At 38.3% G+C, this 142,192-nt stretch overlaps 6 protein-coding genes across 8 annotated transcripts; 2 read left to right on the forward strand and 4 right to left on the reverse strand.

Moving 5' to 3' along the window:
- Positions 1-5,034: 5,034 nt before the first annotated feature.
- Positions 5,035-6,877, reverse strand: cdk5r2a (cyclin-dependent kinase 5, regulatory subunit 2a (p39)). The gene has a single exon (XM_027133390.2). The coding sequence runs from the start codon at positions 6,553-6,555 to the stop codon at positions 5,623-5,625; it is 933 nt and encodes a 310-aa protein (XP_026989191.1). The 5' UTR covers positions 6,556-6,877; the 3' UTR covers positions 5,035-5,622.
- Positions 6,878-9,262: 2,385 nt separating this feature from the next.
- On the reverse strand, positions 9,263-15,139 carry wnt6a (wingless-type MMTV integration site family, member 6a). Of its 2 annotated transcripts, XM_027133388.2 has the most exons (5): positions 15,030-15,139; positions 14,703-14,886; positions 13,905-14,125; positions 11,421-11,737; positions 9,263-10,054 (listed from the first exon to the last, which is right to left on the reverse strand). In XM_027133388.2, the coding sequence occupies exons 2-5, from the start codon at positions 14,762-14,764 to the stop codon at positions 9,593-9,595; spliced, it is 1,062 nt and encodes a 353-aa protein (XP_026989189.2). In that variant the 5' UTR covers positions 14,765-14,886; positions 15,030-15,139; the 3' UTR covers positions 9,263-9,592. The 2 variants fall into 2 exon arrangements, with proteins under 2 accessions (XP_026989189.2, XP_026989188.2); XM_027133387.2 differs by having other exon boundaries at positions 14,703-15,127.
- Positions 15,140-23,416: 8,277 nt separating this feature from the next.
- chpfb (chondroitin polymerizing factor b) lies at positions 23,417-36,058 on the forward strand. Its single transcript, XM_027133639.2, has 4 exons — positions 23,417-24,065; positions 24,993-25,560; positions 29,789-29,971; positions 32,590-36,058. The coding sequence occupies exons 1-4, from the start codon at positions 23,776-23,778 to the stop codon at positions 33,850-33,852; spliced, it is 2,304 nt and encodes a 767-aa protein (XP_026989440.2). The 5' UTR covers positions 23,417-23,775; the 3' UTR covers positions 33,853-36,058.
- Positions 36,059-36,703: 645 nt separating this feature from the next.
- Positions 36,704-72,723, reverse strand: asic4b (acid-sensing (proton-gated) ion channel family member 4b). The gene is made up of 10 exons (XM_027133395.2): positions 71,683-72,723; positions 46,294-46,438; positions 44,824-44,951; positions 43,729-43,882; positions 43,118-43,171; positions 42,733-42,886; positions 41,639-41,730; positions 41,290-41,369; positions 39,797-39,964; positions 36,704-38,362 (listed from the first exon to the last, which is right to left on the reverse strand). The coding sequence occupies exons 1-10, from the start codon at positions 72,259-72,261 to the stop codon at positions 38,258-38,260; spliced, it is 1,659 nt and encodes a 552-aa protein (XP_026989196.2). The 5' UTR covers positions 72,262-72,723; the 3' UTR covers positions 36,704-38,257.
- Positions 72,724-111,728: 39,005 nt separating this feature from the next.
- gmppab (GDP-mannose pyrophosphorylase Ab) lies at positions 111,729-118,361 on the reverse strand. 2 transcript variants are annotated; one of them, XM_027133334.2, is made up of 12 exons: positions 118,055-118,361; positions 117,181-117,278; positions 116,826-116,929; positions 116,370-116,562; positions 116,212-116,271; positions 115,384-115,508; positions 114,698-114,832; positions 114,520-114,617; positions 114,346-114,392; positions 114,161-114,253; positions 113,769-113,937; positions 111,729-112,549 (listed from the first exon to the last, which is right to left on the reverse strand). In XM_027133334.2, the coding sequence occupies exons 1-12, from the start codon at positions 118,095-118,097 to the stop codon at positions 112,449-112,451; spliced, it is 1,266 nt and encodes a 421-aa protein (XP_026989135.1). In that variant the 5' UTR covers positions 118,098-118,361; the 3' UTR covers positions 111,729-112,448. The 2 variants fall into 2 exon arrangements, with proteins under 2 accessions (XP_026989135.1, XP_026989134.1); XM_027133333.2 differs by having other exon boundaries at positions 115,378-115,508.
- Positions 118,362-124,488: 6,127 nt separating this feature from the next.
- Positions 124,489-136,208, forward strand: mylkb (myosin light chain kinase b). The gene is made up of 17 exons (XM_027133588.2): positions 124,489-125,439; positions 126,204-126,320; positions 126,497-126,562; positions 127,876-127,926; positions 128,099-128,226; positions 128,810-128,966; positions 129,907-130,212; positions 130,330-130,374; positions 130,738-130,828; positions 130,923-131,126; positions 132,061-132,278; positions 132,480-132,603; positions 132,844-132,996; positions 133,205-133,328; positions 133,436-133,526; positions 133,636-133,770; positions 134,777-136,208. Exons 1-17 carry the CDS (start codon positions 124,740-124,742, stop codon positions 135,043-135,045), a joined length of 2,979 nt encoding a protein of 992 aa, XP_026989389.1. The 5' UTR covers positions 124,489-124,739; the 3' UTR covers positions 135,046-136,208.
- Positions 136,209-142,192: the final 5,984 nt, after the last annotated feature.

A 142,192-nucleotide genomic window follows, 5' to 3' on the forward strand; every position in this document is an offset into this window, starting at 1 on the left:
GTAATGACTTACAGCATAGACACTATGTTCACTAGCACATTAGACACTGTTGCCCCCATCTGATTAAAGAAAGTTAGAGACAAAACACATGCACTGTGGTATAATAGTTATACTCACACCCTCAAGAGAGAAACCCGTAACCTTGAGGGAAAGTGGAGAAAAACTAAATTAGAGGTTTTTAGAATTGTGTATAAGGACATTATGTCCAGCTATAGACAGGCTCTAAAAACTGCTAGGGCTGAGCACTTGAGCAAACTCGTAGAAAATACTGTAACCAGAACAATCCCAGGATTTTATTTTGTACAGTGGCTAGATAAACAAAAAACATCAGAATAGAACACACTATTCCATCACAGTTCAGTAGTGAACCAGCAGTTCACTGGTAAAATTGAAAGCATCAGGAACAAAATATTTGATGTTCAACATATGTGAGCACCTTGTGACCCAGTCTCACCTAAAGCTCTACACTCACATCTACAGTGCTTTACAAGTATAGGACCAGAAGAGTTATATAAGCTTATTACTACAGCTAAATCAACAACTTGTTCACTATATCCCATTCCAACTAAATTACTGAAAGAAGTGTTACATAAAGCTGGTGAGCCTCTTCTTCATATTATTAACTCCTCGCTATCTTTAGGTTACATCCCTAAATCCTTCAAGTTGGCAGTTATTAGGCCACTCATTAAGAAATGGAATTTAGATCGTAATAAACTATCAAATTACAGACCTATTTCACATCTTCTGTTCATGTCTAAAATACTACAAAAGGTTGTGTCTGTTCAACTGAGCTCCTTACAGGAAAACAATATCTTTGAAGAGTTTCAGTCAGGTTTCAGGCCTCATCATAGCACAGAAACTGCACTTGTGAAAGTTACAAACGACTTGTTCCTAGCTCCGGACCAAGACTGTATGTCCCAATTAGTTCTACTTGAACTTAGTGCTGCATTCGACACTATAGACCACAGATCCTACCTGTCTGATCTTTACCATTTTGTAGAATTAAATGGTGAATCCTCCAGTTTATTGCCAGTTAATTATGGGGTCCCTCAAGGATCAGTCCTAGGACCTCTGCTTTTCTTGATATACATGCTTCCATTAGGGAACATCATTAGAAGATATGAGAACTTTCCACTGTTATTCTGATGATACACAGTTATACTGTATCTCATCAAAACCAGATGAAATAGCTAAATTGTCCAAATTAACTCAGTATGTTAGAGAGATAAAAGATTGGATGAGCTGTAATTTTCTGTTAAACTCCGATAAGACAGAAATACTAGTCCGAAAACCAGTACACTGAAACTCTCACAATTCAACTTCCATTTAGAGGTATGTACTGCTACTAGTAGCTCGACAGTGAAAGACCTGGGTGTTATATTAGACTGCAACTTGTCTTTTGAAAATCATATCTCCCATACTACAAAAACAGCCTTCTTCCACCTTAGAAATATTGCCGAACTGAAAAACATCCTATCTGTCTCTGATGCTGAGAAGCTAGTACATGTATTCATGACCTCTAGACTAAAATGATAGACTAAATAGACTAAAACTAGTCCAAAATGCAGCTGCCAGAGTTCTCACTAGGACAAGAAATTATGACCATATAAGCCCAATTTTATTATCTCTACACTGGCTACCTGTTAAGTTTAGAATTGATTACAAACTGCGACAAACTTACGTACAAGGCTCTTAATGTTTTACTGTATCCCCCATGTATCTAACTAGTCTTCTAACACATTACAATCCTTCGAGCTCTATGAGATCAAAAACTCAGGACTCCCAGTAGTTCCCAGAATATCTACTAAAGGTGGTACAGTGTTTTCTTATTTAGCTCCCAACCTTTGGAATAGTCTTCCTGATAGTGTTTGGGGCTTAATAACACTTTCCCAGTTTAAATGTAGATTAAAAACTCATCTCTTTAATCAGGCATACACTTAATACAGCCCATAATATTGTGCACTATTACATCAGACTGGCAGATATTATGTACAGCAAATATGTTAATCCCTCTCCACTGCTTCTCTCTTTCTACCCATCCTGAGGCATCCAGAAATTGTACCAGCTCCAATCGTTTTCCGTGCAATGAAGATTTTGGACCTCCTCTGAGATGAGGCTGAGTCTGAAAATCCTGAGGCATCTAGAGATATGCAGCTCCAGTTGGACTCTGTGATACTATAGAGATGTGAACTCCATGTGATCTTTTGCATCCATACAACATTTGTCAAACTGTATATTTTTAATCAAACCCTCCACTGTCACCCATATGAGTATGGGTTCCCTTTTGAGTCTGGTTCCTCTCAAGGTTTCTTCCTTTTTCCTTGCCACTGCATCCTGAGTCACCTAAGACTTGCTCATTGGGGATAAATACATAAACATTGTGAACTAAATATATCTAATATTAATCTTGAATTTTGTATTCTATTAATATTTATATTATTCTTTATGTTAACCTTTTGTTCTATGTTTATTGTCTGTAAAGCCGCATTGAGATAATGTCAATTGTAAAAAGCAATATACAAATAAACTTGAATTGAATTTCAATTTCTGAGTAATCTGTCACAGCTGTGTGTTTTTTAATATTAATAATATCAAAGAAGCAAAGTTAGAGACGCTAATGATATACAGTAATTTCTAATTAGGCAATAGTTGCTATAATATCAGGGTTAACAGAAACCCAATGTGGATGTTCCACAACATTATGTAAACAAAAAATGCCATTTATTATTATACTACTTAATAATAATAGTTTTTATAATAATGCTATAATAATACATTTAATAATAATACTTAATTCTTCTTATTAAGATTTGATAATGTTATAACTTATATTAATTATTATTTGTTTTTGTTGTTATTATTACTAACAATAATAATATCAACTAATAATAATAATAATAATAATAATAATAATGATAATCATAATGATAATAACAATAATAATTATTATTGTTATTATCATTATTATTATCATTATTATTATTATTATTATTATTATTATTATTATTATTATTATTATTATTATTATTATTATTATTATATAAACAGAGGTCAATAAAATCCTTCACAATCCTAAGATATGAATTGATACCGTACGTATTTCTGTTTCGGGACATAAAGATTCGTTTCAGAAAATCCTCACTGCGTAGTTTTTTAAAAAGATGCCCTGTGATAATAACAATGATTACGCGCTGAGTAATATAATCGCACTGACATCAATACATTGTTTAGAGATTAATTGCTTCTAAACGATTCTGAGAGGGGTTTCAAGTACTTCTTAAGTTGATATTATTATTTAGTTGCTTATATATGTTCTATGTTTTCTGTTCTATGACATGATTCGTGCTGATATATATATATATATATATATATATATATATATATATATATATATATATATATATATATATATATATATATATATCAAAGGAAACCGCGTTTCTTCGGCTGTATCTCTCAGGATGACTCGAACTTACACTAAACTTATATAACTGACACACTTAATAAGAAAGTAGAACACTGCACGGGCAAATCCACCCAGGCACCGTGCTATACTGAGGCACGTCTCTGGATTATGAGCCAGACATGAATGCACGCAACCTTTTTATAGTTTTGTGGAGCGTTTTAGGGGAACGTGCCTACAGATGAAACGGCACGAAGGTTGTTGTGTTGTTTCTTGTCATGCATGGGGTACAATGTTTGCAGAACTCACTAGGTTTATCCTTTAAATCGTGGCTAGCTTTCTGCTGCGCATAACCCCCAAAAGGTTCGCCCGGTTTCCGCGCGCGTTGCCATGGTGACGCGCGGGAATGCAGAATTCCTGTAGCCGGTTCCGCAGCTCCTTCGTCACAGTGACACCTCTGTCAGACTGCACCAAATTCTAACCAATCAGTAGGATGAGCTCCCGACCCACGTGCTCTATTCACAAATTCTGGGGGATTCAGAACCTTACTGCTTTATCTTACTCTCGCAATGAGTCACGCGAACCCCCACCATCAGTCTTACACTGCCTAGGTACATCTGTTGCAAAAGACCTGTGCTGATGGAGCAAAGAGGCCGCAATATGTCTTTCAGAGATTTCAGTAACGATACATTTTACTTCTAGGATGCATGCAAACATTGATCTTACTTTTAAAAAGCCCTGCCATTCAGGATGATTTAGAAATTCAACCTGCTCTTCATCCTGTTGTTAACAATGCAGGTTATTGATTTTCTAACTACCCACAATATGACAGACCACATTGTGTCGTGTCTGGGAAAGGTGACCTCTCAAGTGCAAAACCAACCCTTCTGTTTTTAGTTGAATAGACCATATAGCTAGTATTAGCTGTTATGGGACCAGATTAGCTTCAAATAATCATTTATTTAGCACGGAAAATGTGTCAAGGGTAATTTAAAATGGAGTGAAGGTTCACTATTTCAGCACCACGGTCAGCGGCCAAGACAACCGTTCAAAAACTTGGGCCTGCTCTGGTTTATAAACAAACAAACAAACAAACAAGCAAATAAATAAATAGTTCAGAAAATAGTACCATCCCTGTTGATTAGATGTAGCTAGTGCAACATGTGCAAAAATAAGCTATCCACCAAAATACTGTTATATCATCAAAGGATTATATATAAGATTAGTGTCAGGGTGCTTTAATAGTCTTTATCCGTATGATTATCTCTCGATCATGACAAGGCCGTCCTGTGCATGCCAAGGAATGACAGGCATATGTAACTAAACTGTAACTTGTTTATGCGTGGTGTCAAGAAAACCGTACTCCATCAGTCAAATTTCTCTTCCCTTTTTTCGAGTTTTTTGAAGTCTGGTTAAACACGTCAATTCATGTTTTAAGAAAAGGTAAATTACCATTTTAAATATTAAAGAAATAAAAAGGACCCCGATCATATTTGTTATTCATATATTTTCCAAATATACAATATAAAACATACGTTTTATACTATAACAATTGGCACATTGGACGGTAGAGAATTGTTTTGTTGCAAAATAGGTACATTCAACGTTTAAATAGATAGCATCAGGGAACACGTGAGCAGTGTGTATGTGTGTGTGTGTGTGTGTGTGTGTGTGTGTGTGTGTGTGTGTGTGTGTGTGTGTGTGTGTGTGTGTGTGTGTGTGTGTGTCGAAGGCCAGCACCACGGACCACTCGGAATCGGTGATAACATCGCGTCTAGCCTCTAGCGCCAAAAATAGTTTCAAATTGATAGAGAAATAAAAGATCTGAACACTGACGCACAAGCTAACATTTTATACACCTCTTACTGTCGCCCGGCACCAGGTAGCATCCCCCCCAACCCCTCTGTTTTCTTTTTCTTTAAAAGCCACAACGACAATACACTTAGAATACTTTAAGCATGCATTATAAGTAAACTAGAAGTAGACCCCCAGAAACCCCCGGATGACATTCACGGGGTCAGTGTGGTGGTTATTATACACATATAATAACATGAAACCCCTGTCTTGGAGGCGCAGCCTTTTTTTAATTCACCGGCAGTACATAGCGTGAAACAGACTTCACGCATTTTCCCGTTCAGGGCCTTACATTCAATTCACCCTTTATGGACGGGGTGTATGGGGAGCTTAACAGAGAGCTTCTCTCGCGCGTTAAAATAAAGCTAGCGATCCAAGGTGTTTGTCCATTTGGCATTAGTGTCCTTCGAGCCTCCTTCGTTCTTTAGGTCCTGGAAAACCTCAGTGAAGAAATGCGGATCGGCGTTGATCTGCAGCATTTTGGCACTCATTTTGTCAATTATGCGCAGCGAGCGCTCCCAGAACACCTCCTTGTTGGTCTCGACCAGAAAAGGCTTGAGAGGATACGATATCTCGTTGCCCATGTAGGAGTAGGCCAGGTACAAGCAGGTGAGGAACGTGGCCTGCAGCTCGTACTCGCTGCTGATGTCCTCGGTCACGGCTTCCCGACACAGCAGGTAGACGAACACAAGGTTGGCAGGTGTGATGAAACCTTGGTCCTGCCAGCCTTGAATAAGCAGCGAACGGTCTACATTTCGGAACCACAGGATGATCTCGTTAGGGCTCAGCTCTTTCAGCTTGTAGCACCTGCGGCACATGAACTCGCTCAAGCATCGCAGTAGTTCGCCAGTGGACGCTTGGACAATCACGCGTCGTGGGGAGATTATCGAGCGTGTGCTGGCTTGCCTCTGGACCGGGAGAAGCTGTTTTCCGTTCTGTGAGCCATTCTGGGTTTGATTGTTGCGAAGGCTTTTATCTGGAACAGTCGGAACCGGCACTGCTAGGGGTCCAGGCTTTTTGCGCTCGGAGCCTGATTGTGATTTCTTGAGATTTTCAGTGTTCAGCTGGTCCACAGGATTACTGTTTTGAGAAACTGGAGGATTGGGGTTCACTTTTTTGGCACTCTTCTTCTTGGCCGACGCGGCCACTAACCTCTTCCACGTCAGTGCTGATATGAGAACGGAATGACGCTTTAGGCTTTTCTCCGTCTTGCCACTGGCACCGTGTCCAGCCTCCGTTTTTTCGTCTAGAATCCCTCCTTTTCTGGAGGTGGGGGAAATGGAGAGCACCGTGCCCATCGTTGCGGTTAACGACCAACACCCACCGGCCTGTTGGAATGCTATGTCTCTCGCCTTATATCCCGTAGACTGCGCCGGTGAGGTGACACTTCAGAATCAGAGATTCTCTTCCATTTACGACTCACCGGACCATTGCACAGTTGGTGAGAAGTAAAATAACGGCAGCTGTTATTGAATCGGAGAGATTACGGTGTCTATATAATATGTGAGTCTGCAACATCCGTGCGCGCGCTCCGCCACTCCTTCTGCATCCCGCTGCGCGCGCAGCCTTTACCGAGCGCGAGGAATGGGCAGGACCTGAGATGTGTAGCCGGGCAAAAACACACACGGCAAAGACCCGTAAGCCGGGATAAGCCTTCCCACTCGTCCAATCCCTGGTCAATGCACAGTGATTGATCAATTATTCCACCAATCCGGGAGGGGCGATCTAAAAGCAGCGTCTACCTATTTCGCAGCGCATCATATAGGTTAGACCTTCTGTATCAGTTTTCTATTTTTTGCTTCAGGTTATATTTTTTATTTATTTATTTATTTTATCCAACACCAGCAAAAATAGTACAATACAGGCCAAATGCAGGATGATGTCATACATTTAGGCCTTACCCAAGTACATTGATTTACATTGATGTACTTTAATTTATGAGCCCGAATTGACACAGGCACTGTGGAAGGGAAAGGAAGCAAAAAGAAAGAAAAAGCCTACTTATAGTAATTGAAAGACAAAGATCTGGTTAAAAAAATCAATGTTAGAATCTGCATGTAAAACAATTATGGTAGATTATACTAGAAGAAAAGAAGAAGAGCTATAAAAGAAGAAAATTATAGTCATGTTGTAGAGTCAAAAAAATACTGTGATATATCACGAAGATATATCACCTTATATAATATAAATTCACCTGCTAGTCCATTGCCAGGTGTGAGGCAATGTAACTGTTCTCAAAGCAGGAGCAGGGCCAAAATTCACACAGCTAATTCCTCCCTCTAGTGGTCATTAAGAATCTGTGAGAGAAGGGTTTCACAACTGGACAGCTAGTCTCTGTTAACCCACTAAGTAGGACTACATAAAACAATAGAAATTAGAGCAGGATTAAAGAAAAGTATTCTAAACGGGAAAAGAAATTGACATTAATTGTATTACACAATTATAATAGCATGGCATACTGTATATAATCTCAGCTTACCATAAATTTGAAAAATCGTTTTCTTGATAATGCATTTCTGTTTGTTGTAGTTATAGATACCTTTATTTCAGAATTGTAGTATTTTCGTTTGTAATTATATATATATAAATGACATGCATCGAGGTGAGAGGAAGGAAACAGACTGGTTACTCTTTATTTAACAACAGCCATGCCGGCCACAACCTTCATCAGTCAAACACACAGAACAAGAACACCACCCCCAGAAAATCCCTCCGCCTCTAAGCGGGCACTATTTAACATTAGTATAGGTTTGCTGTACAATATACTACAAGAATGTTCACTTTTCACATCGATGGCAAAAAATAAACACATTTAGAAGGTGATGAATTATTCGTTTTTCTAAAACTTTTTTTTTTTTTTTTTTTACATTGACTCCTGACATTGGACTAAGTCTAATGTGGACAGTTCCGTAAGATATGTTTGAGACCACTGGCCTAAGGAGTGGAGTCTCTTGTGAAGTCAAAGTCAGTGACTCACGCAATGGCACAAAGTATAAAATTGACAGCAGCAAATTTGTCTTTCAGCTCTATAAAAAAAGCATTGAATTTTATGAATTATGATTATAAACCTCATCATAAACGTTACAAAATAAAGTCTATGTCTCCTCGATCTACATCAATATCTTATAGTTTTTTTTTCAATACCAATAAAGCACAGTTTAATGCAAATATCGTAAAAAAAAACATTTTACATCATCTAATTTACTTAGCAAACATTTTCATTAGCAATGAAATATTTTCAATTTCTTACACTCCCTGAACACTCCTTGAAAAATTTAGTCCTCATATAATAACAGTATTAATCCAGAAGATGGCAGTATTGCATAGTCTAAATCATCAACCGGGTTAACGTGAGGCTCTTTAGCAGTGACGAGATGTGATAAAAGAATGTAATCAACAGCACTTCTAATATCAATGTTATTTCAATGAGTAGTTATCAGAGCAAGAACGACTCTCCAGAAGAATAAGTTAATGTAATGTAATGACTATGAATAATGTTTTGGTGAAGTTTTTCACAATAATTTTGACGACAATTAACACCTATTGCATTGGGGGTTTGATTCCTGCCTCTGCACTGTGTTTGAATGCTCTCTCCCTTCATTGGGAGTTCCTCTAGATACTCTGCTTTCCTCCCCAGTCCAAAGATCTATTGTAGGCTGATTGGTGTAGATTCAAAGGCACCTGTGACCTTGTTTAGGCTACACAGTACAAAAAAATGGATAGATGGCATACAATCTGTTTAAACACTAAACACATTCGACACTGCCTGTCATTTAATCTGAAAACGTGTCAAATTTAACGATATTCATTCATTACCATTTAATTAACATTCATAAAAATGTTTTTTGCCAAAAGGAAAAAACAAAATATAATTGTACTATTTTACTGCAGTTATAATAATTCTTTACATAATAACATCTTTACATAAGGAATAACAACTGAATCTTATTTGAAGAAAATACAATCAGGAAGTATAGAAAATTCAAATACAGATTAAATGGCAGAGATTAAATAAAATGCATACAACAGGTTTTTAGAAAGATTTTTTTTGGCCTGCATAAATTAGGCAGATCTAGGATTTCCTTAGGAAACCTAATACACACATGTCCCAAATGACCACATGTGAGCAGGAAAAAAAATGTTTGAGCTTGAAGAATGGTCAGTGGATGGCTATGTCTCTTGAGAGTTTATTTATGAATCTTCTTCTGATACGATTTGTCAGCATTTGGCAAATTTTAGAAATATTGTTTTGATGAGATCACATTGAAGAACCCATAATTCCAAATGATGACCCTAGTGTATTTTATGGGACAGAGAAACTACAGCTCTTAGAGTCTAAAGGCAGATGTTGACTTCTTTTCTCACAGCACATCTCTCACATTGTACCTCACAACACCACTGAAACTGGCATTGGCAGTTCTCCTCATACTCAAGAGTGTGTGCTTCATGTCCTTTGCTGCAGCACAGCCAATCACAGGCTCCAGGCCCTGTCTCTGTACCGTTACACACCCGACCACGTGTCCCCTCGGATCCTGTCCTGCGATTGGCCATGCAGAAATCTGGGGATTCATCTGAATAGATAAGACTGTGGGCACCCAGGGGCAGGGCATCCCAGTTGAGGGGAACGAGGGATTTGCCATCGTTGCCACCCATCACACGAACTGCCATTCGGAAGCTCTGCATGAGTTGATTTCCAACCTGACGGAACAGCGGCAACTTCCTCCAGCAGCTGCGGAGCGTGCAGGAGCCAGAGAGGCCGTGACATTTACATTCAGATCGCATATTGGTCTTTACAGTCTGCCACACACACACACACACACACACACACACACACACACACACACACACACACACACAAATAGAGTTTACAAAAAACAAGACTGACCAGCTAAATGGGGATCAGTGAAATGTCCCCACAAGATAAAAACTGTGAGACTTTCCTATCCTTATGGGGAAATTTGGTCCAAGATTGAAGTGACTGCACCCCAGCCCTGAACCCCCTCCAACACACACATGCTAAACAGTAGCACAAATTCAAATCTGTCAACTAAATACTACTCTATTTATTTAGACTTGTTTGTAGTGGAGCAGTTACAGAACATATTTTTTCAGTAGAAAATATGCTATGTTTCTAAACTTGACTTAACTCAGGCTAAAAAGGAGCTGACTGTGAACATTTTGATCCATGTTTTATTTTTATTATGGATATTCTTTTTTTTTACATTAGATAAACTAACTCCATTCCTATATTAACCTCTTTTAAATTGTTAGCAGGAATTTTGCAAAACATACTATGTATCATTGCTATATGATATTTATGCAATATTTGCCACTCCTTAAAACTTTAACCCGCTTAATTTTGCTCTGTATCGCTCAAATGGAAGTGTACAGGAATAAAACTGTTTAAATGGTACACGTATTAAAACGTATCATAACACCAGTTTGTTAACAAAAACAGAGATCCCATTAAAGCAAAAACACAGAGCTCACTAAAGCCCGGACAGAGACACACACTGAACACTGTTGTTGGTTCAACAATGCTTCAGTTTCCTGTAGAGGGATGCCGAGCTCTGGGAACTTGTACTAGACCCAAAACACAAGAGTTATCCTGAAAACAGTGGCTTTGCACGCTGGTGTTGTCTAAGTAAACATACCTGCAAAGTTCCATCACAACACCATTAAAGGATTTTTTAACAGTATGCTATGGTGTAGTATTTTATACCACTGTAAGTCATGACTGACAAAATATTTGATCTAAATTAGCACAATATACTGCAAGTATTTGACCAAGAAAAAAGATTTTTATGATTTGTCAAGCATGGTTACAACTCCACTGTCACTGGGTCAATCCTAAACTGGGCTTACTGTCTGTGAGGACTTTTGTTTTCCACATGGGTTTCCCTTGAATTTACTTGTTTCCTCCAATCTTTTCACAAAATGCATGCCACTGTGTGGTTTGGTTAACACTATGGTATGGATATGTGCATAGTGCACTAACATGGACTGTGCACACTTGCAGTGTGTATTTCTGCCTAATTCCTGGGAAATGCTCCAGATCCTCCATGATAAAGAGGCTATGATTTATATTAGTCAATCAAGTTTATCTTTTACTAATGCTCCTAAAGCATGACCTTTACCAGTAAAACATGTTGTTTTTCCGTACCAGTCTGCCTGCCTCGTTGTTGTGCAGATCAATCAGACTCCTGATATCACTCCTGCCCTTCCGCGTCCTGGTGTCCATGAACTGCCGGGAAATCTTGTAGCCAAAGTCCACATCATCCCCACAACCCCCCCAATCCCAGCGTTGATCCTGGTGAGCAGGAACTGAACTCTCCATAGCATGATCATTGGGGCTACCAGAAGAGCTTTTAATTGCCACACAGCCACATTGTAGCAGCTCCCCCTGGCTGCAGGCCCATGTTACTGCATGCAGCACTCCTGCAGCCATGATGCCATTTATAAAAGCTGTCTCCCGAATATCTGAGAAGAAACAAAGCACCAAACATAATATACACAAAGCCACTTGTAATACTTATACACATAATCTATGTATTAACACAGGGTTTGAATGCTTATGCAAATAATACATCTCTCTCTCTCTCTCTCTCTCTCTCTCTCTCTATCTATATATATATATATATATCTATTTATATATATATATATATATTTATATATATATATATCTATGTATTTATATATATATATATATATATATTTCTGTGCATCCACAGAAATAAGGTTTGTTGTCTTGTGTGTTCTGAGATGCTTTTCTGCTTGCCATGGTTGTAAAGAGTGCTTATTTGAGTTACTGTTGACTGTTAAGTGAGGATCAATTCAGTTCCTCCTTGTCAACCTCACCAAACCACAAACTAAGTCTTCACGGACCTCAATTTGTGCACAGTGGCACTGTAATGAACTGTAATTGTGTATGTATTCCTTGCACATCTCTCTTGTCTAGACTTGTCTGGATGCACCTTCATTTGCCAAAAGGGTGTGGTTACTTCTTACAAAATCAAAGGGTACTTCACGAAGTGCTAATTATTGGTGTCAAATTCACGTGGGACACATTCCATCTATCTAAATTGAGCAAATTGCTGACCTTTTGCCTGTCACATTCCTGAAAGCCCTGCTCATACAGGTGTGTAATGACGAGAGAATGCATCTCAGTTCTTAATAAGAAAGCTTGGCTCGAGTTGCAGTTACTACCAGGAACTCACATCAAGACAGTATTATACTTCGTTTCAAATGGAAAGGGTGGGGAAAAGATCATAATTTGTTAAAGAACTCCTGCCCTCTCATGGCCTACATAAGAACTGTATGATGCACAGGAAATCTCAAATAGAATCCTGGGAACCTAGAGCCCAAGGACTTATCATTTCCTGCTCCCAATACACCTGATTCAGCTCAGGAAGCACTGGGCTGTGAATCGAGTTTTGAAGTTGAGAACCTCTCTTCTGTTAAGCTACCACAGGATTAGCATTCATGTCTTGCATTTCAACAATGCTTTAACATGCTCTTGTTGATTCATGTCTGAGAAATCTGCAGCACACAAGTAGCCTCTTGCAGCATGAGCATAGGAGTGTATACTGTAGGAAGGAAGTAGAGGGAATGTTTACATTTCCAATTAATTTATTTAATATAAGAAATGGATTTTATATTATATCTGCCTATTATTAGGAGACCATCAGTCATGGCCATCTGTACACAGATGCCAAGGGAGTAACTGTGGGCATTTTATTCTCCATCTCCAGACAATCACAGAGATGCTAGCCAATCATGGACATCCGTGAGCTGGTGTATTTGAAAGGAGCCAAATATCATTTTCCTCCCAGTATTTTATGCAGTTTGAAAAGACAAGGATGTTGGCACACAATGTTTTAGAAGAAGCACAACACCCTCCTGAAGGATGGCTTATGATAATGGGTAAAATGTATGGCTAATTTTACATATTTTAAGTATTTTATTCCTCTTCTTTATGAATGGCTTTATGTATACATCACAAAAGCATCTGGGGATGTTTACTAACTTAAATATACTGCCATGTTGACTCAGTATCTCAGCTATTACAGGCCATATTATGGTAATGGGATTTCTTCATAAGCACATGGTTAGGGGAGGTTGATGAGAGTGTGAGTAAAAAACGATATTGGAACATATGTTTGAAACACTACAGGCCTCACTAAGCTGTGACTAATCTTTGACTAAGGAGTGAGTTGGCCTCCTGTAGCTAAGCATCACTCTACATATTAGACATTCCCTGGGAAAATGCTTACACCATGATCTCTTTCTGGGAATTAAAGCAGGTTACATTTCCAGGAGAATTTCTTCATAACAGACAGATATTTTTTTTTAAATCTCAGGGTGTTTTTTGAAATAACTAAAAAGCAGCACTACACAATAAAGTACATTTTTACAGAATCTAAGACATGTGACTATGTAATTGAGACTGTAATCAAAGTTATTAAATATCCCAAAGGAGTTCAATCAAAAGAGGACACCCAGAAATATACCCTCTGATTGCAGGTATGCCTTTAATGTTTACCCTTGTATAAATAAAAGCATTGTTTTTGAAAACCATAATTTCCTGGAACACTCTGTCACACATGTCTGGCTGTAGACATGATCACATAGAGAAAGTGAGATTCACCTTGTTGCAGGATCTTGCCTAGACTCTTGCCATGACCTGTACAGTTCCAGCGCTGAGAGCGGAACTGGTGTTGACATTCGCGTATAGCCAACCGAGCTCCTTTGGCAACTTTTTGGATTATTTCTGGCTGGGTTTGGCACAGTTCAGTATATGCACCTCCTGCAGGCTTACTCCTCCTGCAAATGCTGTTTGGGTCCATCAAAAGAGGACTGCCCATCACACTGCAGTTAGTAAAGTGGAGAATAGTATTAAGAATTTTTCTCAGATCATTCACACTGATCAATTTTCTGAACATAATGTGCGGTCCAAACATGCTTGCTGAGAAAGGCTGAAGAAAGGATGATTTTTTTTTTCTTCACTTCTTTCATTTGATGTTTCGTGTGCTGCTATAAAATTGCATGAACCTTTTTGTTTGTTTGTTTTTGCAAACACTGACCTCTATTACCAAGTAGTCCAAGAAGTGCATCTTATAAATGTTATTGCTTGAAGAAATTTGAAACCATGGGGTCTCCTTGCTCTTCTCTGTTTAATGATTTCTTTGCTTTAACTTTATTGCTTTATTGAGTAGCTCCTCTTAATACCTTACTGTCATACTTTGAGCTCAGTAATGACATGAAAACCTGCATTAGTTCTTTCAATCTGTGTAGTAGCCAGTGTGTCCATGCTTTCTGTTAAGCATGCAGTAAGTGACAAAGTGCGTATTTTGGACTAGATTTAGTTTACAATGAATGTATCTAAAGAAATACTGTGCATGTATAGGGCTATGGTTATTCAAATATATGTGAAATTGGAACTTACCACCACAGGCGATCGGTTAGAGTGAAGACAAGAAAAAGGTGCGCTTGTGTTGGGAGCATCATCCAGGAGAGAATAGTTCAAAATAAGTGAAATCCACCTGCAGTTGTTCTACACAGGTGATCGTGAATAGCAGAGAACCTTAAAGCTCGCATCGTTTCAGGATCCACCGCGCAGGCTCTGCTAGCTGGGAAAGAGGATTTGTAGAAGAAAAAAGATGCAGGAGTTGATGTCCCGGTGAGTGCATATAGTGGGGCAGAAGTGCACATGGATAGCACCCTACGCCTTAAAGTAAAACAACAACCACAAAAAAGCTCGAGCGCAGTTTACCCGTTGAGCACGGTGCGCACGCGAGAGGAGCATGCGTGAGTTCCGCCTTCGTACCGGTTCCTTTGGAGGCGTTTTGCACAAAGTGATCCTCAAACTAAGTTTGGCGTTCGTTTAATGACGTGGAAAAGAAAAACAGCCGTGCAATTGTGCCACTCAAAAAAAAAAAAAAAAAAAAAAAGTTAGAGTACAGAACAGCTCTGTCTGTTTTCTTTTACATTTTATTGAGGTCTCGTGTTTGGTTTTGCGTTATGATGTCAGTTCTGGTATGTTTTTCATAAAAAAAATTCCCTTTGCTGTTTGTTGACCTTGGCAGGTCCTTCTAGGCCTCCAGCTATGTCAATGTCTTGTGCTATCAAGTGGAGTTAAAATGTGAGAACTCTGTACATACTCTGCACACCTAAGAGAATGAATGTCAAATCCTGATGCCAAATCTCCAATCCCCTCCTGAAATATGAGGGCAAAGGAGGGACTGGATCCTCCCTGATTTATCTTTGCTGATCTCCCACTCAGAGGATTGAGTGTCAGTGAAAGAGCACAATTTATCTGTCAGGGGCAAAAGAAATAGACAGTGATGAGTATAAAATGTCTCTGAAATGATTTTGACTTCCCTACAGCTTGTGTTTTGATTAAAGTTTCACTCTTAGAAATAAAGGGTTCTTAGTTTACCAAAGTAGCACATTCTGCAAGTGAAACCATCTCTTGTAGGTTTTATTAAAAAAAAAAGAAAAAAAAGAGGTTCTTATATATCGCTGTTTTCTTATATAGGTTTAGCCCTCCAAGAAGATGTACTGTATTTACAGTGCAGTAACTCTGTTGAAAAAGTATTCTCATGGGATTTATGAAATTACTGCAAATCACTTACATAACTGAATTGCATCATGGACAAAATTATGGGGGGGGGGGGGGCTTGGGGAGAGACGCAATGCAGATATACAGTACGGGCCTTGCTCCGATAATCAGGTGCTTGCCATAAAGCATGAGGCACCCATCATTTCCATATAGTAATCTACAAGAATGGAAATGCTAAATAATGAGAAATACTGTATATTCGTGTGCCAGCTGCCGTAAGGTATGTGCATTTATGTCTACTGATTTCTATTTCCAGGAATGCCACAGGCAATGCTTTGACTACACTTTAACAGCAAATAAAAATAAGAATTTTATTACATATCAGTGAGTCTCATAAGCTTTATTAGATTATATCTGCAAACATAATTGGAAGATAATAGGTTTTGTATCCTTACAGTCTGCATTCTGCCAAGTCAAAAAAAATCTGACTGAATTGAATTAGTAAAATAACATTTTACAGACGGGGGACATTTTGAGGTCAGCTGTGAAAGTTAAAGGAATTAAATAGTAATATTGATATGCTGTGTATAGAATGTATAGCTAAAAGTTTGTGGACTTTTGTTTGTCTCTTTTTGCTGTTATAATAATCTTCCTCTAGATTTGGGGTGTGACTGTGGGGATTAGTGTTCATATAGGAGTATAAGCAAAGTAGGGCACTGATGAGAAGGATGAGAAGGACTGGGGCATGTTAGTGTTCCAGTTGATCCCAAAAGGGTTCAGTAAGGTTTAGGTCACATTTCTGTGTAGTACACTTTGTGAACAGGGGCATTGTCCTGCTAGAACATGTTTGGGTTCCAGTTTGGGGAAGACCCACTAACGGGTACAATGGTCAGGTGCCCACAAATATCTAATAAATATGTATAATATTTTTTGATCCTTAGTGGACACACTGGAAAACCCCAAGTGGTAGAAATGCCAGCACTGTCACCATTTTCGGTGAATTCTGGCCCTAACGGTTCCTCAGCTCAAGTTCATAATTGGTCTCAACTTCAAATGTACACAGGACTGTTTTTTAATCATGCTTTGTAGTTCTTATTATTGTAGGCCTTGTTTTCCCAAAATATAAACAAACTTGTAGCTTAATTTAAAGCACAACAACAATGACCAGGCTGTTACTAAGGATTCTGTTAATGAGTCTCGGCACTGACATGTGACCATAGATTTAAGACCCAGCTTCAAATACATTGAATGTTATTGAATGTTAAGTGTAAACTAGATATACTGTAGGAAGTGGGGAGTCAGCAACATTTTCAACTTTTTTCATTGTCACTGTATGTGAGGTTCACACAGAAGGGCTATCATAAGCCAGGACTGTTAGGGTCCATTAAACACACACAAACACACACACACACACACACACACACACACACACACACACACACACACACACACACACACACACACACACACACACACACACAAAAGATCTGATTGTACCTCATAAAGTCCTAGGCATTGGAAAAGGAAGAAACATTTTCTTCTTTTTTCCTCAGCCTTTGTGGGAAACAAGGTCATAGTGGCATACATGCATTTCTGTACAGACAGTATCCACTCCATAATTCTCGTTTTCCTTCTTTCAATCTTTGCAATTTGTGGCATTTTACAACAAAAATAGTTCTGAACATCATAGACATGTGTGAATGTTCTCATTGCCTTTGTTTGTTGAAATGCATTAGATTTAATTAACGGTGGCTTCTGAGTATTTTTAAAGTAGCCTGATTTGGTCTAACAACCACATCCCTGGCAACCATGTCATTATCTGTCCTGCCAGCTGCATATCCTCCATTGACATTGCTAAAAAAAGGCACTTCACAAAACATCACACTAGCATAATTGCTCAATCTAAACACATACCGTATCTTATTACATGAAAATATGAAGGCAGATCTTTTTTCAGCCCTTGATAAAGTCTTCCCTGTTTGAGCCTCAGAACTGAATCCCAAAATAAAAGCTCCTGGCAGTAACAGCAAGGGGGTTGAGGAGAAAGAAGGTGTCATGGGGCATGTGATCGCACCCACCGATGGAAGGTGGGACCATACTGAAATTATTTGGTAAACAATAAAATTCCCTGCATTTATTTCAGAGACTGTAAACAACTCTCATATTCAGATGCTTGTTATGAATGGACAATATCTGGCTGTGTGCCCACTAATCTATGATGCCTTTCTCTGAATGCTCAATGTCTGGACAATAATGTCCGTCCAGGCTTGCAAAGCCCCTTCCCTGCTCCTTTGACCCTATAAGTGGGCTGGTTTCTAGGCAATTGAGTTAAACTTATATCAGCCGAATAGTCACATAGCAACAGTGAAGAGGCTGAGGGAATTAGTATTTAGTGGTAATATGTTGGTTGGTCAGAATTTTTATTTCATTTCCATCCTCCAACATTGACTTAAAGAGTAGATATGCAAAGCTAGATAATGCAGTGCATCTATACAAAACAGTTGAGCTGAGTTACACCAGACAATCGTCTCGATACGTCGGCTTGTGATGTCTTGTGATTGATGGAGATATTTGAATAAAGCATTACAACCTGAGCTGTTTAGGTAGAGTGTAGGAGAGCTGGACAGATAAATAAATAATATGTGCTCCTCGATGGATTTCTTGAACAAACGGTTAAATCCAAAATTTCAAAAATAATTCATCACAGAATTTCACTTCACAAGAATTGTGAAATTGGTTACCATTGAAGATCATATGAAAGCATTTCAAGTCATTTTTACATGTCTTGTAATAATAATTAGTTTTAATTATTTTATGGTTTTATGATGTCCATACACGTCCTCATATTCAATAAATATTTCAACTACATCTATGTCAAGAACTGCTGTTCCTGCTTCTCTTGAGTTTGTGAAGTCACTGCCATCTGGTGTCACAAGACAATAACTACATCCTCCAAAACAAACAGCTTAGAGTGTTTTTGTGGACTTTAAGTGAAGCCTATTGACCATTAACCTACAGTGGCTTAGAGTGGATAATCTCCATTGATGTAGCAAGCTATCGAGAGAATAAAGCTCTGGAAGAAAAAATAGGTGAAGTCTGAACCACACAAAGCCATTAAACATTAAATAAATTATATATACTGTAAATGTTGTTTTTTCTTGTTCTTAATTCCTTTTTTTTTGTTTGTTTAAACATAAGAATAAGACATTATCTAGGACAGTGAAGACAGGCGTCTGACAAAAATTTGTGATGAACAAGCTAACCTGACTGAATGGTGGCAACGGTTAACTTCTGTTTCTAAACTCTTACTGGATTGTAGCATTTTGACTATCACAGAGTGATCAGACCTGATCTGTATCTATTTTATAAAATCTTAACAAATCTGTGGGTATTTGGGTTTATTTTGTACAAGTATTTTGGGTTTAATTCCAGCATCTACGCTGTGTGTGGATGTTCTCCCTGTGCTTCGGGGAAGTACTCCAGTTTCCCAAGTCCAAAGACATTGGCATCTCTAAATTGTCTTATATATATATAAGACATGTGTGTGTGTGTGTGTGTGTGTGTGTGTGTGTGTGTATATGTGTGTGTGTGTGTGCGTGCGCACAACTGTGGTAATCAGTACAGAAACAAATTGGTCATTTAAACCACTGTGACTCTCACTAAAATAAAAAGGTGAATGAATGCAATAAATTCATGTCCATCAAATCCTGCAAAAGCAACCTAGGAATTCCCGAGTTAATGAACATGGCCTTGCTTTGTCATATCTATCGTCCTGTATTAAAGTAAAAAAAAAAGACGACTTGCTCTTAGGCCTCTTGTTGTTCTAAAGCACCCCTCTATTCTGAGATACATCTGTTTTAAATTTGAGACAAAAGGTATAAACATATCCATTCGTCATTCCTCTCTGACCCCTCTAGCTCTCTCTGGTCAGAGGAGCTGCCTTCAGCTGAATATGTCACATTAATGCATCTGATTGGACAAGATGGAATAGTTATAAGAATACAATCATCACCTGGAACACTGAAACTCTTATTTATTTATTTTCTTACATATCTCCCAATAGAACCCTTTTTACTGGTGTTCAATTCCACCAGAAGAATTTAAATTATTCAATCAGCACATACTGTAAGATCATTTCAATCAGTAATAACAAATGAATTTATTTTATAGTCACTACTCTGAAATAAATTGAATCAAAACACTGTTAGCTTTCATTCTGAGATGTTTTTACCTCCTTTAGTGGTTAAAGATAACGCCTTCAAATTTTAGGAATAATGTTATTCTCTATGAATATAACACCATATTATGGCTACATAAAACAGAAATTCTTATGAAAAACTACAAATTCACTCTAAAGGTCCTAAGTGTCTACTTTCATATGAGCCATTATGCTCCACCATGGTGACTATGTGACACAACAAAGCAGGTGCAAATTATATTTTATTGCCGCTGGTAAAAAGAGTTAACCACAGCCGATTTCACTTATTATTTAGTTAACAACCATTGTATGCATCCTGTTAAGCCTTTTAAGAAAGGAAAAATTTTAAACGCCACTGCACAGAGTATGAGTAGCACAGCCCCGAGACACTACAGAAGACCTCACACTGTCATGTGTGAAACAAATACCCTTTATAAATCTTGTAAATAATGCTTATAACAAGAACACAGAAGAAGGGTTCACTCTGGCAGTGGGATCACCGCTCTGAAATGGGCTTGCAGTTCCTAAAATATAGCCACTACCAAGGGGAGGAAACAGGGACCAGATGTGACACACACTGAAAATTTCTGAAAGAAAATGTGCAGGAAGGTTGCATGTGCATTTGAAAACTGTGATATGTAAAGACAAGGTTTTAGTGGAAATGTCAGAGCTGCAAAATGCAGGTTTTATTTGAAAAACTGAATAAATATTTGATTACTGAGAATAAGATGAGAGTCTTCTGTATATAGAGAGGGAATATTAAAGGTAGACACAGTGTGTGTGTGTGTGTGTGTGTGTGTGTGTGTGTGTGTGTGTGTGTGTGTGTGTGTGTGTGTGTGTGTGTGTGTGTGTGTTGTGTGTGTGCGTGTGTGTGTGAGTGTATGTGTTTGTGTATATGTGTGTGTGTTATATTGGAAATAATACATAGCAGTATCTCTTCTACCAGCAAGCTATCTTTAATATACTTCCTAATTACTACAGGACAGGGTCAAAGCCTTCCCACCGACTAAGGTAAAACCTCTTTTAATGACCAGTGCCTATAAACTTTCATTGCATGCTCCAGGGGTATCCATGTCCTGCATGTTTAAGTGCTTCCCCTGTTCTAACACACACTCAAGAAGTGCCTGCTAACTAGCTGATTAGTTGACCGGGTGTTTTAGAGCAGAGAAAACAAGTAAATTACAGGGAAGATGAACTTAAGGAGATGGAAAGCACATGGCCTGAGGTTTCTTAAAGTTTCTTGCAGAAATATTACTAAGTTGTTCCAACCCACCTATGACAATACGGTAACATTTGTTGTACATAATACAAATCACTGATTAATACAGGTAACTAGTAATTAATATACTGTTGCTTGTTTTTCCGAAAGTGTTCATTATTTAACATGTCTTTATCTTCTGAATAGTATAATTTATCATTATTTTGGATAACAGGACATTAACCTGACTACATAAAACTAGTCTTTCATTTCATTTCAACACAAGAGAAAGCAAAATACAATACATTGTACAGTACACTACATTGCCAAAAAGTACCTGGACACCTGATCATGACACTCATACATGCATGTTAAAGGTCTTATTCCAAAGACAGGAATATAGAATTGGTCCCTACTGTTCTGTAAAGATAGCCTCAAGTCTTTAGGGAAAGCTTTCCACTGGATTGTGGAAAGTGACTCTGGGGATTTGCACCCATTCAGCCACAAGAGCATTAGTGAGGTCAAGCAAGAAGGCTTTTGTACAAAGCCGTGCTTCAATTCATCCTAATGGTGTTCAGTAAGGTTGAAGTCAGGCCTTCTGTGCAGGCTACGTGAGTGTTTACAGACCAACCTTGGCAAACCATGTCTTCTTGAAGCTTGCATCATGCTCAGGGGCATTGTCATGCTGGAACAAGTTTGAGCTATGTCCCGTAATTCCAATGAAGATAAAGTCATAATGTAACAGTGGAGAAAAGCCTTACTGACAATCATGTGGTTCCAAATTTGTGACCCCAACTCTGTGGGCAAATTTTTATTGTCAGGTGACCACAGACATTTGGACACATGTGTATTTAGATATTTAGACATTTACACTTTCTTCCCAGTGTATATTGTCTAATTTCATTTGAAATATCCAGTGAGCACTTCTGCTAGAGCACTATAGTAAAAATAAAACTTGCATGTTATGAAGAAGGACCAGCTTAAATAAACTCCTACAGGGCAAAATGCCAATCCTTTTACACTGTTCATTTGGGGCCAGCTGGACTTATATAAACACACAGAGTGTCAATTCAGCCAAAGGGATTTTGCTGAGAATAGAAATGTTTAACTCAGCCCTACCTTACACGCCTTCAACACTGGCGGAGCCCACTGGGCTGCTGTAAAACTGCTGATTTTAGTTGTCCTTTTTTATACAAATCCTCTGAATCACTTCTAACACAGAACTCTGCCACAGCTCCAGCAGACAAAGAGGAAAGTGCCGAAGAGGAAAGTTTCATTTCTCATAAAAATGTGACATTTTTTCTATATTTATAGCATACTCAAATATTTTTTGTATTGTTCTTAAATATAAGCTCATCATCCACAGTACAACAACAATTTTCACTGAAACATCACGTTTAAATGAAATATCTGCATACAAATTCTGATATATTGGCTTTTGAATTTCCACATCGTCTAACCTTTATTGGCAACAATAAAACAAAATTCCTGTATGATACATTTCCAAAACACTTCAGGTGTGTGACCATTTTACAGATTTTTCTATATAGAATATTTAATTTGTTTCATTATATATATTTTCTCTTGTTATTTGCAGCAATTTGGCTAAATAATTTCCTTCCGGATTAATAAAGTTCTATCTAATCTCATCTCATCTCATCTTATATTTTCTTATCTTATCTCATCTTATCTCATATTTTCTTATCTCATCTCATCTTATCTCATATTTTCTTATCTCACCTCATCTCATCTTCTTAGCTCATATTTTCTGATCTTATCTCATCTCATCTCATTTTATCTTATCTTAAGTCATTAAAAAAATGCCAGGTGGACGGTCTAAAGGTCCATGACATGACTGTGGATGGTGCTACTTAGAAACTATAAAGATGACTTAAAACTGCAATTACTACGAACAGTTTTGCACTCCAGTTTCCACTGAAAATTAAACGACTCTGATACTCATATTCACACAAATTACACAATTGGACTGTAGAAGGGAATCATTTATAATCTCACTATTCTTTGTCACTCAGATAAGGATGAGGAACCAGACTCGTTTCCTTTTGAGTCTGGTTCCTCTCTGGGTTGCTTTTTGATATAGTCTAATTTATATATTTCTGTAAATGTCCTTTGTTAAAAGGACTATACATATAAACTGAACTGAATTTAAAATACAGACAATCAAACTAAAAAAAAAAGAAAGTCCGGTTTAGACCACGTCCACGTTTCCAGGTGCTTTCCAGGCATTTTTCTTTCCGACAAATTGCTTCTCTAAAATCACTAATCGTGTTAAACACAGGTTAACATCAGCCTGGTGCAGATGGTGCTGCTCCAAAACAGTCCGCGCCTCCGGCAGCCGGCAGCGTGTGTCGGATGACGTCAGCTAGAAGGCGGAGCTCCGGTCGGTGACACGTCACTAAACAAGCGGAGACGTCGTCTTGTCCTCGAAGCGTTCAGAAAAGAGGCTTTGTATCGAGCCGCTTTCTCTCCTCCGAGAGCAGTTCGCTGTCCGTGTCAGTATCGGACGATAGAAAGACAGGCCAGGCTGCGGTTCATCAGCAATGCGGATTGCGACGCTTATCTCTCTGGCGAGGCCGATCGGCCCGGTGGTGGTAGGCATCTCTCTGGGCTTCACTCTCAGTCTGCTCAGCGTCACATGGGTGGATGAGAGCTGCGGTTACGGAGCCGTCGGTGTGACTGAGGAGGCACCGGTGGCTCCGCCAGGAGGGGCGAAGGGCGCGCGCAAGCCGAGCTCGATAGCAACGGGCAACGCCGAGGAGGATGACTTTCAGCCAAAGATTGTGCCATACAACAAGCCCAACCAACAAGGTCCACCGAAGAAAGTTTTCAGGTAAGCTTAAGCCTTGTTTCTGGAGTTGTGTCATGGAGGATTCGCGAGTCAATCGATTCTTCACGAACGACTCTTTAAACACCACCCAGGCGAATCGACTCTCCTCGACGCTGTTATTCACTGCGCTGTTTAATACAATTACACTGTGATTGCACTGGAGTATTAGTTATAGATAGAAATATAAATATCTTTATGAATAAGCAATAGCCTTGTTTTTCATTTTTATTTTTTGGTTTTGTTTGTTTTTTGTTTTAGCTCTTTGCTAAAGGACTCAACACTTTTTTTTTTATATACGTAATATTTTTGGATTAAAAACTAATGGAAATTTCAGTAGTTCAGAAGAATCACTAAGCTGAGTCTAAATGCAAATGACTCTTTTGGAGCGTCCACGCCCGTGTGCCACAGTCTAAAGGCCACATCTGTGCTTCTCTTATTCCACACAGTTCATGAAGTCTTTAGAGGCGCTTGACATGGCATATTGTTTTGTATAAGCATCAACAATCCCTAGGGTTTCCACACTGCTGTGATTAAAGACATTTGATCTAACGCTTTTGATGTCTGCCCCAGCTCCTGTTATTAAAAGGAGCTCAGCATCCTGTTGTAAACTAAGTTTTTGGTCCACTTCCTGCTGGTCACATTTCAGACAGAGGATATGCTTGATTAGTTCTCCTTTTAGTCCAGACATCCTATGGTGCTATGATTAGGGTGCTAATATTTATCATTTTAATTAATTGTGAATAAAGAGCTCTAAATGCACCCCAGAGAAGATCTGGGGAAGAAACGTAATCCAACTGAGAAACCGTTTAAGATCAAATTGTCCTAAATTTTTAAACCTTTTTTTTTTTGGCTTAGTGTGAGGAAACGATTTAGATAATAAGTAGAAACAAGATGTACATTTTATTGTACTCTCTTTCTTTTCCCCTTTAGAGCTAAATATGTCAGCACGGAGCTGGGCATTCATGAGCGTCTCTTCGTAGCAGTCATGACCTCCAAAACCAACTTGAACACATTAGCTGTGGCAGTGAACAGGACCCTTAATCACCATCTGGATGGCCGCCTTATCTTTTTCACCAGCTCTCACAATCGCAAAGTCCCTCATGGGATGTTTGTGGTGGCCCACGGTCATGAGCATCCTGTGCCCAACATGGTACAAACAGTGCAGTATCTCCTGGAGCACCATGTAGCAGATTATGACTGGTTCTACATACTTCAAGATGACACTTACATCCAGCCGGACAGACTAAAGATGCTGGTGGGCCACTTGAGCATGGACCTCCAGTTGTACATGGGCCACCCAGGGGAGTTCATTGGAGGTGAAGCCCAGGGAAGGTACTGTCATGGAGGCTCAGGTTTCCTCCTGTCCAGGGCCTTATTGCTGAAGCTTAAGCCCTTCTTAGAGCATTGCCGGACTGACATCGTTAGTGTCCGGCCTGACGAGTGGCTGGGGCGCTGCATTGTTGATTATGCTGGCGTTAGTTGTGTGAAGGAGCATGAGGTAAGACAGATCTATTGTAAAAAAAAAAGATAATTGATTGGTGGTCTGCGAAAACCATGAAAATGACAGAAATGTAGTTTTTATTTGAGACTCCTACTTTAAGGATACATAAATATATGCATTGTCCAAAATGAAATGCAAATGATTTTATTTAGATTACTGAATTTCAATCCTTGCCCTGGCTCTCTGCCTGCTCACATCCTTTTTGGTAAGGATCCGGAAACTGTAAATGCACTCAGTCTGTATAACTATGTCTACGATCTTGGTAGTTAATATTGTAAAACTTCTCCCAATTTGTTCAAGCTCTTGGGATAGGTAGCCTATGCACTGTAGAGAAATAGACATAAGACTATTCGGTTCAGTTCAGAAACAATGTTCATGTGTTATCAGATTATTAATCATGCACAGAAAAGAATACTCCGTGAAAAACGGTGTAAAAATGTCTAACTGATCTGATAAAAGACATTTTGGCTACAGAACAGAACTAAATTACTCAGCGCTTATTTCTATACTGATGTTAGCAGGAGCATAAATCAGTCTCAGATTTTTACCTCAGATGATGAGACATGTACAGTAGATGATGCTGATAATGAAAGGGAACTTATTTCCCATTTTAAACTTTGACTTTTTTTCCAGTTTGACAGTATCGGTGTCTTCATAACTGGATTAGGTTATAAATGTAGAAGTAGTAGTGTGATCATTTTTGTGTATTTCTGTGTGTTTGGACTGTGTTGTTTGAAATATGTGCATTAGATTATTATTTCAGTTAAGAATAACTTTATAAAGTTACTTATTTCAGTTGAGGAATAAGAAATGATTTTTATTAGAAAATGTCACATTTTGACCATGTGAAGGTTTTTTTATTTCTGCAGACCAACATACAATTATGACTCATAATTTTAATGGCTCCCTTTTTTCTACCCTTTCATGCAGCTACAGTATATTCTCGTCCTCACATATTTTCTAATTTTGTGGCTTTCCAAGTTGTTCCTTCATGACTTTTCAAACAAGAGAGTATACTTTATATACCGCCTCTTCAATAGAAGCTGGACTTGCTACTGATGATTCTCCTCGTGAGGCGCAGTTAAGTTGTGTATAAAATAGCATCTGCATTAGCGTAGAGATTTATATGCAGGAGAGTTTGACAGATTCTAACCTGGCATGGATCATCCTGGCCAGCTCCAAATGCAGACCAGTGTAGATAAAGCAAACTGTTCATGTTGCCTAATTCCCCTGAGAGGTCCAGGTTTATGCTGGCCACAAGTGCCCTCATTTTTCAACCTCGGCTCTCGTGTGTCAGCAGGAAACCACAATTCCCAGGAGTGTTTGACTCCGATGAGAAGGTGGCTTGTTTAGGATTGAGATGCAGTACAGCGAAGTGCAATGTTGGATTAGAATTTTGAACGCTAATCGTATTTCAGGGCCAAAGTCCCTATTTCTGATGCAGATGCACTTGCAAGGAAGCAGTCATAGTCAAATTTGTAAAACTCAGCACAGTCTCGCAGAAGATGCGTTGAGAAATGTATGCTGCATGCTGTTTTATCTGATTTTCCAATTGCCAAATAGCGTAAACTGCACCATATTGGGTTTATGAGTGTTTCCACTGATGGGGGGCATTTAGCCCATTATTCCATGTCAGGCAACAACATATTTTTACAGGTTTCTTACTTCCCATGACCATTCAAATGATTAATTTGTCTTGATTTTGTGATTTATATGTAGTTCACAGGCTTAATACGTGTGTGATATATAACCATTTTCATGTTTCTGCGATTTTGCACTGCCGTGTGCTTCATTGTGACTCTCGGCATATTATGTTACAAGTCCTGAAAACGTTTAGTGCTGCAATTTAAAATGGGTGCATGCTAATATGAGTTGTAACAAAATAACACACAAGTGGACTATTTTTCTCCGTAATAAAATAAGACAATCTCCAAATTAATTTTGGACATGTTTTGAACATTTACAGTAACTGAGACTCCCAGGAAGGTATCAGGATTCTCCCCATGTCACATACATTAGTCTGGCCTCCTAGGGTGTACTTACTTTCTGTCAATGTAAATGGAGGTGATATGATATGTTTGATTGAAATTTAGACTCCAGTTAAAATGATTATACTGAAAATGATTTCTTGGTTTACTGGAGAACAGCAAAATCTGCCATTTAGGTTTCATAAGTTTTACTGCCTACAAGCAGTACCTGGTGCTGGAAGTATTACTCCACCCACCCCTCCACCCCACTCTACTATGACCTTTTTGACCACTTACATTTTTCTGGAGGATTTAATTGTCTACCTTGATTTTGTTGGTTATGATGAATCAGGAACAGGGAACATTATATATTGCACAAACCTAATGCATGGCGAATGTGGACAACCTGTGACCCATGAGATCACTGTGTAGCCTATCACACGACTTGGAGACTATGAACTGCCATTGCATTGTCCAGCTTTGTGTTTTGGTCAGTTGTTAAAAGTGCTATACTAATAAATTGAATTGAATGTCTTTAGTGGACTTTTAGCTTTTACTTTTTTATTACGTTTACAAATATAAATGTATAGATGTAAGGAGACACACATGGCACCTTTTTTTATGTCTGATGAAATTCAGGTGAAAAAACAAATAAGTATCCTGTTTGGACAAGAGTGCACATGCCATAACTAACACTATATTAAAGCACCTGTTGCTCGTAATACAACACTGTCTTTTGATTTTACGAGCCTTCAAATTTCTCGATTTATTTCCTTCTTCCTTGCCAAAATGCTCCAGATCCATCAGATAGAGAAGGGATCTCTTTTGCACAAAAAACATCATTTGTTTTTGTTTTAAAGAGCCTGGGGCAGCCATAGCAAGTTTCATCTGATCAGATATTTTGAAATACCTTGTTTTTTTTAAAAATGAAAATAATGATTGTATTACGTCTTAAAATTCATCTACAACACATTTTTAAACAACAGGACAGTGAGACAATTACTGATCAGAGAGGTTTATATACTGTACATAGTCGGGTCTGTAAAAAATTGGACATTGACAAGGTTCTTGTTGCTGACTATCGCAACAGTGCTGTTTGAAAGTAAATAAACACTGCAGACTTTCTGTTTTAATGTGAAGGTATTTACAGGAAAAGCTATATCAGAAATGAAATTTGCATTATTAATACTTGTTTGAATCCTTTGCAATTAATGACTGAGCCGGCTTTCACACTGGCAGTTTAGTCTGAGCACAGTTGCATGAAAAATTAGTAATGTGAAAGCGGTCATGTGGACAAGGAAGTGCCCCGTGGTACCAGACGCAAAAATACATATAGGAGATGGTATGAAAGTAAATAAACACTGCAGATGATTCTTTTTTCTCTGCTTATAGTTTTACCTTTAGCAAGTGATGCATGTTCAGTTGGATTCAGATCAGATCATTAGCTATCCATTGCAGAATATTTGACATGTTTCCCTTATAGTCTTGTGATAGTTTCCAATTATTCTTTGCGTCCATTGAGTTTTGAAGCATGAAACTGAATGTGAGTACAAATTCGAGCCATATCTACTTCAGAAACTTTACTTTTGCTTGTTCCTGCACAGCACAGACACACATTGAGTTAAATTCTGTGGAAGTGATACTCTCATACATCCCATAGCCATATATGTATTTTTAAAAGCAAGTGTCATTCAGGCTTTGCAATAGGTTTGAATTATCCATGGTGGTTTAACATTGTAACTCAGTCTGACTTGTCAGGGAGATGACTGACAATGCAGCAAAACTCGAGCCAATACAAAATCACCACTTCTCAGCAAGCAAAACTACTTGAGGCTCCAAACACTCCAACTTCATTTATCCCTAGACAGACATATAACACAAGCATAGTCCGCTATTATAGTTTTTGTGTTCCGTTGCACATAAAGTTTGGATCCTGGCACTTCTTCGCTCAGTGGCAGTAGGATTAGCAAAAACGAATGCTTAGTCTTTGACGCGAGCAAGCCAGAAGTGAAAGGACTTCCTTTCCGAGACCCTTGCTGAGAGTCGTTAAGTTAATTAGTGTAATTAGGTTGAGCTCTTTAAAACGGCATTACTACTGTCAGCAAGGGTTGTGCGGACGCTTGGCAGGGTCTTGTTCTTTTTAGTTATGATGAACTGTAATTTGGAGTATATGAAAGATGCAGCTTAATGCGTAAGAGCTACTTGTTATTGGACTGCATGCCATATCTGGACATTGTTTTTGTTTTTCTGTCTCACAGGGTCTTCATTATAATTATTTTGAGATGAAAAACAACATGGACCTGAGTGGAGATGAAAGCCCAGAATTCCAGGAGGCGCTCTCGGTTCACCCAGTGAGCAGCCCAGAGCAGATGTATCACCTACACAGATACTTCACAGAGAGAGAGCTACAGAAAACCTATGAAGAGATCAAGAAACTTCAGGTGAAAGTCTCCAATTTCTCTCAGTAATAACTGGATCCTTTACCAGATCATTTGTTTTCTTCTTGTTCCATTTGGATTATAGTTGCTATGTGATTGAACTGCTATCAATAGTTTATTTGGTCCTATATTTGAGATTCAGACCTTATATAGCTCTGGATCATATTTTTTCATGTTATTATGAACCATATTTAAACACCAGAGACCTGTCTATGGGAGAAAAACAAACCATATCAAAGCTTAGAAAAGAGTGGAGAATGTATAAGAGCCATTGTACAAACAATGTGCAATGCCAGTATAGCAATTTGGAATGTCCTGAAAAAGAAAGAAACCACTGGTGTACTAACAACCAGGCCTCAAACAGGTTGGCCAAGGAAAACAGCAGTTAATGATAAACACTGTGAGAACCGTGAAGGAAAATCCCAAAAACAACTGTTAGTGACATCATCACGAACCTTCACAGGGCAGGGGTGAAGGTATCACAATCTAAACGTTGACAACAGAAATATAGAGGCCATACAACAAGATGCAATTCCCTCATAAGCAGTAAGAGTCAGAAGGCCAGATGAGAATTTGCAAAGAAATACAAAGCATGGAGGAAGAAAAGGTCTGTTTATGATCCAAAAAGCTAATTGTTCATGCGTGGATGCTTTCTGGAGCAGGATCACTAATGATAGGAAGAGCAGAATGAATTCAATATTCTCCAGAAGCATTTTCTGTCAATTTACAGAGAGATGCATCCAATCATATATACATTTACAGCATTTGGCAGACGCCCTTATCCAGAGCGACTTACATTTTATACAGCTGAGCAATTGTGGGTTAAGGGCCTTGCTCAGGGGCCCAGCAGTGGCAGATTGGTGGACGTAGGAATCGAACTCACAACCTTCCGATTGGTAGCCCAACACCTTAACCACTAGGCTACCACATCCCATTTCTTAAGATTTACATCAGTGACCAAAAACACCCTTCCAATACAACACAGCACTTCATTTGGGGGAAAAAGTGAAACGTTTTAGACTGGCCAAATCAATCACCAGATCTTAACCCAAATGACAGCATTTTACCTTTTATTTATTTATTTATTTATTTATTTATTTATTTTAGAGGAGACAGAAAGGAGAAGGAATATGCAAGTTCATTTTTTGTTTAATTTCTGTTTTGTTAGTATTTTTTTTACATCCAAAGATGGAGGCCACCAAATGTGCCATTGTGTTTAACATGTATAGATGTAAACCTTAAGAAATGAAAGCTAATATTATTTCCTAATAGATCCTGGTGGGATTTCTACACTTCTCAAAAAAATAAGGAAACAGTTAATCATCACAATATTATGCCATGTGAATTAAACTGAAGGGAATTCTGTCTGTCCAGTTATTGGTGCAAATGAAAGTGAAAACCGCTGCATTGGAATAGCAACAGCAAGACAACCCCCAAAAAGGGAATTGTTTTGCAGTTGATGGCCACAGACAATAGCTCTCTTTATCATTCCTTACTGAGTGATTTGTCTCAGGTTTTGTTAGGGTCCTTATCACTACTTGTAACATGAGGCAGTACCTGCCACCCAATCAGGTTGCACAGGTAGACCAGCTCCTCAAAGTTGGTACAACCATATGTTCCATTGCAAGGTGGTTTGGTGTGTTTCCCAGCCCAGTTTAAAGAGCATGGAAGAGATACCAGGAGATGGGCCATTAAACAGGGAGAGCTGGACAGAGCCGTAAAAGGGCAACAACCCAGCAGCAGGACCAGTATGTCCTTCTCTGTGCAAGGAAGAACAGTTGGAGCACTGCCAGAGCCCTACAAATTGACCTCCAGCAGGCTTCTGGGATTTTTTTTTTGAGGGGGGCATGAGAACCTGACCTCCTCTTGCGGGACCTGTGCTCACAGCCCAACACTGTGCAAACTGATTGGCATTTGCCAGTTGAACACCAGAAATGCCAGGTCCACCCTTGGCTCTCTGTTTTCTTCACGGATGACAGAAGGTTCACACTGAGTACATGTAGAAGTAAAATGTGTGAATATGTCATGGGGGACATTATGCTGCATGCAACATCATCCACCATGAACTGTTTGGTAGTACAAATCAGTACCCTTCCTGCTGTTAGGTACCAGGATGAAATCCTCAGAGCCTCTGATGCAGTGGGTCCTGGGTTCCTCGATGACAAGGCAAAGATGCTGTTGACTGGCCTTCATGTTTCCCAGTCCTGTTATAATGTGATAGTGTTCCATTCATTTTTGTTTAATTTTTAACTTTAGGAAAGCAGAAATATTTTTCACCAAATGGACTTGTAAATGTTTTTATTTACTTTTCATTCTTATAAGGGATTCTGCAGGAATCTACTATATTAGATGTTCTATTGGGTTTTCCCAGGAAGCTACATGTACTGGTACAGGGTGCTGCAGTTTCAATGGACAGAAAAGACAAAGAAAACACTATGCAGCTGTTGAAACACGATATTTTTACTGGCAGTCCTACATTTCTCAGTAACCTTGTTTCAACATCACGATTATGTGACGCACTCCAAAAGAAATATACATGACTGACTGACTCTAAACAAACATCAGTAATGTTATTGTTACTCTCATGTTGATCGTAGTGCTTTATTTTGTATTTGCTGCAGGCAGAGATAAAGAACATCAGCCACTTGGCTGTGGATGGCAACCGGAGCACAGCATGGCCTGTAGGGGTCCCGCCTCCCTTCGAGCCCAAAAGTCGGTTTGAGGTGCTGCGCTGGGATTATTTCACTGAAGAGCAGCTGTTCTCCTGTGCTGATGGCTCGCCCAAGTGCCAGCTAACCGGTGCTGATCGCACAGACGTGGATGACGTGATTAAGGTTGCTGTGGCTGAGCTGAATAAGAAATACTCACCTGTGCTGCAACTGAGCGCCCCACAGTTAGTTAATGGATACCGTCGCTTTGATCCAACCCGCGGCATGGAATACACACTTGACCTTCAGCTCTGGGCTGAGACCGAATCAGGCTCGGGGCAACTGGTGTCACGACGCGTCCATTTGCTCCGCCCGCTAAGCCGGGTTGAGATTATTCCTATGCCGTATGTGACCGAGGCCACACGAGTTCATATTTTACTTCCACTAACTAGTGCAGACCGCAGTACAGCAGTCCAGTTTCTGGATCACTGTGCTTCAAGTTTGTTTGAGCCAGCTGAGAATGCAATACTCAGCTTCCTCTTCCTCTACGAGCCTGCAGAGGCACAGAAAGTGGGCACTGATGATGTTTTTGCAGAGGTCAAGGCTAAAGTGGCTGCAATGGAACGGCGCTTTCCTAATGTCAAAGTGCCATGGATCAGTGTAAAGACTGAGAACCCGGGTCTTCTGCGTGTACTGGATGTGGTATCGAGAAAGCATCCGGCAGACACTTTGCTTTTGCTAGCTACTGCTGATACGGCCCTGAACTCTGAATTCTTGAATCGTTGCCGCATGAACGCTATAAGCGGCTGGCAAGTTTTCTTCCCCATCCATTTTCAAGCCTTCAACCCAACAGTGGCGTATCCTGATCAGGCCCTGCCCACGGCTTCAGATTTAGTACGTGAAGCAGGCCACTTTGATCGCTTTTCTTTTGAAGAGGCATGCTTTTACAACGGTGACTACATGTCTGCTCGGGCACACATGGAAGCAGACACACATGAGGATGAGGAGCTGCTGGAGAGCCTGGATACCTATGACGTGTTTGTGCGCTATTCAGGCCTGCATGTGTTCCGTGCCGTTGAGCCTGCGCTTCGTCAGGAGTACCGAAATCACACATGCGATGCGCGGTTGAGCGAGGACACCTTCCACCGTTGCCTCCAGAGCAAACGTGAAAGCATCGGCTCCCGATCCCAGCTCGCCATGCTCATGTTTGAACAAGAACAAGGCAACAGCACCTGAGCTCTTTTATGAGTCTCGTTGCAGGAATCAGAGACTGGCGACCGGCTAGCATGTTCTGTCCTGCGAGGTTTCGACACATCATTCAAAAGAACATGCAAACAACGAGGTGCTACAGTAAGCATCCTCTAAATAAGCCACCACTCCAAAACCCAGCAATGGGCAGAATAAAATGCTGCATTTCAAGGAACCTTTTTCAGAGTATGTGAAAATCTTCTGGAGGTTCTGAACTGAAGAACGTCTCTGTGGTGGCCCTGATAGAAGCAATAAGTGTTGCGGAGGAAACTGTTACGGCTATTTTTGTTTACAACGAAACTAGAGACCTCAGAATGGGTGGAAACCATCCAGTTCCAAGCATCTCCAAAAATGCCTGTGTGTGTTTGAAATGTATTTTTGTCTCTCATTCATTTTCATGCTTGCTATGTTTGTCGGGGCCAAGGGCCAGCTCTGCCTTTCATTATAGTACAGTGTATTTCATGACTTGTAAAGAATCTGGAAAAAGTGTGAGTGCTGTACTGTGGTGTTGCATTTGCCCAAGTTCTAACACTTGAGGATATAAGCAACACAAATGCAGTGTGTGCGTGTTTTTGTGCGCGCCTGTGTGTGCGTGCCTCTGTGGCTGTTTGTGTGAGAGCGTGTGTGTGTGTGTGTGTGTGTGTGTGTGTGTGCGTGCCTGACATTGCCCTCTGTGGTACCAATAACTTGTTGAATGAGATTACCATAATTATTATTTATAATATGCAGTGTAGTATATATTTGAATACCTTTATATTAATATATATAGCATGTAGCTGCTCTAGCTGTTAAGGAAGGGTGGACCTGCTGATGCACACTGAACGTTCTGGGGTTGCCGACTGACTTGAATAATGACAAATAATTTCAAAATATGAGACCAAATGTTTGTACAATACAGATTTACAAACATTAAAAATGCTGCAATGGCAGAATAAAGCTAAATCTCATGTAAATAATATGGCACATTCCTGTCAGGAGGTTATAGGCTGTTGATGCAGATGGCAATTTTCCAAATCCAAACCTTTTACGTCTCTCATTAGACCATGTTTATCAGTGAACACACTGTAAGCTGTCTACAGAAACTGGAATTAAAGAGCTGTTTAGTTGGTACTTCATTTATTTTTAAACTGTTTGTGAAAAGTGTGTAATGGTGTCCGTAATGGAATGAAAGAAAAATCTAAGTTTTAATCCAGTATATAATGATTTCAAATGTAAACAAAAAACCAAAAGGCTGCTTAAAAATCCTTAAATTACACACTTTTTTTTTTCTCTTACTCTTCACTGTGAGCACCGGCATGTTGAAATGGCATCACAGGATCACAACTCGGAAAGAACATAGAGTAGGGATTATTAATCAGAGTACTGTACTGGGGAAACCTTTCCTACTGGGAACTTCCAAGTTCCCTTTTGGTCATGAACGCATTTTCACCCTCTAACTCGGAGAAACCAATGAAGATGCCCAACAACTTCGAGTAATTTGGGAAGGTGTCCTGAGTTTATATTCTTGCTCACATTTGCTGGTCATCTACTTACTAAATGATTTTATAGAAGGATGTACTTTAGGTCACTGTACAAGAACACGAGTGGATTTACTGTTTATCATAACAATAAACTGTACGCCCAACATTTAAGTTCATACACCATGGTTAAGTCTTGGTTACTATTTTTAGCTGTCTTTTTCCACCGAGCTCAAAATTTGCAAGTTAAAACTTCCCACTACCCACTTTGTACTTCCTATCATGCAGAATTTGTTCACATAATCATTGTTTTTGTTTCTGTAATGTAACAAAGAACAGATTTTTTTTTTAGGAGAGACTTAAAATTTTACATCAAATAACTTTACTCATCTTCAGTCACTGTACTCTGTAGAAAAATGGGGACACTGGCATTTATTGATATTTGAGGACTCGGTACAAGCAAACCTAGAAGGTATGTATTGTAACTGAGCAGTGTTCCCAACAATATGTGATGAAGTGTGTGAACGAAGACGATAATGTGAACAAAGAAGAACAAACCTATCTAGTGGTTAAGGCATTGTGAAGCTGCACCAGCTGGGCTTTTGAGCAAGGCCCTTAAAGCCTTCTGTGTTGAATCATAGCTTCTCCTGCACCTCCAAAGCTGGAAGATGTGAAGAAAAGTCTGTCACTGTGCTGTAATGTATGTATGGCAATAATAAAGGCTTCTTCTTCTTTTATTTATAAGGTCCAGTTGTGTACCTCAGCGACGTTTCTTTACAAATATGTCTATCCAGTTAAGGGTACAGTGGCTCAGCAGTTAAGACTTTAAGCTACAGGAGGTTTGGAGTTCAAATCCCAGCACCACCAAGCTGCCATTGTTGTGTCCTTGAGCAAGAGTTTTAACCCTCAGCTGTCCACTTGTGTCCTGACTTAGTTGTATTGTACTTTTAATAAGCTTAAGCTTCAGCTTAATGAGCAACTTCCAAAATACTCCAGTTTAGTTCAATGCTTTAAAAGAGTGTACTTTTTCAGATGACCCCCTATCAACCCCCTGCCCAGTGCATCAGCCCCTCCTTTACCTTTAGCTTCAGTAGCAGCTACATGATGTTTTATTGCACACAATCAAAGGTTTGACAATGGAAAAAGACACAGGGGTCGTTTTGTACGCAGATAACAGTTTTCCCATGTTTGAGTCCGAAGAGAAGTTCATTTTATTTTATTTGTGATAAAAATATAAATACTACATATCATGTAACTGTGTCCTTTTTTTGTAGTTTTAATAATAGTCACTAGATGGCATGAAAGTCAAATACATCACTTCACTAGAACAACTCTTCTTCCATGCAGCCAGTGTCTCAGTGAATGTCTCACTCTGTAATCAGGTATCCTTATGATTTTTTTTTTACTTTTAAATTAGAAATGATATCATTATAAGTAAGGATGAAACGTCTGATAAGTCCCATTCACTCTGCTGACATTCTGAAATGAAACCATTTCTTGACTGGCAGTGTGTTCTTATTAAACGTATGTGAAATGAATTTCTAAAACCATCCAATTAGTCAGCCTTCGTTTCTGTTCTTCAAACAAAAATTAGTTTATTGATTTAATGTTTTATGTGCTTTTTAAAAAATGAACAAAAAGAGAGGCTAGTATCTTTGTTACGCACAAAAAAAAATCATGCTGATCCATATCCCATATCCACAGGCAATATTTGAGCAAATATTGATTTTCCTTTGAATCTAGGATGAGCTGTTATTAGTATCTGGCTCCCAGAGGCACTATAGGCTATTGTTTTATTCTAAGAAACATGACACATGGAAAAGTAACAAAATTATTTAACTGAACACTTCAGCCAACTCACTTTAGCCCTGTTGGCAAAGCTGGCATTTTCAGTATGACTCTTTTCATAAGAACTGCGGTTGGCATTTCCCAGCAAAGGTCTATAACATGACTGCGTGTATTTATAAGCTCTGTAAGAAGATGAATGAATGAATCAGTCAAGACAAGAAAATGTGAGCGATGCTCCAACAGGTGTGTTAAAAATTCTCATCTAGTGCACTAAGAAATGATAAATTTCATTCTACAGCAGTTCAGTCCTTTCTGGTCGTCCTATCAGCAAAATAAAATAAGAAAATAAAATTGTGTTGTATCCTTGAGGTGAATGCGATCTGAGGTTGTTGTTTTTTTTTTTTTTTTGTGTGGCATGAGGGATTACTGGTCTAATTTTCTGGAAAATGCAAAACCTCTCTAAAAATACTTAAGGACTGTAAATGTAGCGTAAAGATGCTTTACTGGGTATGCAAAATAATACAAAAATATTAAAAAAGTCAAATAAAATTCAATGGAAAAAGTAAAAGATAAAAAGCAATTTTCATATTGCAGGTATTAAATATTATTTATTCATATATTTAATTAATAGATGATTGTTATTATTACTATTATTATTATATTTTTATATTAAATGCAAACCTAAAAAATGAAGGACACAAGTTTTTGGGAATTTCACCCTTCTGATTAAAAAAGTGTTGTGCTTGTTTTTCTCGAGTAAGAGAATTAAATCCGATAAATAAATAAAATATAACCTCCTTAAAAATGCTATGCATCTACTGAAGAACATATCTTACATGCAGTATAAGAGCATGTGTGAATCAAATTGGCCTTGTTCCACCGGTGCTACTGCAGGACGATGCCAATGCAACCACGTGCTGATGTAACGGAGGCGGTTTAAGCCAGTTTGACCCCCCACCTAGCCACATACCTTTACACTGGCTGAAAAGGGGCATTCACTGTGAGCTCCCCGTGGGTTTGACTTTGGCTGCAGCTTTTACAGGTGATAAACAGAAACATCTAATTCCAGTGTGTGGTTCCAACCAAGGGCCAAAAGTCTAATGAGAAATTATTGTAAACAGTAATGAAAACTATAGAGAAATCATCTCTTAGCAAGCAAAGTCCTGCTGTCCAGTGGCTTGTGTGTGATGGTTTGGTAACACTGAAGCTGGAAATACACTATGGGGTTGACCTCTCGTCCCATCATTAGCCTCCTGTTGATACAAAATAGATGTCAATTGTTAGAACCTACTGCATATACTGTGCTATTAATATGTGTATAACGATCAGCCATAACATTAAAACCATCTGCCTAATATTGTGTTATACTAGTTCTACTTTTTGTAGTTGTAGGTGCCTTCAGTGATGTACAGGGGTCAGCATGGGAACTCTGACTGTCTACAGTTACGCAGCCCAATACACAACAAGCTGTGATGCACTGTGTGTTTTGACACCTTTCTAACATAGCCAGCATGAACTTTTTCAGTTTTTTTCAATATGTGCTGCACTAGCTCTTCTGTAGGATCAGACCAGATGGCCTAGTCTTCACTCCCCACATGCATCAATGACCATCACCCCATCTTTGGTTCACCGGTTGACCTTTCTTGGCCCACTTTTGGAGGTATGAGCCACTGTATACCAGGAAAACCTCGTAAGACCTGCATTTATGGAGATGCTAAAAAAAACTTTTTACTACATATACAGTACTTTCACAAGCCACATTTTTAGGAATACCAGACTTATTCCTTTTTATAGGGATTATTCCTATCTCAAATTCTACCACATTCTTATAGTTGGATACAGATAGTATTATAGAGATGGTGACAACATTATCATGCTGACTTTGATCAAGTAGCCATAAAGGGATGCACATTCAGCAACAATACTTGATTGAGCTTAACATGCTAAATATGTACACCAACACCACTAGCCTGAACTGTTAACACAAGGCAGATTGGATTCTTGGACTCACATGCTTGCTTAGTGCCAAATCCGTATCCTACCATTTGCATGTTGTAGCAAAAGAAAACATTAACTAGGCCAGCTGTTTTGGTATGATCTTTAACATCCGACTTTAGTTTGTGTTTTAAAGAACAGGAGCCCTGTGTGATCTTCTGCTGTTGAAGTTTTTCCGCCTCAAGGCTTGATGCGTTGTGTTATGTGATGCCTTTCTGCTTATTTAAAGTGTTCTAGTTCAGCCTGGCCATTCTCATCTGTTTCCTTTCATCAACAAGCTCTTTCCCTCTACATAACTGCCACTTAATAGTTTTTTAAACACCATTTTATGGATTCTCTATAGACTTGTGCTTGCAAATCCCTGGAGATCCGCTGGTCTACCACCAGCACCTATAACACGGTCAAAGAGTCTGCATGAGCTGCATGATTGCCCCATGATTGGTTGATTTCATGTCAGGATAATACACTTACAATACAATGCAATTGTTGTAATGTGTAGTGACATTAAAAACTGACCTATATGATATTACTTTTGTGAACAGAACCTCACGAACTGTAGCCATTGTGACAGTTTTCAGTAAATCTGCTCATATTCGCTCATTGCTTTACTTGTAAATAAGATATTTAATGCTAGAGACTTCTTCCACTGTAAGAAGCTTCATGTATAGTTTTCTTCATTTCCCCAGACTTACTTTGGGCTTAAATTCCTCTAGTCTGACTGTTGCAATGGTGCTCGGTGTTAGCTGGGCTCTAAGATTCAGGTCATGTAGGTTCTTTGTTTTCTGCGTCTGGCTCCTCAGGCTCTGCTGGTTCTTGTGCTTCTGTGGTCTCAGGAGTCTTTTGATCCTGTATTTGATTACCTGAATGTGGGACAGAAATATGATTAAAGACTGTTTAGCAACTAAGAAAAGAGAGAGAGAATACCGTGAGAGAAAATCTGTAATACCACCCAGTCTAATGTTATTTAATAACAGTGAATACTTATAGAGTACTTTCCACTCTCTTCTAAAATGCACCTTGCTTAACACAAAAAACTAATCAAAACAAGAAAAAAAGAGAATGTGTATAAAATGTAATAAAAAAGACATTTAGTATGGAATAAAAATTCTCTCTCTCTCTCTCTCTATCTCTCTCTCTCTCTCTCTCTCTCTCTCTCTCTCTCTCTCTCTCTCTCTCTCTCTCTCTCTCTCTCTCTCTCTCTCTAATCCTAAGACACCATTGATCCTGACCAATACTCCTCTCCTGACCTCCCTGATCCATGCCGTACTTCCTCGAGTCTCATTACATGGAGGCCTCACATTGCTGTTGAGGATGTTCCCTATGTAGAGTCTGGAGGTACCTGGGATTGCTCTGGACGGTACCATTTAGAAACCATGCTGATGGCTTTAGGATAGCAAGTTCCATGAACAGTTATGCACTCAGGTCTCCATCAGTTTACTTCAAAAAGATGATTTATATTAAAACTAGAATGAATGACCTGGATACACATTTGCACTATATTTTCTGCAGTTATAGACAGGACATATTTTATAATCACACTGGGTGTCACCCAGATCAGTATGGGTTCCCTTTTGAGTCTGGTTCCTCTCAAAGTTTCTGCCTCATATCATCTCAGGGAGTTTGTTCTGTGTCACAATTGCCTCAGGCTTGCTCATTAAGGATCAATTTAAAATGTATAATTTATATTCTGAATTTATATACTTCTGTAAAGCTGCTTTGTGATAATGTCCATTGTTTAACTTGCTATACAAATAACATTGAATTGATTTAAACGTTTTACAAGTTTTAAAATATTATATCAATTCTCATTCTCTGACTGATGTTTGGTTTGTTTATAATATCTCTCTCTCTCTCTCTCTCTCTCTCTCTCTCTCTCTCTCTCTCTCTCTCTCTCTCTCTCTCTCTCTCAGATTTGTTCATCCCTGTAGTTGAGATATGATGACATTTAATATTTGTGCATACACGAGGTGAGATTTCAGACACAGACACAGCAACACAGCACTGACTGTGAATTCCTATTACAGGATTGTCAGCCTGATTCAGAGCACCTCAGAAACAGCATATTATAAAGTATGTTTTGTCCTTCAACTCAAATGTCCTATTATAAAATTATTAACAAAAGATTCTATGCACCGTACCTTCAAAAGAGGGTGTAATAGGGTGTAACAACAATGATAAACTGTACCTCGTAGATGTAATCGAGTATCTCTAATATTGTGAGAACACTGGCTCCAATGAAAAGTCCCATCTGGCCTCCAATGTCCCCTGAATGTCAGACAGACAAAAGAAAAGCTTTGTCTGAGGGTGAGAATGAAAGTGCAAGCATATCGCTAGAAACCAATACTTTTAATGATGTGCTAATGATTCACTTTTGCAATTTGGTCTTCTAGCTTTAAAAACGAAAGCAATTCCAATTTTTACTGCTTACTTTAGTGCAACATTTAGAAAAGTGATCTTTATATGCAGTGAACAAATGGTGTGTGAATGGCATCATAAGAACACCTGGAGCGTTTGTGTACACGACAAAATCCCACCTAACAGTCCAGCTATGTCGTATGCTTTCTTCTGCTCGATCGTTTCGTAGTTCAGCGCTTCAAAGTAAACATCCAGGACGAGGAAGTTGTCCCTGCAGTATTGGAGATAAGCAGCAAAACCATGACATTCTTAATAGAAACATTCAATATCCTATCGCCTTAAAAAATGGGAAGATGTCGCTTATTGTGTTGTTATAAATAAAGGCGAATACAGGGGAAAAAATAATTACTGGAACGAACATAATCTCAATTTAAAGCAATCTATTTAAAAAGCGCTACTTCATTTAGCCGATGCATGGAGGAGCCAAATTACATTTTCATTTTCAATATTGCAGTTTTACAAACAATAGTGAAGGAAATCGAGAGAGACGTCGTGATTATCATAGAAGCTCGGACAGCGAAAAGATTTTACATTTTTTTCCCTGGCAAGCTTATTTCTTCCTGCTGTATTTGAATACACAGTTAATTATTATTTTGGAAGGAGCTCTTTTTGTCATATTAACCAACTAGAAATTACGGTGTGTGTGTGTGTGTGTGTGTGTGTGTGTGAGTGTGTGTGTGTGTGTGTGTGTGTGTGTGTGTGTGTGTGTGTGTGTGTGTGTGTGTGTGTGTGTGTGTGTGTGTGTGTGTGTGTGTTTTCTAGATTTCTGAAGCCCAGATGTTCTCATGAGATTTGCAAACCAGTTCAATTCCCATAACTCCCAATTCCCATAAGGGAATATCATATTACACATTTTATTAAAAAAAAATCAAATATGTCAAACATGCTTTGGTTTAGGTTTAGATTGATGCTGTCTGAGATTCATTTACATTTCCGAAATTTGGCAGACACCCTTATCCATAGCAGCTTACATTATTTCATTTTTATACAACTGTGCTTAACAGTTGTTCAAAAAAGGTTTAGGGCCATGCTCAGGGACCCAACAGTTTCAGCTTAGTGGACCTGGGATTGAACTCACAACCTTCCAATTGCTAGCCCAACACCTTAACCACTAGGCTAACACATGCCAGATTTAAATGAAGTCATACTATATAGGTCCCCGCAAAGGACTAATATGAAAACGTGTGTATAGATGTGTGTGCGTACAAGTCACCTGATGTACTCCTCCGTTTTGTGGTACTTGCGAGAGAGGAAGCGTGCCGACCCTTTGCTGGGAATTTTAACCATCGAGAGCTCTTTTCCATAGCGTGTGACGTTACACGGTGTCTCACAAACACATGAGTCTCCTGTACTTATCTCCAGCAAAGCTTTATGAGGAACAAAAATGCAGATCTGTAACTAAAGTGCATATAATAACACCATATTACACTTTTTATAAAACTACAGTATATTGCGTGTAAGAACACTAGATTCAATGACTAATCTGGTACACACATGGCCATAAAGTATTAAATGATACGGATAGAACGAAATCTATCGTCATGGAGTGTTAGGTAAATCAAATGATTATTAATCAGTGTTTTTGTAGCAGATCTTACCGAGCGCTCTGTCGGCACATTTCACTTTTGCAGGTGTACAGATATCCGCCTTTCCTGCAGAAAGAAGTTTGTCGTGTTGAAAAGCATAGAGCAAAAGATGCAAATTCTTCCAATGTGTATGAATGTGAATGCTGTAAGTGTTACATGAATAGGAATGATTTATGTAGATGTAGGACTTGATGGTAAATGGAAAGATGAATAGATATGACACGGTCGGTAAATGAATGGATGATTTATACTCCTTTCTATAAGATATAATCTGATTAATACCCTCAGGCCAGTAACATTTTTCAAAAAAAAAATAATTACAATGATCAGACAAGAATGATAGAAAGAGCAATGGCAAGGAAAGAAGTGCGAATGGCATTGAGGTATGTCATTCTTGCATACGACTGGCTCATCTAAGTGGAAAGCTCATTACATAAATGGCCCCCAAATCCCATTTCTTGCAGCGGCTTTGACTGACAAGTGTGAAGATGATTGATGGGTCTACTGATAGCCTGTGCCAGTCAATAAGTGTGAGTTTACAGACGAGACATGCACATTAATAGCAGCTTATCAAGTTTCTTGAGTGCATATACATAGGCGCTTCTTAACATTCACACACACACCTGGCATGTGTATCATCCGACAGTTGCACTCTCTCTGCACCTGGACGCTTTCGCAGTGCAGTCTGCAGGCACTCACGCTGTACGTGTCGTATCCGGGGATCACTGGCTCTGTCGACGCGCGGCAGTTTCCCCACGGCTGAGGCAGGTACGACAGCTAAAGGGATGATTACACACAGAGAACATTAGAGGAGAAATCTCTTCATAATATTACAGATTTTACGTTGTGCAGATCCTTTCATCCAAATGTGAAGTGAAGCAGAATTCGTCCAATCACTGAGAAGTGAAAATTTGTCAGTGAAAAATTGGGGTAAAATTCACAAGAATGAATGATCTCCAGCCACAGGTGGCATCCTTAAACACAACAACAACAACAAAAAAAGCTACATCTGGTATCTGTAATGCTGCAAATATTGTTTGTTTTAGGTTTTGTTTGCATTATCTCCTAATGAATACAGTTGGTTCTATTTCCCAACATATAATCAGAAATGCAGCCTAATAATCCTGCCTGGGCAGCTACTTAGGATGGATGAATGAACCTTGTAAATGCGTCACCCAGCGCCTCATGCTCATGTTAATAAAGGTGATTTTTCTTTTTCCTGCAAGCTTCCTATCTGAAAGTAAAAAATATTTTTTTTTATTGCAAGCTTAGTCTCTTGATGCACATATCTAGACGATGTAGGCAACATGGGAAAAAGCAAGTGCATTGTGTAATCTATGCATATCTGCTTACATGCCTAATTTATTGAACACAAGATACATGTTTAAAAGTTTAGTAACTTTTTACCTTGTCCATCCATATATTACTGGAGTCAGGAGGAGAGGGCTGCACAGCAGGAACGGTTCTGTGCTTGTAATTTGGTGTTGGATTTGAGAAAAGGCCGTAACCATAAACTGCCCCTGGAGTGTTGAGCAATGGCTTCTGCACTCTGGTCATAACTTTCTCAGTATTAAAAAAAAATCCCTTGGATATTATAAAATGTAGCAAAAATAAATAAATAAATGCTTTACTAGCATTCTCATCAGAGCTATAACTGTGTGGCCTTGTTCCCTTGTTTATCAGAAGAATATTTTATTACATTCTGGACTGGACCATACCCTCTGTTCCTGGCAGGATACGAAGGTTTGGAATCCTGGTGAGACTCCAAATCCCAGCTCATGGATATAGGGAGGCTCGTCCTGACTATGAATCTGAACACGAATCCCAGCCTCCAGAGTGGTCTCATCTGTGGAGACAGCGACAGCAAGCCGCATTACCTCAGCATGTTTGTATGTTAAAGTACTGACTGGTGTATATCCAACTATTCACCACATTTCCACTGAATACATGATGAATAGTATTAGGTAAAGGCGTTGCATTCTCATTTTCTTTTCTCCCCTGCTGATTATCTTGCATGCTATAAATCATTAGAGGCTTCTTAAGATTTTATGTGCACTCAAACTGAAACATTTAAAAAAAATAATTGAAAACATTTTCTGGTTGAAATAACAACTTTATGTAAAGCACCTTGAGATGATAGTGGGTATAAATGGAGCTTTATAAACTGTACAAGTTGGCATATATAAAATTGTAATTGTAAACCTTAGAATGTATTGGACAAAAAAATGCACTGGCCAAAGCTAAGGAGGTTCAGGACTTTCATTGTATACATGAGGTTACTTGAGTTACTTGTGTCTGTTGCAAATAGTATACAGTTCTATCCTGTGGTCTTGTGAGGAAGCAGTAAACACAGAGCACCTCAAGTAGTATCTTATCACCTATCTACAGTATCTATCTATCTATCTATCTATCTATCTATCTATCTATCTATCTATCTATCTATCTATCTATCTATCTATCTATCTATCTATCTATCTATCTATCTATCTATCTATCCATCCATCCATCCATCCATCCATCCATCCATCCATCCATCCATCTATCTATCACCCATCCATCTATCCATTAGCATAGAAAACATTCAACGGAGTGAAAATGCAAATAGTTTGAATAGTTTTATTTTACAATAAAAAAAGACCTTAAAGCAATTGCATGTACTTGAGTACATTTACCCGTGCGGACATTACAAAGATAGCAGAAACTATTTGCAGAACTCAAGTCAAGTGAAAAGATCCAAGAGGTTCACCATGGGTTAGACCTGTTTAGAGATCAGAGTAGTCATGTTCATATCTTTTCTTATGATTTCATTTAAGGAAAATCCTAGAGAATCAGTTTATGTCATGAAGAAGTTTTTTAAGATTTTAATTAACAAACTTTCTTTAATTTATAAAAGGTAAGTGGCTAAGTAATTAAAATAATTGTCTCTGGTGTTCATACAAACTGTTATGGATTTGATTAAATGTTTTGCATACAGTTAATGTGTTGAGTCCAAAAACGAATAGTAATGGGTACTTTAATAAGTATGTTTTATGGTAAGTATGAATTTCCAGTTATAATCTAGTATAATACAAATAAATAATATTTAAAATGGAAGTGTTAAAGTACATTGACACTGTTGACACCAACAACAAATGAAATTCAACAAACATCGCAATTCAATTCCTAACAGTACTTTTGCAAGGACTCACTGGTTTCTCTCCAAATGGGGAGGTATTCGTCTTGTTGTATATCCAGCATCAGCTCTAAGCCATTCCCCATACCACCCTGCCGAGTCCGCTTTGGTGAGGTCTTATTCCCGTTGAAGGTGTAGCATTTCCCATAGCGTGTGTACACCTGCATTAGAGAAACAAACATAACACATCAATATATAGTTCTTGTTGCTTTCGTGTTTCATGAGACACATTTCATAAACAGCATAAATTTCAGAAAATATTCACAAAATGTCCATGAATGTACATTAGCAGTGCACTTCATATTCAGTCAAAATCAAGCGCCACTCTCTTTTGTCTGGCACTGGATGTCATCTGAGTAGGAGAGACAATGTACGGCTGTTCTGTTAATGTATTTTTTCGTTTAGAAGAGCCAGCGATGCTTATGCAACATTCCTCTGTGCCTTTTAATGAATCACACAGCACATGGTCCTTTGTGATGAAGAATTTGTAAAATCAAGCAGAAGGAAAAAGAAGAAGCACATGATGTGTAGTCTCTCTCGTTTTTGTATCTTGCTATAAATTAAAACCTGTTTTTGAGCACATGCATCACATACCAGTTGCCAAAGCAAGCAATTTGGTTGTAAATATTGCAGCCCATAGTTAAGAACCATTATGACTTAACAGTTGCCATACGTCCAGTAGTACATTCCTCTTCCTCTTGGCCAGACAGGGACAATTACAGACAATTATACTCATTCTGCAGTCCTTCCCTTTTAAAGTAACTTCTAGTGGCTTTGTCAGCATGCTGTGATTGATTTGGTCTTTAAGGGGTCATTACAAAAGCTTTGTTTCAGCCAGAAGCCAAAGATCAGCACTGGTTGATTTGCAATTAATGAGTATGTGGGCTTTGTGTAATTTTTTATTTCTTTTACTCTAAAGATAATTACCAAAACCGACAAATCCAATATAGATTCTGAAACATCTAATAATATTTATCTAAGGCTCAAAAATTTGTGATTTTGTATCAGTCTTTATAATAGCTAGAAAGCTTATATATATATATATATATATATATATATATATATATATATATATATATATATATATATATATATATATAAAGACATTTCTTAAAATAACTAATCTGTATCCATGGTGCAGAAACTCATCTTGTCCAACAGAACTTCTCCAGGTTTTTTCTTTTTCCGCAAAAAATTTAAGCTGAAAACCCCAGAAAACCCCAGAAGAACGAGACAGACAAAATTTCACTACTGAATCTGATACACCTTCCTCCACATGAGTCAGCCTTGTACCTCGACAGATGTTACGATAAGCCAATGCGAAGCAGATGGGATTAAACCTGCACCTTCCTTACCCCGAAGGCCAAGAGAATCTCTGTACAGTGTAAAGCATATAGAGAATGCAGAACATCCCTCCCCCTACTCCCTCTTTCTCTCTGTTCATCACTTTATCTACAAGCATTTAATAGCATTTTACAGCATTTCTGTCTTTCTGTCCATATTTTCTGATTCAGGCAATACATAATATCATGATTGCACCTGGACAATGATTATAATGTCACTAAAAGGGTCCGCAGATCACAATGTAGTCATAATAGCATATTATTCCAATAAATGAAACAGACAAAATCAAATCTAATGGAAATGCCTAAATGTATACAGAAATTTGTGTATGTGACATGCAAATGCTTTTAAAATGTTTTTCATCAAGGACCTGTTTATAGGATACTACCAGAATTATTACCAGTATTAGTGTCTTGTCATTTCAAGACTGGACTACTGCAACTAACTGCTAGCAGGTCTACTTACAGAATAAACACAATTATTCTTTTGCAAATAATCCAGAATGCAGGACTTGACTAGCTGCATTGGCTTGTAGGTTTTCACACACCACTCCACCTCTGCGCTCCATCCACTGGCTTCCGGTAGCTGCACGCATCAGATTCCAAACACTGATGCTTGCCTACAAACCAAAAATGGACCTGCTCCCTTTTACTTCAAAGCTCTTATCACTCCTCGCACTACACCTCGCTTCCTCAGATCTACCAGCACTGCTCGACTGTTCACCATCTCTCAGGGTAACACGCAGGTATACAGCAATTCTCTTTTCTATTCTGGCACCGAGGTAGTGGAATGAACTTTCAATAGATGTCCGAACATCTGAATCACTGGCTATCTTCAAACGACAGGTGAAGACCTACAGTACCTCTTCCTGAAACACTTGATCTAACATTTTTCCACTGTTTGTCCTATATGTAAAAAAAAAAAAAAAAACTGAACAGTGTTTTAGGTTGATGGTATCCTAAGTCTGTAACCTGGTGAACCAGCGTTAATGTATTTATCATAGAGACTTAAAAGCAATTTTGTATGTCATTCTGGATGAGGGCATCTGCCAAATGCAGGAAATGCAAATGTAAATGTCACCTGTCATAAAATGAGCAAAAATGACCACATCCAATAAAACATGGATTGAACACAAAACAACAAATTTTGCCCTCAGTTAATATTAGAAACTACCTCATTTTGATGGTAAACAAAAATTTTTAAGAACAATTAAGAATAGCAGTAGGGCTATAACAAAAATTTTCAAATGTCTGAAATCTACCATGAGCAAATTGCAACCTGCCTCCCCACACTGTTAAGAGGATGATGAAGGCCAGGAGTTGAACCTGTTCATTGTAAGGTGCTGATCATTTTAAAACCAAACTACTTAAAGCAGTTTTTGTTTATTTCCATGAAAGGTGGTGCTACAAGATGCTACAAGAGAAAGAACAAGAACGCATATACAGTATGTTTGTATTTAGCTTTAATTACCTCTGCAGGACAAAGTACTGTGCAAAGTAAAGTACTAGCATGTGGCAACTCTTATTACCCTTGCTGAATTATTTCCCTCTCATTTAACAGTGAATGTGACACAGTATAAATGTATGTAATGGAAAACACACATATCTCTGCATGCTTCCAACCAGTGCTGAGTTGCAATACTTTTTTTAATATAGCCTTGTCAACTCCCTTGCCAATACCTGCTATAGGAAAAGACTGAAACCGTCTTAAAGAAATAGCCCAGCATTTTCAACTGAAGTCTTCTCACTACATCTATAGTGTATGTGAAATTACCACGGATAAGTTTATTTTTTTAAAGTTTCCCTGCATTTTCTAATAGAATGGAAAACGTGTTTTTTCTCAAAATTTTATTGACAATTCCTCAACATTTTCACTCTGTGTCTTAGGATAAGACAATTTCGATTTCGAATTTCTTTAGCTATCAATGCTCGAACAGTTTACCTTGAACTATTCTGACTATGTTGTTATTTTGTAAAAACATAACCACAAATGAAAATATAAGAAATGATAAATGACTACCTCCTTGTATGCATGCTCAGATATTCTAATTAAAATACTGCCTCTATACAACCATAATTCACTAGAACCTTTTTCACCAAACTGGTACACTTGATAATTAAATTCATAAGCATTTTCGTGTGTCTATGATGAACTTGACACTGTGTAAAGGTTACATTATAATAGATCAAGATCTAGATATAAATACTTGCAAACAATCATCTCATGCAAATTGCTCCAGTTAGCACAAGGCAAGATTATCACTAGATTATGCAAGGGATGTCAATAACAGGGCTTCTTGAGGATTGTGGCAGATGGAGTTGCACTGCAAAAGCTGCCATATATACAGTACATTCAGGATACATGAAGACTTGCAGCTGTTCAACAATCCATGAAGTAAGGTCAAAACCCTGGGAGCTGGTATATATACCACGGTCCAGAAAATCAAATCAACAGCATTCACAGAACAATTTCCACCTGTGGGAAAACATAGCACCGATGCTAGGGACTCTTTCATTCTGAAATGTTTTTTGGCCTTGGTTGGGGTATAAACTCAGTCTGAGGTCCACACACTCAGACAACCTGGTTGGGATGTCAAATCTCACCTTGCTTTTTAAACAGCACACTCTCTCAGGGAAGAAGCTGCTAATGTTTTAACAACCTGTGAAAGAAGTGAAACCCAGTCGTTGCCAAACATTTTGAGCCAACAATTATGGCCCTTTGGCCTATCATATGAATTGCTCCCAGTAAAAAAACAGTACTGGTCTAGACAATACTAGACCACCACCACCCTTATAATATAACTGACCATTTGACAAAATTGTCTGAGTGTACTAGAAAATGGCAATAGCTGAAAACTGGCAATAAGTGCTTCAGGTCCAGATGGACTGCACTCGGTTCCAGGTGGTTGATATATCTCTCTTGCCCAAAAGGGCACCGGGCAGCTGAGGAAAACATCTGTGGCGGGTATCTCTCTCCAGTGTGGAAACGCCCCCAACTGGACAACTGCTAGATATGCCCTGCAATGCCAGCATGCAAATGACTTTGCTCCCTTAGCTGAAACAAATACATGATTCAGTATTTGGGATCCAGTTGCAGAATGAGATGGTGTGACTGACAGCTGGCAGCCTGGCTGAGCTGGCAAGCATAATAATATCTGCCCACGCTGAGTCGATGGAGAGGCTAGAAAATCCAGTTCCAGGTTGGTGAACTGTGTTATCTGGAAAGTTCTTGTCTACATAAATGTGATTCAATTTCATGTATCCATTGCACTCAACTAGCTAAGTTGTGTAGTGATGTTAATGCCCATGTGCTTTCCTGCCATTTAGGAGTTTTGGATATTTCTCATTCTGTTAGTTTTGTTCCATCACTAAAAGCTCCTTTAAACCTGCTGCAGATGCGGCAATTTTTGGAGTCCTTCCTCTTACTTCATCATGGCCCAATTTTTAACGCTGACCTTGTAGCATTTTTAAATACTGTTGGCCCGGCATCTAATCTTACTTAGATGGAAATCACTTTCTCCTCCAACTCATTCATTATGGATTCATTTTACACAATTATAGAATCCAATTAGGTGCACCTTGAAATGTTCAGCAAAATTATTTATTTATTTATTTATTTATTTGATTGATTGATTGATTGTATGTTTCTAATTCTAATTATTCTAATTATTATTATTATTATTATTATTATTATTATTATTATTATTATTATTATTATTATTATTATTATTATATACATTACTCGTTAACGGCTTACCAAGTTACACGTATGTCCGTTTGTTTTTATCTTAGCTCTAGTTTAATTCAAGGTGCGTATGATAAACATATTCTACAATTTCATGGTGCAGTCTGCACTGACTTAACAAAGCTGAAGAAATTGGCTTAATTTGCAAACCTGAGTTAACTACAGTATTATTGCTCATTTAAATTTAAGACAATTAATGGACTTAATTAACAAAAATAACTATTAAAGTAAATAAAAGTAATAACTATCCAAGTCTTCTTACACTGCACCAGTGCTACTTTTCAGGTTAAATATTTCTATATATAAATTATATAAATATATATATATAAAAAAGTATATAAATATACTCTTTACATATTCCTCCTCTAGAGGGTTCTAATTATACTTCTATTAGCCTAAGCTCAGTAAACTAGCAAAACGTACCATGTGAATGTGGAACAGTTTATGGGAGAAAAGACAGCAGTATTGTTCTGCACAATCAACAGGAAACCTCTCAGCTCACCACAGAGCATTCAACAACAAAGCCCAACACACTTTAAAAGAGAGACAGAGTACCAACTCAGTGAATGTAGACGGTAAATAATATCCACACACAGGAGAAAGCATTCAACGCCCCGGAGCTTATTAGAAGCAAATATCCAAACATCAGTGCCAACCAGTAGAACATGCAGTAGATAAAAACTGTCTAAGAGTTAATAGATGCTCTGTTGTGTCCTACAAATAATGCTTGTAATATCAGTAATCCTGTGTTCATGAGATGTGTCATGACAGCAGGATTTATTGTAAATACTGCACCACAGGTCACATAAACTTCTTAAGCTTGTTAGAAGATCTCAACATGCATGCGTAGACACATATATGGCTATTTAACTGCCTCTGGTGGGTAAAATGGGTTGAAGAGTGTGTGGAATCTCTTATTCTCTGTAAACAGGAGCAAGCAACAATACAGTACGTCCAACAAGCACTCATTTTCTAGGTTCGCTCATGACAAAGAGCTACAATTTTAGCAACAAGAGCAAGCGATGACATGACAAAGTGGATGCAGATTTTCAGAGTTTTATGCAAACTGAGTATGATGTGGTAAAGTGACAAATTCATGATCAAAAAAAGTGTAAAGTGACAAAAAATGATCAAGGCACAAATTAATGGACGAGGACCAAACATTTGGAGCGACATTAACCCAACGTTTTTCCCAACTAGCAACTTTGATTAGTTCCTGTTTACAGTTCCAAATATAGAAGAAAATCTTAAAATCTCATTCTTTTAAATGTTACCTCGTGTTGAATATATTTATAGAAATTACAAAAAGGATTAAAGCTCAGAAAGAAGTAGCAACAATTGCTACTGTATGCCTCCGGTTGGGTATACTGTATGTAGCTATTGCGATTAGCGCTCTTATGGAGCTTAGTATGTAGCATGTAAATCAATTAAAGAATTTTCACACTGATTAGTGAATTACTTTATATAATATAATATTATTGTAATTAGCTTTACATTTCCAATATAACTGTGTTTAGGTTAATCCTTTTTTCTCACCTCGGGCTGGAAGTTTTTGTAGTCTTCATGCATACTTTACACGGTGGATAGAAATGAGATTTTAAAATATTTTTAACATTTTTAACATAAACATAATCATCTCATAAGTAAAACTATAACAACTAATTAATATTTGTATTAACTAATATTAATATTAATTTCCAAACTGGGTTTAGTGGAGCCAACATAATTTTATGACTTTTTTTAGCAACCATTAGCATGCTAGCCCATAGGCAACATGTGCAGTTAGCGTGCTAACCAGTAAAGCAGTTAGGAAACTCTAAAGAAACAGAGCTTATAAATGGCTTGGGGAATTTCCTCTGAAACAATATGTTCCAAGTGGATAATTAATTGTTTTAATGCTTGTGCTTAAATGATGTGGTTAAGAATGTATGTAGAATTAGACACAAAATGCATGTTAAATGAATATGGCCCAAGCTTTCCTTTTCTAGTGTTTCCAGTGTTCTCATAGTTTTGCGCTGAGGAAGAAGAAGAAGAGGAGGAAGAAGTGTTTTAATGAGAGTAGGAGGATCCTGGGAGCTTTGGGCTAGCAGCTGTGATAGGTAATCCAGAGTGGCAGCGTGATACCCAGGATGATTATGTGTGTGTTCATATGTGTCAGGGACGCACAGGAGACATTAGCGCTACCAGCCCTGCTTCAGGCGTTTTGTTTATGAATGAGTTTTCCTGTTTTTAATTAATGTTGCACATTAATTAACATAATAGCTCACTGCTCCAGCTTTCAATCTATTTTTCAATCACAATTATGCCTTGCAAGTCAGACTCATCTAATCTGTATTTCAGAAAAGTTTAGAGTGGATCTACAGTATGTGTCTATTAACTAACATTCAAGGATTATACGACTTGTTAAAGGGTGCGAAAGTGTCAGGGATCAGCTGCCCCGCCTTCGTCTGCTCCTCCCGGTCACCACACCTGTTCCCCATTGTGTGATTGACTTGTTCTGTGTATATATGTGAGCCGCATTGCCGATGGCAGCATGGATTCATTAATCAGTTACGTTAGTTCCCCGTGTAGTGTGGATATGTTTGTTTTCCTTATGTATTAAACCCCTTTCATTTGAAGCTATCCTGCGAACAGGTCTGTCTCCAATCCTTCTGTATCCGGAGGACTGACAGAAAGATTGCAGCATAGTGTGCTTTATCTAAATGTGCAAATTCTGTGTGTTTGGTACATTGTCAGGACATAACAGTCAACAATTTGTAGAAATGTATGTAGAAACTGTCTTTAATAATCACCAGCACTATATACTGGATTGACACAAACTAGCACTGCTTAGTGCTTTTATCTGAAACTTCACTAGTAATACATCTTTTGTATTACTTTTTCCAATGTTCTTTTTTTTTTTGCTAGCTCTGTTTACCCTGACCTAGGTTATGTTTTTGACCCTGCCCTTGTCTTGCATTTTGGATTTGTTTCTTGGGTAATTTATTAAAATCAGCCTCTACTGCAATTGCAATCATTCACAGCCTCCTACTTTATTTCACACCGTGCATATTTAGCTAAGATATCTTCTTATCTTTTGTATTTGCAACTTGACCAAGGATCATGTTTTAAGTGTTGATTTTGTTTTTATATTAGTTATCTGTTTCAGTGTATTTATTTATTTAATATTTTTTCTTTCACCTTTAGCAACCACTATGCCTAAGTCATCTACTGGATACAGTAGATCTGGTGAGAAAGCACCCTGGATGTGATGCGTGCCCATTATCGAGCACTAAACTTACAAATCTGTGCATTCATTCATACCTAAAAGACAATTTTATGTAGCCCGCCAAAAATATGTTTTTAGAAGGTTGGAGCAAATTGAAGAACTCAAGCTTAGGATTGAACCTGAGACAGTGAATCTGTCTCGTTGCCATTCGTTGTGTATGTGTATGCATCATGCTTTGGATCCATTATGATCCTGACCAGGATGGAGCATATATTCTAGATGAATGAATGAAAGAGTAAATGAATTACCTTGATAGATGGAGTAAACATTGTACCGACTCAAGCACTATTTAGACATCAGGTTAATCTACTACGCATTAAAGCGATCATAGCTCTTTAAATTTCTCTGACAAATAAAAATAAAATGTCAGGCAAATTGATGGTCAAGCTGCCTGGAATCACATATACATCAATAACAAAATGGCATTTCTTCCCCAAAATGAAAAAATAACAGTGACCTATTAGTTAAGGGTAAGTAATGATATTTCAATGGTAGTCACTGCTACCTCAAGTCACCCTCTAACTCTGCCTTTGCCCAAGCTTAAGCATCCTGTTCATGTTAAAATAATAATGTGGGGGACTGATTCCTGCCTCGGCCCAGTATGTATGGAGTACACATGTTCACCCTGTGAATTGGGGGTATCCTTGGCATACACTGGTTTCCTCCATCTGTCCAAACACATGCATTGTAGGCTGATTGACATCTCTAAATTGTTCATAGTGTGTTAATAGGTGTGTGATTGTGCCCAGTGATGGGTTGGCATTCTGTTCAGGGATAGACTCCAGGCTTTCCATGACACTATTCATATTAAAATTAGATTTTTCTTGTTGTATACAGCATACACCTCCTATAAAACAAATGGATACACCTGTTAAGTCTATATCTACACATATAATGGAAATTAAAGCAAATCACATATACTATATACACACTGTAGATATTCTAACATTATATATACACTCACTGAACATTAGTGATATTAGTTACTACAGTATAAAGGGACACGTTGTCCTGTAAGATCTGTCTGACTCTACATGCAGAGCAGTTCAGGACTGTGAAACAGGCTGTGCAGCATCTCTGGCATGTTTTCATGCTGTGTAAATGGATTATTTGCTCAGTAAGAATGTCTCATTTGCAGGGTAAAAAATGGGATATCCTGTACCTAAAAATGTCTCACAGTTACTATTCAGTTTCACAGAAACAGCAATTTCCGAACATGGTATACATACGAAAGAGAGATGGACAAACACACACACACACACACACACACACACACACACACACACACACACACACACACACACACACACACACACACACACACACACACACAAATAGCCTTATTCTGTTTCCCTTCTGCACAAAAGGGAAATGTAACATGTAGTGGTACATGTTTACTCAAGCTGTTCTATTCTGTTCAAAAATTGCATAGCAGTCTATGGGAGAAAGACATCTCTCTCTCTCTCTCTCTCTCTCTCTCTCTCTCTCTCTCTCTCTCTCTCTCTCACTCACTCTCTCCGTTCTCTTTTATGTCTAAATATAACAGTAAACTGGATCTATTGTGAAGACTGCCGGTGGCACAAGAACTGGTTCCAATCAAAACATACACAAGGCAAAAACACATAAATTAAATGTTTCATCTCATTTTTTTTCAATCGTTATTTCTACAGAGTATGTTTTGTGCAAAAAAAAAAAACTAAACCGAGAGGCTAAATTGAACTCTTTGTAGTTTATGCTTTCACACATACGCTTAAACAGTGAAGGTAATTCAACCCAATCCCAATTCGATCCACTTTGCGCATTGTGCTGTGAGTTTGTATTTAGATTCCCATGAGCTTAGAGTCACCTGTTTCAAAGGCATGATATCTGCTAACACTCTTGCTTTGCTATTCATCCTAAACCCACGCTGAGGACAATCAATGCACCACATCATACTTAATAATCAGCTTGATTGATCTCCAGCCGAGTTCCTGACCTCCACATCCTGACTCACCCAGACCATGCTGCTTTCATCAGAATCTCCCACTGTTCTGTGTCTTCCTCTCTTTTCTGTTGCATACTTGCGTACTACTTCCATGAGTGTATGAAATTACACTACACTCATTCACACACTAAACATATGGTGTCTTCCATATTTGCACACAAATTATATAAAAATACTGCTGAAGATTTACAAATCCATGCATACTTCTATGCTTTCTAAATTCAATGCAAAAATTTCGAACTTTTTTTTAGGCACATCATACTACACTCACAGGCCATTTTAGGAGCATAGGAATGCCTCAGCACCTACAGGGTCACCACCAAGTTTATCCATAACACATGTCCTCTAGAAAACCTTCCACTTTCAGTGAGCTTGTGTCTACTGTAGCCTCAAATGCCTGCTATTTTAACCTCTCAAGGTGCGAGAACTTGCGTATTTTGAGATACAGTACTTTTGCTCACCACCGTTGTAAAGACAGAGCTTTCCTGTCAACTGGAGTCTTCTCTGATCTCCCATCAGCAAGGCAAATCCTCCAGCAGTAATCTTTTTGTTTCACACCATTCTGCCTAAAGTATTTCCACTGTTGTTTGTGAAAATCCTAGATCAAATGTTTTTAAAATATTTGAACCAGTTTATCTGGCACCAACAACCAATCACATTTTTCCAATAATGATGTTTGATGTAAATATTAACTGATGCTCATGACCTGTGTGATTTTATACAGGATTAGCTGATTGGATGCTTGAATTCAGGGGCATGGTGACTTAGTGGTTAACATATTTTACTTGAGCCTTTGAGCTTAATTCCTTGTGGAGTTTGCATGTTCTCCTTGTGCTTCAGGGGTGCAAAGACATGTGCTGTAGGCTGATTGACGTCTCAGAATTGTAAGTTGTGTGTCACTATGTGTGGGATACCCATCCCAGGGTAGGAATCAATGAAATTAAATTGGGAAATTGGGGCATAAAAGTCTTTTTTATCACCATGGCACACTGGAATATTTTTCTCTGAGGAGGTTGGGGACAGATAGCAGAAACAGTTATGATACAGCTTGTGAGTGCTGGGGCTTGAACCCCGCACTTCTGATCAACAACCCAGAGTCTTAAACATTTGAGCCACCACTGCCCCATAGTATCCTATACTTTGTGCCCCTTAGTGCCTTAGGCTGCAGGTTCCCCTGCACTCTGTGTAGGATAAGTGGACAAAGATGGATGGATAATTGAAAAAATGAACAGCTGTACAGCTGTGCATTAAGTGAGGTGACCCTGTCAGTCTATAGTTGTTGCCAGTTGTTGCATTTAAAAGCAGAAAAACCCACACATTTAAGACTATAAATATAATTTCCCCAGATTTGTTTCTCTGATATCAAAGTTAGAGAAACTTTTAGTCACAAGCACAAAGACATTTCAGTTACAAGCATATTGTGATGCTGAGGAGCTCTTGTGTGGAAATTCTTATTCAGCAGAGCCTCAGCGCTGTCTTTCCAGTCTCGAAGATGGCAATAATTCAGCTATCAATCTGTCCATATTTGTCACCTAATTTAGAGTGAATGGCCTATTACAAGTTTATGATTTAGGCTGCTTTATGCTGACACACACACGCACACACATGCAAAGACACATTTCAAGTGCTTTTATGTCTCTAAGGCCAATCATCAATTCCCAGAATGCAGGAACGAACAATATAAAAGAAATATGCTTGATATTTTTCATTTGCTCAAAACTCCTGTCAAGTGTGTGCACATCTATATACATGTGTGTGTGTGTGTGTGTGTGTGTGTGTGTGTGTGTGTGTGTGTGTGTGTGTGTGTGTGTGTGTGTGTGTGTGTGTGTGTGTGTGTGTGTGTGTGTGTGTGTGTGTTTTCCTGTCCTTGAGCAGTTGTTTTGAATGTGTAGTTGCAGGTAGCCTTGGGCTGAATCAAAGCAGCAGATGCTACAGTAGAGCTGCAGGGCTCCTCATCTGCTCTCTCTCTCTCTCTCTCTCGCTCTCTCTCTCTCTCTCTCTCTCTCTCTCTCTCTCTCTCTCTCTCTCTCTCTCTCTCTCTCTCTCTTCTAGAAAAAGAGAGAGACAAACTGTTACAAACTCCAATTAGCATTTGAAAGAAGCAAAACTATGATTCTAATGTCCTCTTTAGCCCAAATTGTTTGTTTATGCCACTTAAAAATCCTACTCATCCTTTAAGCCTGCAAAACACAGTACAACTTCAAAAGACAATTTTGGAAAAAAAAAAAAAAAAACAACTTCTTTACAGTAATACTGGTTTCAGTGGTCATAGTGAAGGGGTCAGTACAATACACAGATATGAAGAAGTAAGTTTAGGGCTGATTTCTGTCTAGTCCAGTCTGTAGAATCCTTTGTTTGCGACAGTTGCTTTGATTTCCATTTAACTCATTGTCACATCTTTAAGCAGTGAGAAGGTTAATATATAAATAGAAATACAGATACATGTCTAATGAACTTAAACAAAGTGCTGTATTTAATCTATCTTAATGCCTTAGGAGGAAATACTAAACAGACTGGTGGTGTAAGATAACACTAATATCTGTATCTGTATGTGTTTAGTGCTTTAAATATATTTAAACATGAACACTGGAATTGATCTTTCTTTCTTTCTTTCTTTCTTTCTTTCTTTCTTTCTTTCTTTCTTTCTTTCTTTCTTTCTTTCTTTCTTTCTTTCTTTCTTCAAAAAACAAAGGTATGCACAGGACTTTTTTTAAACCCCCATGACCCTGACCAGGCAATTACTAAGGATGCAGGAATGAGTACCGTAAAAGCATCACTGTAAATGTATTGCTGAGGTTAATGAACGTGGTCTTTCTTTGGCCTGCAGAATCATCATATCTAACCTCTTGCTTGCATGAAAAGTAAAAACCTCTTGTACAATGCACACCTATAGTCTCACCTGGATGTCAAGTGAAGCTTGAAAGCTTTCTGAACTTATTGTGCATTTCCTACACGTGTATGAGTCTGTTAATTTCTTTTGTTCATAGCATTTATTTGTTTCCGGTTACATCCTGAAAGCTTATTAATCCTGAAAAATTACACAACAGGAGAGATGAAACATACGTTTAGGATTTGATGTTGAACCATACCTGACTTAAACACTTAAAAAATATTCTCACAGATGCGGAAAATATATGTGTAAAAGATTACCTGCATCATTGTTACTATATCACTGATGTATTATTATATATTATATATAATAATAAATGTTGGTTACTTGTACATCAACAGCAGCTTTCCCTGACTGTTAATAATCAGGATATTCTCAGCTATAGCCTCGTCAGAAGCCTTTTTTAGTCTTTCTCTACCCATTTCCCTTATCCTGCCTCCCTGCAGCATCACTGTGCCTCAGAGTGTTATTGTATTTTCACTTTTTTGTGTTTTTTTTTTCGAGCATGTTTGTGTGTGAGTATGTGTATTCTTTGACCCCCTGCACCTTTTAACACAACAATATCCATTCACTCCAGTACATTTTGACGCGTTTTTCTGCACTGAATCACGCCCGAGAGTGAGATATATCTATGCTGCAGGGAATAAATCTGTGGCATTTTGACACTGACCGCAACACTTTGCAGCATTACAATACAATGTCACGCACTGTCAAGATCAGCCAATCATTCATGACGTCTCAGATATAAGAGGTTAGAGGTTATGAGAGATGTCAACAAGTCTGTCAGAGCTTGGGGCAAAACACATGGGTGTTTATGTGTGGGAGTTTGTGGCAGAGAGAGAGAGAGAGAGAGAGAGAGAGAGAGAGAGAGAGAGAGAGAGAGAGAGAGAGAGAGAGAGAGAGAGAGAGAGAGAGAGAGAGAGAGAGAGAGAGAGAGAGAGAGAGAGAGAGAGACTGAAGATTGAAAATCTTCCAAACAAGCAAGCTATGTCAGGCTGCGTGACATGCCGAGATCTCATATGCTTGGCATAGTGTATGTAAATGGTGAACCATTTTTGTGTGATTAAGACAGTGACAGCTCGGTGTTTGAAGTGAGTGTTGTTTCTCGATCAAAGAATAACCTCACATACTGAATAACAGATTATTGTCTAGTTGTCAGAGGAAGAAATAGTTGAAAGTGAGGAAGATACAGACAGAAAATAGGACATACAGCCTAAGATAAAGATAACAAGATAAAGAAACTCTTTGTGGTAAGAAGTAATTGGTTGAAGAGCAGTCAGTCGGTCATAGATTAGAGGAATAACAGGTCTGACAGACTGAAATCAGTCAAATACACATCAGTCTGTAGAAGATTTTTTTTTAAATGCTACAGTTTCCTGTAGTGATTTTGAGTTTGTAAATAGAAATGTAACACACATGGACGTTTTAGTTGGAAGAAATTTTTTTCCCCACTTTACAACTTTGACAAATCATACACTGATACCTGAATAAATACTTAATTAAATATGGACTAATGATGAGATAAAGCATAACTAATAACCAACTAATAAAGAACTAACCTTAATTAAATTATGACATGAGTCTGATGTCTGGATAAAGACCACCTTAAGTACGTTATTACATGTGTGCTTGTTAAAGTATTGATTGACACATAGAGATTAAACATTCCCATATATGTATCACAGAGCCTGGAGTCAATCCAAGGGGACATGGGATGCAAGATACATTCTGGACGGGATGCCAATCCATCACAGGGCATAAATAACACACACACACACATATACACGCACACAAGCACACACACACCGGAAAGTTTAGAAGGAGAGGAAACCAGAGTACCCAGAGGCAATTAATTAATCAAATAATTAATTAGTTTTATTTCCCAAAATTTGTCCGAGCTGTATTTGTATTCATAATGCAAATACTCAGCCATTACATCACTTTCTATATGAGTTTTTTTGTATTGACAAAGCCATTAGCACCCACACAGCATCACGTTTGCCTCCATTTTCTAACGCAATGACATTATTGATTGATGAGAAATTAGACAAGTGTTTGAATGAGCTTCACCAAACAATCAATCAGATGTCAAACTGGAAAACGTGCTGTTACAGTGAAGCAGAGTGTGTATGCACGTTCAGGGTATTTACCCAGCATTGCTCCAGATAACACACAACTCATTAGCCACAGCATTCACCAAGGGCCGTTCAGTGAAATGAGTGCTATTTTCATTTCCTCAGTCTTTAACTACATAATGAAGAGTCGTCTACACACAAGAATGCACACACACACAGGCGCGCACACACACACACACACACACACACACACACACACACACACACACACACACACACACACACACACACACACACACACTTTGCTACATTTGCAGTAACTAAAAGATATTTGATTGAAAGTAGATGGGCTGAAACTAGATGAAAGTGCTGATCGAATGTAGCTGGGTTGATATGCTTTGAAGTAGGGCACCATTAGAATGCTGTGAGATTTGCGTTATGATCCATGCTGAGCAAGGCCAAGGAGTTCTTCAGCTCCGGAGCTCTCCTTCAGCCTTCATGTGCCCAGCTATTTACATGTTGCTGAGTAAGGTTCAGTGCTGCATTTGTGCCAGGATGACTTCAAAAGGCTCATGGATTTACCGCCGGTCCAAAAATATAATCTCTAAATCCCGTTACTGTGGCCAGCTTTGGCTTTGAAGCTGCAGGCAATGCAATACAGCAGCCATCATTGGCTTTGTTATTAAGCCTCCTTAAACCAATGTGCAAATCTGTTGATTCTACCACGGGAACATAATAACAAATCAGCAAAGTCTTAAATGGACATTTTTAAAATTAAAGGCATTGTCTATTGGTAAATCCTTAAAAAAGGGGGGAAAAAAACTGTCCATTTGTCCAACAGTCCATGGTGTAGCCTAGGATATGCTCTGGATCCTAAAGCTGTTGCTAAAAACTGATGAATATTCATATAAAACTGGGAGTTTACCAAATTTACACAGAAAAACATCCTACTATAAATATCCATTTATGCCTCATTAAATGAATTATCATTTTATCCTCTTTATCCTGAGGTGGAGTATGAGAGCCTTGTTTACTCAGTTGTATGGCTCGTCAATTACATTTACATTTATTCATTTATTCGGATGCTTTTATTCAAAGCAAATTACAAATGAGAAAATACAGTACAAGCAAAGTGATATGATTATAGAAATGTGTATATATATATATATATATATATATATATATATATATATATATATATATATATATATATATATATATATCAAAAAGAGGACAATACAAGTAGTGACATGAGCAAGATTATTTATTTTTATTTATTATTTTGTTTATGGATGGACCTCGTCTTCTACGCAACTTTCCTTCTTCATTTCCCCACAAATCAAATTTCATCTGAATCACACGTCTGCAACGTAGCCCACTGCTTAAAGAGATCTGTGTGAATAGCTAGTGCAGGGAGGCTTGTGGGTGTTTGGCGAGGTATTTAGATCCACATCTCCCTTAGAGACTCTTGTCTTTCCATAATATGTGCCTTTCTCCTACTTCTGCATTGCTGTACTGCTATTTATCTCAATTAGAGATATTCTTTCAGTGGAGAGCTGATTATGCGTTAAGATTCATAACGTAACTTGCAATAAAGTTTGGAATTTAATTTGTTGGACATCATCCCAGCTGCATTATGTGGTTTCTGATCCCGATCGTACCGCCTCTGGTTTCGCTCTTTCAGGCTGATGATGATGTTGGCACAATATTCCATCTCGGTTGTTCTCTCCAGCTAAGTTCTTTGAATAGAACATTCACTGTTTGGCGTTGCGATTTAAAGAGAGTTGGATTAAAGCGATAGTCAATATCGTTTACATGGCTACTATTAACTGAATGTTATGAGTACTCATTAACTAAATCATCTGGTATCATCTGGCCCAACTAGTTTGCATTATTTTATATATGTGTGGCTTTGGATTCATGTTAGAAGTGACAGATTAATGAGAAGGATTAATGAGTCAGGCTTCAGTTTCTGGCAGGGCTTGACAGACATTTCGCACTTAGCTAACAAATGAGAATGCAAGCGGACAGTGAAAAGGAATGTTTATAGTGAAGCGCTAAACTCTGGAGGGTTTGTTCAATTTTCCATTTACAATGAACATCTTTTGATTGTGTCAGTCAATCTACACACTGTTTTGAATAATGATCTTAATAATAATCATTTGTTAAGGAATTCTAGAACTGAAAGTGTTCTAGACATAAAAAAAAATGTTTTTCATATAGCTGTAAGAGTTGTAATTGTAATAGAATCACTTTATTATTATTTTTTTTCCTGCTGCTATGAGAATCATCTTGTGCAGTGCAGATTCTTCAGCTTTCCTGCCAGATTCAGGCTTGCTATAGTATTGTTGGATTTCAGGAAACTAATCCATTAATAAAAGACCATGATAATGCACTGATTAGAGTGGGACAGACTTTATGTAATCACGAGCTATAGAATTTGCAGAGAGCATTCTCCCATACTGTCTTGTTCATTCATTCTGATTTGTTGAGCAGGTACCAGAATGATCATAGTGATTGGATTACTGTAGGTACTGTAAATACCCAGAGTGAGGTTTTGTATTTCGCTGAAGTATACTAATCTGGCCTGGGGTTCTGACCCATTTTTTTGCAAAATAAAAACTTTAAAATTAGTCTAAAATTGAAACACACTTATTGGCAGATGCTCCATGCTGCATATGATAACATTCCCACACTCTGTGTGTGAGTAAAGAACAGGAGGATACAGCTGCGTTGCCAGTCCCAAGTCTCCTAGTGATCCAAAAATGGGTCAGAACCCCAGGCCAGATGCGTGCAACTCAACCACGCTCATAAGCCTAATCCAATCATTACAATCTTTCCAGCACCTGACAAATCAATCAGAGTGTTTTTCTGGGTCAAAAACACCAACATATCACATGGCTCTCTAGCATCCGGTACATTCTTGCTCGCATTTTGACATGCGTGCTACCAATTTCTTTTAGAATAGATTAAAAAATAAAACTGAGCACCCCAAAAGAGTTTTGTGTATGAGCAAAAAAAAAAAAAAAAAAAAAAACCAGGGCAGATGAAAGTTTTACATAATGTACATTTTTAACACCAGTTTGAAAACAGACAAAAGAAATGGGAGGTGCAGAAATGTCTAACAAGAGACATTAGGCAGAGTCTCCAGTGATGCATTCCTAATTTTGTATATAGATGAGGCCCGATTTTTAAATGTGGCATTTACACATGTGGCATTTACACATTTCGATCCAAAAACAAACAAAAACTGCGTTTAGCATTCAGACAATGATAAACAGGCGCATAACAGACACAAAACACACATGGAGAGAGAGAGAGAGAGAGAGAGAGAGAGAGAGAGAGAGAGAGAGAGAGAGAGAGAGAGAGAGAGAGAGAGAGAGAGAGAGAGAGAGCATTACAATTACAAAATTGGAAAGCACAAATCTGGCCTTGCTTTTAGAACTGATGAAAAGTTGCTATCTTTGCCCATTTGTAATGGCTCTTCATGACAAGACAATGAGACAGAAAGGTTGTGACTAAGAACAAGTGAGAGGCAGGAAGCCTTCAGCATTCCAACTGAACACACTTTCCAGTGTACTGAATGCTGGAACATTTTCACAGCTGATTCATCACCAGCACACTGTGCCATCCTCAGCGTAGGCTGTGTCTAACACCACCTGTAGCTGAGGTGTCGTGTGGCTCACATAGCATCAGATTTGTCATTAGCCCTGAGAAATTTCTCCTGATATGCTTGGTTTTGTGTAAAATTTGTATCTGATCTGTATTCCACTTGTAAGAGTAAGTGTCACTGCAGCATACCACACACACACACACACACACACACACACACACACACACACACACACACACACACACACACACACACACACACACACACACACACACACACACACACACAGAGCGGACAGCAGCAGTGGACAGATCTTTAGCCGTGACAGCCAAGAAAAGCCATGTAACGGTTTCTGAATAACACTGAAATTGCTGGTCTCCATGGATTTTCACAGAGACTGATCGAAAAAAAACAGAAAAGCAAGCATAAGGTGAGTATCAGCTTTAGCATTAGGAGAATGGTGAGATTAGTTTGAGCTGACAGGAACGCAACTGTAGCTCGAATCACCACGCTTTGCAAACATCTTGAGCGGAAAAGCATCTCAATATTGGGCCATAAACCTTGAGCCATAAACAGCACCACTTCAGATTCACCATCACTATTCCTGTGAGCCAACACCTCAATCAGCACTGGCCAGGTAAATACTAGAGGCTTTTCTTTAAAGGTGAGTCTTGTTTTTTTTCTGAGCTTCATTTGTCTAACTGATCAAATTATTGCATGAATGAGTAGCTCGAAGCACAAAGGCACAAAGCACCTTGATGCTGTGGTGTGTATTCTTTTGTGAATCTTGCCATCTGCCCCAACGTCTTCCTTTGCTGTTCAAAGGAGCTATTTTTACTTAATCTGTAACTATAAACAGTTTGTGACTAAGCAGCTATATATAGTTATATGTCATTTTAATGAAAGTACAATATGATGGAAACAGTCATCTCCATGCTTGATAAGGTTGTCCCTGACTCTGATTTCCTCTCTCTCAGTCCATAGATGTGTTATAAGCAGATAAGCATCTCTAAATTGCGTGTGAGAGAGTGTGTGTGATTGTGATCTGTGATAGGTTGAACCCTGCCTTGTGCCCCGAGTCCCTGGGATAGACCTCATGCTCTCTGTGACCCTGTGTTGGATAAACAATATAGAAAATGTATGGATGGATGGATGGATGGATGGATGGATGGATGGATGGATGGATGGAAACACACTTCACATTTAAACACCTAGAGCAAAGATGTAGACATGTCTTTGCTCAACAATTCAGCTCATATCTGAAATACAAAAACAATCTCACCCCTTCTTGGTTATTTTCATAGTCTTTGTCATGTATACTCATAAATCATAAATTTGGTGAACATGTAAGACTTATAAGGCTTTAAAAAAATCATACAGAAAATCCGATCTGAGGTTCTTAATATACGAAGCCTAATGGCAAAAGCTGCATTGAAGATAAGACACAGTAAAATCAGCAGATCTGCATTTAAAAGCCGAGCTGTGTATCAGCGTGTACCACTACTTTCCAAAAAACAGAGGATTCAGCCTGCAGCTGTTACTGTTGGATCCTGTCTGCTATCATTTTCAGCCAGTCTTGGGAATGAAGCATTATTCAAATGACATTATTTTTATATAGGAAACAATAGAAGTGATGTGGGAAACCAATACCTATAATTTGGTGTCTATTCTGCTATTTATGATGTTTAGGTTTTGCCACTTCAGGCTGTTTTTAATACAAGCTATGCAATGGGGACGCTTCTAAATAACAGAAACAGTAGTTGAAAGTGGTGTTAAATGCAAATTTATTGGGGATTTGAACATAAACCACTTCATCTCCTGTGACTCATCTCCTCTGCCTCAGAGTGCCACTCAAAGTACATTTTATCAATAGCACCATAAAAGATGTAATTCTGAAGTAACAAATAATCTAATTGAGAATTCAGAGGTATCAAGCACACGGTAATCTAGGTAAACATGGCAGTTAATCAGAGTACAAGCATCCGATTAAACCCAATGTCAGCAAAGAGCATCTGTTCCTGAGAATGTTGTGGAATATGGGGTCAAAAGCATATGATGTTTCAAAGAACACAGCTTACATTTAATCATCGTACAGGAGAAAATCAGATGCAACTTTTAGTCTTTCAAATTTCAATAATCTATTATAAGGTAAAAACTTTCCTTTTCGTCAAAAATACATCCATTTCAGTAACTGGATGTGGTGCCAACCATCACAGAGCACAATCACACACTCACGCACACACTTCGGACAATTTAATGATGCTAATCCGCCTAAAAGATTTTTCCTTGGACTAGAGGAGGGAAGTGGAGTACCTGGAGGAAACCCCTTAAGCACACTGGGAACAATGAGAACATGCATACTCTGTGCACATAGGGCAGTGGAAACTGGAAACGAACCCCCAGCCGGGGAAGGTTCCAATGCAAATCTTCTAACCACTAAGCCAATAATATTCTAGCCATTTCGAGAAACAGGAAAGGGGTGTATAAGCAAAGTGATTGTGTGAGTGTAGGTTTTCATTTCAATCAAGTAGGAGCTGCTTAATTGGTTGATTTTTGTTTTTCAAAATACTTTTGATTGGTCTGAATATAAACCTGCCCCCACGCTGTCCTGGTGATTGGACACCTCGGCTCAAAAAACTTTCTCCAAGGTTTCCTCAAGGTAGTCCTTCAGATGAACTTGATCCATCGCCTTCTATAAGTCTCTCCCTGAACACTAAGAACATTGCACAACATACTTAACACAGTTATCCTGAGACACATTCCAATCCCTAGACTAATGGACTAATAAACTGTCCAGATGGACCCAGCACAAGGACCTGGGTCTGGTCTGACTCCACTAGGAGTCGAAAAAGTACCCTTAGCTCTTCACACCTGGCCTAACTCATAGCTTAGAGCTTAGTATTACATAATCAATTGGATCGGGTGTGTCACAGTGGGGATAATCACACCGAAGGTAAGAACCCCTGGGTGGACAAATGATAACTCCACATGCTACCTCAACATTTAAGTGTAATCTCAAATGGACTGCCAGATTTGTATTTCTCCGTCATTCTTATTATACCATCAACGAGACCTCTTTATATGATGCATTGCTTAACCCTAATAGTTTCATATTTTAATCTTAATATCTAATATCATCAACGTCATCTTGAATAAAGCTGGCTATTTAGCTCATCTTCAAAGCCTCATGGAAATGAATGAATATGAATTCTCATGGACAAAACTTGAACTAAGGGTTTCTCTGCTTGCTTGGAAATTAAAAATATTATTTGTATTTGACTGACGATTTTCACGATGTGACGATGTGTTCATCTTTGAATGCAAAACACAGGCACAGGCAATCTTTGAGGTAGCATATTGTTTATAGAGGTCTATCAGATGAGGATGGGTTTTGAGCTATATGCTTCGTTTTGTCATTAATCCACAATGTAAAAATTGTTCTACTAATTAGCCAATGTGTGTAGTCCTGCAAGCAGTATGGACAAAAAGGAAGTGCATTATTATTATGTTTAAATATTCTGCTTGTCCTACCTACCCAGGCATCTGATTCGTCAATGAAATTAAATACCGTATCCTTGCAGTTTGGATGAAGTTCCATATAATGTTTTGAAAATATGAAGGCTTTACTTAATAAAGTATATTTACTCTTATTTGTTCAGCGTATCAAAGATAACATAGCCCAAGGATCTTTTGGAGAGAATCTGTTCACAAATCTGCTCTGAAATGAACACAGCACATGTCTCTCAGGTGAATACGTGAGCCAGGTTAGAGCTATAAACTGACGTGACGTGTGCTTGTCTGAGCATGTGATAGGTGATTAGTTAAATCTAGATGAGATGCACACCAGGACAGAGCCATCCATTACAGCCACAGCTTGGGAGAGCTTTGATTAATGTTTTACATGACTTTCACTAATTTATGCAGCTCCGCTGTGGAAAATCAAACACGCAAAATCGTTACGATGCCAAAAGACAGCGGCTGGTGTGAGAGCCGATCCATGTTTCGAGCTTCTGGTGACCTTCAGGGGGTTAGCTTGTTGCTTTTGTTTGTCTCCCAGCTTGATGTGTGGAGTCATTATTTGCAGAAGAGATTGGCACAAACACGCAAATACACAAACATACACACTTACATGCATTAATGCACACAATGATAAATGGGGACACAAACACTTCTAGAAATCTGAGCTGTTTTTAAAGTCCTATATCATATCACTTGGCTACTCTTATATCTGTCAGATTAATGGATGAAATTTCCTATCTAGAAACACACACACACATACACACAAATGCAAAACTTCCTGCTTTACCCTTTATTAAATGATATTAAGTTGTGCAAATGAGCCAGCATGCTATTTACTGACTCTAGAGTGGCCACCAAGCGTGTGGGGGGAAAAGATCAGTAATAAAGAGAGATTAGATGACTAGAAGACTGCAACAAATCTCTCTGTTTTATATCCACACATCCGAGCAACAGATGTAAGTGGTTTGAGATCCAGTCTTGGATCAGGCTTTGATATAATATTCATTAATTCATGCAGAGAAAAAAAAAGGCTAATATGAGATGAACGTGTCCCTAAACTCACTCTCACTCTGTTATATCCTTGAGCAAAGCATTTTAGCTCATGTTACTCCCAAAGTGCCACAATGCAAGTTATTATCTCTGCTCCTGTAATTAGATTGGTTAATCAAAACCACAAGGCTAACAGAAATATCAGAATATCTTGAATTGCCAGAAAAAAATCACATTTGGAAGAGGAAAGATTTGACATGTTTGTCAAGGTCTTCACATTCCGATCATGTTCAAACAAATCTAATCCTGACAGATGTCTTCGGGAGGATTTGTGAATAACAAGACAATGCAGAGACAATATGTCACACACATGGTTTCATGCAGTGCAGCTTGAATTGAACATCGCACCCCAAACAAGCTATGAATAACGAAACCTCGTATCGCTCGTATAGTCCCGATAGAGGACTATAGAGATAGAGACGTGATCCCAAAGAGATATACAGTAAATTGTAGTGTTTTTATTTCTGAAAGGAAGGAAGCATACACAAAAACACAAACACACGATCGTTATGTGCTTTGTCAAACTTTGTGTTGTGCTAGAAATATCTTAATGCATCATTCATTGATGTTACACTTCATTAAAATGGCTTTTGTGGGATTGAAAGCTTTTAAGTGGACGGTGATGTCACTTCCCTTCATCAACGTTCATTTATTTAATAAGAAGTGTGCTGATGTCCGGGTCATTCTCTCAGTTACTGGAAATGAACAAAGGAATCATATACAATAAAGATTTTGAAATGAAATTGGAGTCAAATTTTCAATACAACAGCCTCCAACCAAAAAAAAAAAATCTGTGACTGAAACAAACACCCACTAATAAAACACTCACTTAATCCACAAGCCGTAGGGGATACATGGTTAAAACAAAATACTTTTAATCTTTTCTAATGGAGGGTTTTCTCAGGACAGCTAAAGAAATTATTTCAATTCCAAAAGGCTGTGCAGAGAAACAGTCTGAGGTGCATTTTCATCTAAGCTGATTTGCTTAATGCAAGAATCATGTCTCCTGTCCATCTCCTGCATATTTCATCTGTTCTGTGGCCAAAATAACATTCTCTGTCAGGAGAGACAAACCGTAACCTAACAGAAAGATGAAGAGACAGAGACGGGCGATGAAGAGTTCAGTAGAGGAGAGCAAACCGTAGTATCATTGGGATTGTAATAAATCTTCTAAATTTCTCTCAGTCTGTCTATATATTTATGAACAAGCTGCATAACAAGAGCAAGATTACAATACAGAGAGGTTAGAATAGGATTTAGGCACAAATTGTTTCATAGTCACAGACTATATTAATACAAATAAAAATACTCTTAATACCCTTAAAAGCCTGGGGTGTCCCTAGCGTCATGAAGGATCATAGTCTTTCAAATATGTTCAATTCTTGAAAACTTCACAACTCAAAAATAATAAGAATTCCGAATCAACTTTACAGTTTATCGGTAAAAACAATATCTTATGTCATTTTGTGCAGATTATAAACTACATCTATGCAAAGATTTCGGTTGTTTTTTGTTTTTCCTTCAAATGTTAGTATTTTTGGTTCAAACATCGGTTACACTGTCAAAAGCAGTCCCATAGCTCTAGGGCAAGATCTTTTGACCAATCATACATGACAAAATTCAGGCCTGATATTCTGTCAACAGGTATTTTGCTTGTTTTAGACATCAGAGAGAAAAGCACCATATCTTTGAAATGGGTAAATTTTTCTGACAACATATCCAAAAAAAAAATAAATACAATTGTTATGAAATAACATTTGAATGACTGTCAACTGAGAGGGTTTTGATGTCAGTCAGCAAAATACTGTCAGTCAGCCAAAAGATCTCAGCCAAACTCTAAGACACAACAAGAACGTCACATCCAATCAGCAAGTACCATAACCTCTCGCCACAGCCAACTGGAGGACGCCATACTCACCACACTGAAGTCCTGTACGGAGCAGTTCTGTCCACTAAAGTTGCAGCTCTTCAACATTTCATCAAGCTGGTGGCCAGTGCGCTGGAAGATGTCCAGCATGTCAGGAGGCGGATAGTGCAGCTCACCTGGACGGTGCCCGCCGCGGCTTTTTGGCGGCAGCCCGGTCAGGTTGGCCAGGTGGTAGATGTCGGCATCGGTGAGCGCAGAGAAGCGGAAGCGGTTGACGTTGCACAGCGTGATGGCAGGAAAGGTGAGCTCACGCCTGCTCTCCTCACTCAGTGCGGCCACATGTGGGTGTTCCAGGTAGGTACCTGTGCTCCGGGAAGCTTGGTACAGGAAGAGCATGAGTGACGCCAGTAGGGCCAGGGCCCACACTGTCCGCCTCATGCTTGCCCGGCCTGATCCTGACGACCCCAACACCTGAGCCAGGCCATGCAGAGATGAGGACCTGGCAAAAGCAGCTAGGTCAGCCATGCCTGCTCCTTTGTCTATCGGGCTGCCACCACCTCCTTTCGGTGGGGCCGCTTTGGCCTCATCTCCCTCAGCAAACTTGATTTTGCACACGAAATCGATGGGCATGTGGGCCGCCACGGCTGTTACACTTCCAGTGATCCTTGGTCTCTCTTATCAACCTTACTATTCAGGTGTTCCACTTGCTACTTGTTTTCACTTCCTGCTACTTTTCAGTTTTTGCACACTTTTTCTTGTCTATTTTTTCCAACTGTCTGTCCACGTTTCTTTACACAATTCCAGTCTCTTTTAACACTTTCTCCTTTTCTGTGCTTTCTTTTCCTCCATCCTTCGTGTTTATTCTGCTTTCCCTTCACAAGTCTTAAGTAAAGCTGTGTTGCTTCCAACTCCAGGACAGGAGATGTGCAAAACTCCTCCAGTGGTGAAGCAAAGCGGGGCAGTGAGAGCGAGGAGAAAGGAAAGACGAGAGGCTCAGTGCTGTAAGCTCCAGAGTGCGAGTGAGTCGCTGCTTTGCTTGTCAACTCAGCTCCACATCTCTCTCTCTCGCTTTCTCTCTCTCTCTCTCTCTCTCTCTCTCTCTCTCTCTCTCTCTCTCTCTCTCTTCGACTCCTCGCTGCCTCTGACGTAGCCGCTGCCCAAAGTCCTCTCACACACATTTTCACTGAGAGAGAGAGAGAGAGAGAGAGAGAGAGAGAGAGAGAGAGAAACGCACAGAGTTGAGAGAGAGAGACAATGTGGTGACAACTCACACCATTCACTCTAAGCTTAGCAGACCAGTGCAAAGTGAAGAACTCCTCAGAAAAAGACCTGATACAGAGGAGAGGAAGGACAGGAAAAAGGTGCAGAGATGAAAACAAGAAAGTAGAAAAAAAGAAAAGACATTTAATATCATATGATATGAGACGTCTGTGATTATTTCTCCCTCAGTAGAGAAGACCTCATACACATCCACTGAGGTTTGTGTTTCCCAAGCAGTGACAGGTTATTACATCCACTTAAAGAGATTTTTCAATCATTTGTCACACATACACATCCCCCTCTCCCTCTCCCTCTCTCATTGGGCCAGTGCTCTCTGAGTGTTGGTAAAACATGCATGTTTCTCATGTGTTTGCATAAATAACTGTGTAAGTGCATGCATGCACTTGAACCTGCTCGTGTATATGCGCCTGTGCTCTAAAAGCATTTGTGTATATAACTGCAGTGTGTGTGTGTGTGTGTGTGTGTGTGTGTGTGTGTGTGTGTGTGTGTGTGTGTGTGTGTGTGTGTGTGTGTGAGAGAGAGAGAGAGAGAGAGAGAGAGAGAGAGAGAGAGAGACTATTAACTCAAAGAAAATGTACTGTGCTGCGTGTGTGTATCTGTTTGTGTGTCTGTGTGTGTGCCTGCCTGATTATGACTATTAACACAAAGACAATTAAACTATTGTGAGTGATGCTCTGTGTGGGTGGGTGTGTGTGTGTGTGTGTGTGTGTGTGTGTGTGTGTGTGTGTGTGTGTGTGTGTGTGTGTGTGTGTGTGTGTGTGTGTGTGTGTGTGTGTGTGTGTGTGCGTTTGCCTGACATGACTATTAACACAAAGACAACTGAACTGCTGTGAGTGATGGCAGTATGTGTGTAACCGTGTGCACCTGTATGCGCGTGTGTGTGTGTGTGTGTGTGTGTGTGTGTGTGTGTGTGTGTGTGTGTGTGTGTGTGTGTGTGTGTGTGTGTGTGTGTGTGTGTGTGTGTGTGTGCCTGCCTATGACTATTCACACAAAGATAATTTATGACAATTTAAAATTTTTGACAATATAAATACACTTATGTGTGTGTGTGTGTGTTTGTGTGTGTGTGTGTGTGTGTGTGTGTGTGTGTGTGTGTGTGTGTGTGTGTGTGTGTGTGTGTGTGTGAGAGAGAGAGAGAGAGAGAGAGAGTGAGAGAGAGAGAGAGAGAGAGAGAGAGAGAGAGAGAGAGAGAGAGTGAATGAGAGACTCAGAGAGAGACTAATGGTGTACGTAATGAAGACTGAGAGAAGTGTAACGAGCAAGGGGCGACTGCTGATGATCAATCTCCCTCTCAGGCGGAGACTGACAGTCTATTGATCAGACAGACAGGTGAACGAGTGATTATGGAGGAGTGTGACCCTCAAGCTTTGTCTGTATAAACACACACACACACATAAACACACTAACACACACATATACTGTATGCCTTTCATAGCAATAATCAGAAGCTGAAATTGTTTACTGTCAGTTGAATACACTCATCATAAGCATATTCAGGCCTGCTAACACATGCATAAGGACTCAAACGAGTTTAAAATAAATTCAATTATATTTTATTAATTTATTATTTTAAAGAAAACCTTCTGGTGAATGAATAAAAATCCAGCCTAGTGAAACATCATTAACAGAAAACTGACTGGAAAATAATATAATGCATAAGTTGTTGTTGTTGTTGTTTCAAAAAGAACAAAATAAGAAAAAGTAAATCTTATTGCCAGGTGAGAGAGCGAGAGTGAGAGCGAGCGAGAGCGAGCGAGAGAGAGAGAGAGAGAGAGAGAGAGAGAGAGAGAGAGAGAGAGAGAGAGAGAGAGAGAGAGAGAGAGAGAGAGAGAGACTTGTCAAATCATGCTATTTCGTCACTGTCTGAAAATAACACGTTGAGTTACAAGAAAATCACAGCAGGTTCTAAGTGCCTTTAGGTGACTCAGTTTTAACATTAGACAAAACCCCTTTGGGAAACAAAGTGAGCACTTGAGGCATAAGTGAATCTGTTCTTCAGCACAAGACCACTTTCTGACCACTTTTCTGACAATACCTTGATCCTTTATTTTCTCCTTTTTTTAAAACAACTTTCCCTACACTTTTTTTCTTTTACGCTTTTTCACCTCTTTGGCCATCGGGCTGCTCGAAAAGGTTTGAGCGTGTTCTCAGTCACATTCCTGACAGACCAAAGACACTTTTAATATTTATAAAGACATCCACGAAGCGCAGTCTGTCTTCTGACTTTACTGCAGGGTGTGTAGCGTCGTGTACCATGGTGAAGTAGAGCGCGTTAGCATGCAACAAAAGGCCTGCCATGCAAAGGGAATCTTTGAGTCTCACTGACATTCTCATGAATTATTAAACTCCCCTCAGGTAATGACACTGCCAGACATACACACACACACACACACACACACACACACACACACGCACACACACACACACACACATGCACCCCAAGCTTGAGAAAGATTTGATATGAAACTAAGTGCTGTGTGACTTCTCTTCTTCCACTGAGTCGCCCCAATGCCGTTTCCCTCATGGCTTTGGACTGACAGGCTAATTGGGCTGCTCTATACCAAGAGTTTTGAGGCCTCAGACGCCATGTTGAGCTGTAGCTATACAACCACAATTATGAGTCCAAAATGGCTCCTTATTGAATATCTCATAAGTGCTACACTTGTGTAACTTGGTGTAGTGCTACATTATATGGGGTGGCACTATATAATATGTGTCAATAAACACTTTACACCTGATAACCTGCTCATTACTGTAATCATCCAATCAGGCAGCAGCGTTTGAGCAAACCAGCCTGATCACACTACTGTCATTTCCATCCACAGTCATGATGTTTCTTAAAGATTTTTTCCTATTTTCATGTTTGATGTGAAATTGAACTGAAGCTTTTGACCTTTATATAGTTTATAAGCACTAAATACTGTGAGTACTATACAGGTTGCACTACATAGTACACAAAAGACATTATGCAGTGCACATACAGTATATGGAGTAGGAGTAGCTTACATAGGATTGAATATATTTTCATTTAAAATTTTTTCATTTCTAAATATGCCCACTATAAACTACACTATCCAGAACACACACATACTCACACACTCCCACACACACACACACACACACACACACTCACTCACTCACACCATTGCATGCTTTCTGATTAGGATTCTGCTTCTCGATTCGGATTATTTGCATTGTTTATATTAAAGTGACCGACCTGCTCTTGCATCCTACTTAGTGCATTCTAGAGACAACGATTATTAACTGATACTTTTCAAATACCAGCAGTTACATCAATCCACTTTCACCTTCATAGTATGAAAGAAAAAGAAAGAAAAAGACAGAAAAAATCCCATTTACATGATGTTGAATGGCTCATTCTGATTGGTTGGTAAGTGTTGATTCATTTTCTTTAACTGCAGCTCTAATTGTGGTTCGACCTCCAAGGGAAATCACATGTTTGTTCTAATAAGTTATATTGTTTCTATAGTAACAATAGACACAGGCACTTTTGTGATTGGTTACTTAGCATTTTTTTTATACAGACCTTCCACATCATTAAGTGTAACTGTAAATAAAACGTATGACGTGTCGTTCATTCATAAATCTAAACAGAAAAATATTCCTTAGGACTTTTCAATAACAGGATGCCTTGTTGTGTATGAATGATCTTCAAACAGAGTATGTAGCTCCTGTCAAGGAAGTGCTATTGCTTTCAAATGGGTTGTTTTTTTGCAGACTGCAGGATTGTGACGCTGAAGGTTTTGTTATCTAACTCAGTTTATGAAGTCAGTATGCATTTGAAAACAGTTGTGACTGTTTTTGGTGGCCTGCAGTGATTTTTATGATGCTTTCGGATCATAGCCCTTACTACAGTGAGTTGTTCTCAAAACTCTTTCATCATTTGACACGCAAAGATGAGGGCGAAATGGAGAGTTAGACGAGCTGCCGAGTGAGGGGACAGTAGGTGATGAAAACAGAGCGCATAGTCATGTCTCCTTCTTTGAAGACACCGATCATTGTGGGAATGAATCTCTCTCTAACACACAAACAAACACACACACACACACACACACACACACACACACACACACACACACACACACACACACACACAATGAGTCAGACACAAGTGCCTCAGTTTGGAAATGATTTTTTTTCTCTTGGTCTAAATAAAAGGTGAAAGCAGTATGAAGCTGAAAGTACACTGCTATTAGCAAAAGATTGTATGCAGTTTGGCTTTTGCTTAGCTTCTGTGACCCATGCTGCTGGTGGCAAATCGAACAGAGAGGCTGTGCTACATTACTACAGTCAAAAATATACCACGAGGACAGTGTGAAAATAAAATGCTCTAATTGGATATGAGACATGGAAACTGGGTAATTGGATTTGAGAAAAAAATAAATTAAAAAAAAAAGTTGCCACAGCTCAGGACAACAGTGTTATAAAACAGTATATAATAAGAATTTGTTAACAAAAAACTAAGGAGGCAATTTTGTGTTCCATCCTTCTCTATTCCTCTGTTCTCTAATGAATCCTGAGTTACATAGACAGGTTTTTTGACAAAGTGTTTCCTACAAAAGACAAACTCGTAACATAGACTTTAACTTAATTAAGCATTAGTATTAGGCTTTATTTATGTCCAGAAATGTACTGGTGTCCCTGTTGTAGGAGGCTTTCTAAGGACATAGTAAGACTTGTGACAGTAAAATGCTGTGAACAAACCCAATTTATAAAGTTATGCTTGCTTATACATTGCCTCCCAATTAACCGAACAGCAAGAGGGAAAAAAAGCTAATCATGACAAATCAACAAGTGTTCTTTCTTAACAAATAGCTTTGACACATCAGACTGCCTGGTGGAAGCAGTCCATCTGTCTCCAGCAGGATCAAACGCCAGTCAATCCGCTTTTATGCCTAAGCTAGGTGCATGAGGTTTATTAGTCCTGCGCCTCTCCGAAATAGAGGTGTTTCATATTTATGCAAATGGTTTCTGTTTATCGGCCCGCCTCAGGCACCCAGGTCTTTAATGAGATGGTGAATGCCATTGTTGATGCTTGCAATGAGGGAAAAAATAATAAAAAGCGAGGGGTGTGGGGTAGGGGAAAATATATGAATACATTAACTCAGAAATCAACAATCACCATGCGGCCCAATTTAGCTGCAGGCATGCTGTTCGTCTTTCATACCAAAGAGTGAAAACTCTGTCTGAAGTATGATAGTGTGTTTGATGCTTAAATTGAGACATTTTTTTAGTGCTATCCCTGTTCTTCGCTGCCAAATCAATCGAATTTCGTAGCTTTGTAGTAGCACTAACAACAATTTGTAATATCTGTGAATTGCAATTAACAAGCTTTTGTCCTTCAGTCTTTGTTTAATGATAAAATTGGTATAAACATTCGAATCGGTTTTATTTTACCACCATATCTTCTTTAGCTTACAAACAGCATGCAGTTTAACAACACATATTGCCAAGACACTCTATATAACCCATATTCAAACTGTATTCAATGTGTCAGTAGGGCATCTTGCTGAGATACACTCAAAAAGAAAATTAGTGGCATTACTTATCCTTAGTACTGAACCCAATAGAGTCAATACAAGTCAATCCAAGCTCCAGAAATACCAAGATTAATATATACTGTATATTTTGATAGTTTGATTGATTCCTGCCTACATGGAGACTGTATGTTCCTCGTTTTGGAGGTTTCCTCCAGGTACTCCAGTTTTCTCTCCAATCAAAAGCTGTGTTGTAGGCTTATTAGCATCTCTAAATTGATTGCGCTGTGTGCTGGGTTGGCACCCTGTTCCCATCCAAGCTCTGTGCCCCGAGTCTCCTGGGAGAGACTCCAGGTGCTCTGTTTTCCTGTGTAAGGTGATTCATGCAATTGATTCATGTTGGTGCAAAATGGGCTGGTTTGAATATTTCAGAATTTCTACTCACAACAGTCTCTTTACAGTCTCTGGGGTTTACATAGAACATTTAGGGGAGCAGCTGCTCTGCAGGAGGAAATGACTTGATGATGAGAGAAGTCAGAGGAGAATGGTCAGGCTTGTTAAAGTTGACATGAAGGCTATGTTTAGCATGTTTGTGTAATGTTGGTTCAAAGGCTCTGTGTTGGGATTTAAGCCCCAGCACTGCAAGCTGCCACTGTTGGGCTCTTGAACAAGGCCCTTAACCCTTGCAAGGATGGCCCTGTGCTTCCTAACAAGCTGGCATTTGTACAGAAAATCCTTTCACTGTGCTGTCATGTATATGCAAAAAATAAAAGCTAAGACTTCTACTAAGTAAACTGGCTAGTTTCAGTGAGTCTCTAATCAATGTAGCCTCAACTTCCTGTTCTTGGCTGACAGGATAGAAAATTGTTCTTCCGTTGCAGCCTGTCTGGCCCTGCCTTAAGGTTTAATGTGCTGAGTGTTCTAAGGTTCTTTCCTGATTAACACAGTTGTAGAAAGTGCCTTCTTGCCTTCTTGTCAGCTTTCACCAGTCTCCCCTGGCATTCTTCTCAGGCATTTCTCCTCAACAAGGCATGTCTTTCTGCAGAACTGCTGCTCACTGGATGTTTTTGGTTTTTGTACCACTCTGTGGACCAACTGTTTCTCAGACCTCTGAATTTGGATGTTTTAATGCATTACACTTCTTCAACATGATAAAAAATAGCTGTTGGCTGATCATTGCATGAATACTGATTATACTTTGTCCAGTGGATGTGTGATATAACAAAAAAAATGAACTGATGAGAATGTAATAACATATGAATTTGGTTCAGCATTATTTTGGCCAGTCTGAGCGCAATACAGTATGTGACTTGGCTGAGATATCAATTGGAGTAAAGTAAAATCGAGGTGGCTTTTCTTTTCTCCTCTCTGTCTTTGTAGATTTGTTTTCCACCATGTGGGATCCATATTCCACTCTATGGGAGAACATTTCCACCACTGGGTGCTGTTCATCTCAATTCATCAAACGGATGGGTGCAGGGTAATGGCGGAGAGATGAGAATCATGACATATTCCTTAGGGTCCTTAGCTAGATAGTGAAGAATTTTTGTTTCACATTAGGTAGGTGGTCATGTTTCTTTCCATCAGCTCAGCTGTGAGCGGTAGAGCCAGAAAGATGTTTTACTATAGACTGAGCGGAGGATGAAATTGTTCTGCCATTATAGCTGTCAGGAGAGTTGTCTTGAAATACACTGTGCTGACCTAAGTTGCACAGCTACCAGGAGAGAGCTGCAGAATGTTGTGATTGTGAAAATATTTGCGTATTCAACTATTTGTAAAAGTCCTGAGGAGGCACTGTCCTATATTCGAGTATATTACATAATAACTTTCCCGCTTTTACTGCATGGAAAGGCATCACCACATCTATGTATAGTGCTACCACATCTACTTCAACCAAGATTTTCCTATATTAATAATTGTTTTATTCTCTGGATTTGTTTTTTTGATATGGGATTTAGACTGTTGCCTTGGAATGCTGTTTGTTAGGGGAAAAAAGACATTCATCATTTGTAACATTAGTAGTTTGTACATTTATGCAAAATCTTAAGCCTCTGATTCCTTCCATAATTACTCTATAACATGACAGTATGTACAAACATGGAATAGACTTTTTTTTAAATGTACGTCTCCCCTTTAGAAGCAACAAAATAAATTGTTAATCCTTTCTATGATTAAAATATAAAGAAAAACACATTCTGCTCTTATTCTGCCAGTACTGCACTGTGTCTTTAGAGGAGAAGAGATGCCACGCACCACAGGAATGAGACATAAACAAGGTCTATCGCAGGATTTTTTTTTTTTTTTAACAGTCTGGTCCCAGACCCAATGATCCAATTTTGCATAGTATAATTCTTAAAATGGTTCCAAGCACAGTAAGATCAGGATTTTGTGAAAGCAGAGCCTTAGAAAATGATTGGACTTGGCTTGGACCCGGTGGACCAAGCATCCCATGTGGATCAGAAGCCGTTAGGTTCAGTTGGCAAATTTGGGAGGAAGTGCAAGACGAAAACATGCAAGATAGCAGTAGCAACAAAGAAGAAATAAAGGGTTGCAAAAATGTATAAAAATGCACTCTCTGGCTAACACATAATGTAATGTTATTCAAAATATCACATTTTTTGGAAAGCAAAAGGATTAAATGTAACTGGTTCCAGTAATAGTATAACTGGCACTAGCTTCTTGAAATGTTCTAGAAATGGTCTGAACTGATGAGATACTGTAGCAGCACTGAGAATTTTCTTGTAAAACCTGATGTGTTTGGAGCCCACTTGATTTATTACCTCGTTCTCACATTCTGTTCTTGCTAACCAGGATCACACATGCACATAAATATTGAAAATCATGTTAACAATGTTGTGTGTAAATAATAATTCATTCACACCTAATAAAAAGTCTTAGCAAACTTCATGTCAAATGTAAGAATCGTACTCTGTCCTGTATAAGATCCCTTGTTTTGCTCAGTGTCATGAATAAGACGATTTTATTGCGCATATTCAATGTCCTACACGCCTTAATCAAGTCTAGGACAAGCAACATTATTAGGCTTTTAAACTGTAATTTGTAAACTGTTAATGTACTTCAAAATGCTACAGACCTGCTGTACCACACGACTATAAGCACAGTAAAGACAGGATTAATGAGAGCTGTAGAACATGGGTGATAACTTGCTTTGCTCAATTGTAGGTACTGTATGTGGTGACACTTCATAGTACAAGGTGATCAATGGCTCTCTTTCAAGACGCATTATGCCAGTGTCAGAGTAAACAAGCACCTCAGGCCTGAAGAGAAAGACATGGTTTAGAACAACAGAAATAAATGAGATGCTGTAGGCTGTTCCACTTACATTCACATGGGTGCCATAAAGAAGGGTACGGTAAGGGCAAATCCTAAACGAAGACTGGGTTTCGATACTATACAACACCAAGACCAATGGACCTTGGGTTTTAAAGCAGAGCTCTATGTAAAGGTTCAGTGGTAGCTATGCTAATATGATGCTTATATTTTAATACATATGTGGATGGTGTAAGGAAAACAAAATCAGATTAAATAAATATCAGAAAACACCATAATCAATAAATATATATGTTATACAATGGTAAAAGCAAGTCTTGATAATTAATACAGCATTCAGATGGGAGATTAAAATAAAAAAAAATCCTTGTCTCCTAGCTGAAAATTTCTGCTCTGAGATTTACAGTACATTTTACCTGAAATGTAATTGTGAGCACTACTCAGAAGGACAGCTTCAACTTCATCTTGATGCCTTTCATCATCACCAGCTGTTCACCAGCTTGTCCTCAGGTTAGTGCCATGACAAGTACTTACGGAGTTTTGGCTCCAGTTTCTTGGAGTGAAAACACAGTCCATTCAGAACATGATCCGTTCAGACTCCATGTCCCCGACTTAACATAAGGAAAACGTCGCATTTGTATTCAGCATGGATAAAATAGTTATGTATGCCACTTTCACCCTCTTCCATTTTTGAAAGGTAAATGTGAAAGTGTAAATAATGTGGTAGCATTTTGTATGGATGTGAGAATACTTTTACATATGGCTGATAAAAATGAATAAGAACCTAAACAGCATATGAAAATACAGTCATTATTCATTCTCAATTGCACATGCAGGGGTCAGAGTAGGTAACACCAATGCGAGTCCTTGAAACACAAATCCTTCCTCTCCATGTAAAACTGTGTGGACCATGTAAGCTGCTCTGGAACATAAATATGATTTCACGGTGATTAATCAGATTCTTGTTAGTGCGTTAAATGAACACTCATTGAGCCCGAGATTCTTGATCAGCCCATGATTGCCTCTGTTTATTATCCCTCTGCAGGGAACATACACTCTTTATGACTGGACCCAGATCAGTGAATTCTTTCAACGCTACAGAATGTTTCTTTGGCTTCAGGCTCCAGATGAACCTGCCATCCTCCACAGTAATGAGTTTGACACTGGGTTCAGACACATAAATAGGACCTTAGAGGCAATGTTTGCGCAGCTTAGTACTTGTCCACTTCAATACCTTGACTCTGGCTGCAGAGGCAAGCACACAACCGTTTATTCTAAATCCTAAACCACGCAGTATGAAATAAATAATGCTAGGGTTATAGCAACAGGATTTGCCTGGCAATACTAACACTATGAAAACACTCGCTTCTATTCATAGCTCTATAAAACTCGATATCTACTATCGCCGTGTCATTTTTCAAAATGGAAAGTTGGTGTGATCTATCTCGGTTGTTGCTATCTTTCATAAGAAGAATGGTATGATGGAGCGTGTAGAGGTGGGAGTGAGAAATGGAAGGATAGGAGGAAGATGTGAGATGCTCAACCATGGGTTTTTTTTGTTTGTTTGTTTTTTTTTTGTGTGTGTGTGTGTGTGTGTTCTATCTTGCTTTAAATTGTCAGCACAGGTTTTACAGTCCTCCCAACCTGCTTTGCACCATTGTGTGACATTTGAAAATGGTACCATTTTGTCAGCAATATTGAGAGCATTAGAGGTTTTGTGTGAATATGAACAGCACAGCACTTTAGTTGGTTAAATAGCCTAGAAAAAGATTTTACCCTTGTATGCATTGACAAAGGCAGAATTTAAGAGAAATCTTTACATTGCCAAGACCTAAGTAGACAGGAAAAGGCAGATATTTTCTATGGATGTCTAATTATGTCTTATCTGCCTTACTAGTTTCATGCTCTGTGCTCCTATTGGGAGATGTGTCTGCGTGTTGCCTCATTGACTAATAGAGACCCGCACTCTGCACTGAGCCCTGCCCTGACTGCTAAACAGACACAGCGAACAGGGCCAGTATCGATTTCCTGTCACAGCGACACCCAAATGTTGCCATGTTATCGGTGCCGTGACTGATGGACACCCTCAGGGGCCCAGCAGGGCCAATGATTTCACACACCTGCATGCACATTGACATACACACCTGCTGCTTGGGTCATACTGCATTATTATTATGACTTGTGTTCTACTTCAGTAGTGAAAAGGCTTTTTTATTGAATTGGGGCTAGAGGAAAAGCTATTTGAAGCCTCTACAAGGACCAACATATGATAATATGACATTTCACTCCTGCCCTGTCAACGGAATCATTTCTGGCATTTGCGATGAAATGTTAGGCAAACATATCCCTAGACAAACCTATCCATATTAATAAAGCTGGATTCAATTAATTAATCTGCTTGTATTACTTCTCCTCTGGGCTAATTGATCTTTACCTGAAAATGATAATTTGATGACACATGATTCGAGTCAATTAAAAGGTCATTAAAGTGCCTTTTTTAATCAGTCATAATCACCCTCCTAAATACAGCCTCAGGGTAATGACAATCTGCTGCAAATTGATTTAGTGATCTCGGAAATTAGCTATTGTTTTTAGAAGACAGTCTGAAGACGTGATGATTGGCCATTATTACCAAAGGCAATCGCAGGGTTAACTTGCACACAGGATATATAATATTTATAGTGTGTAGAACTCATCTTACATTTTATAAAGTGTATTTATAAACTCATTGTTGTGATAGGATTTATAGTTGTTACTGCCGTTGCTGTACTAAAGACTGGACTGAATGTTAACCATATTGAGGCCTAATAATTAATCATATTGAGGCCTAATAATTAATCATGAATAGCAGCTAATATACTATAAATAAATAAGTAAATACATAAATATGATCACTTCAACACACTTGCTTGTGACTCGACCTCCAGCTCACATCACAATAAAGGCCTGATTGAGTTAGAGAGAATTACAGGGCAGTTTCAGATGGCCTCCAGGTGTCCAAACGACTAACACAGACTCCAAGAAATTAGGTTTGTGTGCTTGAACACTGTCGCTTAAACCCAAACTCCAGATTGTCCCTGCAGGCTATTGCCTGGTCCTGTTTTGCCACCTACACCTTACTAAACGTTAAAATAAGTAATGATGGGGAGGAAATAGGATTTACACTCATAATCTAATCGCTTGTATTTATAACCTGCAGCAAACACTAAGTGCTCAGTGTCCTGGATTTTTTTTTCTTTTGAAGAAATTTACGAAATGCATGTGGTTTGTTCATGCTAAGCCCTAAGCACTAGCTAAGAAGGCTATCTTATTTCCATTACTTTCTACTCACATGTGTGAAATTACAAAATACCTTCCAGTAACCTCTATCTCACGCTGGCACAAAAACACAATCATTACACAGTAAGCAGTGAATAGCACAACAAAAAGGGTATTTAATTGGTGATTGTGATTGCAGGGTGATAGAGGCTAAACACTAGCAGCTAATTATATGGCAGGATGGAAGATCCTGCCGTGAAGTGCTGATCAACAGGAGAAGTTAACAAGGAGACATGGTGCCCCTGTTCCATGACTGATAAACACAATGCCCAGATCAGAGGCAGATGCAGTTCATTAAAAGTTTCTTTGTGTTCTATTAATAAATATTAATAGAATGTATTGAGTATCCATAGTATGTGAAGACTTTGGTTGTGGAAGCCTTTTTAAAAAAAGCTTTTTCTTAAAGTTACTATATAGTTCTTGAAGTAAGACACTGATCACATAATTTATCTGTTACATTATGCACTTCAGGATGTGAACATTACTGGCTTGGGAATACTATCGATCAACTGGTTTTAGATAATGCCATGTCAGCAGTATTTTAAGCAAACAGAGCAAACTACATGGTGTTATGTTTAGAAATCAGGTGATACCAGAAACAAGTCCTTGTGGTTTGTCTAAGGTTTCTTAAGCAATATATTGTTTGACGATTACATTGGTTTATAAACGATCTGATATGCAGTGGGTACAGAAGGACTTATATAGTAACATACCCCACATATAGGTATGGCAAGTTTGTCTTATTCTAATACCATTGCCAAATTCTATATTAAAACCGTATGGTCCACCTTCTCTTGGTTAAATTTAGGAGGTATTGAATGATGCAGTGCTCTCCATGGTTTAAATATTGAAATTCAAGCTAACACACATAGTACAGCAAGCTACAAGTAGGAGTGCCTACCCACAGCCATGCTGAATCCTACGAAGTGAGTTTTAGAAACTGCAATGGTGGATAAAAGGAGTTCTGCAGGATAAAGCACGCATCACTTTACACAGAAGCAGCATACAGGGTTCGGGTCAAGACAAAGTCTGAGTAAAGTTCCAAAGTATGATTCACCAGAAATGCTGGAGAATTCTGTCACTGGGTTTGTGAATATATAGTCAATGGAGGGCACACAAAGGTCCAGCCCGTAGAGGTGCATGAGCTAAGCCAATTGGCCATATTGACTGAGGAGCCACTTCTAGACAAATAAGCAATAGAAATTGTACTTGTGCCTGTGTGTGTTTTTGTTTTTGTTAATAAAGGATGGGAACAAATCAGCCCCATAGATTAGATGTACATAAATATCTGTTTAAAGCCATACTATATGATGCACATACTGTACCAGATATGGTGTAGGCAGAGTACAAAAATGATCCGCTTGTATCCATCCATCTGAACGATGTACATTTCCATATTCTTTGGAACATGGACACTTTCTCCACTTCCACATAAGCAGAGAAGCATTCCTAATTCCGAGTTCTTCCCTGTGTATTAACTGTACTATCCATGGTGTTCATGAAGTGCATACTATAGTCACCCTAAAGTCCCAGCCATGTGTGTACTTCTCTGTCTTAATAATTTCTTGTTATATAGGTACTTTAGGCAGCAAGCAACAAGCAGACAAAGCTCCTGATTTCACATCTGGAAGCGCTGGAACTAAAAGTCAATTCATGTGGAGAGCCATTTTTATCCTGTATAAACAGTGCAGTTCACTGGCTTGGAACTGGAAATGGGCAGATGTACACCTCCCGTCTCTGAATGCTACCTACCTAACAGGCTGTTGTAATCAGAGAGCGGATGTGCTGTCTCTCAACAAGCGTCTGTCCAGAGATTCACAAAAAGGTGATTCAGCTCATTTTAACACTTATTGCAGGCAGGAAGTGAATACCTTTTTACAAAAAAGACAAATTAACAATGTGGTTCGAAGACAGGACATAGACAGAGGCTTTGAGCCCGGATATGTTTGCAGATGACAAACTAAACCTAATGAGTGTAGGATATTTTTCTTTGCTGTCACTGTTATGCATATGGGACTGCAGCACATGCAAGAGACTAGTTTGTATCATGTTTACGGTGACCATGGTTCAACATCTTAATGATGTTAGTAACAATAGCAGAGGTTTTACAGAGACTTCTAGTGGCACACTAGACCAATCAAGTCAAAATTTAAACTCATTCAAAGGTAAGGAATCTCTGGTAATGTCCCCCATACAAATTAATTGTCCTTGAGTGAAATCTGGACATGGCACTAGGCTGCAATAAACCAATACAAAACATGGATATAAAGTGGTTTTCACCTAAGACAGCATTTTTGCTAGTTGTCTCTTAAGGTCTGTAAGTCTGAATTGCAGTCACTGAGAAATGTTGTATGGTTGACTGGCAATCAAACCTATCAGTCTATCTGCACATGCAGATGAGATCAGGACCAAGTTGTTTGTGTGCATTGAGGAGAACCACAAAAGGGCTCTTCTGTCTGGGTAAAAAAACGATTGTTCAGGTATACTTGCATACAGACCAATAGTTCTAATTCAGGTGGGTTTTATTGTTATTCCTTCATATAGCATCTACTGTATCTACTGGAATGAAATATCGTTGGTGAAGAATCATGGTGCATCCCATTGGCACAGTACAGAGGACTACATACAAGTGCAAAACAGTATGGACAATAAAAACAATGGACAATAAAAACACAGGACAGTGCACACTGAAATTACAGAACAAAAGAACAGTGCTTTGTTCAAAAACTGTTGCAGCAGTTGTCTGTATGCTATTGTGTAGTGTAGCAGCAATAAATGTAGCAGCTATAAGAGGCTCCTTTTTCCATTATATGACATTTGACAGAAGCTATGTTTACCTCCTTGGTGGCACAAAGAGGTGTGTTACTGGCAGACATTTGTGAAGAGGTGACATGGTGTCAAAGCCAAACCTACTGCGAGTCTTGAAGACACCAAAACACCTACACCTCCCACTCACCTGATTATTGAAGGTGTCTGATTCCTTCTGCCCTTCATTTTTTTTTTTGTTTTTTTAACTTTGATTCTCTTTCATTACTTCATTTGCATGATCACTTGACCCATGCCTTGTCTTCTGATTGGGATTTAGTCACATTAAGTCACATTAAGCTTTCATATGTTTCAAGACACACAAAGTTCAAAAGTTCTTAAAAAGTATTGGTTCTTTGATTGATTTTCATCCTCAGGAATGTTCATTATTACCAGATTGGGTGATTCTCATTAGCAGTAGAAAGCTGTATCAGTACTTGAGTGACTCTTATCATCAGCCAGGATGAGCATCGTATCTGAGTGTCTATCATCCTCAAGAGGTAGCAATACTGATGCATTGAGTAGTCACAATTCCTTATATAAAAAAAAGTATCAGTCTGGATTGTAAGAGCTGTCTGGCAAGTACATCAGGACATTTTATCAGCCTTCATAATGACAAGCTGTGACAGGTTCAAAGACTAGCTCTAGAAGAAAATCACCTACACTGTCTAGAATGAAAGGAAGTAAAATAGAAGGTTATGTATTTATTTGTGGTTGTATAGTTAAATAGACCATTTGAGTTACTCTGACTAGAAATGAATGAATAGAAATGGAAGGAAGGAAGGAAGGAAGGAAGGAAGGAAGGAATGAAGGAAGGAAGGAAGGAAGGAAGGAAGGAAGAAAAGAAAGAAAGAGAGAAAGAAAGAAAGAAAGAAAGAAAGAATTTTATTTTAAATGTCAAAGTCCACTGGCAACCAATTTAAAATGTGTGTGTGTGTGTGTGTGTGTGTGTGTGTGTGTGTGTGTGTGTGTGTGTGTGTGTGTGTGTGTGTGTGTGTGTGTGTGTGTGTGTGTTACAAAATGACAACAATGTGCATCTTGTGCTTATTATAATTCATTATAGTCATGAATTAATGATTTTTAAATTCTAGTACATTAAGAATTCTAGAACATTATTTTATTATGGATATTTGGTATTTTTATTAGGTATATAATTAATGCCTCTTTGTTCTCCTGAGCTTCAAAGATGTATAAAGCAGACACCGCACACCCAGCGGACGATAGTGAGGGTGAGATGGCATTTAGTGATAAGAATGATGATGAGCAACCCTACATGGAGAAAGTGAGAGTGAGGATTAAGATGGTAGCAAGAATGTTAGATGGAGATAGAGTGATACAAAAAACAAATCTACAAGGAGAAAGTGATTATGATCATGATGATGATGACCGTGAGGACGATGATGTGGATTAGGATGATGACGATGATGATGGTTTTGTTGATGATGATGATGATGATGATGGTGATGATGATGATGACGATGATGACGACGGCGACGACGACGGCGATGACGACGGCGATGACGACGACGATGATGACGATGACGACGATGACGGCGATGACGACGATGATGGCGACGATGATGACGACGATGACGATGACGATGGTGATGGTTTTATTGTTTATGATGATATTGGTGATGATAGTATGATAGTATCACAGATTAAGCCACAGAGTAATAGCTAAAGTGTCCCTGGTAAAAGACTGAATAATACTGATGTCTAGAACATCTAGAACTTTGAAGAACTTGTATGTTATAACAGAATGCTAAAGGTGAGAATTGTAGCAGCTGAATAAGTGTGATGTAAGCTGAGAAAGTGCCTTCCTGCTTTTTCTATGCAAGAAGAAGAAAACACAGAAATACCATTTTCAATACCAAATCCAATCTTAGACGCCTATGCACAATGTCTTGCTAATGCTAACTAAAAGTTACTGTACATTTTCTGTATAAACACCTAGAAAATGGGTTACTGCATAAAATTTATATTTGACTCTTTTTGTGTAACATGAAGAGACCTTGAGGACTGAGACTAGTACGAAGCAGACGGTGGAATTAATCATTTTTCATGAAACACAAAATGGATATTGCAAATCAACATTTTTTAGGTCACCTGTTGCCAACGGCGCATGTTCAATAAAAGTTTAAAATCATTCGAAAGAAGTTTTCAGTCAGGAGCAAAGGGTTTATACATGCTGTGAAATCAGAAAGTGTAGGTATCAAATAACAACACGTTTCGTCATGACCACACGCCACACATAGCAGAAAACCTTTTTCTTACTTTTCTTTGCACAAAACGTTTCTGGTGATTTCATCAGCGGCCTGCTTTATTTGCCGATAATCATCAATTCCAGTTTAAAGGAGAAGAAAGGCAAGTGTGATAATGGGGAATGAAGCAGATTGGATAAGCAGAGCATGTTGAAAGTGTGACAGAGGAAAGAAAGTTATATAGAAACATAATCAGGAGATGACGCTCTGTCTCTTCACGCCACCGCAGGCCTCAGGCCGGGCTGCAGCCAGACAGGATGGCCCAGTAATCACTTAAAGAAAAGTGTCATGACTTTTATATGTTTCAGATGAAACTTGCTTTGTTCCTGATATAAGAACATATAAAGAAAGGTAATGCTAGTTTTTTCATGATTTTTTTCATTTTCACGGTTTTTCTATTTTTCACAATTTATTGTCAAGAGGGTTTTACTAGACAATGTTATTAGACGCTACTAGACTATGGAGACATCATGCTTGGATTAGACGCTATTAGACGCTACTAGACTAAGGAGACATCGACATTTTAGCTTGTCAGTGCATCTGCCCATCCAAGATTACCGTATGTTAGCGTGATATCTCAAGAAAGAACGGTTGAACCTTTGTAGGAGTTCTATGTAAATTTCACCAGCAAATGAACTGATTACATTTTGGAGTTGATTAAACAGTGATCACAGGAAAGACAAAAGTCTGAAAAAGACTAAAATTGTTGGGTTTTGTGACATTCCAAATTTTCACATGATTCATTTTTCATTTATTTTGGACGAATGGATTTTTGTCACAGTTCATTTATTTTCCGATGTTTTTCTCACATAATTAATTTTTTACATTTTTTTTTATCTCGATTCATTTATGAGCATGTGCTTCACTTGTACGAATATTTTAATATGTTAAATTTAGTTTCATTTTAGGTTCACTTTTTTTTTTTACATAATTCTTTTATTTTCATGGGTAATTTTTCCCATAATAGTCCATTTACTATCGCATGAATTCTCACATAATCACAAATTCACATAATCAACTCTTTTTCATGTCTTCTTATATTATTCACATGATTGTCGCATTTAATATTCTCTTGTGCAATGACAACAACCGGATAACTGAAATGATCAGAAGCTGGCACTGGCTACTGTATGTGATCATTTCCCTGCCTATAACCTCTTTCCTATTTTATTACTCATATTCTGTACATCAGTATGCTTCTCTCTGCATCCTAAAGAAACGAAAGATAAGAAAATGGGATTTATAGAAATGGCTTATGATGTTATTTCACTATATATGAAGTATAATACATGAGGTACAGGCTACTTATGTAGCTTTTTTGGGGGGGGTCTGGAAGTGTACAAACAGGAATAGTATTTAAAATGTTTATTAGAACTGATTTTAGAGAGTCTGTCTCTGCTTCCAAATTTCTGTTTCTACTTTGCTGGAGAGAGATGTGTTTAAAAAGCTTGAATGATTCTGTTTTAAATGCAAAGACGTGGCTGTTAGTAATGATTTGCAATAATAGCTATTTTTTTTTATCCAGGCTGGAGAAAGCATAGTCTACGGAGAAGGCAGAAATAAGTGGAGCTATTTTGATAAAGTGTAAATAAAATCTTCACTGTGTTTTTGCCTCCCTTAAAATGCAGTATGCTATTTACACATTTTTAGATCATTTATATGACTCTGTTATACCAGATGGTTAAAAAACCTGCTCCTGAATGCTTGCAACAAGAAAAAAAAAAAGAGGTCTAACACTATGCCATATGCTTTACTTTAAGCTCAAAAAAAATTGAAGTGAAGTATGAAGACTACACCTGCAGTATGAAATATGTAACTCGTTATTGTCTTTCTAAAAGAAAATCTATTGAATTCACCTTGAATTGACAGAGCATCTGTTTGAAATTGTTTGAAAGGTAATATTAAGCACTGGGGTTCAGTTCTATCTATTTTCCTTCTTTCCCTTCTGATGGAAAGAATTTCTGTTAATCAGACATGTTATCTTCACACCATCTGAATTCACAGCACTCACAACAGACTTATTGTGGGACAATTCACCGCCTTGTTCTTGGTTCCTGTGGGGTTTTATCTGACGCCATAAAGAGTCTCATGACAGAAAGTATTTGAGGAAACTCAAATTATTCTACGTGAAGCTTAGACTTCAAGTCTTGGCACACAATCTTTCTTTGTTATCCTTTTTAAAAACTCCTTTCAGCTGGCTCTGTATTAAAGAACAATTTGTTACTAACTGTGAAATTAGTAGCCATCTTTGGGTGGAGTATTTATTCTCCATGAATCTATCAAGAATATATTTACACGCAGGTCTGTATAAAAGTATTTGTTGAGGGTTAGATGTGTGGCAGCCTGGGGAAACCCATCAGCTGTTGCTATGGCAGCACTCTTAGAAACGGCCAATGAAGAAATGACAAAATTGAGTTTTTCCTGTCAACAGCTTTATGAAAATGTCTCTCAGGTTTGTGACTGTGGGCAAGGTTTAAAAATGTTTAAATGATGCAATAAAAAGAAATCAACAACAACAACATATTTAGCCAATGGAACAGAACTGACAGAATGAATTAGCAGTTATTAGTAGCTATTGGTGTTTGTGTGAACGGCCGTTCGAGGCAACGAGGACGTCTGTGTTTATTCAAATTCAAATTTTTGTTGTCTCAAATATAATCATACACAGTATGACATGCGGTGAAATGATTATTACAGATGTCTAGGATAGAAAAGTCTAGTCAAATACAAATGATCAACTAAGATACAACATAACTGAATGATATAATACAGTAATTAAAGGAAATAATGTGGAGCTAGCTGGACAATACAAAAAACTGTACAAGGAAAAATAAATAGGCCGAATATAGAAAAATATGATGTGAATAGAATACTAGGACTGATATGGTGATATGAATGATACGAATATAATATCGTATAAAGTGCATGCAGTTTTAAGTGAGCTGTGCAAAATGTTTCAAATCCAAAAATACCCCAGTTGATTACACACAGACTGCAATGGATGACACTAACAATTACAGTGATAGCTCACAAATAATTATTTAAAATTTTGTCAGTTAGAAATGTAGAGGTGCGGTGGAATACGATAAAATACACGATAAGATAAGATAGTTACAGCATCAAAGGGATAAAGAAAATAAATAAAAAGATAAAGAAAGGAAAAAGAAGATAAAGAAAAATCATATCAAGGCATGGTGACTTAAAATTATAAGAAAAATGTTATAAAAAAGACTTAACATGAAAATACACAAAATCTATAAATATACAATAATAATATGAATTATTATTCATTATTATTAAATGATAATTTTCAATCTTTTATAAAGATATGCAAAAATATACATATAAAAATCGAGAAACTATCAAGATTATGTCGTTACATTATTGCACAATCCCCATATGATATTCTAGAATCTAGACATTCTGTAGATATCAGTCTTATTTGTATATAGTGAAAAATGGTCATATGAAGTTTTTTTGTTTTGGTTTGTTTTGATTTTTAACCAATCTGCTGCACACATTCACTGTCAATGAGAGAATAGTGAGCAATTTTATACTCTCAAATGTTCATGGCTGCTTGGTTAAGAAACCAGCAGACACACACACCCTTTCCTTCGCCTGTGTACGTACGTTCCATCAAACCAGAAAATGGAAGAATTTCATGGCTGGCTAGCTGATCTTTACAAAGAATTACAAAGGGGTGTTGTGAGCGAGACACTAAAAAAACATTCCTGCACTGATTTCTCGGACATGGAATGATTCTCATTGAGGACAGCATATTTATTGCATTCTTATGAATGCAATTTTAATGTGTTATGTGCATAAATTTGTAGATACTGTTTAATATTTCATACAGCACAAGGCCGGGTCTCAGTGAGTGCTGAAAGATGTCACTAATGGATGAATCGGCAAGGTTTTTAGGCATTTGGTGAGATGGATCTTAAAGTGAAACAATCTAACGCTATCACAGTGTCCTCACTTCTGAAGACACCTTATCATAGGCTTTCAGACAGCACAAAACTCTCCACGTATCTGCCTTTTGAAGTGCTGTGAATATGTTAAATACACATTATTATTCTGTCTAAGGACAGACCAACAGAATCTTAGACCTACTGCGAATGCGACCATTCAAGCCATTACGAGGGCTAGTGAGTGGGCAACGTCTGCACTTAACGCTTCCTTTTAAATCTCTCAGTGCGTTCGCTTATGCAACGCTGATCACGGGGTCTTTTGTTCCTGCCTTTTACCACAAATCTTTTCGAGAGTTATTAATTAGGGAGTTTCATTTGTACTTAACATTTACCTCCGTACTTAAATGTTGGAACGGGTTCCACTAATGGTAATGTTTAGGTGAAATGGTGGCTGAAAGTGATGCACTATTAAATGTAACAGGGTACTGCTCAAACAGCCACTAACCTATCAGCACTCTGGCTGAGTATGGCAATGGGGTGCCAAAGTGCCACAGCATGGCTCATTAGATTGAATTACACTTTCATTTTAGCTAATTAAAGCCCCCTTGACTCATCAGGATGGCACAAAAATAGCTTTAGGTTAACACATTTAAGTATTCAACTTACAAAGCAAATCAAGGCTGTGACCCAAATCAAAACGGCACCCCGGGGACAGGACCAGGGGTGTGATGTTCTCATTAATTATAGCAGCATGTTATGCTGATTTCTGGAACTGGTAAAACACACCCTGACAACGAGGTCGTCTCAGACAAAGGGTTTAACTAATGTGCCTCTGGATGTAAAATGGGCCCTCAGATAAGACAAAGTGTCTCAGTAACTTGGCATGCCGATTAATCAGGACAACTAAATACTTTTGTAAAAGAAAGCTAATGTTCTTCAACTCTTCTATATGCAACGATTCTTCATTTTATTCAAGATGGTATCAGGCTAAAATTGGATCAATTGTGTTAAATTACTCAGATGCTGCATTAACTCAGTGAAACACAGGTCAAAATAAACATTACACAGGGTTAATAACCCTGGGGGAGTTTTTAAATATATTAATCATGTCATGAAAATCATGTAGTATAATATTAGCATACAGTTTCAACTCTGAAAGTTCAAGAGCATTGATATCACCATATTGGTTGAAACCATACATTGAGTTCAAATGCAGTTATCAATCATTATGTACAATCGCCAGAGCCTCTTTAATAGGACCCATATGAAAGCAGCTCAATGGATAAAATCTTGCAGATAAAGTTGAAGAGCTTCAGTTAATATTCACATTAAACATCAGAATGGGGAGAAATTTTGATCTTTGTTAATCTGACAGTGGATTTGGTGTTGGTGATAGTGGAGAGAATGGTTTGTACATTTTCATGTCAATTTCAATTCTTATTGATGAGATGTATCAGACAAGACCAGAAGGTTATGGTAGCACTAATAAGAACCATGCTGAGCAGAAAGGCATAACACACAATACTTCAAACCTTCAGGTAGACTGGTTACAACAGCAGGTTCCACTACTGACAGCCAAGAACAGGGGTATGAAGCTACAGCGGGAACAGGTTCATAGGAACTGAATTCCAGTGTAGGTGTTCAAATTTTGTAGTAGGAGCAGTGAAAAAGTGTTAGAGGTTAAGGGCCTTGCTCATGGGCCCAGCAGTGGCAGCTTGGTGGACCTGGGTTTTGAACTTACAGTATAACCTTCCAATCAGTGGTCCAACACCTTTACCACTAAACTACCACATCCATAAAAAATGGCATACTCTGTCAGATTAAGTTGAACCAAACTCAAACCAGGGACTCCAGAAATGCCTAGTCATAACTTTAAAGTATTAAAATATGGTTCAAAAATTATGACCAAAAACATACTTCCAAAATAGTCCCAAATTTGACCCAAAGGTGGCACTAGACTGTTGTTCTAAATTTGGTTAGAATGTTCCATAGACCTTTCACAATCAGCTTGCCAAATTATTTTTTACAGATTTTTTTGCCAGATGGTTCTATGGGTTGGCATAGACAAACTTCAAGAAGAAGAAGAAGAAGAAGAAGAAGAAGAAGAAGAAGAAGAAGAAGAAGAAGAAGAAGAAGAAGAAGAAAAGGTAGAATAACAATAAGATGCCTACGCAGCTTCTGTGCTTGGCCCCGATTAATAAAATAAATCTGTCATCATGTGCTGCAAATCAAGTTGAATGCCAGGGAAGCAAATTAGGATATTGCTAAAAAAAAAATTCAGAACTAAACAGATCTTGATTATATATTGGAAAAACAACAGTGTCTGTTTTCCTCTGAGAAATCAATAAAATTACAAAACATCAAAACTGAGCTTTAGATCAATGTCATGCATACTCAGATGGGTATACAGCAGTCTTCTTACATAAGTATGCTCTATTGCACTCTGCACTGTTCTCACATGCAAACTGCATCAATAGTGTCCCAGTGCATCTCAGAGGGGGCAGCTGGGAGATATGAAACGGCAGTTGTATTAATTTGGTGGAGGTATGCATTGCTTTGACCCAATTACTTCAGGCGTCGGAGCTGCACCACGGCCATCAGTGTTGCCATGGACACAGAGCAGGGATTCATGGGAAATGTTTCCTAAACGTGACAAAGTCCTTCGTTTATGCATTATGATTTTTCCATTGGTAATTCAAGCAACCCATGGCGTCCTTCTTATTTTTCTGGTCCTTGTAACAATTTTAAACAGACAGTAAAGGTCTCAAGTAAAACCTTTGTGTAAAAATAAAGTTTTCTTATTTTTAATTTCTTGTTTTTTTATTTTTTTTTTATTTTGGCGATTTTTTTTTTTTTTACGATATAAGAATGGTGAAAGCCAGTTTAAGATTAAGTTAAATACTTCTTTAATTTACTCCTAGTTTACTCTAAAATTTAGGTTAAATCTAAATTTTGAGATATGTACAGTATGAAAGCTATTGTGAATAAGTGAATTCTGAATAAGCCTGTTTGGATGCAATGTTTGCTACAATGCAAGAATATTAAATCCGATTTCACACAATATTCTTAAGACTTCTCATTAGCATGAAAGACTTATATTGAATTTCACACAATTAAAGTTTTTAAACAGTACAAAACACATCCTGAAGACAAAGATGTTAGAGCGGAGAGCAAAGGCTTAGTCTGCCAAAATTAGTAAGCCTCTTTTAGATGCTAATATCTGTTTTTTTAATTATTCTCAGTTTTTTGTTTTATTATGCCATGTAACTTGATTCTGTTGCAAAGTCTTATCATGCATTATTGTCACTATATGGTCAAGCCTGGTTTTCCCAACACCTAGGAGAATGTTCCCCCATCCACAATCACGCCACCCCATGTGTGCGGAGAGCTGAGGAGGCTTTGTCCCAGCAAAGCAGTTGGTCCAGGTGGAGTATCACTACGACCATTAAAGGCCTGCATGCTGGAGCTGAGAGACCCTCTATAGCGCATCTTTAACCTGAACCTCCTCAAACAGGAGGGAGAAGGTCCCTCAACTGTGGAAAATATCCTGCATCATTCCTGTTCCGAAGAAACCACACCATGTTCACCCTGACTTCACACATCATGAAGACCATGGAGCGAGTGCTGCTACAGCACATGAGGCCACAGGTCCATCTTGCCCTTGACCCTCTGCACTTTGCATACCAGGTAAAGGTTTTAGTGGAGGACACCATTATCTATATGCTATACCGATCCCTTTCTCGCCTGTGGTATCAAAGTCAAGTACAAGTACCTAGGAGTGTATTTGGATGAGAAATTAGACCGGACTGCCAACATGAACGCTTTGTGTAGGAGAGGACACGTACTTCCTTAGAAGGCTGGCATCCTTCAACATCTGCAAAAATTTGCTGCAGATGTTCTACCAGACTGTTATAGCAAGTGCCCTCTTCTATGCCGCGCTGTGCTGGGGAGGCAGTATCAAAAAGAAGGCTGCCTCACATCTGGACAAACTGGTGAAGAAAGCAGGCAGTGTTGTGGACACAGAGCTGGACAGCCTGACATCTGTGGCAGAGTGATGCCTTCTGAACAGGCTCCTGTCAGTCATGGACAATCCTGTGCCTCCACTGCACATCATCATCTCCAACCAGAGGAGCAGCTTCAGTGACAGGCTGCTGTCACTGCCCTGCTCCACAACCAGACTAAGTAGGTCGTTCCTTCCCCATGCTATGCAGCTCTTTAATTCCACTCAGGGAGTAACAAGTCAATGCTGACATTTCTTACTGTTCTGATCATATTCAACATATTGTACACAACGCACTTAAACACAAAGATTTGCAAGGACTTTTTAGATTTAAATTAAAATCAATTACTTTTGGATTTTATTTGAATTTACTGTATGCCTTATTTGTGGATGCTGCTGCAATTTGTGAAATTCCCATGGTGATCTATCTATCTATCTATCTATCTATCTATCTATCTATCTATCTATCTATCTATCTATCTATCTATCTATTTACCTACTGTATAAGAGTAGTTCTGCAATTTTTAATCTAGATCCCATTCTAATAAAGTAAAGTATAAATTTTACAATAAATTTTACCCAAAAACACGGAAAGTGAAAAAGCTTCTTCACCCAGTGACTCTTTAGAATATAGAGCTGCTTACTGGACAGTTTCTCTTATAAGTCTGTAGTAGTTAGAGCATTGTGTTTAATTCAGTTTAACTCAGTACCACTTTTCAGTGAACATTGTCACAAAGCAGCTTTACAAAAACACTATAAGCTTCAGATTTAAATGATAAGCAACTAAGATGACATGAGGAAGTAACCAGAGGAACCAAGACACAAAATGGTAGCCATCCTTATTGGCTTAGTGGCACCAGATAATGAGATTACTCACTCACTCACTCATTTTCTACCGCTTATCCGAACTACCTCGGGTCACGGGGAGCCTGTGCCTTTCTCAGGCGTCATCGGCATTAAGGCAGGATACACCCTGGACGGAGTGCCAACCCATCGCAGGACACACACACACTCTCATTCATTCACACACACACACACATTACATACAATTTTCCAGATATGCCAATCAACCTACCATGCATGTCTTTGGACCGGGGGAGGAAATCGGAGTACCCGGAGGAAACCCCCGAGGCATGGGGGTTTCACTTTACAGTCAAACGTTGCAACTGTGTAAATCAGAGCTTATTTGCTAATGAGGTGAATAAACATCAGGAATTTTTATTATTTAAAATGAAGCTCTGTTCTACCAAACTGAAGTTATTAACTGATCAGAGATGAGAGCAAACTGCTCTTAACAACTGCAGAACTAAGGCCATCTTTGTGGTTTCTATGTGTCACCATCTTCAGTAATTATAACAATCTTTTTTAAAGATCGTTGATGGTAAATAAAGGAAATTACATCCTTGTTCTGGGCATTTTAGATATGGTGGAGCAATTGCCTGCAGCAAATCTTCTGGTGTTTTCTGTCAAATATTCTCCTATCTTTTGAGTGCCATCTCCTTATCACAACAAGGCTATAAAATTAATCTCTTAGGTTGTGATTGTTCTTAGCAAGATGAATGAAATCCTTTTCATTCAAAGCCATTTTCCTTTTTTAGAAGGTCTTTTCCTTTTTCAGATATTCATCTCTCTCTCTGCTCCTCCTTACCCCTTTGATCCCACACACATCACCTATGGGTTTTTCATTATAGTACTGTAGGTCGGATAGTCACTTTCACTCCAGTGTGAATTCTTCTACACATCTCTCAAATTAGGCAGTACCCTGTCAGCTTCGAAGCTCTGGCAAGGCTTCTGTCTGTTCCCTCTCTCAATTAACATGTTTTTATTAGCCTACAGTGAGTAAAACTCACATCACTGTTTAGAAACTTGGCCTGGACAAATGACATTTGTCCAAGAAACTACAGGATGCAGAATTGTTAAAGGTCTAGCCCTATCATCAGGAAAACTGGAAAGTGTATCTTAATAATGTGTCTTTATATGGCAAGTATGGGCTTGTTTCCCACTCTATTTCTCCCCCTAGTATAATTCAACTGCCTAATGATATTGCAGGAGTAACAGTAAGGGTTAGGGTTGCATAAATATTCATCCTCTTTGAACATTCCCACATTTTGTATTGTTACCACAAGGAATTAATTTTTTTAATTTTACAGATATGAAATTTGAAAAAAAAAATCTCACTAAGGCCATCCTTAAAAATATGCTTGTTTGCCATAACCCGACCGATCCTGTCAATTTAGGACCGACTCAAATTATTATTTTTTTTGCTTCAAGTCCGACCGACCTGCCGGTTGTAAATTTGCGTTAAGGCCGACCAATTTTTTTTTTACTCTTCAAACAACTAATACAAAAGCAATAAAATAATATTAATTATAATTTAGTAAGTATTGTAAGTATATAAATTGCCTAGGCCTACATACAAACAAAGGCTACGTTCTTTCTTTTAAATAAAAACCTGTGACGTCATCTCTGTTTACCGGATGTCACACTATGGCCTGTGCATTCGCTTCATCTCATTCTCTCATTCACTGTCAGAGTCAACAGTTCACGCTTGGTAATGATGGCTGCAGCTGCAGTAAACAAAATGTTCAGGAAAAACTGTGCCCAGCATCAAAATGAGGTTTGCATAGATGCGCCCAGTCAGTGACGTCACGATATGCTAATTTGTTTAAAGTCATGCCTACGTAATCACCATCACCAAAAAAAATTTTTTTACATTGAAACTTGAATAAAAAAATATAGACCTACCTACTGACCCTCTTTTTTTTTGTATTTTTAAGGATGGCCTAATGTTAATTAAATTGACAAAATAAAGTCTTATGGGATATCCATCATATTTGAACAACTGGTTACTAAGATTTTGGCAAACATTGTTCAAGCTCTATCAAAATAGAGGAAGATGAGAAGCCATTTTAAAATTTTGGCCCAGATTCTCAAATGGATTGGGATCTGAGCATTGACTGGTCCATTGTAACTGTCAGAAACATGGGGATAAAAGCAGGCCAAAACTCAGGGATGATAAAAATAAAAAGAGATTTATAAACAAGGAAACAGACAGGGAAAATAAATACACGATCACAAGAACCGAAACACAAAAGACAAGGACTCAGTGAAGCTAACCACAATGCAAAGGGAATAAATAAACATGATGATTAATCCAATTACACCCAGGTGATTATGACAAGACAAGTGACACAAAACACACCGCCAGAACACCCCTTAATGTTCCGGCAGAGAATGTCCAAGCAAAAAGTCCTGACAGTAACTAATGTGGTGTTGCTTTGTCACTGTTTCGGCTTCTTGCACCGTTAAAAACTGAACCTCCAACTCAGTCTCAAGTCTCAGAAGGAAAGTTATGTTTACTCAGATTGCCATGATTATAGATCAAGCCATTTTGTCCTCAACCCTAGTGAAGCAGTCCCTGCTTATGAAAAGTATCCTCCGCCATTCAATCATGGAAGATTACTTTGTTGTGGTTTATGATGTATTCATGTGAGTCCATTGTTAACTCATGATTTTGTCATTGTTGTTTGGTTTAGTTTTGAGCATTGTCTATATCAGGGGTGTCAAACTCTGGCGTAATTATATTAATTATATTATATTTGGCCTGCGAGGTCATATCAAATGTGCATCACAGCTGGCTAGCCGCATGCTCCGCTAGTACTACAAATCCTAGAATGCCTTGCCACTGTATTGACGCGTAGTCACAAAGAGCAAGCGCCCCTCATTCTCTTTCGACAGTCGTTAACCACCATGCTACAGTCATATCGGGCAAGTTAATTCCACCCTCCACAAAAAATGGCCAAAGCAAAGATGGACAATAGGAGCTTGCAAGACAGAAGGGAGGCAGATTATCTGTTCACCAATATAAAGGACAGACCTGTTTGTCTTGTGTGCTAACGGAGCCAACGTGTCTGTAACGAAAGAATATAACATAAGAAGACAATATGAAACGAAACATCATGAGAAGTATAAGGACCTGGACATAAAGCAGAAGCTCCAGAAGGTGGAGGAGATGAAAAAAAGTCTGGTTTTCCAGCAGACTATGTTCATGAAAGCAAAATCAACAAGTGAAGCTGCTGTAAAGGCTGGCGTTATTGTGGCAGCAGGGACAGCAAAATCTGCCCGGCCCAGCTTTAATGAGGGAGAGTTTTTCAAAAAAGTGTTTGGTCAAAGTTTGCAAAATGAACACCACTGATGTGTCTTTTATTTCAAATTTAATTTTTTATGTGTTTGTAATATCAAGCTCTGGTCGTTCGAAATCCTGTGTTTAAGCAAAACTAAAGTTTGTTTCCATATGAAAAAGATTGAACATTACATATCAGTTGCAATTCATTTTTCAATAAATATTCAGTTTGGCCGTGACTTTATCTCAGTATTATATTTTGGCCCTCTCCTACTCCTTCAAAGTATCTGGCCCTTTGGTCTACTGATAAACTGGCAAATGCCCTCCTTACCCAGCCACTAAACTTTGGAGGACATTATCTTGTCTTCTCCTTTTTTAATACCCTTTTTTCTAATCTAAATCTATTTGGACCCTTGTCCATCTTTACCTAACTATACTCCACCCTACTGATTTACATCTTAATAACCTGTCTTACTCAAGATGCTGCTCTTGGCCTACACGTATCCTACACATAAGAAAACACTCCTCAATCTTTCATTCACTCCCCAAAGGGAATTTTCCAAACTATCAGGACTCCAGAGATGAGCCATAGTGCAATATGCTCAGGGTGATGTTAAATCTGGTTACAATCATTGCACATCACATAATATTCCGTTGCCTCTTTTCTGATCAAATAAAGCATATTATTAAAGATGGAAGGACTGATGGATGAGTAGGATTTCTGATCTGCCTTTTAGTCTGGAAGCTATGAACAAAAATTAGCTGTGTATAAAATAAGATTGTGTTTATAATTTTTTTAGATTTTATTTATTATTTTTACAAAATAAATGCAAATGAAATAAATGTGTAGCATTTTATTTCAGACAATAAGAGTGTTTGTGACTTTGAGTGATCAGGTAACCAGACTTTAAAGTAAACTGAGGTATATTGATTGAAGTCTTTGCACAACCATTTTCGTCAAGATAAGCATCTTCATGGAGAGTTTGAATCTGTATATAGTAAAGGTTTACATGGGAAGGGCTTTCCAAGAGCAGCTGACATATTCAGTTGCCTTTCCAGTGAGCTGTGAAATGCAAAAAGTCCCCTGTTTCTGTCTCCCTGGGCAATGCTAGAGAAGATTCAGCTTCCAAATCTTTAATCTTTTTGCACTAACTTTAACAAAGTGTAGGAGAAGCCACAAGTATAATCCTACATTCACACTAGCAAGTTACAATTTGATCATGTCGACTGGTTTGTGTAGTCTTGAGGGACATGTACTGACTGCTACTGTGGTTGCCTGTTGTTGCGGCATTCACTATCCAGCGTTCTAATAAGAAACAGTAGTGTATATATAGATATAGATAGATACATGATGTGATCATCAGCTTTTGTTACCCAAAACAGTGGTGCAAAAACTATGACTAGAACACTGGGACAAGGCTTTTGACACTTCCCTGAAAGTGAACAGTAATCAGGGAGGTAATTTCACTGCATGGCATCTCAAACTGAATTTTGCACTGCAAAGCAAACATTTTATCTTGTGGCTTTCAAATTACTGAGGAAACTGGTTTGTCCTGGACTGATGGCTTGTACAGTACTTTAATGACCTCATTGGTCACTCCATGCACTGCATGTGAATGAAATTCTAGTAACAACTCCTCATTAAGCCTATGGTGCATTCCTTTGATCGTCTCCCCATGTTTCAAAAGGTCAGAAAAAGAAGCTTAGTCTGATCCTGTACTATTTTTTGATGTGTCTAGTTTGCAGACTGATAAACTGATGAGTTCGGGTAAAAATGATCAAGACCTGCTCATTTTAAAGGGAAAAGAAATTTTACCCAATACAGAATATGGTGGTTTCATTTAAAATGGATTTAAAGAAAGGATTGTGGAACTGGGTAAGGATTTTGTGTTCTCTACAATTGCATTCATGGTTTTCTGGTCTCGGATGACCCGTTTGTTTCCCTTTATCCTTTCTTTTCAACTTGCTGTGTTTTTGATCTGAAGTATATCTTGGGAATATGTCATTGGTCATTTTTTTTTTTTTTAGTTTTTTTGTAAATATTTAATTTGATGCTTTCCTTATTGTGTTATTTTATAAACTTCTACATTTTCTACAGATTCATTTAGGGGATCATAACGCTGTTTTTTTTTTTTTTTAAACAGATGAAAAACCATTGTCAAAAAAACATTTTTATTAAAAATACACAGTTTAAGCATGCATACAATTTTTTTCATTTAGATGGAATACCCAAGGACTTTGGTATCTCTACATCCAGAACAAAACTTAGTAAATGTAATAAAAAAGAATTGTAGGCTTTGGTTAAACCCTTTATTTACGCCTCTACACAGACACTGCTGAACAGCTGTGCTGATCTGGATGTATGCAAAACGCTGCTGTTATTGAGATTCAGAATGATCCAATACACATGTTTTTCAATGCATTGGTGACAGATTTTACACTGTTATCATTGACATTGAATAAGAGGTATGATTGTTTTTCAAAGACTGAGTAACTGAAGGACTTCTGTATTATTTGGGTCTCATTTTCTCATCATTTGTGGATCTGCTCTATATGGAAAAAAAATTAAATAAAAAGTTTTTTTTAGTGATCTAATATAAATTGTAGACATATTAATAAAGTCTACAAATGTGTATTAGAAATATTTAAAGGTTTTATTAACACAAATAAAAATAAAATTAAAAAATAACATTGTTCTCAACTGCAGAATTGCAACAGTAAATGTCTACACCAAAGTTCATTAATCATTCATTACTGCTGAGTCGTTGTGGTTCCTGTATCCATCCCAAGAACACAGGGCATGCGGAAGACATACACCATTAATGGGATGTTCAGTCAACTGCAGGACACCATGCACACACACACACACACACACACACACATTTACACACATCAGTATGCACAGACTCTACACAGACAGTAACCTGAGCTCAGGGTCAAACCAGGTACCCTGGAGTTAACAACATTATAAGGTTAAGAATTGTAATGAACTCATTTTGAATTCCTTAGCTATCCTCAGATATCCTTAGCAAATTTCTTTCACAGCAACTATAACAGAAACTGTAGAAAAAGTCTTGTTCGAGCTTGCAACTGTAATGAATATGGTTGAGTCAACAGGACCATGGTGGAGCAGTGGGTTCAGATGGCATAGGCCAAGCAGGGTTTGGCAGAGGGATTTTAGAGACTGTTGATGGAACAGGAATCTTCAAAGCCAGTCACAGTTCAAGTCTTGGGAGAGGTCTGAATCAGTCCATAATAAGCAGGACCAAATGATGAGGCTTACAAGCACCCAGATTCAGGCATAGACTTATATGGGCTGACTAATACAAGCAACTGAGAGTCATAGGCTCAGATCCTTATTCTGTAGGAGAGAACTGAATTGAGCACTCAGAAAGTATGACAACTCTACACCAGTCAGGGTTCTACCTCATGGAGGTATGTAAAAAGCATAAAAAAATAGCATAAAAAAACCTTATCTTCACCACCAAAAGGGCCTTTTGTACATTCTGCTCAATATACAATATATCATACACTAAATTAAAGTGCTTAAGGATCTCCTTCACACTCACCTGCTATCTCCACTTTGAGAGAACCAAGTCAACAAAGTCAGATCCTTACTAAAAAAAACTAGCTAAAACAACGGGTAAAATAAAATAAAGAAAGAAAGAAATCAGTGAACCAAGGACTAGGAAAAGCCCGAGAGATTCATTAAATGGCTCATAATTGCTGTACTCACTGGTTGCTGGACTCACAAGGTTGAGTGAGCTGAGGACTTTTAGGATTATTACTTGTTACATTGTACAGAATAATCTTAGTACAATCTTGACCACCTTCTGTAATACACTGTGTGATAAAACGTTTTCAGTGTCAGCTTTTATGTTGAAAATCCTACAATTGACTTGTGATTAAAGAACATTTTACCAATCAGAGCAATGCAGGTTTCACTGGACATGAACATTCTTTAGCTTGAGGTAATAAGGATTTTTTTTTTTTTATCTGTTGATCATAATGCTTACTTTATAGTTCACCATTGCCACAAGCATATTTGTTGCTATCATCCTATGCATAGACAAGCATTATAGTAGCAGTCACACCAATGTGATTGTCATTCCAAATCCCACTTTTTACGGCAGTAGAGGAATGTTTCTCACTTGTAATTTAAACCCTGCTCTGACACAGCATTTGTACCACATTTGCAGTGTTAACCCCACAATCTGGTGCCAAACACATCCAGTGTAAAACAATGCAGTGTTAAAGTGGTACAGCTAGATGCTTAGCAAAGGGCACCTTATTCTGAAATTGACCAGCACATGAATCATCACATGAAACCCAGTATGTTGTGTAAACATTAGTTGCAGGCATTCGAAGAAAAAATTAACAAAAGAAATAAAATGGTGATGGAAAATGTATCAACTGGAGCAAAGAGGAGACATTATTTTTAAACTTATGGTTTTTATATAGAAATAGCCAAGTATTCAAGAACTAGAAAACTAGTGGAAGCTGGATAATTAGTGGAAGCTGGATATCCACGAACGTCTGGTCAACTACGTGAAAATCTTAAAAAGACCCTAAAGGATTAACATGGGCAACAATTTTCTCATTAATGTGAAAACACAAAACAAGCCCTTATTTAAAGCAGTCACACTCTATATTTATCTGTGGTTGTTGACACTGTGAATATTCAACTAATAAGGTTATACCAGGGTTTAAGAATGTATAGTGTGAAATTTCAGCTTATAAATAGCCAGGATTAATTATGTAATTGACATGAAATGAGATAACCCAGGATTCAGTTTATCTGGAGTTCATTATGACTATGGGTTATTGTATGAAAAGCCCTTCAGAATATTTTTTTCTGTCCATGTCCAATCTGACCATGAAAGGACAACTTTGTTGTTGACTGTCTTTGGCTTGCTGCTGAGCACATTCTGAGTTAGGAATTCTTCTTTGAGAACAAAATCTGGCTCAAAATTGTAAACAGTAAAACCAGTCTACATCGCTATATGTGTGATAGATGTCTTAATTGTTTAAGCCATAATGAATGTTGTGTGATGAATTAATTAGTAGGCCAATGCATTTCTGATTCCAGTTCTGTCATTACTCATTTACTTGAGCATAAGCCATGCAGGTCACTTACCTAACCTTCAGCTAAGTGAATCAAATACATCCATCTGTTGATGTATTTTAATGCAACATTAGACACAGGTTTTATCACCAAAACATGGCCAAATGATTAGAACTCCATCTACACACACACACACGCACGCACACACAAAACACGGCACTACAAAGTCAGGAGACTTTTAATTAAATTTCCAACTTGGCTGTGGGAGATAAAATGTCTTTACAGCCCAGAGGCCTGACAGGTGCTTGCACAGCGAGGGTGGGCTAAGTGCTAGGCTAAATTTTCACCGAAGAGTGGGGTTCATCTGGTCTGACAGCTTTTAATCTGAAATCAAAGAGAAGACAATTATAAATATCCTTATGAAGAGAGATTCTCTTCCATTATTCAGAAAGCCCAAGACTATAGGATTGATGTGGACATGATGTGAAATTGTAACTGATAGCACATGGGAAAGAGCTAGGTCATCAAAACAACACATAGAATCTAAATGAGGATCACTTCACTTAATGGGCTCGAACTCTTTTAGATCAGCATAGATCAGAGAAGGTTAAAGGAGGCATGAGGAGCGCTGATCCCTCAAAAACTGAGCTATGGAAATGCAGACTTCCTGATAGAACGTTAATGCTGACAAAATGCTAAAGTACATCAACACAGAGATGCATCAGCTCCACTGAATACCAAAGAAACAGGTGGCACTTTCATGTCTCTTTGCATTAAATCTAGTGTTATCTTTATACTTTCAAATGGTTTGTTTATGAATTCCACCCAAAGGCCAAAAACTATTAGTAACTTTCAGATAATTAATCTGAAAATATTTTGTAGCCGAGGAAAACATCTTGAACAAATGTGTTAACCAAGAGAGACATGCTGAAGTGAATATTTAATTGATTATCAAGAGTTTATAAAGAAAAAGCTAGCTAGCCAAAAACTGCTTTCGGCTAGGTTCATTAGCTAGTTAGAACTAAGTACACATATGACATATAAAACTTTTTACAGTAACTTCCTTACCAGTGTTCACTGATATACAGATTCATGACCTAGAGACCTATAGAGCTCAATTTACAAATGAGATCTTGTGGTATATTTTAGTAATGTCTATTTAGACCATATTATAATCACATATCCTGTTCAGACATTTTCATGTCGTGCCTAAAATCATCACACATAGAGAGAGGTTCGAACAATTCCTCAACAAGACACATAATTAACATTTAGATGATTATTTTAAAAGTAGTAAAATCACTTATGCCTGCGTCATACACATACATACTGTACAAACTGTTAGCTAAACTGGAAGGTTTCATTTATTCATTTAGCTGATTAATGCCATTTACCATGATGGTTATATGACATTAGACACAATATTACATTTCCACCAACCAGAGGATTTTTTTTAACAGTCAGCCAAGACCGCATCATACATTTACTGTTTTGCTCTCACCTTTTATATGCATTTTATATGCAGGTGGATTGGGAGACACAGATCTCCGAAACATTGGACACAAGTTTAATGGGATGGGATGCACTGTTGAATGAGAAAACCTGAAAATGTATTACGAGTTATGTTCAACGCTATCATTGGCAGGGGTCTAGACAGTGTGAATCTGTGCAACATAATTACTAAGCACTTTGTTCCACTGCACAGACATCAGCGACTGCCAGTGCGTTTACAGATGAAATGCAGTTACTGATGACAAACAAGCTCCTGTCTATGTGGCAAATCAAATCAAAACATAATAACTGAGATAAACATAAATAAATAAATAAATAAATAAATAAATAAATAAATAAATAAATAAATAAAACATTTGCTTATCGTACATTTGCCTGTTTTTTTAAGATTTAAATTTTTTTCTCAGATTTAATCTGGCAAAGCATGCTTCTGAACTCATAAAGATGACTTGGTTTTTCAGATGGTTCCAGAAAGAAAAAAGAATAATAACCAACTTCATAAGGCTTCTGCTCAATTGTTAACATCAAAACCAACCTGGGTTTAATTAATCACATTTGAAATGTGTGGGTTGAATTCATTTTTTGCCGCATTTCTTTTTTCGCAAATGGGCTCTTGGCTGAGCCGTTATGTATTTATCTATTTCTCTGTCTTTCTGTCTTTTGCGTGTGTCCAAGTGCACCACACACACACACACATGCACACACACACACACATTAACAGAGCACGGCCACCAACAGCATTGTGTGTGTGTGTGTGTGTGTGTGTGTGTGTGTGTGTGTGTGTGTGTGTGTGTGTGTGTGTGTGTGTGTGTGTGTGTGTTTTAACAAATTCAAAAGACACCGTCTACATCATTTCAGTTTTTTTCACACTGGGATTGTGAATGGTGTCTAAGGAAGGCAAACTTTACTGAGAGGCCGCGCACAAAGGGGCCATTAAATCCTGTTCGGCTCCAATCTACACGGTGAATAGCAACCATGTTTACAGAGAGAGAGAGTGGGAGGTTTTCATCTCACAGAATGACATATTATCTGTCTGGTAAGAATGCATTATTTCCTGTTTAGGAGGTACTCTGCGGGATTAAGAGAGAAACCGAAAATTGTAATATCCAATCTCCTGCTCTGAGCGACTCTTAGACTGTCTGTCTATGTCTTAACAGAAGGAGGCTGCGTCCAGCTTCAACTATCTTTGTGTTTGAGATTCACAATTCTGTATTGTTAAATACCACATCAAGCTCTCCAATCTTATTCGGTCTAAGTGCACTTTCCTCATTATCCTTTTCTTCATATATAACAAGAACAGTCATATTTTAAAACATTTAATTTTTTTTGCTGGTTTGCCAGGAGATGGTTTTGTTGTAGGATTTTGTTTACTTTGTTTACAGTAGACTTTATTTCGCTGGGCAATTTAGGGCTTATAGAATATGTATGTCTTATATTTACTGAGGACTTGCTTATTCATGCAATTATCTAAACAGTTAATGATTTAGCAGCAGCACAATCCATACAGATACAGATTGAGAGCCTCAGGTAACATTCAGGTCAATCATCAAAATGGGGAAGAGGTGATGACAGTGAAGTCACAGTGGAGCCAGATGTGATTCGTTTCTTTCACAAATAAACGAATAATGGAAAAATGGTTCATATTCAAAAATAAGGCATCTAAGGTTTATATTTGTACCCAATGTCTCACCATTGTGTTTATTCATTAATTTATCTGTACCATTAATCCAACGCAGTGTCACGCAGAACCTGGAGCCAGAGGACTTGGGGCACAAAGCAGGACACATCCTGGATAGTCACACACTCACACACTACAGACAATTTAGAGATGCCAGTCAGCCTGCAAGGTATGTATTTGGACTAGGGCAAGAACCCAGAGTACCAATAGGAAACCACTGGGGAAAATATGTAAACACCCCACACCTCACAGGGCGGAGTCAGGAATCGAACCCCCAACCCTCTGGTGCGAGGCAAACATGCTAACCACTAAGCCTGTGTTTATTCAGTGGAAGCTAAAATGTTAATTAATTCATTTCCATATTTTATTCTATATACGTAATTAAGACACTGGTGGATCCTTTTCCCAAATACTACGAAAGATAATCTTTCGTAGTATTTGGGAAAAGGATCAACCAGTATCTTAATTACATTTACAGATCAATAAACGTCCACTCGGTGGTTGCTAAAAAAAATCTATGCTATCAGCTGAACCATCACCGATCCGAACTCTCTAAAATAACCGTCAAGAACACTCTGTGCATCAGGAATAAGTGCTTAAGCTACTTTGTTATGGGAAAAGATCGTTCAAAAAGTAAAGTCAGTTGAATCAGTGATGTTTTTTTTTTTTTTTTTGCTAATGAGGTGACTTTTGGAAGCAGTGCTGTGTGTTATTTAGCCTGTGGTGCAAAGTGTATAGAGCTCTAGATGCGGCTGTCGCGTTGACGCATCAAGGTGGAAGAAATCCACTTAATCCCCTCTTCTTCACTAAACTTTGTGGAGTTTCTTCTTCATTCTGCCACCCACACAAATGGATTCGAGAAGTTAATGTCTTAGGCAGCACTCTCTCTCTCTCTCTCTCTCAAACACACACACGCTGTCTTTCTGATTTAGATACACGTTGTTTCAGGTTGGTGAGCTTCAGGCTTTCCATGATAATTGGATTGTATTAAACTGAAAGAAAACGAAGTTGGCAGAGTTCAGGCTAGTGTAACAGCCCTCAGCTAGACCAAAGGAAGGATCAATTAGCAATAACCGTGCAACTCGTTCTAAGATTAGGTCTAAGTTGTCTGTGAAAATGTCCTTTACTAGCATATTCGAAAGCAATAACATATGCACTTCTTTTTTTACATTAAAAAAAAAGTTCATTCAGCCATAACAGCAGACTAGCTCTTAACCAAATACGTCAACACTGTTGACTGCTGCTTGAAAAATTCAAGTCTTTAAAATCTGTTCACCCATATGGCTCTGCCATCTTGAATCTGTGACAGAACTTGAAATAATGTAAACTTTGAACAAACCAGTAACACGAATAAGAATCAGCGGTGCATTCGGCTCCGGTATGTATTATTCATTCATTAAAATAGTAGCAAAACGGAAAACATCAGGTTCCACAATCTGTTTGTCATACTGCCGTGGTTTCCACATCGCTCCAAAATGCTTCATGCAGTACTTATGATAAAGTAAACGTTAGGCAGAAATTAGCATTCGTACAACCTTTGAGGAAATCAATGCATACAGCGAGAACACTTCAGAACCATTCTTACTTTCACTGTGCAAATCATCAGATTAATGGGAACACATGCATGCATGAGTCTTAACGAAAGCCGTTTCAGTTCATGCAAACATGCACGAGAATCAAGGTCCTTCTGCATCACTGGATCCTTCACCAACACCTTAACACAAGTGGGTAGTACATGAAGAAGTCTTAACAGTGCTGATCTGATAACTGATATATATATCTGACAAACCACACTGTAAAATACTCACAGGCTCTTATTAGTAAGGAAATTTATCATTACTTACAATCATTCATCACATAGACCTTAATATGTGCTTTATACCTTTAAATGTTGCTTTATAATGCTTAAAAATAGAAAAATGTTCAAATTCTACAAGGCACCTAAAGATCAGTAAACCTACACCAAGAATAAACACAGAATACTGTATTTACTATAAAAAAAAAATATGTTGTGCAATCACTTTTGTTTCATTATGACTGTTTAGGTTTTGTCTCTACACAAAAGTGTTCTCTAGAGGATGATCTGGTTCTTGAAGCTCCTGTTGAGATCCTTGTGAGGAAGTACGATCGAGTTACGAATGATGACTTCTGATGGAATATTCACATTGCACCCTGAAGAAAAAAGACAACACTACATCAGAGGTTTAAATTAATGTCATATAAATGCAGATTGCTCTCGAATATGCTTGACTGGCCTGCTTCTGTATCAGTTTTCTTTCTGACCTGCACACTTACGGCTGCTGTATCGCACCCTGCTGTATCGCGCCCTGATTGCTTGAAAGCAACAATGCCATCTACTGGAAACGTTCCTTCATGATAATTTAGTCTTGTATTTTATTAGTTCATGTTTTAACATGATGCACATTTTCGAATGATAATAATGGATGCGTTAAATACATTTAACTGCACATTAATCGCATTAAATGAACAGCACTGACAGTACGTTCGCTCTAATACGGCATTGTTTCTTTATTAACTCATTCACAAGCACTGGCATGGCAGGCACTCCACATAAACAGATTTAAAATGTGTGTAATTGCTTCTACATTCAATATTTTTATGTGAGGAAAGGATTGATTTTGCATTTTGAGAAGGAGTCTCCAGTGTCAGGTTAGAGTGATAGATATCACAACAAGGTGTTTATGAAGAGAGTTATAAGGGAACTAACTTCGACAAATGAAAAAATAAATAAATAAAAAGAATTACAATTTTCTGGAATGGAAAAATGTTAATGTTGAAAAATGGTGTGGTACAAGTGGAATAAAACTAAAGGACGTATTGTTATGAGAAAATAATCATGTTCTATGTTGTGCCACATGACACCACCCTTATTGTTGATTAGATAGAACAGTAGGTTATGTTGTTTTTTTATTCCTTACATAATGCATATAGAATTGCAGTGAGAAATGTATACAATTTTGGAGGAGGCAGGGCCTTTATACAATTAACCTAAGAAAAATGGTAACTATGCACTACTTAAGCACGTTCATACTAAATGTCAAATCTGTACACATGTATGTGTGTGTGTGTGTGTGTGTGTGTGTGTGTGTGTGTGTGTGTGTGTGTGTGTGTGTGTGTGTGTGTGTGTGTGTGTGTGTGTGTGTAAAATAAGCATAAGACTATTCCTGTTCCTAAAAGTGAATTTTACGGTAACCCAAAATAGAATGAGCAATTGTGTTATCTATTGAGCAATCCTGACACTCTGTAATCCATCTTTTTATCAAGGGGCCACCTACTGCAGTTTAAAACCAACTTTTGCCATCTCAATTCAAGCCCCAAATCAGGAAAATCTGTATTTTTAGCTGATAAGAGGAAGAAAAGTGTCTCATACCCAGGATTGTAATCGATGGCGTCAAACCTCCATCTCTGAACAGAGTCTCGCTGTCAATTTTAGCATAGGGGTCATTGGGGTTAGGGTCGCTCGGCGTCCCCTCCACTCTCGCCCATTTTCCGACGGTACTGTCCCAGCCTACGATGCTGTTAAGCACACAGCAGTGATCCTGAAAAACAAAACACCAGGACAGAACATTTATGCAGAATTGCTAAAACCTGCAGCTTGTCCCATTTCTCACTCGTTTCTTTTGGGAACTGTAATAACGCAGTAATAAAGCTGTGGAAATGTGTTAGAGAAAGGAAACAGCAGGAAAACACAGCATGAATCAAACAAATCAAATCAAGCATGCACTGTATACTCCATAGCTAAGGGATACTAGGCTTCTGTACCTGCAGAGTAGCGCCATGTAAGACGATGGATTCTCTCACTCGAACTCCTGCGCCGATTATTACACCTTTCCCTATTGAGACGTTAGGGCCCAGCTGAAGTGGTATTAAAAACAGTTACACAACAACAGAAAACTCCTTTGGCACTCTTTCTTTTGAGGCTTGAAGACTGTTTGTAATATACTTACAACAGCTGTGGAGTCAATATTAGCTGTCTGATGGATATATACATTCCCTGTAGGTGGAAATTATTCTTTATATTCCGTAAAAACAATCTACACGGGTTTGTCCTGGTGTAAATAATAATAATAATAATAATAATAATAATAATAATAATAATAATAATAATAATAATAAAATACCTATAATTTTAGGGCCTCCATCTTGGTTTCTGGCCAGTCTATCAGGATGTGTCTCAATATACCGGTTCAGGTACAAACGACTGGCATATATTGCAGATCTGTCAATCAAATTTAGATACTAGTGACACAAAGTGATGAACGCAATAAACAGAAGGAGTGTGTGCTAATGTGTGCGTACCCTGCTGATTTAATCTGGCTCCAGAAATGCTGTGTTTTGTAGACGTACAGCTGTTTCTGCGCAGCCAACATCGTAAAGATGTCCTGCTCCAAGCAGATCAGCTCTCGCAGCTGCCTGCCACATGGAGGCTCCTCTCTGTGGATTTAAAGTTAATTTCAGCATCACAATTCTCTCACAGTGCAAGCTCAGTGGTTAAGACATTGGACTACTGTTTAGAAGGTTGTGAGATCAACCTTTGTGCTGGGCACGAACCCTCAAATAGGCAGTTGTGTAAAAGGAAATGTATGTTGGTCTGAATGAGGGCATCTGCCAAATGCTATAAATAGAATATAAATAGAAACATAATACTGTCTCTTTTCATGGAATCATTTACGGTCCATTAAGTAAATCTTTATTGCATTAGAGTGGTAGAATCCACACCCTGGGAGTTTAATTAAGCTTTATCTTGTTTGACTGTTCACTTCAATTTAAATTTGTTTCTCAATAACTCAAAAACAAGTAGCTTATAAAAACGTGAACTCGAAATCAAACGTCTACGAAACATCTACGAAAAATATCGGTGTAATCATAAATAACAAGAAAACAAATCTCAATAGAGAGCGCGGGTCTGTGGAATATTCTCTTCGTTTTCGTAATATTTTTTGTATATTTTTAAGAACCTCTAATGATATGATACTCACACCGACCTGTCTTCTTGATTCCTCTGAAACACTGTCCCAATGTGGGCAAAAATCTTTGGGGTGAATAAGTAGATGCCACAGTTGATAATATCACTAACAAAAGTACTGGGTTTCTCCACAAAATGAAGCACCTGCCCAAAAAGAACAACATTAAATCCACCTGATCAATATTGTGTAGGTACATTTAGTGCCACCAAAACAGCATTGACCCATCGAGGCACAAACTCCACAAGACCTCTGAAGGTGTGCTGTGGCATTTGCCCGCAAGACGTTAGCTGCAGATCCTTTAAGGCGTGTAAGCTGTGAGGTGGAGACTCTGTGGATCAGACTTGTGTGTGTTCAGCACATCCCACAGATGCTTGATAGGACTGATATTGAGTCAACACATGTCATGTTCCTCAAACCATTACTAAACAATTTTTCAGAAATTTTCAGGAATCTCAATCCAAGGTGTTGAGATGAGCCTCTGGAGGCAACACAATACAGCTTTGATGACTTCTGCTAACTCCTTGGTGCCAGAAACCAAAGCACACCTTGTGATGTGGTAGCTAACCTTGGGATGTCGTAGCTTAGTGGTCAAGCTGATAGTCTACTGAACAGAAGGTAGTGAGTTTGAATCCCAGGTCCACCTAACCACGACTGCTGAGCCCCTGTACTTAACCCTCAATTGCTCAATTTTATTAAACGAGAAAAAAATGTAAGCTGCTCTGGAAAAGGGCATCTGTCAAATGTCATAAATGTTCAGAGCTCTTGTGGAATCTATGCTTTGATGGGTCAGAGGTAATAGAATGATACTTCTGTAGATATGTAATTATATAGGTATATTCTTTATACCTCATTTGTGTCCTGATTCTCTACAATGCACCCATAGTTCAAAGACTGTTCCCTGTTAGCCTGGAGAACAAAAAGATCAACAAAAGTGTCATAATTGCTAGCCATACAACCTCGGTAACCTCAGCCTCACGATTTCTTCTCAGCGACTTCTAATTTACCGTAGTGCCTAAAATGATTCCACAGTGAGAGTTTCCACGCTGGTGGTGGAAGTTGAGCATGTCCTGCAGGGGGAACGCAGAGCAAACGTCAGCATTCATAAGGAAGAACGCAGATGGTCCTCCAGATAGGATCTGGTCCCGGAAATGGTAAATGCCACCGCCTGTGCCCAGACCTGCAAACTCCTGAAGGTATCTAAATGTGTTATCAGATGGAAGATAGAAGATGAAGAAAAGGATACTTGGATGATTCTTCATTTATAAAAAAAATATCTAAATAAAATCTAGTTGATGGAAGGACTGCTAATAGCTGCTGTAATGTAAGTCAGGGGTTCCCAACATTGATCTTCTTTATTCTTTATCTGCGTAAAGAATTTAGCTGAAATACCAATTAGGATTAAAAAAAGTGGATTTTTTTTTGATTACATATAAAGTAACAGGTTTACTTTATACTCCTACCTTACTGATAATTTAAACTCTTGCTGGGCAGAAGCTATGAAGCGGTTCAGCTCATCATTAGGCTGGTAAAACCCAATCAGGATGATCTCCTTCATATTCGGCACCTGCCAAGGAAAAGCAACCAATCTCGACATAATTATTTTATTCCAGCTTTATTACGGATATTCTTTCTTCAGCATCAATGAGAATTTCACAGTTTTTGAAGTCGTTACATTTCCATTCCTGAGACACTATATAAGATGAATATCTGAACAAAATGTTGAGAAGATATAAAGAGTTAATAACACTGCTTTCTTTCCTCAAAGCTTGTAATCACACATTATTATTCCTGTACTTCAGAGGAATGTTTTCTTACCTTGGCACAGGCTTCAATGTGATGTTGGAGCATTGGCACACCAGCCACAGGAAAGAGAGGTTTGGGCACCTCAAATGACAAAGGCCGGAAGCGAGTTCCTAGAAAATACACAAAATCCCACTTAAATTACAAAATATTTTACTAATAAGAGAAATATTTTTAAGTCTTACAATCTGTACTGACAAAATGTTGGCATGGGATGTGGTAGCCTAGTGGTTAAGATGTTGAACTACTGGTCAGGAGGTCATGAGTTCGAATCCCATGTCCAGCAAACTCCCAGTGCTGAGCAAGGCCCTTAATCCTCAGTTGTATAAATTAAAATAAATTGTAAGTCACTCTGGATAAGAGTGTCTGGTAAATATGGGTGTGATCAAATACAATGCTGTTAAGAATGATTTCTGTTTTAATGTGTAAGGCTTACATAATGTATATAATTCATCAGTGCTGTCTAAGCTTTATGCTGTAATGAGTTCATCATAATATATGAATAAACACTTCATCATTTACTTCATTTAATAAATGCATCATTCCGATAAATTATATGAGCGTGTTTTATATATTTAACAGTATATTAGTCTTCATACTTCACATGAAAGACTGTTGTCATGGTTACTGTGAAATATTCATCATTTATGCTAAACACGTGCTGTGTGCAGTATTGTACTGCTCAATACATAGCTTTTAACTGATATATTAGCCTTTGGTAAAGTTATTCTATATTCCTGATGATTACTGCGGTGTTGAATCGTGTCGTCATTCACGTTTCTCAGCGAGCGCCACGTCATCAGAACAGAAACATAATGTCATGTCCATGTAACATTTCTACACAGGACAGTTTGAGGAATGAAATGCAGATCTAGTAAACATGTGTTACCTTTTTGAGGACCACCGATTAGAATAACTGCCTTTAACATCATGAAATATTAGATAGTGTCAAAGATAATCTCAGAAGAGGCGTCGATCACTTAGAATATATTCCTTTTGTATCGAGTAGTTTTTTAATCAGCACTTCGCAGGCTAGATGTAACGTATTAAAGGTTTTATTTTGTTTTGCCACACAGATTTTAAAAGAAAAAATGAAGTCAAAACAGCTCAATTTCATTCAATCCAGTAAATCCTGAAATACGGAAGTTTGGATCCTGCTGTGTTAGAAACCACGCCCACTTTCTCCGCCCACCTTTACATATTGCTGTGTTAGAAACCAGGCCCATTTCCCCGCCCACCTTTACATACTGCTGTGTTATAAACCACGCCCACTTCTCCGCCTACCTTTACATACTGCTGTTAACACGTCCCAACGTGGCTTTACAGCTCGACGTCGCCCCCTTGGGGTCCTATTAGACACTGTCGTTCATGTTTGACAGTTCAACAAACAACACTAAATCATCTATTAAACAATGACAACATAACACGTGCAGGACATTAGAGACAGTATATTTGTTTTCAGCACGTAATTAAGAATACTTGGTATTCTTGACAAATGGTAACAATTAAAGCTAACAGAGTGCCAACTAGTAGGATCTTGCACAAGATTTGGGCAATAGAATGTACTGGAAATATAAACAGTAATGTCAGTACTGAATTTCTCTTCTTAAATATTTTACAAAGTTGACAGGATGTAAACATATATATTACAAAATATACATTTAGGATATGTATCCATATCAAGTAAGGCAGCAGCCAATCCGAGAATAGAAGGTAATCATAGTTTTTGTTAAAATACTGTATAAAGTTACATTGGAGACACTGCCAAGACTGCAATATCTGCTGAATATTCATGACCATAACTGCAAAAACTAGTCAACAGGCTAATAAAAACTTCACTACCTTTCATACCTATTTATTATGAGTTGAGTTTCTGTGATACACAGAAAGCAATCATCCCTAAACCTTCTCATTCTCAATCCTTTTAGAGTTTTCTTTTCATCACACACTTAGTGTGGGTTTATGATTAGTTGTTTCATTCTCTAATCCAGCTCCAAATAAAACCATTTAGGACCTAACGACAACTCATTGGTTACAAAATCAAATCCACACACCAAAATTCTTTCTGAGTTTAATTTTAAAATTCATTACTTTATTATTTGTATCATGCAACGGCATAGATGCATAGTCAGTCTGTTCAGATCTGATGACATTTAAATCTAAGACACATCCATTTCTGTTAATTTATTTATTTATTTATTTATTTTTGTAATCAAATTTGTGATATTTGGATTCAGTCTAGCGTTTTGAGGTCTTAAAAAATAAGCAAGACCTTGTATTTCATCTCTGTTCCCAGATGGAAAAATAGGCAGCGGTGATTCTACATATAGCAGGTTGTAGAAACCTGATTGATCAGGAGTTACAGGTCTGTCTATGGACATATATGGTACTGGTGTCAACGCAGAATGGACCACACATGATGTTGTCTAAACACTGTTCTCCCACACTAGTCTCTTCCACGCTAGAAACTCTCCTATCTTGAATCCAGTAATTTTCCTCAGTACACTCCTGACATAAGTTATACACTATGAGTAATAGTACATATTTGGGCATTCCCTCTTTATCTTTGTTCCTTCATCTCCTTCACATGGCATTGAAGTTTGGAAGAATTTTATATTTTCTTTTAATAATAATATGCTTTAGTTTGTAAAAAAAAAAAAAAAAAAGACAATACAGTAAGATCCATCTTCTTTTCACTGTATTCAACCATACATTATACTATATGCTGCTACTCCAGATTTAATTCCACATTATGTTTAAAGTGTTGGTAATTACTGTAAGTTTAAAAGAGGTCCTATTTCAAACCTCTTAGATGCCAGGAATGTTTATATCACCTGGATCCCTTTTTTATCCCATAAGTCCATCATTTCCTCCCAGCATGTTACAGTGTTACTCCTACTCTACTCACTGAGTACGCAAAGTTAGCTGTACTCTGCTAACATATATACAGTGGCTAGAGTTTAGTTTCCCTCCATTCCCATCATGTTTCCACTAAACAAGGTGTTCCTAATATTTTGTCTCATTTCTGTAGGCCATAACGTGGTCACAGTCATAAAATTGGCCCCTGCTCATTGTATGCTTCCTCAGCAAACTATGCTTCATAGTTTGCTTCCTCAATGTTTTTGCTAATCTTTCAATATTTTGTTGATCTTCTACCCCATTTTCTCTCCACCAGACTGTATTTTTCCTCTCTTAGCACTTCATTCACCATCCTCCACATGCCCTACAATCCAAACACTATCAGGCCTGTGGCCACATTCTGCTGGTGTGTTTAGAGTTTGATTGAGAGTTTAATTGTGTTCCACTATAAATTTTGTCTCTGGGTGACTAACGATCCCTGCTGTAGTATCACAATTACCAATGTCTAAGTTCCCTGGAAGCCTAATGAGTCCATGCAGGGTGCCAAACTGCCTCAACAAAGACTGGGAACTACTCCTTCATTCTATATGTGTTGGTGGCCAACTGTTCCTAATCTATCGATTGACATTACAGCAGTCTGCGACAGAGAATCTGCTGAACATTCCTTGCCATTAAAGAGTCACCTAATAAAGCACATTATGCTTGTATAACAGTAACTTAATACAGCAAATATTATGTTAGATGGAAACTTTGTGACTTTATTCAAGGTCTTGGCATGCACATGTACTCCCAAAAGGTTTCTAGGTGATGTTCACGCTATGGTGGTGGCTGATTATTTATTAAATTATGCGTACAGAGCTCGTAATCCACGTTTACCAAGATGTATGCTTTTTTTTAAACCGCACTCTATGGCACAGTGGATATGTATACAAATGCTCCATTTTAAAAGCAGTCCAATTCTTCCTTTAACTCTTATGCACTCAGTTGAGGACAAATCATTTAAATTTTAGGTCCTGAGATTTATTATGGACGTTAGAAGATTATTCAGCTTTAGATTATATTGCTATGGTCTCATGCTGATCTTGAATGTTTCATACCAGTGCTGGATCAAATCATTGATGGTGAGATGAATCAAAGATGTAATACATTTACAATTTATCTCTATTTGACAGAATGGTTTTATGCAAATTTACAAGTGATGCAAAAGAATACAATCATTCAGCTAATTTCATTTTTATTCAGCGAGGAACATCTTAAAATAAAATCAGAAACAGCTTCCAGAACAAACATACTCATATAGAAACACACACACAGTGCTAGTAATCATTCCTGCAGGCTACACTAATCACATTAACTGCTTACTAACTGCTTGCCCTCTCATCTGGAACATTCCTGCCTTGCGTACTGCTGTTTTTTTTTTCAGTTGTTTTTCATTTTCTCTCCTTGTTCTTGTCCAGGGAGCTGTCTGAGAACGACATCATGTACTCAGCTATTAGACAGCTTTAATGAACTTTAATAAAGTTCTGTTGAAAATAGAAAACATTATGCAAATTCTATCAGTCTGTGGATGATATGCAATATCTGGAATGGCAACGCAGTCGCATTTCTCAAATATATTATGCTTCAGAAAAACAAATTTAATATAGAAAACTTTGTCTTTTAGATCCATGTTGTTCCTTAGACTGAAAGCAATCCAACCATAGAATTTGTCAAGGAGAAGAGGATCCATGAGATGATGAGCATGGGTCAGGGAAAAATGAACTGCAGCCTGTCAAAGTTAATATGCCAGCCTTTCCAAAGTGTTGCTTTTGTCTGAGACATTTTATTATTTGAATCTGTTTAAAATAGTGTTATATATTGAACACTGCATGGAAAAAAGTGCACTTGTGTGTGCTTAGATCACCAGCCAAGAGGGATGCGAATGGTAGAGTGGCTCTTCATGAAAGTGGACAAAAAGACAGAGAAAAATGAGACGCACACTGTCTGTTTACTCCCTTATGTCTGGTTAATGTTCTGCACTATGGCACCAATGTACTCTTCTAAAAGGAGACTCACTTGGAGAAATCTAACAATGGAAACTTTATGGATTCCCAGGCCCTGGGTAATTCAGGCCATGCTTTTATCCGGTACCTACCTGATAACTAGCTATAACTAACAACACCCAACTGGGTAATAAACTCAAGCAGTGTGTGTATGCTTGTGATGCCATAAATTTGAGCACTGATGGTGATGATGAATTTGGTGTCTATAAAGTGAATAAGTAATATATTATGAAACGGTAGCCAAAACCAGGGCCTTTCTATCTTATACTTAATATTAATTGCAAGCAAAATCAATTTACACACACACACACACACAAACACACACACTTCTCATCGACTGAGCTTTAATGCAACCAGTGCTTTTTCTAGTGAGTTAAATTTATTCCTGTGTTGTTTCCTTGGCTTAAACTTGAACTTTCCTGTTTATCATTTTGAGAATTGTCTGTTTATTATTTCGAGAATTGTCTGTTTATCATTTTGAGAATTACTTCCCCTTTTTTGTTGTTTTGGTCCAAAGCAAAGTGAAACCTGCACTTGAGTCTGCCCGACCAGCGTAAATGGCAACCGAAAAAACAAAACCAATCACACACAGTTTTTAATTATTGGTTTATAATTTGTGTGACAGATTACAAAACTGTTTGGAAGTCTTTTTGGAATAGCAAACAGATTTTGGTAAACAGAAAAGCTTCACTTGCTGTTAGTCAGTTTGCTGTTTGTGTCAACAGTTGACTATGGCTGTGATGTGAAAATCTATGTGTTATTTAAAATTGAGATTTAATCTCATCTTATTTTTATTTATATTTATACCAGCTAGGTCTGATTATGCTCCATAGCATAGAACTATTTGCATCGTTAGATTGCATGGTTTTCTAGTCTGAATATTATAATAAGTTTCATCAATTTTATGTCATTCTTCTGTTGTTTTTTTTCTTACTCACACTTTGACATAGGGCATTAAAGCTGGCCTGACCCATGTTCTGGCTTCTCCTTATGTTTTAATGATAATTTACATGACTGCCACTTTAATTTTGGTTAAGATAGATAGATAGATAGATAGATAGATAGATAGATAGATAGATAGATAGATAGATAGATAGATAGATAGATAGATAGATAGATAGATAGATAGATAGATAGATAGATAGATAGATAGAATTTGCATATTGCAATTGTTATTGCAATATGCATATGCAGTATGATTTATTTTTTATAAGAAACTAAACGAAAAGTGAAACTTTTACAATCATTGCTGAACTCTAAATTTAGTTAATTCTTCTTAACAGCTTCAAAAGAAATGAGATTATAGTGTATATAATAAAAATGATCTGCAGCTATAAAAGAGAGCTCTAATCTAGAGCTGGATTGTTTTAAATCCCTGACATTTACCGTGTGAGTAATGAGACATTCCTTTTCTTTTCTGCAATGGTGGAAATTTACTAACAGCTTGTCAAAGTAATAACACTGCTGACCCGAGACAGTAACTCTCACAAAATATCTTTTAGTGTCCTCCCTTAACCAGTACACACTCGAACACTCAGGAGCACACACACACACACACACACACACTCAGGCGCACACACCAAGCAGTGTAACACAGATGTTTATGACCATTTAAGGCTGCCTATGCAACATTTTAACATAAACTGTGGGAGACATGTCACGCAGTCCTGATTGGTGGAATGCCTCGCCGACTAGTCCAATAAGGCTCCTGTTTATGGAGAGGTCAACAGGTTAGGCACATCCAAACAAATACCCATGGAAAATCCAGAACACTTCTCTTCTGGATCCTTTCCAAGTTTAGAGAGAACAGGGAATCAAATCATTCTATCTTATCTCTCTCTTTCGCTTCAGTGCCAATGGGATGTTGTTTCAGTAAATCTCCGTCTCAAAAGTCTGTCTGTGTGTCTCCATTTTTCAATATTTTTTTACTGTTTTCCCAGTGCTCAAGCTTGCACAACAATGTCCACATCAGTGTTTATATCTCAGTACTGAAAGATTTAGTTGATTCTCATCTCTCTCGTAAACATCATCGACTCTTTCTTCTTGTGCCTCAGATGTTTCTCAGGCTCCACCTTTAAAAACCCATATTCAAGTTCATCTCTGATATTTGGTCAGACAATGAAACTTTATTTCTGATCCACATCGCATCCCATCATCTCGGAGATGCAGATCCTGAGTAAGTAGCTTATGCTCTTCTTTGGTGTTTATCTCCCATTGCTGCCTTGCTGTGTGGGTTCCGATACACTGGAAGTGATTTCCTAATATGGAAACAGAGGTCCCCATTGATGCCATGCAGACATAAAAAAATGTCCCCATCTCTAATAAACCTATTATAGAATGGAGACTAAGCTTTCAAACAATTTATTTTCCCCACTCCAACACCCCTCCCACTGAATATCCCTCTTGCTCAATGTCCATCTCTCCCTTTTTGTCCTCTCTCTCCTCCCTCACTCTGTTCCAGGACATCTGAGCCAGCAGAGGCTCAAACAGAACAACAGGAAGCCACGGACGGATTACGACCTCCACACAGTTCTTTAATAACCAGGATCTCCCCAGATCCCACTGCAAAAGAGGATACTTAAGTGGACATTCCTGGAAACTCTAGCTCTAGAAAGAAGGAAACAGACGTTCCAGAAGATACTTGCTTCAAAGAATAGTGGCTAAGAAGGACAGATGGACTTCAGGGCAGCCCTTAAGCCCCGTTCGGGGCCTAAGCTTGGGTCAGAAATCAAGACAAACTCCCCAGCCAAAGTAGACTTTAGGTCAGTGTTGGGGAAGAAAGACGCAAGCCCACTAAAACCACCTCCACCAGAGCCAGATAACAGCAATGCACCTGCAGACTTCAGGTCCGTCCTCAACAAGAAGAAGAACATAGAATCAGAGAAGCCTATTGAAAAAGACACGGCTCCTACCCCAGCAATCACAAAGGACAAACAAACAAGCATTAACGGTGTGAATGAAGCAACAGTTATAAACAAAAAGAACAATGTAGTAGAAAATGCAGAGACGGACAAAAAGAAGGATGCAGAGATCACAAAAAAGGAGATTATTCCATGCACAGAAAAGAAAACTGATGATGCGATAGTTGAACCAAAGAACAAAAATGGGGGCATCAGTCAGAAGAAAAGTAACAATGTGAACGAGAGTTTAGAAAAGAAGAACATGGCCAATTCTATGGATGCAGAGGATGGGAAGAAGAAGGGCATGGAAAAAGCACCTGTGTTCACGCAGTCTCTGAGTGATTTGACTGTAGTCGATGGAGAGAGGCTGAGGTTAGAGTGCACAGTGAGCTATGACCCACAGACTGTCATCACCTGGACACTTGATGGGAAGGTTGTGAAGCCATCAAAGTTTATTATATTATCCAATGAAGGTATGAATCAACAAATCATGACTTCTTAATACATTGCATATTTGATTCAATTGTACTCAATTATATAGCATGTGTGTAATTTAAAAGCATTGGTTATGGGGCACGTCAGGAGACACACAAGTTCTTCTTGCTTTATGGTGCTGACCTGATGAGTTTGTGAATGAAGCTAGAAATGCCTGGTGAAGCTTAAACTGTGTTTTCAGACACTCCTAACAGGCTGTGGATCACTGGGCTCGTAAATCAGGGATTGTGATTCACATGGGTGACTCCAAGTTAGTGCTGCTATTTCAGCTCCTTTAGCTCATTCCTAATGAGACATCTGATACTCAAAGACGAGGCTCAAATACGACTGACCATCTGTACAAACACAAAGCGGCTAATGTTCTTAGCCACTCTGGCACAGTTAGAAGTTCAGAAATAGCAGTGCAGGATTCCCCAAGTTTGGGGACGCCAAAAGATTAGAGATATCCTGCATTGTTGCTTTATCCAGTAGCTAGGATAGACCTTTGATTTTACTCAACTCTATGTATAAATATTATGTCTGTTATTGTAGGTGTTTTGTCTGAAAAAGCATCAACTTAGCAGGAACATGCCAGCAGACATCTACAGTACTATTGCCAGTTAAGATAAAGTCCAGAAAACTCATATTTGGCAGAATTCTTCCATCCAACTCACCAGAAAAATGTTCTTAATAATGATTAATTTCCTTACCAGATTAGCAAATTAAATTAAAAATGTTTTGCTTTATTTTGTTTTTACATTAGGGGGCAAGTGTTCACTTACCATAGACAAAGCGCTTCCTGAGGATGAGGGACGCTATTTGTGCAAAGCGGAAAATGCAGAAGGAAAGGCCGAATGCTCTTGCATGGTACATGTGGATGGTCAGTGTCTTAAAAATATTCCTGCTTTTTTTCTTATTCGCTTTTATTTTTGATCAAATTAGCCAATTAACAGGCATTTATTCTGATTGTGTATAAATTAGTGCCATTAATTTTACAGCTGCTGCACCACCCCTGTCAGATATATTAACCTTCATTGATTGTATGTCTTTTTATAGATCCTTCAGATCCATCAGCAGAAAAGAAAAACAAGAAAAGCTCATCTTCATTACCTACAACTGAGAGTAGGTCAAAAACACTGTTGTTTTTATTGGTGTGTCTAATTTGTCAGTGTGAGAGTTTTCAGTTATGACAGCTTTCATGACAGAATCCAAACATGGGATATGACCAGGACTAGGAAGCTTTATGGTCACAGATCTAGAAATTACACTATATAGTACACTCGATGCTCCTCCATTGTGGGAATTCTCATGAAGCAGAATATATTTTAAATATTAAAAAAAAATATTTTAATGCAGATTCTATTTGATTATTAATATATCAGGACAATGTGGCTGTATGGTGGCATTGGAAGAAGGATTTTGTCTGTATCGAGTGTTGGTAAATGTAAGGTTAATAGAAACAAAGTCAGACTGCATTTATCCAGCTTCTCCTTCCTGCACAGTCCTGATCTAATAATAAGGATTAATAACAGTTAAATCAGTGCTGGTCTTAAATCAATATAAATGTGATAATAACCACAAGGGGAATCTCACTCTAGAAATATAAGAAGCAAATTTTATTGGAACATTTGCCCATCAGTTATATAGTTTACAAGCCTTCAAAGCATCTAGGATTTCACGAGCACAGCAAAGTAGTGCCTGTCACAACACAGTAAATGGATTATATGGAAAATGATAATAGGGGAATGTAAGGAATGCTGTAAAAAAAAAAGAAGAAGAAGAAGCATACGATGCAAGCAGAAAAAAATTTCCTAAAATGGATTAGAGCAGTTTTCTGCTGTGCTCATGTGGTGTTCATGGCCCCTTTAAATGCTTCCTCTGTCTATGTCTTCACACTGCGCCTAAGCATTAGTGAGGTTTATATGTTGCATTGTTTCTTGATGGCTATCAAAGCTAGAATAAATATAGGGGAGAGCCAGCCCCTTTTCCTGGATCCAGGGCCCCTATTTTTAGCATGCCCAAAAAAGGAGAATTCCAGCAGGCGGTATACTTAAGGCAAGCCTTCTCTGTGGGATGCTAAGCGGTTGAGCAAGCCTTCTGCGGAACTCCCGCACACTCTCCCAAGCACTCAAGAATAAATGCTGACTAGAACATATACAGAACAGGTATACATGCTCCAATATGACCTCCAGAATGGCAAGATTTTTCCATTAGTGCACCCTGTTTAAAAGCAGAGGACCCTTTCTAAAGGATGTTTCTATGTGATATTCCTTGTTGATGTCTGCTTGATGGATGATTTTTTTTTCCCTCTTGCCTTTAAACCAGTTGACTGGCTGCACATTGTGAGATGATGCTCACATATTTAAATAAACCAAAGTGATCATTTGTAGCACTTAGTCTGCCTGACATTACAGTACATTGTGTCTATTATCCAGATGAAGCTAGGATAAAGAAGAAACCAGCACCGAAGTCTCCCACCAAACAGGGTAACATCCAACACATTTCACGAAATGAGACACATGCAAAATAAAAACTAGTACATTACGATATACCAGATTCAGACCTGTAAATTGCCAGTATATAAACAGAGCATGTAGTATGCTTAGATAAGGTTGGGTTGAATTTAATGCAGTGCCACATTCCTCCCCACCTGTGCAGGTTCTCCGCCCCAGGTTGTTCAGTTCCCTGGGGATCTCAAGATCAGAGCAGGAGAGAAAGTTGAGCTACTGTGTAACTTTGGAGGCTCTACACCCATTACCTGCAACTGGCTGAAGTTCAAAAAGCCGGTGAGAAGAAGTAGTTGAAGTTAAGGAGAAACGAATGAGCATGAAAAGGGCTAATTTAAAGTTGTTGTGGTTAAATGGTTACGCTTCTGGGTAACTGATCAGCTGGTCAGGGGTTCAAGCCCCAGCACCACCAAACTTCCACTGCTGGGCCCTTGAGCAAGGCCCTTAACCCACTTTGCTTCAGTTGTACTGTATCAGGACTGACTTTGTGAGCCAAGTCACGAACAAGTCAACAAGAATTTTACAGTGTTGTAATGTATATGTGACGTTTAAAGACTTCTTCTGCTTAAAGGAGAGACAAAGATAAATATGAAAATGAGTGCTGTGGGTTCGATATTGAGACATTTCCACTATTAAAAGAATTGGCGCTTTTTATCCAGCAGTCAAAATCTAACAAAAAAAGATCCACAATTTGCCATTTCCTAACAAATATTTAGGTATATGCAGTTTCAGTGGATCATCGCTCACTGTAGTAACTTCCTACAGATTTTTGCATGATTAATAGTTGCACACAATAGCAGTTTGAAAATACTTATACACTGTTGTTTCATCTCTTGAGTCTGGCCACTTTCTATCATTCTAGATACAGACCGGAAGTGGAGGCATCACTATAGAGACCTCTGAGAACAGAAGTCAGTTGACAATTGCAGCGAGCGACCAGGACCACTGTGGCTGCTACACGCTGGAGCTGCAGAACAAATACGGCACCAAGCAAGCCTCGCTCAACCTTACTGTCGTAGGTATGACACTCAGCTGTGTGTGAGGCTGAAGGAGGACATAGAGCTGAGGAGCTGAATGAGATTCTCTATGTCCTACAGACTGTAAACTAAAATATAGGTAATTGGAAAATAATCTGAATCTGAAATACTTTGTAGAAAAGGTAAAATATATCAGCTAGGGATACTGACACTATTGTGTAGATATTCTTCCAGAGTCTCCAGAATCTCCTCCTAAAACCAAGCCAATAAGAAGACTTGCAACTAGAATTTCACACTGGGTGTGAATGAGACAAACAGCCTATTAAACTTGATACATTTTTAGATCCTTTTCTAAAGAGTCCTTTTCCTGTAATTTGGTCTATGTAACAGAAATAACTTAAATGTGAGTATGATGACGCACCAATTACGCACTTAATATTACATCCCACGCAAAATCCATCATTTGTATGATTATTTTTCCCATGGTAACGCAAATGGAAGAATGTTTTTTGCTAACATTGCCTAGGGCACTATTAGCAGAGATCAGCAAAGCAAATTTATAATGAAATAGTACACCACTAACAGTATTTGAGACAAAACATATAAGTAAGGTCATGTGCAGGAAACAAGAATTAAAGTGACTTTCATGAATATGATAGATAGATAGATAGATAGATAGATAGATAGATAGATAGATAGATAGATAGATAGATAGATAGATAGATAGATAGATAGATAGGTAGGTAGGTAGGTAGGTAGGTAGGTAGGTAGGTTGGTAGATAGATAGATAGATAGGTAGGTAGGTAACTTAGGTAACTTGCTTTAGCCACATGGTCTATACCATTTATATGGTGGATGTTCTCCCAAGAAATACAAAATTCACTATAAATTTTGTATGAAATGCTTGTTTAATGCATAGCATTTAATCATGTGTCGTATCTCCTTCACAACCTCATAACCATGTTTATAACCTCTGTGATAGACAAGCCTGATCCACCAGCTGGTGTCCCGGCTGCGTCAGACATCCGCAGTTCTTCGCTCACCCTCTCCTGGTATGGACCCACATATGATGGTGGCAGTGTTGTCAAGTCGTACAACTTGGAGATCTGGAACTCTGTGGACAACACATGGAGTGACCTTACTTCCTGCAACAGCACCTCTTACCATGTCCAGCAGCTGCTCCCTGACCGTCAGTACAAATTCCGTGTGCGTGCAGTTAACATGTATGGCATTGGTGAACCCAGCGCTGAGTCGGAACCTGTCAGTGTGGGAGAACCAGAGGTGCCAGGTGAGAAGGAGAGACAGCTAATATGTTAATTAAGTATTTAATGAATTATTAAAGTGTTGAAATGCAAATTCATAACAAGGGGAAAATGAATGTGTGCTAAAGTTAATTTTTTTTTAGAAAAAAAAGAAGAAGAAGAAGCAGAGGCTGCAGCTTCTGATGATGGTGTGTAATCCAGTCTTGGCAGCCCTTCAATTTATTTTCAGTAAACGTTTAACTCTTTCACCGACCCATCCATCTCTCCTTACATATATACTTCCTACCCATGAATTTGCTTAACACTTGAATTTATTAATTGCTCTCTCTCTCTCTCTCTCTCTCTCTCTCTCTCTCTCTCTCTCTCTCTCTCTCTCTCTCTCTCTCTATCTCTCTCTCTCGCTGTCTCTCTCTCTCTCTCTCTCTCTCTCTTGCTCTCTCTCTCTCTCTCTCTCTCTCTCTCTCTCTGTGTGTGTGTGTGTGTGTGTGTGTGTGTGTGTGTGTGTGTGTGTGTGTGTGTGTGTGTGTGTGTGTGTGTGTGTGTGTGTTCAGATTCAGATAAAGAGCCTGAGTACAGGGATGTGGTCATAAAGAAAGACAGCACTGTTAAAGATTTCTATGACGTTGAGGATCGCTTGGGCACGTAAGACATAATTGCACACCTCCAAAAAAATCAGTTTCTCTAATCATATAATCTCTGCACTATTAACATCATCTCTCTTCCTCATCTCTACCAGTGGCAAATTTGGTCAGGTCTTCAAACTGGTGGAGAAGTCGAGCAAAAAGGTTTGGGCTGGGAAGTTCATCAAAGCCTTCTCACAGAAAGAGAAGGAGAATGTGCGACAGGAGATCAGCATCATGAACAGCCTCCACCATCCTAAACTTGTGCAGTGTGTGGATGCCTTTGAGGGCAAATCTGACATTGTGATGGTTTTGGAAATGTAAGTACACCAGTACACAGTAAAACATGGGTTCTCAAGTATGTTGGCTTGTAGAAAGTTTAAGTAACAAAGCTTAATATATAAATAATAAAATAATATACTATATAATAACAAAGCTTAATATATGGGTGTGTTTATGTGTGTGTGTGTGTGTGTGTGTGTGTGTGTGTGTGTGTGTGTGTGTGTGTGTGTGTGTGTGTGTGTGTGTGTGTGTGTGTGTGTGTGTGTGTGTAATGGGTTGGCATCCCTAAAATTCAGTCCCTTAAAAAAGTCCCCTGAGATACTTTATGCCCAAGGCTCCTCGTGGCCTTGTGTAGATAAGTGGTAAAAAAAAAAAAGATGGATTTATGGAACAATACAAAGATTAGGAAAAGGAAAAAGGGATTAAAGAGTGGATTAGAACTATACTGCCTCTTAGATGATTACTCTTAAGTGTTATAGACTTAATTTTTGATATTGCTCTACCGGTATTATTGCTGTTCTGACTCACAACAAACTGGGGTCAAAAGTCACTCCTGGTTTTCATAGTGTTCTCATCTCAGGCACTATTGAAATCACTAGCATCTTTGATAGGCTTTTTCTCTCCCCAACACTTTTTATGGCGAGAGCAGCAGAGACAGTAGTGTGTGATTGGAGAAGTGCTTGTCACTTGTCCTTATATAGTGTTAACGTGTCTGAGTGAGGGAGGAGTAAAAGCACAATATTCACAGCCTTAGCTTGGCATCCATGATGGAAAAAAGGCCCAGATTTGAATCTGGGTTTAAGTGTGGGATTTGTTACCGTACCATAAGCAGAAATAAGTCTCGCTTGTTTAAAGGAACCTGCCAATAAAATGCATTAACGCTGATTAGGTCCTGTGGAGTGTCTTCCACTTTCTCTGATGTTATTGGTGTTCTCTGCTTGGTAATGCCTCGCTCGTCCCTGTCGGTTGCAGGATCTCCGGTGGCGAGCTGTTTGAGCGAATCGTTGATGAAGATTTTGAGCTGTCCGAACGTGAGGTCATTAAGTATATGCTCCAGATTATTGATGGTGTTCAGTTCATCCACAAACAGGACATTGTGCACCTGGATCTCAAGCCAGAGAACATCATGTGCGTCAACAAGACGGGCAGCAAGATAAAACTCATCGACTTCGGCCTCGCACGAAGGCTAGGTATTCGTCTGCTTTCTAACCCAGTGCAAATGTGACATCTCTGATAATAAACAGATATAGTTTGGAATTAGATTAATGGGATTGCTATTTAAATGCTTCAGTCAGGCTTGGAATATGTGAAATAGCATAGGATTAAGTTGTTAAACATCTTTTTTGCTCACTTGTCATTCGAGATGAACTGAACTTTTCTTCTCTCCACAGTGGACTCTGGTTCCCTGAAGGTTCTTTTCGGAACCCCTGAGTTTGTAGCCCCTGAGGTTATTAACTATGAAGAAATTGGCTATGCAACAGATATGTGGAGCATCGGGGTGATCTGCTATATCCTGTATGTTATACAGTTTTTATGTCTTTTGAACAACATTTATATACTATAAAGTAGCTGTGTGCTGTGTACTGAAAGGGGTTAAGTGGCAATGATTCCAATCTACTAGACATTCGGCCATCTAGAAGATTGATTTTGTTTGTTCCAATATTTCTGCTCACTACATATTAGGTGTAAGGTGAAGATATTGAAAGTTCTAAAACTGCTACGTGTACTCATCCCTCTCTTTTATTTTATCCTTAGCCTGAGTGGGCTCTCTCCGTTCATGGGGGACAACGATAATGAAACACTTGCAAATGTTACCTCAGCGACGTGGGACTTTGAGGATGAGGCTTTTGATGAGATCTCCGAGCAAGCCAAGGACTTCATCAGCAACCTACTGAAAAAAAATATGAAGTAAAGTCAAAAAGCTAAGCTCTTTATTTAAACATGCTGTAATCCTGGCACAGAATTCTTTTAATCATCTGGTTTCATAATGCTGACATACTATATGCTGTCTGAGTATTTTAACGAAAATTGCTTTTGCTATATTAGCAATATTTTTACAAGAGAGTGCAGAATATACTGTAAAAGCAGTCTGATCAAACTAGCTTTTATCCTGCAGGGCCAGATTGACCTGTGCACTGTGTCTGGAACACCAATGGCTAAAACAAGACACCAAGAACATGGAAGCCAAACAGCTCTCCAAAGAACGCATGAAGAAGTATATCCTGAGACGCCGATGGCAGGTTAGGAGTCTCAGTTCTCTCATGCTGCTTTTGTCTTGACACAGAGATAGTGTGTTTTGTTTGGCTTGTGCTCAAGAAATACACACATTTGTACCTCCGTTCTACAGAAAACAGGAAATGCAGTGCGAGCCATCTCTAGATTCAGCTCCATGGGAATGTTAGGAGGCATCGGGCTAAAGAAAAGCTCACCAACTGAAGGTAATGGCTAGCAAAACCTCCAGTTTTTAAACTGTCTAAGAACTATGAGTGAAAATATCAAGCCAATAACTGGGAGCATGTTACTATATGTGTGCTTGTGTGCTATCAGAAGCGCCACCTGCACCATTGCTAGAGACAACAGAAGAAGAAAGCCACGCCCCTGTTCCTCCCAGCTTCTCCCTCGTCTTCCAGGATGTGGAGGTGGTGGAAGGTAGCGCCGCTCGCTTCGACTGCAAGATCGAGGGTAATTAAAACTCAGCCAATAATATTCTCCAAAGATCTGAGTTTACTAAGAATTGTTTAAATTTAATTATGGGTCATGTAGCCCTTAAAATCATCTCAAATCTATTGATTTACTCTTAACAATTTTCAGAATTTACTTTAAATTGAAAGTTTGTCATTTAAAAATCTATTCACATGTAATAATATCTCGTTTCATTTAAGGTTTCTTTGCAAAAGTTTGCACTTAAATGAGTTGCCAGATCGAGAGACTTTTTCTTAAGCATTAGTAAATCAAGATTTGGATTGAAACTTTAATTTAAGTAATTTATTTATTAGATGTCAACATAAAATTTAGTTTCAGTGGACTGGGGCCTTAATGGTAATGGCAAACAAACGTTATTCAATCACTCTTATTTAATGATTTATTTAGACCTTGTCGTTTATTTTTTCACTCAAAACAGTTCCACTCTGAGGAAGACATCTAAGAGAAATGTGTAGGATATTATTTAGTCTTAAATTCTCTTTATAGGATGGTTTTAGTTTTGAACTCAAAGGTAAAGTAATTAATGAATAATTCAGAAATGTCATATGCCATGTTTTCAGTCCGCCATGTTTTCAGTCGGCATGTTCATTAGGGAAAGATGTTATAGATATACACTATTTTAAATATAAAGTTAATAATAGGAAAATTTCATTCTATTTTAATTAAATACATATTTATTATTTTAACTTGAAATGTATGCATTAATGTATTTATATATCATTATTTATTTTTATTCTTATTATCTTTATTATATATATATATATATATATATATATATATATATATATATATATATATATATATATATATATATATATATATATATATATATATATATCCAATGCTGACATTTAACATCTATGATGTAAATTGCAAGATAAAAAATAAATAAATATTTTTTATTTCAATTAAATATAAAATAAAATATTATCTATTTTAGATAAAGGAAAATGTTAAAAGAAAGTGCTGTGTGCATTTCCTTCAGGCTACCCAGATCCTGAGGTAGTATGGTACAAAGACGACCAGCCTATCAAGGAGACACGTCATTTCCAGATTGACTACGAAGAGGACGGCCACTGTAGCCTGGTAATATCTGAGGTGTGTCCTGATGATGACGCAAAATACACTTGCAAAGCGGTGAACAGCCTCGGAGAGGCCAGCTGCACGGCCGAACTGATGGTGGAGTTCATGCAGGAAGAAGAAGGAGATAATGAGGAAGAGGAAGAAGAGGAGGAGGAGGAAGAAGAGGAATGAGGAACACGGTGGATGAGGGAATGCTGACAAGAAGAGATGAACTGAAGACTGGGTGGAAGTTTGGGATAATGTGGGAGCTTTGCATCTCTTAAAGCTTACATTCATTTCTCTGCTGCTTTGGTTGTGAACACACAATGTCAAGTCTTACACCCATGCAAACCTTCATGCACTTGTCTTTAAAGAGCAATGGAAAATATATGAGTAGATCAAAGACATTCCAATCCTGTGCTTGGTTTTGGAGAATCGTCAGCTGCAGAGATCTGTTTGGCCAAAAATGGACAAGTGTCAGAACTGCATGCCTTGCTGAACAAACCTTTTCGGTGCCTACATTTGGACTTTTAATCCACTCATATTGTTGATTCTCCAGAGCAGCAGCACTTATTTTAGAAGACGGGTCACGCTATTTTGGCTTTCCCAGTCTATTCTTTTTTTTTTTTTGGTGCGTTTCACGGTTCTGCTTACACTCTAGCACAGTCAAGTGGTGAAAAACGACATTTAATGTGTTTAAACACTCTAGATATTTGTATTCTAGACAACTGACACTGAAACCAGTTTTAAAGACCTGTCTGTATAAACATTATTTATAATCAGACAATCTGACTCATGTTTAATACTGTAGACATCAGCAATAGCAACAATTTTTACTTCTTTATTGGGTTGATTTGGCATTTTTAATCTATTTAACAAATGATAATCACTGTGCTCTGAAACTCTTTAAATCTTTCTGCAAAACTTTAGGAAGTCTGCCTGTTCTTTATCGGTTCTAACGCTTCTCACTATTATTTTAGTCAAATTGCATGCCAAAGCATCTTTGCTTATTGAGGTGAACGTGATTTAGAAGGTCCCACTGCAGCCCTCATTCTTTATTTATGTCTTTGTACAGACGATTGTCACCATGCTGTGGGTTGCTGAGTCATCTCAGAGAATAAATTTGTTAAAACTATTATAATAGGACCTAAACCTAGCTATGGAGGGTTTCACATAACTTGACAGAAATACTGAGTGAGTAAAATTGATATCCCACAATAGAACATTCAGAAGCAAAGATACAATCATAAAGCAGGTCAACAATTATTTAGTTATAAATGTGCTGCTGTGATCAGTGTCATTGGTTTGCAACCAAATTGGAGTGGCCAAATAAATAAAAGTGTTTCCCTCTCGTAGTGCGTGTGTTTTTCACTTAGTTTCTGTGCAATTTTGAAAAAGTGACATCAATATTCATAGTAATATTATTTGGGAGATAAATAGTTGCCGTGAACGCACGGATTATTCATTCATTCTCCTCGGGTCACGAGGTATCTCAAGTGTCATCAGGCATCAAGGCAGGATACACCCTGGACGGAGTGCCAACCCATCGCCATGTACACACACACACACACACACACGCTCTCACTCTCTCTCTCTCTCTCTCTCTCTCTCTCTCTCTCTCTCATTCACTCATGCAATCACACACAATGGACAATTTTCCAGAGATGCCAATCAACCTACCATGCATGTGTTTGGACCAGGGGAGGAAGCCGGAGTACTCGGAGGAGACCCCCGAGGTACGGGGAGAGCATGCAAACTCAACACACAAGGGGAGGCGGGAATCGAACCACCAACCCTGGAGGTGTGAGGCAAACGTGCTAACCACTAAGCCACCGTGCCCCCACGCACGGATTAAAGTGTGACAATACATATAAAATAATTAAAAAGCAGGCTCTTCACTAAGCTCCCCACCGCCATGCACTCTCGAACACCACTTAAGGCAAATATACAGTAAATTGCATGATTAAAATGTCACTAAGATATATTTCTTTCCTTATTTATAATCATTTTTTATAATTGTTATTTATATTATAACCAATCCAGGAGGTTTACTGCAATAATATCTTAGTAGGGAAGAGTATCTAAGATTTCTTGAACTTCCATTTAAATTTATATAGGATTTATATAAGAATTATAAGAACTGATGGATTTTGATAGAATTACTCCAGACAGGGTCAAAGGAATAGTTTCAAATATCTGAAATAGTTTTTCTTCTGTAGCTTCCTTTTGTTTGAAGTTTCTTCAGGCATCAATGGGCCTTCATTCAAACATTCAATCAAAATTGATATCATTTCAAGATAGATTACTCACTTGCTGTGAATGGATGATTTTCTTTGTTGAGATTAAGCAGTAGAAACATCCAAGACAGGATTTATTTCAGTAACATTTAGAGCTTCAAAATAAAGACTGAGGAACGAATCCTCAGTATTTTGCATCTTATGAAATAACACTTGATCTAGCAAATCTTATTACTTTACCTTTTTTAACTGCAGTTATTTTGTAGGTGGGCAGAGAATGCTACTGAGTATCTCTCCTAATTATGACAAAGATGCAGTCAACATTCACAGACCTGTTCCATATAGATTCCAATTGGATTCCTTTAAAAATCGTTGTACACGTGGTTTTACAGTATATTTATTTCCTGCCCTGACAAGACAATTCCTGCTGGGAATATGTGATAGAAATATATGATAGAAATCCTTGTTATAATTCTCTAGAAGTTTCTTTTTGGAATACTTAGGATTTGTTTTTTACAAAGGCTCATGAATTTGCTTAAAAGTGGTGTGTCTTTTGTGCTCTTGGTTTGTTTCACTAAGTGTCAAAACGTCAATAAATGCAGAAAAGAAATCATCAGAGGATGTTAACTGTGTTCCTGGTGTAAGTTTTCTACAAAGTTTAAATATACATGCAAAATTTTAGACCCATCTGCGACATCTTCTGGATATATAGGGAATCACAGCTAGGCGCACAACACATGAAATTATTTTTATTATATATAAATTATATTTATAATATATATATGTATATTATAATTATTTGAAATTAAATTTGAGCTTCATTATAACTGCACTTAGGGTTCAGGATCAGGTGATCATAATCATGAAATTATTTCTGTAGACTACTCAGTTAGCCTGTTTTTATGTATTTTTAATAATTTTTTGCTTCAAATTCTCATTCCGCCCTGAAACAAATGAATAATTCATTATAGGCTGTTAATAATTGTGAGTAGCTACAGGCTGAAAAAAGGGTCTGAGAAAAAGTTCATATATTCACTTAACTATAATTATGCTATAGAATGTTGTGTTGTTAGAATAACACACCACCTGACAAATAAAGTGAGAACATGTTTTAGAAAAAGATTTTTTTTGGCACCTATGATGACTGGCTAATGGGCTAATTTAGATTTCCAGGAGCCATTATCATGGAATTACAATATGCACTAAGTCGGCCATCAGGTTTACAAAGACCAGTGTTGTGAAATCGGAATGTCTTTATGACCCTTAGATTCCCGTTGATCTGTTCTACCAGAAAGAATTACAGTGGATACAAAACGTATACATTCCCCTGTTATAATAGCAATTTATTGCGGAAAAAATACTCGTACACCATATTTTCCTATTTTTATTGTGAAATAGCAACCAAAAACAATTTCAGGCAAAAAAAAAAAAAAATAGAAAAATCCTTTCATAAGAATGTATACAGTACCTATAATAAACAATCATACCGGTAAGTTATTTGGATAAGTATGCACACAACTTAACTAAGACATTATCAAAACACATATCACAATGCTTAGCAATATCACATACACCTGAAAAACTGCAGCAGTCCTGCAGATGGTAGCGGCTATGGCCTCAGGCGATGGCTCTTACTCCATTGTCTAACCCACAAAGCATATCAGAGAGACATTTCTCTTGTGTGTTCAGGTGTAGAGCACATCACAGAACTCCTTAAAATTTGTTGGTATTGTCTGTATGTGTGTGGTGGGAAACTGCTATAAAAATGCTAAAAAATGTACAGCATATAGAGTGGATACCTCTGCACATCTCCTCAAAACAATAACATAATCGCACAGAAAAGTTATTTTCACGTCACTGGGTATTCCTTACACAATATCTTTCATTTATTCCATTTGTCAAGTTTATAAGAGTCAAAATTGTGTCTTGTAACATAGTATATTTTAGCACATGGTCAAAAATGGAGGCATGCCTAGGACCCAATATACCATTGGAGGCACAATCAGTAAGTCTCACACCAAAGAATATTAAACAGTGACTGGATAAGTTCCTTTAGCAATTGTAGGCTACACTGTTTGTGTGGTTCTCATATCTTTAAATAATTAAGCCACTTGCCTCAATCTCCGGTGAAGGGCTCATCAGCCACATCAGTGTCTCAATCCTTTTGTGTAGCCACACAAGAGGAATTGCCCAGTAATCAAAGCCATTCTTACATCTAATGGTTAGGGTGAAAGTGTGAACTCCCCCCCTTTGGCTACGCTTAAACGCTCACTCCTTTGTATGGTGATTCATGTCAAGCCACTTGTCTTTATTATTTCTACAACCTTGAGGTTTGTGGCCTTAACATTATTAACTGATGCAGCTACACTTAGCCACACAATAAACTCGTGTGTGTTTGTGATACCATTACTTATACCACCAATTAACATGGTTTTCATGGCCACAATCTTTTTCACTTTTCTTTTTGTCGTTGCATCAGTTTACATTGAATTAGACACCCCACAATGGAAAATGTATGAAGTAATTTACATTGACCATTTATGGATATTTGTGGGAGATAACTGGACTGGAGAACTAGTCAATTCATCTGTGAACATTTTCAAGAGAATTGTGATTTTATATAGTGATAACAGTTTGCAGGAGTAAGGTCATTTGTGATTTTTCTTTTTTGTCTGCATGCAATTTTCTGTTGTTTTTTTGTTTTGTTTTTTTGTTTATGCTTCCTGTAGAATTGCCCTGTAAAAGGAAAATAGCTTACTATACCTGAAATGAATCCTTAAACTCTCAGATTTATACTTGTAAGTCTCACTTGTAAGACACTTTGGATAAAAGAGACAGTCTTTCCTTTAATAAGAAGATGCTTTAAGATCAGATCCAAAAACACAGATTTTGACAATGACTATGCAAAACTGTTAAACATATACATGAATTAGTTTCAGTTTCAATAAAAAGTCAAATGTTTACAAAGTCTTATTTCAAATACTTTCGTAAATCTAACCGATCTAATCAAAGATATTTGAAGAAACCGCAGCTAAATCTAGAGTCTTGAAAGACTGAAATACTTGCATTCATCCCTTATGGTTTCATCATATAATCAGTGTTGTTTTTTACATTGTCAACTATAATATTTATTTAATGCTTTTGTTTTTTCATGTGGGGGCATGGTGAAATGTTAGAACATTTGCCTCACACCTCTGGGGTGGGGGTTTGATCCCTGTCATTTTCTCCACTTTGGGGGATTTCTTTGGGGGTTTCCTTTGGGTACTCCAATATTCTCCCTAGTAAAGGTGGCTGTTCTGTTGGCTGTTTTGGTATCTCTAAATTGACATGTGTGAATGAGTATGTGAATGTCCCCTGCCTTTTACCACGAGTTCCTGGGTAAAAGTTCCAGGTTCCAGGTTTCACATGATCTTGTGTATGATAAATGATACAGAAAATTAAGGATTTTTTTTTGCCATATTTAAGGTTTGACATTTTTTATGTAAACAATGATGTACCTCATTTTAAGAACATTTAGAGTTTAAAATATATATTAGCAAAGTCTTTTCTTTGCAGTTACTTTTCTTTAAAGATCTTACTTTCTGAAAGAAAGAATTATGTCATGTTCTAAGCAATTATGTTGATTATGTGTTGTGTTGAGGGCCCATGGTCTAATTATCATCTAAGGACTCACAGACCCTCAGTCCAGTAGGCAGTCTACTGGGCTCTTTTAAGCAACTTGTTTACCGCTTATGGTAATTTTGGTGTCCTTATGCAAATTAGTGTGGTCCACAGTGCAGGAGCAAAGCAGTAGAGTGTGGTTATGTGCTAATCATTACTGTTTTTTTTTTTTTTTTTTTTACAAACTAATTCAGTCATAAGTGTGATTAAAGGTTGTTCAATATGAGTGTGAAGCTTATGGCACTTTCACACATACAGCGACTCACAGACGCAAAGCAACTGGAAATCATTCATTTTCTTCTGTCAACAAGAGCAACAGCAACAGTCGGCATCCAGAAGTGCGCGTGTCCAGTGATGCAACAAAGTTGAGCAAAGTTGAACATTATGCAAAAATAGAGTGACTTGATGCAGCGACTACCAATGGAAATGAAGGCAGTAAATCACACATGATCTGTGGCACATAATGCACATACACTTGTGAATTTTATATTTAAATCCTCTCCCTACAAAATTATTCATTTTATCTGCAATTTCTTTTAATTTGAATGATAGTTGTGCTAATAGCATGATAACAGCAATTGATATTACATTTCTCCACTCCAAACTCCTAAAGCTCTCTATACCCCCTGCCATCTGTCAGTGGATCACAAGCTTCCTGAGAGACAGGAAAAAACAGGTGAGACTGGGAGGTTTTAACTCTAGTATTCAGACAATTAGCACTGGCGCACCTCAGGGATGTGTCCTCTCCCCACTGCTATTCTCCTTCCATACCAATGACTGCACTTCAAGTGACCCAACTGTTAAACTCCTGAAATTTTAGATGGCGACAAGTCTGCATACCAGCAGGAGGTGAAGCGGCTATGTTGCATTCAGAACAGCCAAGAGCTAAACACCCTCAAAACTGTGGAGATGATAGAGGACTTTAGGAAAGACCCCTCAACACAACTCCCCCTCACAATATCCAACAGCCCTGTGTCATCTGTGGAGTCCTTCAAGTTTCTGGGCACTACCATTTCCTAAGACCTGAAATGGGAGTGCAACATAAACTTCATTATCAAAAAGGCCCAGCAGAGGATGTAATTTCTACATGAATTAAAGAAGCATGGACTGCCACAGGTGCTGTTGATGCAGTTCAACACCGCAGTCATTGAGTCATACATACACTGCAGTCATACATCCATCACCATCTGGTTTGGAGCAGCAAAAAAAACAGTACAGGAACAGACTGCAACGAACAGTAAAAACAGCAGAAAAAATAATTGGTGTGCCTCTGCCCATTCCCCAGGACTTGTACCATACAATAACCAGAAACCGGGCAGAAAAAAACACTACTGACCCTTCGCACCCTGGACGTTGTACAACCTCTTTCAGCTCATCCCTTCTGGCAGGCACTACAGAACTTTGTTTACCAAAACTGCCAGACACAGGAACAGTTTCTTTCC

Source organism: Tachysurus fulvidraco, chromosome 5, assembly GCF_022655615.1.
Source record: "Tachysurus fulvidraco isolate hzauxx_2018 chromosome 5, HZAU_PFXX_2.0, whole genome shotgun sequence".
Lineage (NCBI taxonomy): Eukaryota > Metazoa > Chordata > Actinopteri > Siluriformes > Bagridae > Tachysurus > Tachysurus fulvidraco.

Bases quoted from the DNA above. Each gene is read 5' to 3' on its own strand.
- asic4b (XM_027133395.2), bottom strand. From the start codon at position 72,261: ATGCCCATCGATTTCGTGTGCAAAATCAAGTTTGCTGAGGGAGATGAG. The intron at 43,172-43,728 runs GTGTGTGTGTGA...TTCTTTCTGCAG, and splicing joins TCGGATGATACACATGCCAG to GAAAGGCGGATATCTGTACA. The intron at 41,370-41,638 runs GTGGGATTTTGT...TCTGACATTCAG, and splicing joins CGACATAGCTGGACTGTTAG to GGGACATTGGAGGCCAGATG.
- wnt6a (XM_027133388.2), bottom strand. From the start codon at position 14,764: ATGATGCTCCCAACACAAGCGCACCTTTTTCTTGTCTTCACTCTAACC. The intron at 14,126-14,702 runs GTAAGTTCCAAT...TACTAACTGCAG, and splicing joins CTAACCGATCGCCTGTGGTG to TGTGATGGGCAGTCCTCTTT. The intron at 11,738-13,904 runs GTGAATCTCACT...GTTTCTTCTCAG, and splicing joins AGGCAAGATCCTGCAACAAG to ATATTCGGGAGACAGCTTTT.
- cdk5r2a (XM_027133390.2), bottom strand. From the start codon at position 6,555: ATGGGCACGGTGCTCTCCATTTCCCCCACCTCCAGAAAAGGAGGGATT.
- chpfb (XM_027133639.2), top strand. From the start codon at position 23,776: ATGCGGATTGCGACGCTTATCTCTCTGGCGAGGCCGATCGGCCCGGTG. The intron at 24,066-24,992 runs GTAAGCTTAAGC...TTTCCCCTTTAG, and splicing joins CCACCGAAGAAAGTTTTCAG to AGCTAAATATGTCAGCACGG. The intron at 25,561-29,788 runs GTAAGACAGATC...TCTGTCTCACAG, and splicing joins GTTGTGTGAAGGAGCATGAG to GGTCTTCATTATAATTATTT.
- gmppab (XM_027133333.2), bottom strand. From the start codon at position 118,097: ATGATGTTAAAGGCAGTTATTCTAATCGGTGGTCCTCAAAAAG. The intron at 117,279-118,054 runs GTAACACATGTT...TGTATTTTCTAG, and splicing joins AATCGGTGGTCCTCAAAAAG to GAACTCGCTTCCGGCCTTTG. The intron at 116,563-116,825 runs GTAGGAGTATAA...TAACACATTTAG, and splicing joins GAGTTTAAATTATCAGTAAG to ATACCTTCAGGAGTTTGCAG.
- mylkb (XM_027133588.2), top strand. From the start codon at position 124,740: ATGGACTTCAGGGCAGCCCTTAAGCCCCGTTCGGGGCCTAAGCTTGGG. The intron at 128,967-129,906 runs GTATGACACTCA...CCTCTGTGATAG, and splicing joins GCTCAACCTTACTGTCGTAG to ACAAGCCTGATCCACCAGCT. The intron at 132,279-132,479 runs GTATTCGTCTGC...TTCTCTCCACAG, and splicing joins CGGCCTCGCACGAAGGCTAG to TGGACTCTGGTTCCCTGAAG.